At 46.3% G+C, this 144,179-nt stretch overlaps 1 protein-coding gene across 1 annotated transcript; it reads right to left on the bottom strand.

Annotated features, from left to right (window-relative positions):
• Positions 1–8,126: 8,126 nt before the first annotated feature.
• LOC134585354 (perlwapin-like) lies at positions 8,127–92,145 on the bottom strand. The gene is made up of 4 exons (XM_063440759.1): positions 91,980–92,145; positions 90,776–90,949; positions 30,182–30,332; positions 8,127–8,369 (listed from the first exon to the last, which is right to left on the bottom strand). Exons 1-4 carry the CDS (start codon positions 92,053–92,055, stop codon positions 8,342–8,344), a joined length of 429 nt encoding a protein of 142 aa, XP_063296829.1. The 5' UTR covers positions 92,056–92,145; the 3' UTR covers positions 8,127–8,341.
• Between the last annotated feature and the right edge of the window lie 52,034 nt (positions 92,146–144,179).

Below are 144,179 nucleotides of genomic sequence, written 5' to 3' on the forward strand. Positions count from 1 at the left end.
CACACGACTTCCTTAGAAACCAGCTGAGGAAGAGCATGATCGTCTGCACCAAATACAGAAAGGGAGGATTCGTTTATTAATATCGGTATCCACTGTACAGATACGTTAGGCCCCCATTATAATGCATGAGGAATCACGACACATACAGAGTGTATCAAACACTTGGTTTTACTGCAATGTCACATTTTAATAACTTATGGACATATATCAACCTGGAGATTTATTCTAGAAGAAATTCACACATTTCGTTATTTTTTTTTATCTTTTATTAGTTAAGGACTACGTTATTGTTTTCTTTTCTTCTTTTGGTTTTGTCTTCAGTCTGTTGTTGTAAATGCTGCTTTAATACTGCGCTGTTTGCTTTAAGGCCTAATAATTGATTGCAGTGGTTATGGTGTTAGTAGGATTCTGTGTGTCTCTTCTCCCAGAGATGGTCCCTTTGCTAGCAGGACAAACGTTACTTTATCAGTTTGGCCCGTATTGGGAGGCAGTGATGGGCTGAGTGATTCTGTAATCAATTCCATTGTAATGTTTTCTATCAGGCAGTAAAGGGTACTAATTATTAAGTGAACAACCAATATCACATTCCCTAATACGGCATCCCAAGCTCTATAACAATTGTAGACTGAAGTAGTGTCAAAGTGCCCAGACTGACACTTCTGGGAACATTGACGCCAATCTGAGTCTCAGGCATTTTGAAATAGGCTCAATGTGAGAGGACTTCAACCTTCAAATAACCGAGTCTGACTCTGCAGCACCATCTAGTGGCTGTCAGTGTAAACACTGCAGGGGCTCCGCACCCAGACCACTTCACAGAGATTTGTGCTTTCTGTAGGATTGAGTAAGAATGACTACAGTGGCTAAAGCAGTTTAATCATCACCCTGTCACTAAAGATAACATTATCCTGATAGACTAACTGCATCAGAGACAAAGTATCCATTCTAATCCATCCATCTTGTTACATCAGTTTTTTTCACCTTCTCGGGAGTGTTTCTCTGTGGGGAATCCCACAGTCTCCATAGATCTCTGTGCTGCATTCCGAGACAGGCGCCAGGGTACAGCACTGATGTGATGGTCGTAATATGAAAACGTAATATTAGAAATATGAAAGAACACTTTGTATTCTGAGTTATCTTTTGATTAAAAGCAGCTTAAAACACCCCAAACTCACACAATAGAATCCAAGAAATGGTAACTAGAACGTGGCATACAAAGGATCAATAAAGTGATATCAGATTTCCCACACCGATCATCTTCTGCAGATTATCACACATTGTAGAGACGTATTTATGACACGGTTTTAATGCTTTTGTTGTCGTTTTATTCTAATAATAAATATTTAGAAATATAATCTGGTCTACTGGAAGTGTCCTTCAATGAACGGACTTGATTGTGTCACCATCAGGATCAGCAGTGCTGGAATCAGGACTTCACGGAGTAAGAGACACCAGGAATGATAGAGAGGGGAACAAGTCACACCAGGTTTGGGAAGAAAAAAAAAAGGATGCACATGTTATAGATGGTTTTCAATGTTTTATTCAATGGCAGAATTTAGATAAAAATGAGATTCTAAGTTCATCCATAAGAGTAAGAATCCAGGATATATTTTGTTCCTGTATGTGACAGGTCACCCTGTCCTTGGATTGCAATTGCTTTGAATCCTACACCTATTTGTTCGGTGCATGAAATGTGCAGCTCGTTAACCTCCATAACCCCTGTCAACACCTCGTTAATGCTTGTTTGCAACATTCTAAATGGTCGGCTAGGTGGTCGCCATTCGTATTAGCAAACATGTGGCGGCGGCCATCTTTAGCCACGAACACATACTGCAGTGTTTGGTCGTCAAATTTATGGAACTATAATCGGACAATCGACGGCGTGTACATTACTGGAACTTCCATCTCCACGTATGTTTGGTTATATTCGTCTGAGAAGAGCAGCGTTCGGTGGGAACATATTCACAAATGAGGGACACAAACTGAGTGTAAATACGAACCAGTTGCATTCGTACTTTTACTGTATTTCGTATTCCCAAAGGAGACAAACTGCACAGCCCAATTCCATGGAACTATTTTGGGCAGGCGCCTCGTGTGCGGTCAGTCTAAACTCTACCCTGGTGGCGTTTCGGCTGCATTCGTAGGATCTGAGTGCTTTCGCGATATGTTGGACGCTCAGATCCAGTCTATCTGCAGATATTGGACTTGAGGGGGTAGGCAATTGTTAAATGTATGTTTTTGGGGTGTATTTGATCTATATGTCCCGGACCTGAGAGTAAATGTAATTTATGTGTATGTTTTACTGTAGTCTCCTCTCAAGTCCAGTGTGGAATGCCCCTGGAATATGTTACAGTAAACCCCTTGCATGGGGATTCACATAAAAGGCAGTGTGTGGTCCCCATTAAAACAGTTCCCGTTTACCCTCAATATAGAGCCTCGTCTCATGATTTTAGGGGAAAGCTGTACCAGCTATATCACGCTTTTGGATTATCGCTCCTGTGGTTTATTATAGCATCGCTCTTACTAGAGGGAAAGAACATCTCTGGTGGCGGAAACCCCTCTTCCTCTCGGGGTGGCTGCCACACTGTATTTCTGATTTACACACGCTCCAGAATCTCCTATAATGAGAAATAGAGAATCGTTCCTCCAATCTGACTTCAAAGAGAACCAGCCAGTGAGATCTAAGACAATCGTTTCGTTTCAGCCCTTGTATTTACAGAAAGGAAAAATGAGTCCATGATGGCTGATCAGACCACACATGGGGTACTCGGAAATAACGTACGATGTGCCTCGGTTATGTGGGGGATCTTATGAATTACAAACTCATTCATAATAAAAATTGTAAATACTATACAATAAAATATTTAAGCCCCACATGTAAACGAGAATAAAAAAGTATTTTGTTAATCCACCAGAATTCGTTGTGTACTGAGAAATTCGAGAACGTTATTGCAAAGGAAATCACAATGACAAATTATTGCAATTTACAGAAATTAATAATAAATCATGAGACAATTGTAACAAACTCCTTGTATTTCATATATCCATTCGTTCACACACTCCTTAATTGCTAGAGGCCCAACTGATTATAGCCCATTCGCATAGTATGCTGGTTCGTACTCTCCCGAAATTCTAAGGTCGTGGGAAAAATCAATTGGTTCGCCGTTCGCATTCCCAAACATCAGTCAAATCTTGATGAAAGGTACAACACTAATGTTTTATTCCGGCTAAATGGCCCACTTTTATACACTGACCCTAAGTATGGGATCTTAAACAAAGACATAATAAAACACGCCCAAAACACTTCCACAACACTCCCCGGAGTCTCTGTGTCTGGGAGATAATTTTGTGTACTTTGCTTAAACTAATTATCTCCCAGGAACTAGAGGTACAAAATATAAAACATAAAATACCCCCAAAAATACATAATATTAATAAGGACCCCCACAAGATCCCACGAATACAGCCGAATCTCCACTGGGGTAAAGTTTTGGGTCCCCTGGCTCATAGGTATTGATTGTTTGCTTTTTTCGTGCGAACAATCCTACCGAACAGCACTCTCCTGGCTTGTCGTGGAAAGAAGCAGGTGTTACCAAATCACCGGTGTTCGCAGAGTCGAGTGTCCACGTTAGAGTTCCAGACACTCGACGACCAGGTACCGCTGCCTGCTTTCAGGAGACAAGATGCCCGCCGTTTTCCAGCGCACATGTTGTTCGGGTATACAAACGGCGGCCACACAGAGGGAGCCAAGGGGTGGACTGGTCTACCGAACACATGGAAAAGTTATTGGGACAACAAAATATTGGGTTTTGTCACAAGAAGCAAAATAGTATAAAATATAGATTGGAACGAATCCTAATCCAAAAGATGTCTCTATGATAAATGCAGGATATGAAACAATATGACTGATTTACCAGATACATGCAATACGTTTTGCTATGACGTTGTGCTTTTCACCATACTATGGTGGCATGTACTTCAATAGGACTTTGTATAGGATCCCAGATTAACATGATCAACTTGGTAATCCAAGAGAATTAGCAATAATACACAAAGTCTGAATAGAGCGGAGGTTTTAAATCCAGCAGATCTCACCCGATTAGTAAATCCAGTATAGGTAGCTATATTTTCTCTATATGTGCCACTAGATAACAGAATTAATTTACCTGTGAGGGATTAGTCATACATACATTGGCAAATTACGTAACTAGCCTAATATTAGAAATGTATTTCTTGTTAAGGTGGAAGCGTCTTACCTGGTTTTTAACTGCAGTTTAGAAAGCAGATCATTTTCTCAGCTGATAACGTTCCAATGGAATGAAACACATGTATGTTTTGCCAAAGTATTCAAACTAATCTTTTCCCCCCATAAAGTGAGGTATAATTTAATAAAAAAAACACGTTTTATGCAACCTGATAAACTTGATGAGGTGTTCTTAAGCTATCCCCAGGAATTGGAAAAGGATTTGTGGGCACCAGTTTAACACTATAATGGAGTGTCTCCCCATCTCAGTGTTGGTTTTTAGCCATTGGGCCCCTGGGCTCTCTCTGGATTCATCTCCATCTGGCTATGTCATCTCTCTTTCTCTGGTTCTCCCCTCTCCTGCCTGAGCAACTCGTTAGAAACCTTAACTTATCTCTCTAGCACATCCTTCTTTCTAACTTATTATCCAATTAGAGATAAGTAGGCATGTTTGATTACTATCAGATCCACGTCATCTGCTAATTTGATATCAATTAAGGTTTTCTAACACTAGGTGGTGCCCTTGGCTAACTTTTATTTTAATTGACTATTCGTACCATAATAGTTAACCAATCTGTGTGATGCGTTTAATGTAACATCCATAAAATGTTATAGCTAAATTAATCACAATAAAGTGTCAGCTTCAAAACATTTTTCCTTTATTTTGCCAAACGGGATTGCACCATTTTAACATATATTTCACTTACATGACAATATAACCATTAAACCAATCAATATAACCATTAAACCAATCAATATAACCATTAAATCAATCAATATAACCATTAAACCAATCAATATAACCATTAAATCAATCAATATAACCATTAAACCAATCAATATAACCATTAAATCAATCAATATAACCATTAAACCAATCAATATAACCATTAAATCAATCAATATAACCATTAAACCAATCAATATAACCATTAAACCAATCAATATAACCATTAAATCAATCAATATAACCATTAAATCAATCAATATAACCATTAAACCAATCAATATAACCATTAAACCAATCAATATAACCATTAAACCAATCACAATGTAACAATACGTGCCTGTATATAGATATTCCTAAATAGAATAATATGACAGATGGAATATATATCTACCGTATAAGAATATTAATATCTCACCAAACCTACATTAACGTTATAATGAAACAATCACACAAATAGGTTTATAGAAAATATATATCAAACTTAATTAAAAATAATCATGATTAATACTCCATTGATTAATATGTAATTATTCTCATTTGTAATTGTATGATCCCCTCCATCTTGTCTGACTCATGTTCGATTCAGTCCAATACTGCAGTTTTAGGTCATATATGTTCTGACAGTAAGAAGTTAATTGCACATGGGTGAGAATAAATCCACAGAATGGAGAGATGGTGGATATGAGATGGACAGCGTAATACTGCCGTGGTATATTGTCAGTCATGAAGCATTGTGAATTCTCCACACATGAATCAACAGAAATGCTGAAACCATCCATCAAGCTATATGTATGTGCGTGTGTGTAGATATAAAACCAAGGGGCTGCACTCCCCTGAACATGCAAACATTATAGGGTGCTGCTGGGGCCAATTCATACAACGTACAAGATCCAACGCATTCACTCATTCACTAAGCTTCTCGTTCAGCATGAGGGTAAACAACTCCAACTTTCTGATGTGTCACATGCCGTTACCTCTATCTCAACACTGGGACATTGGTTGCCTGTCCTACCGAGCGTAATAAGAACCCACGCAGAACCCAATAGAATGAGGTCTCAATCCAGCCCTTCTACCCTAGTGGGAACCTCTCTACAGCTCTCCCAATAGCTGCCAAGGTCACCTGAACATCTTTCATCTCTAACTTGAATATTTGCGGAACCCCTGTTTGATGAGATTTCTCATACTGGTGGTGCCCTTACGTTTCTTGTTTATATGTTTGCTCTTAGCTTGTTTTTATTTATTGTATTTTTATTTAGTAATAACAGTAATACAGAATCACTGAGAGATGATGCTAGGTCTTGGCCAAGCAGGGCTACCGTCATCATGGAGCAAGTACCTCCCATCCCCAAACAAAACTTGGTCACACTTTTAGATCAGTAGATTAAAATAAATGCACAGTACTTACATAGCCTTCCTTATCGGTAACTATCTGTTATGTTAGTGTTGATTCAATGTGCTATTAAACTTGGTACGCACAACTACTGTAGGATAAGTGATATATCAGTGATATTTATCTGATTGTAGAGCAATTGGTTGTAGATGAGTAGTTTACGCTGTACAGCAATTGTATAGCCTTTCTTTCTGTTACCTTCCAGATATGTTGACCAATGAGCTACTGTATTGTAAAATGTAATGTGCACCATCATTGTATGACCACTACAAGGGGCATTTCTTTATCACTACAATAAAAAAAACACTCAACAAACGCAAAAGACTCTTTTCTGTAGTCATTTTGGATTCAGTGACCCCTATTCAATTTACAATCCCTGCGTACCAAATTCTGCAAACATTTAACTTTTAAACAATAAACCACACCTTTTAATACTTGTCCTTTAGCTGCCAACATTGTATGGAACACAAACATTTATAGAATAATTGCAAAATAGTTTAAACATCCAACACTGTATCAGTCTGAAATAAATGGGAGCATGTGTCTTCATTTCCCCCAATTATTCCAATGTATTTTCCCCAAATTTGCAGATTTGCTAAATTTTCCATATACAACAAATGCAGCTCAAGAAAACCCACTCTAACAGAGATTGATGTATTTGTACTGAGTCTGTGTGTGTGTGTGTATGCAGACACATAAACCCAAACAATTTACACAACGCTACATAGTCTACACAACGCTATACAGTCTACACAACGCTATGCAGTCTACACAATGGTAAATATTGTTTTCATGAGGGTGAATATTTGTAGAGGAGAAACAAAGTGGTGATATTATTGTCCCTAAAACAGTACTAGAATTGAGTCATGATTTGCAGAGAAATAACTATAAAACGAAGTGGGAGTTTGCCACCCTGGAACAGCATTTAAAGGGACACCATAGTCACCAGAACAACTACAGCTTATTGAATTTGTTCTGGTGAGTAGAATCATTCCCTTCAGGCTTTTTGCTGTAAACACTGTCTTTTCAGAGAAAATGCAGTGTTTACATTACAGCCTAGTGATAACGTCACTGGCCACTCCTCAGATGGCTGTTAGAGATCCTTCCTGGGTCATGGCTGCCTAAAATGCATCCAAACATTCAGTATCTCCTCCCTCTGCATGCAGACACTGAACTTTCCCCATAGAGATTCATTGATTCAATTCATCTCTATGAGGAGATGCTGATTGGCCAGGGCTGTGTTTGAATCATGCTGGCTCTGCCCCTGATCTGCCTCCTTGTCAGTCTCAGCCAATCCTATGGGGAAGCATTGTGACTGGATCAGGCTACCACTTCTGATGATGTCAACAAACAGCTTGTTTTTCTGAGTCAAACAGCATGCAGAGTTACTACTTCAGGCTTGAATACAGTAAGATTTTTACTATATTTTATGGAGGCATGATCGGCCCAGGGGGGCTAGATGGTGGCTTTAACACTATAGGGTCAGGAATACATGTTTATGTTCCTGAACCTATAGTGATCCTTTAAATAAGGGAATTACACCAAGAGTGGCACGGTTTTTAAAACTCCAACATTTGAAAGAGACAAAAGGGAATTCATAGACGATTGGGACAAGTATTTAGATCAAGTGTCTCTCGTGTTTGATAGAAATGATGACAAAGACGAGAAATTAATTTAAGGGAATCAGATAAACCTAGAAAGGAATTAAAGATAATGCTAGCTTTAGTGTATTTATAATCTTAATTTTAGTAATGACAGGAGGTTAGTATCTTGCATATTGTTCTTTATTTATCTCCATAACAGCAAAGAAACAAAGAACCAATCAAAACCAAACAGTGTGTATGAGATAAAGTGGACCTTGGCACTTCTTAGTCTGACAAACACAGCCAGAACAGTGAATAAAAAAATATAGTCAAATGTAACTTGAAATCTCAGCATTAGCGTCCTGTAGGACGAGGACTCCGACAATAAGACCTGAACATCAGGTGCGTCCCCCGAAGTATATCAAACTGAAAAAGAAAAAAGTGTAATAGGTTTAGTCATTGAGTACTAAGAAATGTGCAACATGTAACCAAAATCTTAGATATCCAATTATAAAACAACAACAAAAAAAAATTCTAAATACCAACTCATACTATCAGAACATATGTAATTTAATAACCACTAGATACATAAAAACATTGTAAACTTATTGTAGCGGAGTGCAGTAGTAGAATCCACGATCTCCGCTGGTTTCACCGGTAAATCCACAGTCAGCGCTGAAAAGTAATGCAAGTCCCCAAATCCTCCCAATAACCGGACGAAACACAGTTTGGGAGTCAACTAACTGGCTTTATTCACAGCTGGCATATTTATACAGTTCCCCATGCAAGGGGTTTCCATACAGTTACTTCAGGGGATTTCTCCCATCATGCAGCATAATTCTCCCAACAGGCTTCGCTGCACGAGAGGGATACTCCCACTAAAATGGACGATTAAGTGGATTATCCCCTCGTGCAGCAGAACTGACAATCTACATTAAAATACAGTTTTAGAGGTTTATTCGGCAGATTAATGTGACCGAACGTTCGGTAGATAGCTGGGGGCTGAGCGCATCTTTTGGGCGAATACCGCTCAGCTCCCAGCTGAACTGACCGAACGGCGCATGAAATACATTTAACCATCGAGTTCGGCTTAAAACTACCGAACACCGACGGGGAACACAATGTGAGTAGAGCGGAACTCCCGAACGCTCTGGAAGTCCAGCGGTATTCGTATCATCATAACATTGTTGCAATCGGTTAATGAGCGCCACACGACTCTAAGTGTGTGGTCTACCTGGGGAGCCCGTATTCGTTTGGCGAACGGCCCGGATAGCCGTGATTCGTCAAACGAAGTGTTTGCAGGCTGATAGCTTAGGGCTGCCAGCATGCGAACGGCCACAGTAAAATATACACATACACAATATATACAGTCCCCCCCTACAGCCTACGGACAACCTTGGTACAGCATAGTCCAGAAGTGGCTAGGTTTGCCACACTTATTAAACTATCAATCACAAAAAATACCTTTAAAAAAAAAAAAAACAGAAATACCGATCTCGCAGAAACCTCCAGACTCTCCTTTAACCCATCTCAAATCTCACTTGCCCTATCTCTGCAACCTCACTCTACAACTCCACTCTCTCCTCTCTCTCATGGCACCTCCTACATTTAAACACAGCAAGTGTTCCCAATTACAACCCTGGCACACCAAGCTGACCCGATATCTCCAAAAATGTTCCAGAACTGTTGAAGAAAGTCTCACTCTGCACCGAACTTCCTCCACTATATATTTATGCTGCACTCCTACAGTCTGGCTCTTTTCTCTGCAAAAGTAAATTACTTCAACACCCTCATAAGCACACTGTCCCGCCAACCCGAATCCCCTTTTCACACTTTTAATGCTCTCCTTTGCCCTGTTGTCCCCCCTCCTCCTACCGCCCTGTCTGCCTCAAACTTTGCAACTCACTTCACTGAGAAGATTTCTTCAGTCAGGAAAGAGATCTCTAACCTCTCTTTCTCCCCTTCCAATATATCACCCAACCCTACTCCCTCCGCTGTTCTATGCTCATTCGCACCTACTACAATGGAAGAGGTTTCTCTGCTCGGGTCCTCCCGCCCCACCACCTATTCCCTCAATCCTATTCCCTTTTATCTCATCAGCACTCTTTCTCCCTCTCTTGATCTTCCTCTCACTAAAATTTTCAATCTCTCCCTTTCCTCCGTCACATTTCCTTCACCCTCCAAGAATGCAACCATAACGCCGATTCTGAAAAAGCCTAACCTTGACCCCAACTCCCCATCCAACTACCACCCTATATCACTACTGCCGTTTGCCTCCAAGGTCCTTGAGAGAGTTGTGTATGTGAGATTGACAGTCTTCCTCAAATCCAACTCTCTGCTTGACCCACTTCAGTCTGGATTCCACGCTCGTCACTCTGTTGAAACAGCTGTGACCAAAGTATCCAACGATTTAATCGCTGCTAAATCTTACGGCCATTACTCTATCCTAATTCTCCTTGATCTTTCTGCTGCCTTTGACACTGTTGATCATCAACAGCTTCTTCTCATTCTCCGTAATCTCAGTCTACAGGATACTGCTCTCTCCTGGTGATCCTCCTACCTCTCCCAGCGCTTCTTCAGTGTTTCTTTCTCTGGCTCTGCCTCTTCTCCCCAACCCCACTCTGTTGGCGTTCTCCAAGGTTCTGTCCTTGGTTCCCTACTTTTCTCTATCTATACTGTGTATATTTAGTGTATTTATAATCTTAATTTAGTAATGACAGGAGGTGAGTATCTTGCATATCATTCATTATTTATCTCCACAACCGCTCATCAGCTCTCATCCGCATTCTTTCTCCCTCTCTTGATCTTCCTCTCACTAAAATTTTCAATCTCTCCCTTTCCTCTGTCACTTTTCCTTCACCCTCCAAGAATGCAACCATAATACCGATTCTGAAAAAGCCTAACTTTGACCCCAACTCCCCATCCAACTACCACCCTATATCATTCTTTATTAAACTCATCAGCTCCTTTGGCTTCTATTACCATCTATATGCAGATGACACAAAAATCTACCTGTCCTTCCTCTCCTGATCTCTCTCCGCCCATCTTGACTCGTGTGACTGCCTCTCCGCGATTTCCAACTGGATGGCTGCTCACTTCCTTAAACTCAACCTGTCCAAAACAGAACTTCTGATCTTTCCTCCCTCAAGTGTTACTACTCCCGTGTGTCTCCCTTCAAGTCAACGGCACCACCATCACCTCTACCTCGCAAGCTCGCTGCCTAGGTGTTCTCTTTGACTCCGACCTCTCCTTCACCCCTCATGCCCAGTCGACCGCCAAATCCTGCGGCTTCCACCTTAAAAACATAGCTCGCATCCACCCCTATTGAACACCAGACGCAGCTAAGGTGCAGGTCCATGCCATTGTTCTTTCTCGCCTTGACTACTGCAATCCCCTTCTCAGTGGTTTTACGTGCTGAAAGATATAATGAATGCGGCGGCAAGGCTAATTTTCCTGTCCACCCGCACCTTACCATGCCTTCCCCCTCTCAGTCCCTACATTGGCTTCCAGTTAAATATAGGGCTCAATTCTGGTGCTTGCTTACAAGTCTCTACATAATACTGCTCCAACCTACCTAACCTCCCTAATACACAAGGATGTCCTGTCGAAGCCCCTGCGCTCTGCCAAATACCTGCATCTATCCTCTGCCCATACTCCCACATCTGATGCTCGCCTCCAAGACTTCTCCAGGGCTGCACCTTTTCTGTAGAACTACCTTCCCTTCTCTGTTAGACATTCACCCAGTGTCCACTCCATCAAAAGATCATTAAAAACCCACATTTTCAGGAAAGCATATCATATAAACTTTTAGTGAGTTTTCGTCTCCCCCATGACTCATCTCCTGCAACTGTCAAAAATAACCTAAGTTCTCAGTGAATACTTTTGCAGCAACCTATTTCATTACCCCTACTTACCCTTTGTGTCATGATAACTGACTTCCTCTAGCATATAAGCTCATTGAGCAGGGCCCTCAACCCCTCTATTCCTGTGCGTCCATTTGGTTACAATTATGTGTCTGTTAGTCCACCCATTGTACAGCGCTATGGAATTTGCTGGCGCTATTTGAATAATAAAATAATAATAAATAACGTGTCAACAGAAGGTAACGCCTTCTAGAGAAAAACAGAATGCATTAACATCAAACGCACAAACATCCAAAGCTCGATAAAAATAAACCAAGCACAGGAGGAAGGTTAACTTCTAATTTAGGTAATTGATGCAGAGAGAGAGTCTGTCCTTATCTGGCCAGTGGCGTAAAAATCATAAAACTAGAGAAACGTTCCATAAATGATTATACTTTGGGGCCAGGATCGCTGAAGATGAATGACCCACATCAAATGGCAAACAAGAAGGTCTCTGTCAATATGGACACCCTGAACCAAGACATGGCAGCTAAGATAGCAGAATGTCCAACATTTATGGATCAGAACGTCCAGAACGTCCTGACGAAAAAAGTGTTGACAGGACATTTATAACCGTGGAGACAGAGGCTGTAAAGGGATCAAGGTCCTGTTCCATACACCAGGAGTTCCAAGCAAAGAGGTAACAAAGTTTTATTACTGGGTTCCATAAGACCTGTGGTAGTTCTCCAACATGCCAGGGACCCATGAAAGAGTCCAAATCACCAGAAGAAGTCAAACAGGACAAATAGTACTCACAACAAAGGAAAACAATCCACAACAGAGAAGAGAAGCAAGATCTTTGACATGTCCTTTGGATGGAGCAGCAAAGAAAGAGGAAGTGCTTAGGTCCACTTTTGTTTCTATATGTTTTCTTTCCTGCTATGGAGCTAATATATATATAGATAAAAGATATGCAAAATATGAAGCCTCCTGTCATGTGGTAAAATGAAAGGATAAATGATCAGGAAATGGACTCCAACTCCAGAGATATCATTGGAGAATTAGATTGAGTAGAGCAGGGAGTGATTAAAGTGAAAAAGAAAAAATATTTCAGGGATAAAGTAGAATCTATCAGGAAACATAAGATAATTTACAAAAAGAGATACATTTAAAAAGTATAATAATTAGAGAAGAACGGAAGGAGATGGCCTCACTTCACACTCAAACTCAGGGTAGATCTGCATTTTTTATCCCCACTTCCCGCCTACCCAGGTTCCCCCTAAATATATAACATGCTCCTCCAGCTGTTTGAGATTCTCACCCAATTGCCTCTTCATTCCCTTTACATTTTACCAATAGCTGCTTCTCTCTGTTAACTCTTTCAGCCATCACCTCCAAACTTCCCCTGCTACCTTTTGTCTCAAATCCCCATTGTATCCTTTAGATTGTAAGCTCACTGGCCATCTAGCCAAGCACTTTGTATTAAAGAGCTCCAATGGCTAGATATCAGCTTACGGGCAGGGCTCTCTCTACCTCTTTTATTTGTCTCCATTAATTGTACAGCGCTGCGGAATCTGTTGGCGCTTTATAAATACCAGTAATCAATAAAATAAACACAAATGAAAAAGATTCTGCTGGATGGACTGTAGTTCAGTCCAGGAGAAGAGACTCTTGGAGATCCCCCAAGAGAAAGAAAGTTGGTGGAAAAGGAAGCTCAACCCATAGAAGGGAGGAAATCTGCTCCCCCACTCCCCACCCACTCCCCAAGCATAGAGTAGAGAATGAGAGAACAGTGACAAATACATTATAAAAACTATCAGCAGATTTAATGTCCCGTGTAGAGACACAAGCATGGATAGCTTATTAGATGGAGAACAAAGGAGAAAATACAATGAAATATCCCAAATCCCCCTGGATAAATATGTTTCTGGCAGGATGTAGAACCGTTGGGGGGGTGGGGTGGGAATAATACAGAAGAGAAAACAGATTAAGCATTTAATACAGGTAGGTATTTTGATCTAATATTTCATTAACTAGAGAACACATCTCTATTTTATCTTAAGGTCTAAAATCTCGCCCAAATTGTCATCAGAATCATTTTTCTACATTTATTGCTTTGAACATAGTAATCAAAAAGCTGTGTTTAAAAAGATTATTTTTAAATTGTGATTTAACTAAGGATGGAGAGATAGCCAAGACTATTATAAAGCATGTTAACCTAAAGAAAGAAATGCAATTGATACCGGAGAAACTGACGGAAGCGAAGCACAGAGAGATGGACACAGGTTTCTTCAGGAAGGAAGAGATTCTTTATTGGATCACCGATCGGGACTCAGAGGGACTAGCGTCACCAAAATACAGCAAGTTCTGAGCCCCGGACAATAGTGCAGGCTCCTTATATAGGCACATAACTCCTCCCATATTAAGCTCCACCCGCACATTCTCTTAACCAATCAACACAAATAAGAATTAACTTCCTGCTTGACCGCATGGCTTGTCCAGCACAATGGAGGAGGGGGAATACTACATCCTGTATTCTTGCACATGCTCCGTACACTACTGATCGTATCTTGCCTCGTGCAACCAACTGATCGATACGTCAGCATATGCACGTACACATGCCACGTGGTAATCTCGGCCTACTAAATTTATTTTTACCGAGATTCCACCACATTCCCCCCTTTGATGCCTCTTGATATTTCACAATTACTTGAGGCATCACTTAACCTTGGTTTGCATACACCGCAAGTTACCATGAACCAGACCAGACTTATCTTATGATGTGAATCTTTTAACACTCATCTTCCTGCATTGGTTCTCCCTGATCTAGAGCCTTATACTTATAAACCGCCATTATCTGTGCAGCAGCCTTCCTCTCTGCTATATTTTCTATCAGGCTTTGCACAGACCTAACTACTAAGGGTATAAGACACGGCAGGAGTAGACACAACATTAAAATCAGTAGGACTCCACCTACCACTGCCTTAAGCCCTCCAAACCACTCATACCAGCTACCAAACCAACTACTTGGATTATACCCTTTCCATACCTGAGTAGGCACATGCGCTAGTTTAACCATATGGCTAGTAAGCTCAGCTATTGCTTGCCCTTCGTCATCTATTTGAAGACAGCAATTGCTCAGGTTAAACTTCCCACATACACCTCCCTCTACTGCCAAAAGGTAATCCAAGGCTAATCTATTTTGGTAGACTGCTGTCCTCATCCTGGTGTTATGCTTCGCTAGAAGATTGAGCGCTTGTGATGTCTCGTTGGTGATAATCTCAATCACCGCCTGTAATCTTATAATACGGTTGAGCATATAAATAGGGGTTCTGTAACCAAAGGTACCATCCTCAGCCCACGTGGCTGGCCCATAATAATCTATGATACGCTGGGGAGGCCATTCATCATCTTCCCAGGCGCCTATCTCTATGGGTTCCCTTTTCTTCCTATGATTCACATCATACACTTTAACACCTAAAGTCTCACCTGTTTCAATCGGTAACAAGAAGAAGGATGGTTTGAGCATACCCAACACACATGCCCCTTCCCAGTCCTGTGGCAACTCCGAATAGGCTTTCTTACCACAGATCCAGTACAAATTTGCTGGGGCTCTCCAGGTAGATGTGATGGATAAATCAAACCACACATCCTTTAAATTGGCGTATCTAGCAAACGGGTTAGATGGTTCTGAGACATTTGAAGCCGACCACCAAGTTGTATTCTTTGTATCATCATCATAAGCTTTTTGCCCTAGACAAGTTAATTCTCCTACAGAAGTGTTATACATTATTCCTTTCCTTGCTATGCAAACATAACCTATGATGGAGGTCTTTAATCTCCACTCAGATTTACCTCTAACACTCATATGATAATCGGCTTGTGTAGATATTAGTTGGTCAACTGCCTCAGAACCGGACATTACCTCCTTTGCTTCCCAAGGCCATTGGTCTCCCATGTTAGTACCTCCACACACATAGCAGTTGGTAACATTAAGACTACCGGCAATACTTTCAGCTAAATCAATAAACAGGTTTTTAGCATTATGGGGGGTCTTATTATCTATACTCATCTCTTCATAAAAGGAATGGTATACTTGATGAGTTTGGGAGGATACCGTATCAGTCTCTATCCCTATAAACAATACTGTCCCAGGATCTAAACCCGTCCCGTATATCTGAAACCCAAATAAATTGCCATATTTGTCTAAGAACTTATCGGGGTTATTTATAAGTATATGGATGGGATTACATTCCATAGACTTACAATATGGGCTAGTCGGCAACTTAGTCACTATCATGTCTTTGTCTACTGTCTGTCCCCAAGTCGCCCACCCCACACAAGACCAATATGGGCAGAAGTTATAGTCTTTATTTGGGCATCTAGGACTCACATATTTATTTTTACTACTGGGACAAATATATTTATCATTAGACCCATACGTCCTCTCCCATCTAAGATCCCCACATACATTCCACGGCTTTCTACCACTCGATATCGCTTTACACGCATCAAATAGCAGAACACCCGAAGAATGTACGGATTCTAACACCGTCTTATTAATTAGGGTCCCCTGAGGATCTCCATTCCTGAGAGTCAACCAAATTGTACGAGGTTGATACTCCGGACTGAAGCACTTAGGTTCTCCTACTCCTAAATGGCACACACTATAGTCTATATTTAAGTATCTACATCTCGATACATCTCCTTTACACTCGTATTGTGAATGCCAAATTAGGGTTTGGGAAATATGGTTACCTGTTCTCGTAGTCTTAATGCATACCTCACAGCTAGGAGTGTCGGTACCTCTACCTTCCTGAATATAAAAACACATATAAATAAACACTATCAAAAACACATCTTTCGCCGTCATCCTCAGTCTTCGTCCGTGCGAAGGCACCTCAGCTTCCAGGCTGTAAGGGCTGCAGGGAATGGAGTTCTGCTCGTCTTCACAGGAGTCCCTTCGAGACTTTCCCTGGCTTATAAACTATATGTCGGTGGGCAGACAGGCTTTATTATGGCCTTCTCACTCACGCACCAAATCCCAAAAATAATAAAATTTGTAATCCACAATAGTTCCTCGTTACTCCGACTGAGTAGTGTGTTTTAACCGGATCTTGCAGGGATTCTCTGGATCTGCTGTAACTTGCCAAGAATCGACTGCTGCTGGTTTAACCCTGGAGTGATGTATCCACGGAGTCACTTCGGCTACTTTTATCGCTGTAGGGGTAGACAAAAGAACAACATAAGGACCTCTCCACTTGGGCCCTAACGGTACATTATTCCACTCTTTAATCCACACTTGATCTCCTGGATGATAACTATGAACAGGGGGATAAATATTCACAGGTAATCTATCTTGTACCCATTTCTGTACCTCCTCCATAGTCTTACCCAACTCTACAACCTGCTGCCGGGTAATTCCTTCTCCCAACTGACTCAAATCCCCCCTTAAGTTACCAAGTACGGGAGGTGGTCGCCCATACATGATTTCAAAAGGAGAGAGGCCCATCCTTCTGGTAGGGGTACTGCGGATTCGCAATAGAGCTATGGGTAAGAGAACGTTCCACTTAAGTTGGGTTTCCTGACACATTTTAGCCAACTGGTTCTTAATAGTTCTATTCATTCTCTCTACCTTACCAGAACTCTGGGGTCTATATGCAGTATGAAGCCTCCACTTTATACCAAGCATATGAGTCAGTTGTTGTAGGCACTGATGAACAAAAGCTGGACCATTGTCCGATCCTATAGAACAGGGTAGTCCATATCGGGGTATTATTTCTCGTAGCAGGAATCTCACAACTTCTCCTGCTTTCTCTGTACGAGTAGGACATGCTTCTACCCAGCCTGAATAGGTGCACACAATTACCAGCAGGTAACGATGTCCACCCGATTTAGGCATCACTGTAAAGTCTATTTGTAGATCGGACATGGGGAGTCCCCCCATAAACTGGACTCCTGGTGGCTTTACTGGTCCTTGTCTTGCATTATTTTTAGCACACGTTACACATCTTCGTACAATGGCCTGAGTCAAGTTGGACAATCTTGGTATGTAGAAATGTTTTCTGAGAGATTCTTCAGTACTGTCTCTCCCAGAATGTGTCCCGTTATGATAATTTCGGACAATTTCTACCGCTAGTGATGCTGGAATGACTATTCTTCCATCTTCTAGCTGATACCACTTGTTCTCCAAATACTTTCCTGGTTCAGTCTTTAACCACTCCTCTTCTTGAGCTGTATAAACTAGAGTCCATTGGGACAGTGGAGTTGGTATAAGAGCAGCTATATGCCCCACATACTCCTGTCTTCCTGATTCAGCAGCACGCTTGGCTGCACTATCTGCCATCCGATTTCCCTTGGTTACATCACCATCTCCTCTCAGATGCGCTCGACAATGTATGATACCGACTTCTTTCGGTTCCCACACTGCTTCCAATAGTTGTAAGATTTCAGCTGCGTATTTGATTTCTTTGCCTTCTGAATTCAGTAGTCCTCTTTCTTTATACAAAGCTCCGTGGGCATGAGTGGTTAAAAACGCATATTTGGAGTCCGTGTAGATGTTCCCTCTTAAACCTTCAGCCAATTGTAACGCTCGTGTCAGTGCTATCAATTCTGCCTTTTGTGCTGATGTTCCTTTCGCCAGTGGCCGAGCTTCTATCACCTTGTCTATTGTTGTCACTGCATATCCTGCATAGCGGATCCCTTCTTTCACATAACTACTGCCGTCGGTATAATATTGAACATCGGGGTTCTGGATGGGAAAATCACGAAGATCTGGTCTACTTGAGAATACTTCATCCATTACTTCCAAACAATCATGTTGACTTTCAGTAGGTTGTGGCAAAAGGGTAGCTGGATTTAAGGTGTTTACAGTCTCTAAATGCACTCTTGGGTTTTCACACAACATTGCTTGATACTTGGTCATACGGCTGTTACTAAACCAATGATTTCCTTTGTAATCCAACAACGTCTGTACTGCATGTGGGACTCGTACATAAAGTTCTTGACCCAGAGTGAGTTTATCGGCTTCAGCTACTAGCAGGGCGGCTGCAGCTACGGCTCTTAGACAAGGTGGAAGTCCGCTGGCCACTGCATCCAATTGCTTAGACATGTAGGCAACAGGTCTTTGCCATGATCCCAAGTACTGTGTCAATACTCCCACAGCCATTCTTCTTTGCTCGTGTACATATAAGTAGAATGGTCGTGTGTGATCAGGTAGACCTAATGCTGGGGCACTCATCAAAGCCTTCTTCACATCTTCAAATGCCGTTTGCTGTTCTTGGGTCCATAAGAAGGGGTCGTGCTCTGTACCTTTGATAGCTGCGTACAGAGGTTTTGCCAGTATCGCGTAGCTGGGAATCCATATCCTACAGAAGCCTGCTGCCCCCAAGAATTCTCGCACTTGTCTTCTATTCTTGGGTATTGGTATTTGGCAGACAGCTTCTTTTCTTTCTGGCCCCATAATTCTTTGACCTTCAGAGATATGGAATCCCAGATATTTGACAGTTGGCAAACACAACTGAGCCTTCTTTCTAGACACCTTGTATCCTGCCTTCCATATAATGTGTAGTAGATCGTGCGTTGCTTGCTGACAGATTTCTTTTGTAACTGCTGCTATCAACAAGTCATCTACATATTGTAACAATACACACTCTCCAGGGATGGACTCGAAATCCAGTAGATCTTGACTTAGGGCTGAACCAAATAGGGTAGGTGAATTTTTAAACCCTTGGGGCAGTCTTGTCCAAGTCATTTGGCGTTTTGAGCCCGTTACAGCGTTCTCCCATTGGAAAGCGAAAATACATTGACTTTCTGCGGCAATTCGGAGGCAAAAAGAAGGCATCTTTGAGGTCTAAGACTGTAAAGTAGGTAGCCCCGCCCGGAATTAAAGCAAGCAGGTTATATGGATTGGGTACAACTGGATGTATACTAACAACCGCATCATTGACTGCTCTCAAGTCCTGCACAGGTCGATACTCATCTGTACCGGGCTTTTGAACAGGCAGCAATGGGGTGTTCCAGGGGGAAGTACAGAATTTTAGGATACCATACCGTATGAACTTATCCAGATAGGATTGGATGTTCTTCTTAGCCTTCTGCGGGATGTGGTATTGTCTTAGGCTCACTGGATAAACCCCAAGTTTTAGTTCAATTTTTATAGGTGGAATATTGCGGGCCAGTCCTGGTGGGTTGTTCTCTGCCCAAACTCCTGGTATGTTAAATAATGTCTCATCACTCCTAGGGTTTTGGCTAGTCAACGCTGTATAAAGTCGCCACTCTTCTTCCTTTGGTACGGATAATGTCATGATACCTGAAGGTCCATTAAACTTTAAAGATGTTGTTCCATTTGGTAGGAACGTAATCTGCGCTTGTAACTTTGATAGCATATCACGTCCCAGCAATTGGACTGGACATTCAGGCATATAAAGGAATTGATGTTTTACTACGTGGCCTCCCAATGTACAGAGTCGACTTTTAAGAACCGGTTTTTCAGCACTTCTTCCAGTTGCTCCTATCACAGTAATAGTCCTTCCAGATGGAGGAGCAACTAGATTAGTCACCACTGAATGTTCAGCACCAGTGTCGATCATGAACGCACTCCTTTTTCCCCCTATTGATACATCGACCATAGGCTCCGCTCGACCAAGGGGGATGGAGCCCGGTCGGTATCAATAGTCCTCCATGACCGTGTCAGCCAATCCTACAAAGTCCCTACCTTCTCTATCGCGGGACCTTTGCGCTGCTGGAATATACCTGTCTTCCCTAACACTTCCTCTGTTCCCATTATTCCCTCTATTACCATTACTCCCTCCGGGGCCTCCTCTACCTCTCGCTCTGCCTCTAAAGTTTCCGTAACCTGTCCTAGGTCTGTCTCTCTCACACTGTTCTCTTCGAGGACACTCATTTCTCCAATGCCCTTCTTCCCTACAGTATGCGCACTGATTTCTACTTAGAGGTTCCTCATTCCATCTACTATCGCCTCTATCTGGGCCCCGTCTATCTACGCCTGCGATCGCTACCGCTAGCATGTCTGCCTTTCTACGCATCTTGCGCTCTTCCTCTTTCTTACTTTCTGTTTCCCTATTCATATAAACCTTATTCGCTACCTCCATTAGTTGGGTGATTGACATACCTGCAAACCCTTCTAACTTTTGTAGCTTGCGCTTAATATCTCCGTAAGCTTGGCTGACAAAGGCGGAGTTCACCATTCGGGAATTGTCTGCGTCTTCCGGATTAAAGGGGGTATACAAGCGGTATGCCTCCAATAATCGGTCATAAAAGACACTGGGCGCTTCATCACTTTTCTGAATCACCTCAACTGTCTTCGACATGTTAATAGCTTTCTTTCCTCCGGCTTTCATGCCAGCAATTATAGCGTCTCTATAGGCTCTGAGTTGAACCATATCAGCACCATTTACATTCCAATCGGGATCGGTGTTGGGATAATGTGTTGCGGCCCATGCTGATGGATTGGCTTGGTTTAAAGTACGGGCTTTATCCTCTAGTGCTTTAATGGCCGCTTGGTTAATCCTTGTCCTTTCCTCATTGTTGAATAAAGTCATTAATAACTGCTGGCAATCAGCCCATGTCGGGTTATGTGTCTGTACTATTGAGGTGAACAGATCAGTCATAGCTTGTGGTTTCTCAGTATACGAGGAATTGTGGGTCTTCCAATTTAAAAGATCAGTTGTCGTGAATGGGACATATACAAAGACTGGGTCAGCATGTGCCATTTGGCCTGCGGCATCGATATAGGCTGACCCAGGATTCAGACGAAGAGGCATCTGATAGTGTTTTAATTGTTGGGCACCGGTCAACTGTCGGGTCTGTATGGGGCTACGTGGAGGGGCGTCAGTCATAGGTTCCAGTCGGGGAGAAATAGGGTATGGGGATGTGGGAGCTTGGTTTTTGGAAAAGGTTGTAAATAAAACACTTCGAGCCGAGCTAGATGAAGCTTGACCGGAAGTCTGAAGTGGCGCCAAATCAGGATATTCGTTTTTAATGGGGGTTGGTTCTGATTCCGGAAGGGGAGATTTAGTACGAGGGGGGGTGGATCCTGTACTGGAGGAGGAAGCGGAAGTGGATGGGGGTAATGAGGGGAGGGTTGCAGGACTTCCTGCATTTGCGTCACTTCCTCTTAACGGAAAGTAAGGGGGCGGCAAAGGGATCTCGGACTCAGGGGGCGTGTCCAAAATGGGCCTAACACCAGTCCTAGTGGACGAACAAGTCCTAGCTACCATGAGGTGACACTGCTCCTCGTGGCATGTCTGGAGCCATTTTGGCGAGTCATTTACGGCCTGTCTCCAACAATCAATATAAGGAAACTGGCCGTAAAGTTCAGGCCTACCTGATACAGCCACGTGTAAGCGCTGTACCAGAGTTGGATCCAAACTGCCACGTGGCGGCCATGCCGCAACCAAAGTAGGCCACTCCCTAGTACACAAAGTGACCAAACGTACAGGAGACATTTTAACCCCAAAATCACATGTCTTGAATCCCTTTTTAAAATTCTTCACCATACAACCTAAGGGATCCGGAATCGTTGACTGCGACGCACCCATACTTAACAATGGAACGTCGTCGACAACGAATACTATACACGCGTACTATTCAACAGTCACACCCGTTTCCTCTGGCAACAGCACCACGTGGTACGGTTACCAAGTGAAACGTACACAATAACACAATAAACACTCAGGGAATTCCCGTACACACACAGCTGTTACACCAGTCACTAGATAATCAATATTATGCCCTTTGGCGTAACTATACAGTCACCCACGCTATAATTCTCTATATATGAATTACCCGTCTATAACACACCCCAGTAACATCGTCTTTTACAAATAGCGGTTACAGTACGGTTAGCATAGGTCAAAGCACAAGTTAAGGTCACAATACAATTATTAGTGGTTATGGTGTTAAACATGCAATGGACGACAATGATTAGTACTTATATACAGTGTCAGTAAATATACAGGGTTATGGTACCGTGCACTATAATACAGCAACACACTATTAACACTCTCGCTAGACGGCTGAGCTCGCGCTATCTAACAAGATATACACTTTACTAAACAATCTTTAACACATTTACAATTCCCAACTAAACTATTGGCCAGTACCTTGAATGGACTACCTAAAAACAATCTACATACGTTTTGGTTAGCCACACTGCCCAATCACCACATATAGCGAGCTAGAGGACCGAATTTACACAGACGCCTCTTAGTCGCACTATCAAAAGTCTAGTGGGTTCCAAATTTACACGCCTTCCCACTTAGCCCAGATAGGATGAGAGCTAGCGAACCGAATTTACACAGACGCCGCTTAGTCTCCCGGTCCCTCCGACCTAGCGAACAAAATATACACCCTAGAACGCTAGTCTAGACAAGACACCGGTGTCCGGCTAGGGCTATTTACACCAGAGCCCCGCCTGACTAACAAAATCAAACGGTCTGACTAAAGAGCGTTCGATCGAGCGGTGCGCTTCGCTCCTTCCCTCCGACAGAGGGGGCAGATACACAGATTCAAACCCCTTTGGGCCTACCGCACAATCGGTATACCCCTAGTGGGTCCTGCCGTCTAAAACAGCAGTTGTCTTACCTCCTCGTTCCTGAACCTGAGTTCACACTCATCGACGGGGACACCCCAGCACTTCTCACGTAGAGGCCGATGATCTCCTGGACAACAGACCAGTGGCGCCGAGACGAAGGGAGGTCCACGCAGAAGTTCAGGGGTGCAGCCGTAGAGAACGTGGGCAAAGATAGACCGTCTCACGCCTCTGCCTCTCAGCTACCGTTGAACGATGAGCTTCCCGGCCAATGCACCAAATGATACCGGAGAAACTGACGGAAGCGAAGCACAGAGAGATGGACACAGGTTTCTTCAGGAAGGAAGAGATTCTTTATTGGATCACCGATCGGGACTCAGAGGGACTAGCGTCACCAAAATACAGCAAGTTCTGAGCCCCGGACAATAGTGCAGGCTCCTTATATAGGCACATAACTCCTCCCATATTAAGCTCCACCCGCACATTCTCTTAACCAATCAACACAAATAAGAATTAACTTCCTGCTTGACCGCATGGCTTGTCCAGCACAATGGAGGAGGGGGAATACTACATCCTGTATTCTTGCACATGCTCCGTACACTACTGATCGTATCTTGCCTCGTGCAACCAACTGATCGATACGTCAGCATATGCACGTACACATGCCACGTGGTAATCTCGGCCTACTAAATTTATTTTTACCGAGATTCCACCACACAATATCACATCAAACAATTTATGGTTTATCTTGTCCCTGCAGCTTACAACATATAGGTAGGAGCACAAGGAAATTGCATATCCACGTTTTTAAATAACAATAGTGGTTTTCTGTATTAGGGTTTTACTGTATTCTCTTATTTCTGTTGTCCTTCCTTTTCATTTAGGAAGTGTTGTTGTTTAAATGTTTAGAGATGCAATTATTGTAAATGATGATAAGTGATAATTTATGTATCGGGGATCTGTTAACCCTGTTTAATATACTATTAATACAAACTGGGGTTGTAGTATTGAATTTGTATAAACGTGTTTCCATGTATTAGACATGTGCATTCGTTTTCGTACGAATACAATTTTGTCTGAAAATTCGTTTTTTTTCATATTCGTTTACTAAAACGTAAACGAAAGCCCTACAAACTAAATAGAAATGAAAGGGCGAATGGCGAATGCATTACCTTTTCGTTTTGTTTGTTTAATAGAGAAAATGACACTGCGCATGCGCGAAACTCTCTCCTCCCCCCCAAAAAAACAGGGAGGGAGCCGGTAGCGCTACCAGCTCCATCCTTATAATTAATAACCCTTCCTACCGCCCCCATTTAAAACCATGACCCCCATATTAATAAAAGGAAGGTTAAATCCTCCCGTTTGCCACTACTTGCGGTATGTCACCTAAACAAATTTAAAGTACTAAAATAAACTGGAAAAGAGAGCGCAAAAAATAATCAATTAATATTATGACGTCTATAAAAATAAGCCGTCTGGCTAAACAACTCGCCTAGAGCTGTACAACTTATAGACAAAATGATATGGTGGGTAAAAAATACCATAGGCATACAATTAGTACCAGCAGTTAAAACACAAAAAGAACTTCCCAAATTCTCAAAATACAATGCAAATAACAGTGTCAACGCTTAGTAGATGGATCCCTCTAAGATATTGCCAAGGATATATAAGAACAGTTCTATGTAGTAAGATATCCTAAAGTAAAGTCTATAGGTCCCTTAATGATAAAGCATACAGTATGTAGTATTATAAAAAAGGGGAATAAAGTAATGATAATAGTCACTGGGGGGTGGTCTAAAGCTTGTCCGTATCAATGTTAAACCATGTAGTGTACTGGGTATACGTTGGAAATAAGGAAACAGAATATAGTGTAGCACTGTAAATGTAATACCCTCGTACAGAAACCCCCCCCCAAATTAGAAACTCTTACAAGATTAAAATGTGGTACCACTCTCTCAGCTTGAGATACAATAACTTCAACCAGGATAGCAGAAGGGATACCAGATCCTCCAGAGGAGACAGCGTCTGCCTCGTGCACTGCAGCAGACTGTCAACGATCCTTTTCTGGAGGTGAGTCCTGCTGGATGCTGGAGCCTCGTATGAAGTAGCCGAGTGTTGAGATTAAAGTCCGCCCTTCTTATGGGGGCTTTCTCAAGATAGGTGCCGCGGCTATTGCCTGGCAATTATATACTCTGCCCATCAAGCAGCATAGATAATTTCTTAAGGTCATATACTCCTAATGAGTTTTTGCCTCAACTATATATCAAACAAATTCAGATTGTAATTGAACTCATAACACTGTGATTGGTTGTTTGATACCCTTTTTTGTACGCATGCGCAGTGCGGTTTTCGGTGGCAACAACAAATCATTTTTTAACTAATTTCGTTTGAATATGAATGATTTGCGGCCGAAATTCGGGATTGACAAATTACATTTTTTTTTTTTTGTCAATCTTTCTTTTATTGAGGCAGGAGTTAAATGGGGTACAGAATAGAGAAGAGGGGATGCACAGTATTTGTACAGAGTGGGGTCGCTTTAACACAGTAGTACATCTCCTTCGAATGACAGCCTCATTTTATATTTTATATTAAGCAAGCTTTTCAATAGGTTAATAGCACGCATAAAAGAACAGTTGTAAAGGTAGTTTTAACTAAACGATTGTATCACCAAGAGTTAAATGAATTAAACAAATGAAAAACCATCTGCGCTTGTCGTTGCTAGACTAGTTATGAAAAGTAGTTAATTCTCAATATGTAGGTACATTCCAGCTGGCTCGTTGCTGTAGTCGCTTTAGTAGCTGTAATATGTGTACTCAGTAAGCCTATCCTTATAACGAGGTATATATCAGTCGCTTATATCATTTGTCTATATCATCAGTAAAAGAAATGATGAGAAATATCTGATGCTTAACAGTGTTGTCAGCTGCATATTACTGTAAAATAATGCATAATACGGCAAATTTTAAAAAACCCTGGCGACAGTAGTAAACAAAAAGGTAAACGTTACGTATAGAGCAAGAGTGTTTAGGAGAGTCCAGGTATGGTTTGAGCATTACAGCCCCACTGTGTGTAAGGCCAAGTCAGCTGCGTCTCTCCTGCAAGTCGATCATCCGATCCCTATGCGCAGCTGGGTGTAGGAGCAGTTTAAGAGGCTTAGCTGTTCAGCCATGCAGCCCTTCGTAGGCCTGGCACTTCCTCGGCCCTGGATCAGTGTGAGGGCTGGTACCTTCAGGCCACGAGCCTGGGGTCCACTTGGGTCCAGGGTCTTTCCCAACGATCGGGTGCGGCGGGCCTCTCGTGTATCTGGCACGGGCCGTCGTGTGGGTTCAGTAGCCCTCCGTTTGTGTGGCCGGTACCTGCGGGTTGGTCCCCTCATTGCCCTCTGTCCAGGCAGGCGCTTCACTCGGGTTTCTGTGGGTTGGCGTTTGTTTGCGCCCCTCAGAGGTTTCCCAGTCCTCCCAGGGCTGCTGGTTTGCCTTTTAGTTGGGTCAGGGAGTGGTATAACTGTAGCTGGTCGTATATAGGCCATTAGCTGGGCCCAAAACTTCTCAAAAATGATGTCCAAAGAGTCTCTCACTTTAGAAGTCGGGTAATGTGATGCATGCTGCTGCTGCATGTCACGTGTGCAGTCCTCGCTTTTGACCGCCATTTTCAAGGCCTTCCCCTGGTCTGTCCACTTGAGCCTTCGTTTGCCATAGTAGGCCAGTGACCGGGTTGGGTCTGTTTGGCGGGGACCAGGATGTCCCCCACTGGTCCAAAGGGGGGGGGGGGTGTTCTGTGCGTGCTTGTGGCTCGGAGTGTTGAGCGGGAAGCGGCCGCCTTCCCAACTCCCCTTCTCTCACTTGCCTCGTTCCGCCGTTTCGGGTCCCGGGCACTCCGGGAAATGAGACCGGTATCTCCGGGCGCCTACTGGGTTCCTCCATCTGTTGAGCCCCCGTTGGTGGATTTTCCCGGTATGTGCGCCCTGATTTGCAGCGTTTAATGTCCCGTTCAGCGGGAGCTCGAGCTGAGCACGTCTTGCTCGCTCGCTAGCCAGGCTCCGCCCCCGACAAATTACATTTTTATTTAGTACAAAATCATTCGCACTAAACAAATTTCACTGGTGCACATGTTTACTATGTATATTATTGAAGGGATCACACCGTTGCAGACCCCTTGGTTCCCTTTTAAGTTTTACTGCTTAAGCACATCAATCTTAAAGAAGCAGGTACATGTGGGGTGTTTATCCCCCCCCCCCCTCTTTAATTAAAAAACAATTATCTTTATCTGAATAAAGACAGAGCTTGAACTATAAATGCCTCTACACTAGCAGGGTTATTTACTAAAGTGAGAATTGTCAGAAATTTAATGTGTGTCTTTATCTGTCTCTGTGACTGGCTTTGTGTATGTATCTATCTCTCTGTCCATGTGTCTGTATCTGTCTCTGTGACTGTCTGTGTCTCTGTGTCTGTCTACGTCTCTGTATCTGTCTCTGTAACTGTATATGTCGCTGTATCTGTCTCTGTGACTGTCTGTCTCTGTGTCTGTATCTGTCTCTGTGACTGTATATGTCTCTGTATCTGTCTGTGTGACTGTCTATGTCTCTATGTCTGTATCTGTCTCTGTGACTGCCTGTCTCTGTGTCTGTCTAGGTCTCTGTATCTGTCTCTGTGTCTGTATCTCTCTCTGTGACTGTCTATTTATCTGTATATGTGACTATCTATGTCTCTGTGTCTGTCTAGGTCTCTGTAACTGTTTCTGTGACTGTCTATGTCTATGTTACTCTCTGTGACTGTCTATGTGTCTGTATCTGTCTCTGTGACTGTCTGTCTCTTTGACTTTATCTGTCTCTGTGTCTGTCTCTGTGATTGTCTATGTCTCTTTGCTTGTCTTTGGGACTGTCTATGTCTCTGGATCTGTGTCTGACTGTGTCTATATGACTCTCTCTTTGATTGTCTGTGTCTGTATCTGTCTCTGTGATTATCTATGTCTCTATATCTATGTGTCTGTCTATGTCTCTGTATCATAGAGCACGGTAAAATCACTGTCCTAGAACTTGTAATCTCCCAATCAGACCAACTTGTCAGTAACCCACTCACCCATTGTGCCACATTTAAAGCTCAGTCTTAGGTGGTACATCATAGGCTCTGATACAGGATCTCTGAAATAAAATGTTATCTATGTATCGTGTTAATCTCCGATTTCTCTAAAAGCTTTGTTTGTTCTAACGTCCCGATCTCCGTTCCCTCACTGTGTGTGTGTTAATCTGTTAAACTGGATTATAAATAATATCAGTTTTTAAACCACCCCACATCTAAATCCTCCATTCTTCACATTAAACCCCACAGCAAAGTGAAAAAATGTCAGTTCAGAAACTCCCAGATATGTCATAGTTCATCCAACCAGTAAAACGGCAATCGGTGCGCCGGAATTCGCCTGAAGCGTATTCTCAGAAAAGCAATCACTGCTCAGATATAGAGAGTATCACTTTTAGCAATGTTTAGAAAGGCCTCTGGAACAAACAGGTCAGATATTTAAATAATATAAAGAAGTGCAATGGTGTGTAGGCGCTACCAAATAAACAACAATAACACACTGGTGTAGTATAAGTGTATCCCCTAACACTTAAAAGATAAATAGTATACAAATACTACACCACATGCAGAATAAATGCAGAGCAATATAGGAGTTCTATGCCCGGCTCATTCTAAAAAACAAAAATATCCTACATAGTGCAGACAGCATAAAACATAAACATGGGCCCCTAAATAGGATAAAACTCACAGGATATATGGCTGTCCCAGACTCGATATAGAGGGCTCCAGGGTGACTATACAGGCTTGGATGGTATACGTAGAATATAAACATGCCATACATATTATTTTAGAACAAAATAAAAAGATTAAAAGGGACACATTAGAAGTGATATCTAAAAAGAGGCATATAGCCTACCAGCACTGCATAGCAATTGCACAAAAGTCCTAAAAGAAAACAGCAGACGCGTTTCAACTCCAGCTGGAGTCTTCCTCATTGCTGTGGTGCTCTCTCTGTTGTCCAAATAAATACCATTTCAATCAATGTTCAAATCAGCCCAGCTGAGTCACTTCATATTTCTGGCGCGACGAGTATGCGTCATAATGTTGCGCCTGTCATATGACACTGACGCGGCCGTGGCCGCATAACTTCTGGATTCTGTTTCATCATGAAAGAAAGTCCCATATTTGGTAAGGGCAAAGAAAGTCCTTGGAATATAAATAAAGGATATATATGAAAAACAACATAAAGCCTATGTTAGAGAATACAAACATAAGAGGTAAACTTGTGGTGTATAACAATATAGATAACACGATAGACCAATACCATAAAAACAATGAGTAAAAATATAACATTATCGCAAGAAAGAGGTAAGGGCATGATGAAACAGAATGCGGAAGTAATACGACCACAGCCACGTCAGTTATATGACAGGCGCAACATTATGACGCATACTCGTCGCGCTGGGAATAGGAAGTGACTCAGCTTGGCTGATTTGAACATTGATTGAAATGGTATTTATTCGGACAACGGAGAGAGCACCACAGCAGTGAAGAAGACTCCAGCTTGGTTTTTTGGGACTTTTGTGCAATTGCTATGCGGTGCTGGTAGGCTATATGCCTCTTTTTAGATACCACGGCTAATGTGTCCCTTTTTATCTTTTTATTTTGTACTTCAATAATATGTATGGCATGTTTATATTCTACGTATACCATCTAAACATAGAACTCCTATATTGCTCTGCATTTATTCTGCATTTGGTGAAGTGTTTCATTTTTATCAGCTATGTACATAGTCCTCAGATGGAGAGATTACACACGTGTACTTACCTGCTATTTATTGCTATGGTACACCTGTGCCTGCACCTGCCACAGCACTTACTGGATCCCGGGCATTGCTCATCATTTCGACATTCGTCAGGCAATTTCATTTTATTCCTACACAGCACAGGGTTCATCCTGGGGCAAGGTCCGGTCTTAGCTGCTCAGAACAGATTTAGGAACAAAGACTGGTTAATTAAATGAGACTGAGACGTCATATTTAGTATAAAATGCGATTCATTTCAATAAGTATAAGTTTCATTTATAACTTCATCCAAAAAGTACTTAGAAACATAGAAACATAGAATGTGACGGCAGATAAGAACCATTCGGCCCATCTAGTCTGCCCAGTTTTCTAAATACTTTCATTAGTCCCTGGCCTTATCTTATAGTTAGGATAGCCTTATGCCTATCCCACGCATGCTTAAACTCCTTTACTGTGTTAACCTCTACCACTTCAGCTGGAAGGCTATTCCATGCATCCACTACCCTCTCAGTAAAGTAATACTTCCTGATATTATTTTTAAACCTTTGTCCCTCTAATTTTAGACTATGTCCTCTTGTTGTGGTAGTTTTTCTTCTTTTAAATATAGTCTCCTCCTTTACTGTGTTGATTCCCTTTATGTATTTAAATGTTTCTATCATATCCCCCCTGTCTCGTCTTTCCTCCAAGCTATACATGTTAAGATCCTTTAACCTTTCCTGGTAAGTTTTATCCTGCAATCCATGAACCAGTTTAGTAGCCCTTCTTTGAACTCTCTCTAAGGTATCAATATCCTTCTGAAGATACGGTCTCCAGTACTGCGTACAATACTCCAAGTGAGGTCTCACCAGTGTTCTGTACAATGGCATGAGCACTTCCCTCTTTCTACTGCTAATACCTCTCCCTATACAACCAAGCATTCTGCTAGCATTTCCTGCTGCTCTATTACATTGTCTGCCTACCTTTAAGTCATCAGAAATAATCACCCCTAAATCCCTTTCCTCAGATGTTGAGGTTAGGACTCTATCAAATATTCTGTACTCTGCCCTTGGGTTTTTACATCCAAGATGCATTATCTTGCACTTATCCACATTAAATGTCAGTTGCCACAACTCTGACCATTTTTCTAGTTTACCTAAATCATTTGCCATTTGGCTTATCCCTCCTGGAACATCAACCCTGTTACCTATTTTAGTATCATCAGCAAAAATACATACCTTACCATCAAGATCTTCTGCAATATCACTAATACAAATATTAAAGAGAATGGGTCCAAGTGCAGATCCCTGATGTACCCCACTGGTGACAAACCCAAGCTTCGAATATACTCCATTGACTACAACCCTCTGTTGCCTGTCACTCAGCCACTGCCTTACACATTCAACAATATTGGAATCCAAACTTAAAGATTTTAGTTTATTGATAAGCCTTCTATGTGCAACAGTGTCAAAAGCCTTACTGAAATCTAGGTAAGCAATGTCTACTGCACCACCCTGATCTATAATTTTAGTTACCCAATCAAAAAAATCAATAAGATTAGTTTGGCATGATCTCCCTGAAGTAAACCCATGTTGTCTCTGATCTTGAAATCCATGTGTTTTTAGATGTTCAACAATCCTATCCTTTAACATGATTTCCATTACATTCCCCACTACTGAAGTAAGGTTTACTGGCCTATAGTTGCCCGACTCCTCCCTATTACCTTTCTTGTGAATGGGCACAACATTCGCTAACTTTCAATCTTCTGGGACTACTCCTGTTATCAATGATTGGTTAAATAAATCTGTTAATGGTTTTGCTAGTACACCACTAAGCTCTTTTAATAGCTTTGGGTGTATTCCATCAGGACCCATTGACTTATTTGTCTTAACTTTTGACAGTTGAAATAGAACCTCTTCCTCTGTAAACTCACGTGTAATAAATGACTCGTTTATCCTTTTTCTTAACTGAGTTCCTTTTCCTTCATTTTCATCTGTAAATACCGAACAAAAATATTCATTGAGGCAGTCAGCTAGACCTTTATCCTCTTCTACATACCTTTCTTCTTTTGTTTTTGATCTAACTAATCCTTGTTTTACTTTTCATTCCTCATTTATGTTTCTAAAAAAAGTTTTGTCCCCCTTTTTTACTGACTGTGCTATTTTCTCTTCTGTGTGTGATTTGGAAGCTCTTATAACTTGCTTAGCCTCTTTCTGCCTAATCTTATAGATCATTCTGCCTTCCTCACTCTGTTTTTTTTATAATTACTAAATGCTAACTTTTTGTTTTTTACTATTTTGGCTACATCTGTGGAGTACCACAGTGGTTTCTTGAATTTGTTGCTTTTACTGACAAGCCTAATGCAATTTTCTGTTGCCTTCAGTAGTGCAACTTTTAAATAATCCCATTTCTCTTGGACTCCATTTAAATTGCTCCGGTCTGATAATGACTCCTTTACACATATTCTAATTTTAGAAAAGTCTGTTTTTCTAAAGTCTAAAACTTTTGTTTTTGTGTGGTGTGACTCAGTCACTGTTCTTATATTAAACCACACTAACTGATGATCACTGGATCCTTAATTTTCACCTACAGTAATATCGGATACCAAATCTCCATTTGTTAACACTAAATCTAGTATGGCCTCTTTACGAGTTGGCTCCTCAACGACTTGTTTTAGAGACAATCCCAGTAGGGAGTTTAGAATATGTGTGCTCCTGGCACAAGCAGCTATTTTTGTTTTCCAATTCACATCAGGAAGATTAAAGTCACCCATGATGAGAACTTCCCCCTTCATTGTCATTTTAGCTATTTCCTCAACTAGTAGATTATCTAACTCTTCAATTTGTCCTGGGGGCCTATAAATCACACCTACACGAGTTACTGTGTGATTACCAAATTCTAAGTTAACCCAAACGGACTCTATGTTCGCCTCACTAACTTTTATTAGGCTAGATTTTATGCTATCCTTCACATACAGGGCCACCCCTCACCCTTTCTTGCCTTCCCTGTCTTTTCTATATAAAGAGTACCCTGGTATTGCTATGTCCCAGTCATTTTTCTCATTATACCATGTCTCAGTAACAGCGACTAAATCTACATTATCAGTTGCCATTATCGCCACAAGTTCATGGATCTTATTCCCTAAACTGCGAGCATTTGTAGACATGACTCTAAGCTTATCATTTTTTAACCTACTTGCTACAGGCACCTTCTGTCCTTGTTTTGGGGGACAATTGGATTGTTTTATCACCCTTTTGCCTCCCCCCCCCCCTCCTAGTTTAAATACATCCTAGCAAAACCAGTGACTTTGGACCTGGAATTTTAATGGAGAGGTCTGACAGTTATACAGTTGTGCTCAAAAGTTTGCATACCCTTGGAGAATTGGTAATACATGTACCATTTGTAAAAAAAAAAAAAAAAAAACCATAAGTGAGCAGGCAAAAAACATTTATTTGATTTCTTATGGGATTCATATTCAACTGTAGGTTATAACAGAATGGTACAATCATAAAACAAAACATGGCAACAAAGAAAAAAATGAAATGACCCCTGTTCAAAAGTCTACATACCCTTAGTTCTTAATAATGTGTGTTGCCCCCTTTAGCATGACATCGTGCAGTCTTTTGTAATAGTTGTCCATGAGGCCCCTAATTCTTGCAGGTGGTATAGCTGCCCATTTGTCTTGGCAAAATACCTCCAGGTCATGCAAAGTCTTTGGTCGTCTTGCATGAACCGCACGTTTGAGATCTCCTCAGAATGGCTTGATGATATTAAGGTCAGGAGACTGTGATGGCCACTCCAGAACCTTCACCTTTTTCTGATGTAACCACTGGTGGGTCAACTTGGCCTTGTGCTTAGGATCATTGCCATGCTGTAAATTCCAAGAGCGTCCCATGAGCAGCAGCCTTCGTGCTGAAGAATGCAAATTGTCTGCCAGTATTTTCTGATAAAATGCTGCATTCATCTTGCCATCAATCTTCACAAGATTCTCTGTGCCTTTAGAGCTCACACCCTGTTGCGGGACCTGGGTAACCTGGCTGGTTACCTCCGCTTTGACTAGGAACACAGACCCATCTTTCCCCTAATAACCGGATGACACACAGTTCCAGGGGTACAACAACACTTTATTGGCCACAGGCGGCTTTATACGCTCCCCATGCAAGGGGTGGAACACACAATGAAACAATGTCCCCTCCCCAGGTCCTCCCCCTTTCAGGAGCCTGTGCATGGGACATAAATTCCAGTCCTTTTGTGCCTAGTTCCTGCCACCCAAATATAGGGTTTCCCACTTCCCGTGCCAGGGGGTCTCCTTCCCAGGACCCTCTGCACCTTGGAGTCCCAGGACGGGAAGGCCCGCCAAACCGCCATTGCCCCCAAGAGAGTGTCCTCACCAATCTAAGGGAACTCCAGAACGGTGTTCAGTGCAACCTCCTCCGTTCGTGGAATCCCTGTGTGAAACCAGGCAAGGGAAGCATATTCTTTCATGATACAAATGCACCCCCTGGTCAGCGTCTGTCTATACAAACAGTGGCCACCCAGGGAAAGCACTTAATAATTACTTCCCTTGCAGTTTCACACTTATGTTGCAATTTGCCAACGTTCTAATTGATTGGTGTGAACATTCTAATGAGGCACTGAGGAACTCCTCATTCGGGAGCCAAACGAGCCAAGAAGCAATCCGCGAATGCTCTCACTGGACAGCGTTCGTATAACAGGCCGCTACCCAGGGTTGGCACGCACCAAGGCTTCCCTTGCGGTTTGTGGTTTTCACATCTCGTTAATGGGGTGTGAACATTCTAGGTTTGGATGGTAAAATCTTATGTAGTATGTCGTCTTCTTTAAGAATGTCCCAGTGCTTGTTGATTATTTTTTTCACTTGGTGGCTTTTGTTGCTATAATTAAATACTAAGGGGAGCATTATAACTTGTTTTTGTTCTTGTTTGTATTGCAGAAGAGAGTTTCTATCTAAAGCGCCTGTATTTTTAATTAAAGTGTTTAAGATAGTTGTGCTATATATATATTTTTTCCAACTAATTTTATCTTTTGCATTTGGGCTTGGGTATTAAATGTGGCATGGTCTGTGCAGTTTATTTTTAATCTTAAGAGCTGGCTCTTAGGGACACTGTCGAGCCAGGGAGCATAGTGACAACTTGCAAGATCTATGAACGTGTTAGTGTGTACTTTTTAAAAAAAATGTGTGTGTTTTTATATTATTATTCTCAATATAGATTTCAAGGTCTAGACAGTTGTGGCGGGACCGCTGCCTGACTGTGAATTGCCCTCCCTCATTTGTGGATTTATTACCCTGTAGTGTATGTGTGCTGCCATGACATGTGTGCTGCCATGACTGCTTCTCGCCTCGACTGGAGTTCCTGTCCCACGAACAGGTTCATGGAAGGGGGAGGACCTGGGGAGAGGACACTGAGTGTCGGTGTAACGGACCGTTTCAGCAGACAAGGGGTTAAAATCCGTTTAGGCGATAATCCTCTTTCTGAGACAGGCACAGCTACTGTAAAATCACCAAAACTCACGAATTGGATATAAGTGAATGTACCAAACTCCCGAACTGCATACAAGGGAATAAGGTAGCACTCCAAACTCCCGAACTGGAACCTCACAAATAGCTGCTAGCAGACGAACAGGAAAAGCTCCCAAGCGGCTTACACTCCTGGCAGTCAGTCCCTATCAGCATACAGTGAATCCCCCCAAGAACGAGACAAGGCTCCGTGTTGAGGGTCAAGCAGTGGTCTGTTTATTGAGGGCTACCTGCCCCTGGATTTATGCAACAACGGACAGACAAGAACCAATTACAGACATACAGAAGTAAAACATCCCCACAATGCATCCTGGCTTCCTCCCCTCTGCCCTGGAGAATTAATTCAATTATCTCCCAGGACAAAGGCAAAACTCCATTACACACGTGGGGACACAAAGACAGACTATCACTTTAAAATACACAAAGTTATGTTTTATGCATAAAACACAGACATGTCACATATCCCTAGATAGCTGGGATCTGAGCGCACAAAACTACCGAATAGCGCTCAGATCCTATTCACACAGTTCAATTGCCATGGAGCCTTTAATTACACGAATTGGCTCCATGGCTGTGCTATCTATGTTAACATTCACATATACAAACTACCGAATTAACATGTATTCGGTTAAATCTGTATAAATTAGAACCAGGGGCTGGAGGTTCAGCGGTGCCTGCACATAAAAGTGTCCGGGTTTGGTGCATGAAAGCCAGGCAGAAAAGTGCTGGCTGCCCGGGGAGCTCCAGAACACCCAGTGGTCAAGTCCTGGGGAATAAAGTGTGGGAACTCACTCGAGTTCCACCCCCACCCCACCACCAAAAAACAAAACAAAAAAACTTGTATGCATATATAAACACGTACACACACACACACTCAGGTGCACACATACACTTACAGACACACACGTACACTCACAGACACACAAAGACACACACAAACACAGACACACACACAAAGACACAAATTCACAGATAGACACACATACTCTCACAGACACACACACACTCACACACACATACACTCACAGACACACACACCCAGACACATACACACACACACATACATACACTCACAGACACCCACACTCCCCAGACACATACACAGACACCAACACACACATACACTCACAGACACACAAATACACATACATACTCTCACAGACACACACACTCACTACCAGACACACACACATACACTCCCAGACACACACACACTCCCAGACACATACACATACACACTCCCAGACACATACACACACACATACACACACACACATACACTCACAGACACACAAACTCCCAGACACATACACACAAACATACACAAACAGACACACACACATACAGACACACATTCTCAGACACATACACACATACATACACTCACAGACACACACACACTCACAGACACATACACACATACATACACTCCCAGACACACACACTCCCAGACACATACACACACACACTCACTTACTCACAGACACATACACACACACACAACATACACTCCCAGACACACACACTCCCAGACACATACACTCCCAGACACCAACACACACATACACTCACAGACACACAAATACACATACATACACTCACAGACACACACACTCCCAGACACATACACACACACACACTCACTTACTCACAGACACATACACACACACACACAACATACACTCCCAGACACACACACTCCCAGACACATACACTCCCAGACACCAACACACACATACACTCACAGACACACAAATACACATACATACACTCACAGACACACACACTCACTCCCAGACACACACTCCCAGACACACACACATACACTCCCAGACACATACACGGACACACACACTCCCAGACACACACACTCCCAGACACATACACACACTCACAGACACACACACACTCACAGACACACACACTCTCAGACACACACACACTCACACACATACATACACTCACAGACACACACACTCCCAGACACACACACTCACTCACTCACTCCCAGACACATACATGCACACACACATACACTCTCAGACACATACACACATACATACACTCACAGACACACACACTCCCAGACACATACACACATACATACACTCACAGACACACACACTCCCAGACACATACACAAACACACACACACACACACACACACACTCACTCACAGACACATACACACACACACACACAACATACACTCCCAGACACACACACTCCTAGACACATACACTCCCAGAGACCAACACACACATACACTCACAGACACACAAATACACATACATACACTCACAGACACACACACTCACTCCCAGACACACACTCCCAGACACACACACACATACACTCCCAGACACATACACGGACACACACACTCCCAGACACATACACACACTCACAGACACACACACACACACACACACTCACAGACACACACACTCTCAGACACACACACTCTCAGACACATACACACATACACACATACATACACTCACAGACACACACACTCCCAGACACACACACTCACTCACTCACTCACTCACAGACACATACATACACACACACATACACTCTCAGACACATACACACATACATACACTCACAGACACACACACTCCCAGACACATACACACATACATACACTCACAGACACACACACTCCCAGACACATACACACACACACACACACACACACACACTCACTCACTCACAGACACATACACACACACACACAACATACACTCCCAGACACACACACTCCTAGACACATACACTCCCAGACACCAACACACACATACACTCACAGACACACAAATACACATACATACACTCACAGACACACACACTCACTCCCAGACACACACTCCCAGACACACACACACATACACTCCCAGACACATACACGGACACACACACTCCCAGACACACACACTCCCAGACACATACACACACTCACAGACACACACACACACACACACACTCACAGACACACACACTCACAGACACACACACTCTCAGACACACACACTCTCAGACACATACACACACTCACAGACACACACACACACACACACACTCACAGACACACACACTCTCAGACACATACACACATACACACATACATACACTCACAGACACACACACACACCCAGACACACACACTCACTCACTCACAGACACATACACACACACACACATACACTCCCAGACACACAACACACACACATACACTCCTAGACACACACACACACACATACACTCCCAGACACACAACACACACACACACATACACTCCCAGACACACAACACACACATACATACACTCCCAGACACACAACACACACACATACACTCCCAGACACACAACACACACACATATATACACAATAATTATTTGTATATTTTTTTTAAATAAAAAAATGTCCACCCAGCCTCCCTACCTGGAGAGCTGGCGTGGACCTGTCCCTGGGGTCCAGTGGGGCTTCAATGCGGCCGGCTCTTGTCTCGCTGTCAGATGTGGCAAGGGAGCTGTGTTCTCTCTGCTCCCTCTCGCCGCGCGGGCTGTCTACTGATGCCGGGAGCCGGAAATTACGTCATATTCCGGCTCCCAGCATCATCAAACGGCACGCGGTGAGAGGGAGCAGAGAGAACACAGCTCCCTCGCCGCGTCTGACAGCGAGACAAGAGCCGGCCGGGGGGGTTCTTCAGGTGGCCATTAGGCCACCTCTTGGGCCCCCAATGACAGGGGGAACACGGGGGCATTTAGGGGCGGCATTTTTTGCCGCCCTTGAGTGCCTGCCAATGCAATGTGGCAAAATTGGTCTCGTCACAGTCGGGAACCAGGGACAAAGAAACTGGGGTTCCGGTTCTGTTGTAGAACCCCTGGGAGGGGACATTGTTTTATTGTGTGTTCCACCCCTTGCATGGGGAGAGTATAAAGCCTCCTGTGGCCAATAAAGTGTACCCCTGGAACTGTGTGCTATCCGGTTATTAGGGGAAAGATGGGTCTGTCTGCTTAGTCTCAGCAGAGGTAACTGTGACAGACCCGCTGGCACTCCGACCGAGTACCTCCGCCAATCGATGCTCCTAGTGCTTGCCGAGGACTCCAAACACTCCAACCGACACCATCAGCACTGCAGACCTATCCCATCCCCCAAGCATGAGCCAAGGCTTCAAGAAAGGGTCAAGCAGGTCTGTTTAATGAGCACACAACACTCATGCAGCAAAACAACTCCTCCTCAGAGGAAAACAAAATGACAGTTAAAGACAGACAGTGTGTGAAAATATGACAGTTATTAAGGGTTTAAACTGGTGTTCTAAGAGGGAGGGAATAAAACAGTCAAACTAAGTCCATAAAACAGGGTTTCCTTCACACTCTGCATCCGAAGTGCATAGCAAAACTGCAGATCCTTTGTCAGAGCATTTAAAGAGCCAGAAGCAGTCTAATAAAATTCATTATGCCCAAATAACATATTTAAAGGGCAAAATCTTCCAGGGGCCATAGTCACAGGGCAGGAGGCTGGCAATTAGTCCTCTCCAGGCCCAAGTGGCGAAGGGCACTTCGTCACAGTAACCAGCTAGGTTACCCAGGTCCCGCTACAAAAGTTGATTGAGGTTTTACTGTAATTCGAACTTAAAAACGTATGCCTCTAGTTTTAGAGTTTAAAAAAACCTAAAAACTTGGTTAAAACTCCTTTTGACCCATTCCAAATATAAAACAGATCATCAATGTAGCAGCGGTAGAGTGCCAGGTTCGCTCCCCAGCCATGCCTGCCCCACACGGCGGAATCATCCCAATCTGCCATAAAGAGGTTGGCATAGCTGGGGGCAAACCTAGTCCCCATCGCTGTACCATTCTTATGAAGATAAAAAGTGTCATAAACCTTGAAATAATTATTATGTAAAATTAACTGGATACCTTCTACAATAAAATCGATTTGTGATTGGGAAATGTATTTTTCTTTATCTAGTATACTTCTTATTGCACTACAACCTATGTCATTCGGGAATGATTGTGTACATCTACTGTACGTCGCTACTTACTAAAATGTAGTCTGCTTCCCATTCTATATTTTAAAATTAGGAGGAGGCCCATACTGTCAGTAAAATAGGACTTAGTGTTTTGTACACAGGGTTGGAGGATGATGTCAATATATTCAGAGGGATTTGATAGTACTGAATTTATCCCTGAGACGATGGGTCTACCTGGAGGATTTTTTATGTGTTTGTGTATTTTGGGAAAGAAGTATATACCAGGTATTGATGGAAATTGTACAGTGATGTAAGAGTACTCTGAATTATTTAGGATGTTCTTATCTTTACCTTTATCAATGTGGAGTATTAATTTCTTTTTAATAGAAAAAAAAAAAAGGTCTTACACCTTCCATGCCTCGCCCTTCTGTCAGTCTCTACATTGGTTTCCTGTAAGATATAGGGCTCAATTTAAAATCCTGGTTCTTGCTTTCAAATCTCTACATAATGCTGCTCCCACCTATCTATCCTCCCTAATACACAAGTATGTCCCGTCTAGGCCCTTACGCTCTGCTGAAGACTTACGTCTATCTTCTGTCTGTACTCCCACCTCTGATGCTCAGTTGCTCACCTTCAAGGCTTCTTGAGGGCTGCACCATTCCTGTGGAACTCACTTCCCCTTCTCCGTTAGATGCTCACCCAGTCTCCACTCCTTCAAAAAATCATTAAAAACCCACTTCTTCATAAAAGCGTATCAATTAAACTGTTAATAGCTCCTGACTGATTCCTATTCTGCAACTGTCACTAGTCTAATACTATCCTTACCTTTTGTGTCACTTTACCCCACTCCCTCTAGCATGTAAGCTCATTGAGCAGGCCCTCATACCCCTCTGTTACTGTGTCACTATACCCCACTCCCTCTAGCATGTAAGCTCACTGAGCAGGCCCTCAATCCCTCTGTTACTGTGTCACTATACCCCACTCCCTCTAACATGTAAACTCACTGAGCAGGGCCCTCAATCCCTCTGTTACTGTGTCACTATACCCCACTCCCTCTAGCATGTAAGCTCACTGAGCAGGCCCTCAATCCCTCTGTTACTGTGTCACTATACCCCACTCCCTCTAACATGTAAACTCACTGAGCAGGGCCCTCAATCCCTCTGTTACTGTGTCACTATACCCCACTCCCTCTAGCATGTAAACTCACTGAGCAGGGCCCTCAATCCCTCTGTTACTGTGTCACTATACCCCACTCCCTGTAGCATGTAAACTCACTGAGCGAGCCCTCAACCCCTCTGTTACTGTGTCACTATACCCCACTCCCTCTAGCATGTAAGCTCATTGAGCAGGGCCCTCAACCTCTCTCTTCTGTTCCTGTGTGTCCAACTTTTTCTGGTTACAACTACATATTTGTTCGTCCACCCACTGTAAAGCGCTGCGCAATTTGTTGGCGCTATATAAATAATAATAATAATAATAATAATAATAATAATAACATAATAATAATAATAATAATAATAATAATAATAATAATATAGTTCTGGGAGGTTCATGAGTGAGTTTTTGGTATATAGAATCATTATTAAGATGTTTATATGCTTCTTCCTTTGACATAATAACCAACCCTTATCGGCAGGTTTAATGACTATACTGTCGCCATTTTTAAGTTCTTTTAATGTTTCTCTTTCTTTTCTTGTTAAATTGTTGTTATCTGTTTTCTGGTGTTTAATTTTATAACATGACAGGAGGTTTCGTATTTGCTTAAGTCTCTCTTTACTAGAACTCCACAGCAGCACAGAAAAAACAACCAATCAGAAAAAAGTTAGGTACTATAAAACTCCCCTCCCCATGCATCATTTCCTCTTTCTTTGCTGCTCCGCAGACAGTACAGGTCAGAGTACCACTGTCTCCTGCTTATAGTGGGTGGCTTTGGGATTTATTATGATTTATTAGGATTAATATTCACTGTTTATAGTTACTTTATTTATTTATTTTATATATGTCATATTATGTACATATATATTATTTGCTCTTATTTAGTTTATAGACTATACATTTATTTCCTATATTATTTTTATTATATGTAGTTATCAGATTTTATGGCTTATGCCTTTTACCTAGTTATCATGTTATGTTTCTTTCTATTTATTATGCTTTATAACTTATTGTATTGGTTTAGTTGACCCCTGTTTCTTTGGGGCTGATTTCCTTCGGTGGGGGTTTTCTGGGGGTTTCTGGGGATGCTGCCAGGTCGCTCCCCCCTTTTTGTCCCCCCCCCACCCCTCTTTCCTACGCCCTTCGCGGGCAGCGGGCGCTTTAGCTAAGGGTGTCAGGAGACTAGCCGTTTGTCTGTCTCCTCTGACTCCCCGAGCTCTGGTAGAGCCTGTTTACCGCGCGGGGTTGCTCGCGGTCGGACGCGAGTACCCGGCGGCCGGACCTGCTCGCGCACCTGGCCGCCTCGCCGCGGTCGGCTCCTTCAGGAGCCACGTGCGCCCAACAAGCACTTGCTCGCGGCCCCTCCTCCACCTACGGTAGGTGGACCGCATGATTTTTTTTCCACGCTGGGATTCTGGCTCTCAGCACGCAGAGCCAGTTCGTCACTTAGATAAGGGGTAAGCACATTTTTATATTTTTATGGCAACTGGTTTTGGCGATGTCCAAGTACCATGGTTCTAGCTTGTTATGTGTTTATATATTATAGGTTTTGGAAGTAATTTATTTGCACTATTCAGCTATTGTTCTTCTGTTCCTATCCTTTTGCCTCACTAGATAGGTTCTTAGATTACTGTGAATCTTACTGTCATGCTGACAGTATATACCACAGATTATTGTGTGTTTTACTGACAGTGTGTATCACAGATTACTGCGGGTTTTGCTGACAGTATATACCACTGATTGCTGTGCGCTTTCTGACAGTGTAGATCAGATTTAGTTGTACTGACAGTGTACTTCGAGTTTTAGTTTTCCTGAAAGCGTGTATCACAGACTGCTGTGAGTTTTACTACTGACATGTGAGTTTTGCTGACAGTGTGTATCTCAGATCGCTGAGAGTTTTGCGGACAGTGCGTATCGCTGACTACTGCGCGTTCTCTGTCAGGGTATATCACAGATTTCTGCGAGTTACAGGTGTATATGAACGCAGTTATACAGGCTCTGTACAGGGTGTGTACAGTGCCAGTTAGCTCTTGGATTCATATCCTTCTCAGTATATATTTTTTCTGGCCCAGCTATGAGGTCTCAGAGGGGACTACTCTGGTATGAATTCTCTGCCCATGACGTATATAGAAGATACAGACCTGGCTCTGACTCAAACTGATATGGGAGACGAGTCTACGCTGATATCATACATTTTATCAGGTTCTTGGGGAGAGTCATTGAGTTGGCTATTGTTTAACCCTACTCCTTGAGGTGTCCGTGATTACAATACCCTTCTCGTGGTATGAGGATGGTAATCTATAATATGCTAAGATAATTCAAATAGATCCGTGTGTGCATGTGCATACCTATTCACAGTTCATGGACAGTAGCGCTCAGTGTACCTTACATTCATGGACATGATGGTCACTGGAATACTTCCGCTTATACCCAATTCAGCTGGAATACCACTATTTGACTGCTGGGCACATAGAGATTGCCAGTCCCGGTTCAAGTTACTCACAGAGCATTACGTTGTCTAAAAGGGTTGATTGTCTAAGGGTCCTAGGTCACGAGATGCCCTGAGGATCTACAATTTTTAGGGACCTCTACCCGACCTCAGAGGTCCCCGTTACTCATTCAATACCCACTGTAAAGCGCTACGGAATCAGAAGGCGCTATATAAATTCATGTTAATAATAATATTATGGTAATACACAACCCATTGATTGGCCTGCTATGTCTGTGCCCCATTGATTGGCCTGCTATGTCTGTGCCCCATTGATTGGCCTGCTATGTCTGTGCCCCATTGATTGGCCTGCTTTGTCTGTGCCCATAAGAACGGCCTGCTTTGTCTGTGCCCATAAGAACGGCCTGCTATGTCTGTGCCCATAAGAACGGCCTGCTATGTCTGTGCCCATAAAATTGGCCTGCTGTGTCTGTGCCCATAAGATTGGCCTGCTGTGTCTCTGCCCATAAGATTGGCCTGCTATGTCTGTGCCCATAAGAATGGCCTGCTATGCCTGTGCCCATAAGAACGGCCTGCTATGCCTGTGCCCATTAAAACAGCCTGCTATGTCTGTGCCCCATTGAATAGCCTGCTATGTCTGTGACTATTTGCTTGGCTAACCTTTCTGTGTCCATTCGTTTGGCCTGCTGAGCCTATGCCCTAATGACGGGCCTACGCTATTGGTACCGAACCCCTTTTGGCCGCAGGCCTGGGGTAATATCACTGAGGAAAACCCAGTGCACACCAGTGACATGGAGATAGGCAGGTGTCCAGGCAAACACTATTGCCATAGTGTTCAAGAGGACACCAGTATACGGCCATCTGAATATGGTGGGAAGGGTGAAGGCCCTAAACCTCATGCCTGAAGGGCAAAGTTTCTTATGAAGACCCCGGACACATCCACGGTTTACTCCAAACCGGCGACGGCACATCTCCAAGGAGAACTTCGTACAGGCAGGGACCGGTACTCAGACTCCTACAGGAGAAAGCAGTGTTTTTTCCTTGTCTTTACCAGCTACTCTGTATCTGCCTCCCAGAGTCCTTATAGGTTCGGTAGTTTTTTCCTGCGTTAGGTTAGCTCCTGGCCCTGTCCAGTGGGATTTACTTTTCTTACCTTCCCGCCTGCTGTTTACATTCTATCCGAGATAGAATGGGTGTATTTTCTCTTATCTACGTTTATTGTTGCTTTCTTGTTTTTTCATGACTTCCTTTTCCTATTCGCTTGGGTCGTCGTGAGGCCTGACTCCGACCTCCTGGGCACTCGTGGATTGCGGAGAACGTCTCCAGCTTTCCTCGGACTACCAACGGCCTACTAGGACCCCGCGCGCACGGGATCCGGATAGTCGGTTGATAGTTTTCCATTCCTTGTTTCCCAGATTGCCCTCAGCCTTATGCTGACATTTATAATTGGTGCGCCCTACAGTCACCCTGAATCTCTAGGGACTCTAGTTTGCACCACGGGAGGGTGCGGCCCTCCATCGCCTCGATCCGAGTATATTTATTTTCAGGAACAGAGGGCGAACCCTCTCATATGGAACCGGATACTGATTTGTTATTAGAGGGCGCAGCCCCTCACTCGTCCTCAACCAGATACTTGGCTGGATACAGAGGACAAGTTGGGTGGACCCATTCTCATAGAGAGAACCAGTCTCGGATGTAGACTCTGCTGTTGGTTACTAACGGGTGCGGCCCGCTCAGGCTAGCAGCAGGACGCTCTCACGGTATGCGATCACAGTAGTAGAGAGCGCGGCTCTTTCATACACTCGACGCTCTACAGTACCGGCCATTTGTTCATCACACAGGCTTGTGCCTGTGCAAGACATTGATGACTACATAGAGGGGCGTCCCTCCTGCATTCAATTAGAGCTGACATCCACGCTACTGACTTCGTTCTAGAGGACTGCCTGGTCATGCAAGAATTACATGTTTAGACTAGATCCCTCTATTCTATCTCCTGTGATGGATCTACTGGATCCGGGCCGCTGTAAGACACACGAGAAATACTCAGAGGTATAACGGGGGGAGTCTCCCACTTATTTACACACACTCCTGGAGATGGTACGCTAACGGATGGTCCTCCGGTATTTTGAGAGTGCAGGTTTTTGGCATATTCTGCACCATATAATACAGAGTTTGCTTTCTGTTTTGGATATCCAGACAATTACGAGCAAACTGAGCAGACAGTTTCTCCCATGTCAAGATGTCAGGAGATACGGAGACCTTCATGGAGCAAACAGGCACTGCCTTGCTCGGGTAACAACATTAAGGAAGGCCTATTGCCCGGTCTGAAGGTAAAACCGTACGTATGGGTCACATGGTAAATCAGGAATCCCCGGTTGTCTTGACTTCTCCGGTCTTTACGATCTTGGGATAAGATGGCGTGACTGCCCCATCTCCTCGGAGCGCATACTTGGTGAACATGGTTCGGAGATTGAGGACCCTTCGTCTATACTCTATTCATCCCTCACGGGAGCCGTCTGTTTTTGGATTCGTGCTAACCTCCTTTTCAACTACTGTCGAGGAGATCTACGAGACTTTACGGAGGTACCTGGTGTGCCCCGACTCCTACAGACATCTTTCACTCTTTGACGAGGGCATTGCTGGATGGAAATCTGCGTTCCGTTTGGCATTTCCCTTTCCTTTGAAGGTTTCCAGGATTCACTATTCCCGGAATAGTCGACCACCGTCCTTCCACACGAGTTCAGTTCGGAACCCTGAATGGACGTCCTTTGGAGTCTTTCTCTACTGCGTCCGAGGTTTACACAGTCCATTTGGAATCTTGGAATCACTTAGAATACGGCTAGTTTGGCCACACTCTTGCCTGCATTATGAATTTATGCTCGGATGAGACATCTCACCGGGTAGGACAGGAAGGAATGAAAGATCCTCCTCGGTTTCTAGTGCGATTTTGGTAGTGGACTTGGGCGCATTCCTTGAGATTGGAAATCTACCTGCAAGGCCACATCGCCGAATCTCCCTGGCACGATCGGAGGAACCGCCTTACGGATCATGAGTTGAGACAGGGTGACAGTTTCTTCTCGCGTCCCCAAGTCCGAACTTGACCTTCGATATTACAACTACAGGAATGTGGCTGATAGGTCAGCTTGCCAGCTCATGGACCGGCTGCTAGGAAACAAGTCGCAACCACATACAATGGATTTACCAGCGGATGGTATTTTTTTCCGTAATTGAGATGCTTTGTCGGCTGGCATTTTCTTTGTTCCGTCTACTGTCAGTTATTGTACTTGGAATGTCCAATTAGGATTACTCTGATATTTCCTGGAATAGATACCAGCGACACAAACAGCGTTGGATTGGTGAATTGAGCGTTGAAACAGCAAATACGAAGCCTCCTGTCATGTTATAAAATTGTAGATCATGCTAGCTTTAGTGTACCTATAATCTTAATTTTCTTAATGACAGGAGGCAAGTATTTCCCACCCATTCTTGTCCCTCCCTTGTTTAATGTTATAGTTTAGATTATCAGGTACGTATGCAACTCTGTTTGTTGTCTCTGATACCTGTCGCTTGTTCATTATGTCTGTGTTTATTTTCATAAGTAGGGTTGGGATATCTACATATTAAGGTTAATTTTGGTTGCTACATTGGGTACCTACATGTTTATTCTGAGTACATTTCATTGGATAATCAACCTGTTCGATTCTGTTTTTCTCTCGTTTCAGTTTGCAGTCCATCAACACTATCTAGTTTGACGGTTACTCTCGGATGGTGGACATCGTTATATTCATCGTATCTAGGACTTCGTTTCTTCCCCATGATGTTCTCTGCCTTTTATTCTGTTTTGTCGCAGCTTGAAAGAGGAAATGATGCACGGGGAGGGGAGTTTTATAGTACCTAACTTTTTCTGATTGGTTGTTTTTTCTGTGCTGCTGTGGAATTGTAGTAAAGAGAGACTTAAGCAAATACTCGCCTCCTGTCATTAATAAAATTAAGATTATAGGTACACTAAAGCTAGCATAATCTACATTTTTATTTAGGTCTCGAGTTACTAACTTCTCAAAAATTTCTAGATATCCTGATTTGTGAGTATAGGGGATTAAAAGTGGATTTTGGTTTTGTGTGTGTTTAATCTCAAAGACATTTACTGTGTTGTGCATCATGTTGTTACCAGTTATTTGTTTGTCTGTATAAAATCTGTTAAATTTGGTTTGTCTTTCAAATTTGTTAACATCTATATGGGCGGGAAATTGAAGATTATACTAGCTTTAGTGTACTAATAATCTTAATTTTAGTAATGACAGGAGGCGAATATTTGCATATCTTTCTTTACTGAAAACTCCAGCAGCATAGAAACAGTAACAACCAATCAGAGAAAAGATATGGTGCCCATAAAAGGCCCTGTCTATGACATCACTTCCTCTTTCTTTGAAGCGAAACAATAAATAGCAACAATAAACATAATCATATTACGTCAACAGTTCCACAACATATTAAAATAATCAACTCCAGTAGTTCCGTGATGTAGAGTTATGGAAGGTGAGTCTTTGTCTTGATGAGAAGACGTTCACGCTGTAAGAAAAAGAAAAAGGTGAAAGGACTCTGGCGTGGTAGCTTGTCCGCATACAATAAACATTAAGAATCTGATATACCAATGGATACTAGAATGAGTAACATATCAATATATATTCATTCTAAAGCAATGATATTTAAGAATCTGTAAACACAACATAATTCAAGGTACATGTCTAATTATTCAGCCTATACAAGTCTCTGAAGCCACATATCTAAGTAGCAAACATACAACCATAACGTACTTACCTTCCTGAACATAAAGGGCATAATCTGTTCAACACGAGAAAAACATGGGAGGGATTCTATAGGGTGGGAAATATTCGCCTCCTGTCATTACTAAAATTAAGATTATTAGTACACTAAAGCTAGTATAATCTTCAATTTTACCACATGACAGGAGGCTTCATATTTGCATTTTTAAAGCTTAGAATTGACCAGTGTGAAGGAAGTATGAGATGTTTGCCGAAATAGAGCATTCCAAACGTACCCTCTCGCGCTCAAACCGCGCATCGTATAATGTCGGTTAGGGAAGCGTCGGCCGAAAAGGACTTGTGGGGCCACCGCTCCCTTGACCGAGTAGGCTCTGAAACAAGGTTCGACGCCCGCTAGCTGCAATAGCCAGCGGATCCATCTGGCCAGTGTAGCGGTAGACACCTCTCCATGAGGTTCCACGTAAGAAGTCAGGAGTAGACCCGTCGCATGAATACGAAGGGAGAATGATTTCGGTATACCCCATTAGCGTTCCAACCACACCTAGTTTGGCGTCTGACACAAAGTATGGGTATGACACCGAAGATGAACTGGACTTAGTTCGTCTCGATATGGTAAAGGTAATCCCGTCTGGTGTGAGAGAAAAAACATCCATATCGAAAGCCCTAACGTCCGTCACCCGTCTAAATAAGACGAGTCATAACAAGAGGGCGAGTTTGGCTGAAAGTTGTTTCGGTGACAAACAAGGATTGTCCTGCTATTCCCCCAAGGAATCACAGCACCACATCCACCTGCCAGAGGTGTGAATACTTGGGTGCCTGGTCTCGATAATTCGGCACCCCGCAGTAGTCGACAAACCAGTGGATCTTGACCTACTGGTCCGCCCTGTACCAGTACGTGCGCCACCGATATGGCGGATCCGATCACGTTGAGGGATCGATATGACTGCCCCAACGAGACCAGGTGTGACAGATAGTTAAGGATCGGTGGGGCAGGTGCGGTAAAGGGATCGGAATCCCTTTCCACCCACCAAACACTCCAGGCCGATCAGGCAGAAATATAGCATTTTCTGGTGCCGGGAGCCTGAGTCCCATCAGAGGTCTTAGTTGGTGCAATAGGTCGTGGACATTTCAGGAGGCCCTGAAATCGTCCAGTCCACTAGTGCCAGTCGTCCTTCCATGACAAAGGAGTGGGCTTCCCCTTGAGTTCCCGTCAAAAGTAGAGGGAAGGTAGGGAGTGGTAGAGGGTCTTCGCGAGACGCCCCCAGGCGATCCGGGAACCGCGGTTGGCATTTTCCGAGGGGTGTCATGAGCAGGAGCGATATCCTGTGTGTGAGTGTGTATCGAAGCACCCTTGCCATTGTGGAGAGCGGTTGGGTCCATTTGTATGGGTTCATCCACCACTACGCATCCGGAGGAAGCGCCAAAGATCGATTTGCCGATCCAAGTTTACAAGTGAAGTAATCACCCTCGGAATTCCGTCCTCACTTCTGCCGACAGTGGGATCCAGTGGTCGCATGAGCGACCGGCGTGTACGTATCTAGCCAGCAGTCGTTGCATGGCCCTGTAGTGTAGTGGGCCAGGGAATATCGATTGTACGGAGGAGGAGAGGAATCCCACAATCCGGTGAGTATTCTGAGAGGAATCGTATCCAACCTTAGAGCGTGTCCGATATCCATCCGTATAGGGGTGATCTTGTCGGGGACCGACGCGGAACGTAGTTCTCCAAGTCGATGTCGAAACAGAGGAACTGACCTGACACAAATGGGGGAGCGATTTGTCTGCGTACTACCAAAAAACCCGTGGAGTCCAGAACGTGAACGTCAAATTTGACCGCAAACGTAGTCTGGATTCGCAAAGGGTCAGCCAGTCTTCCAGGTACACGAGACATCGCCCGTCCAAATTCGCGGATGTGAGCCCTCACCGGTTTCAGTAGCTGTGTGGGTACCACGGAGTCGTAAACAGCTGTGTTAGTCCTTATCACTGGGATCGGAGGAAAACTAGGTAGTTTAGGGTAGTGGATATTGACAAGTATGTGTCCTCGGGGTCCAGATGTGTAAACCAGTCGTTATCGTTCAGGAGGTCTAGTAGAAGGTTGATTTTTTCTATCCTGAAGCGTTTGTATACCACGTAGGAGTTCCCCTGGTGATAGGTTGACTCACTAGTAGATGAAGCGGTTGGTGGTTCGGTTCCGCTACCGACCAGTCCTCCCGAAAACACCTTTCCCCGAAGGGGTGTGGAGGGTATGCTTCAGCGAGGTTTGGGCTAAAGTTAGTGTGGTGGGTAAGTTCCCGCCGTCAAATAGTAGGATTTGTGCTTCTGGGCCGAATACTAGTCGTTCTCACGTTCCCCTTCCTCCGATGGCGATGTCCAACGTGCGTGGTGGATAGTAGTCTTCTTTGTCAGAAGATTGTGGTGGACAGGGTCGCGGATTCCCAGCGTTCCGTCTACTTGGTCTGTTCGATGGGCAACTTGCCTTAGACCATAGTGGTAGGGGGGGTGGAGCCCTTCCCTTGCCGTTTTGACATGAAGGCTCGTGGGGCTGGGATTCGAACCCACGCCTCCAGAGAGACTGGAGCCTAAATCCAGCGCCTTAGACCGCTCGGCCACGCCACCTTGCTGCTGAGGTCTCCAGCAAGCAGTTTGGGGCAGAGTTCGTAACAAGAAACCTTCTCCACTGAGGCCGCTACTGCGTCGTTTATCAATGCCTAGAAGTCCTAGGGGGTTGAGAGTGTTCTCCATGACCCGTTCTCATCCTGTTGGGAGATAGTGGTAGTCAGTGGGAGTAGTGTTTGAGGGTAGGGGTGCTAGACTCCTGGTAGCACTGGGGGTCACCCAGGTAAAGCGGCTTGAATTGCCTGCATCAGATTGTCTGAGTGTATGAAATACTCGTGTCAAGAGTAGAGGGGTCACCTCCATTAGTTTAATCCGGCTATTGGGAGCTGTGGCGTAGGCGCGATTGACCGGTAGTGTTGGTCCGGTTAGCCGGGTTCACCATAAAGGCACGCCAGAGCTGTATGCACGGATGTAACTATACAGGCTTATTATAGAAGCGCGTGGGACCTGTCTCCATAAGGTCTGCAGCCGCAGGGCCCACGTGTGTTCGACTGGGGTCATCCCAGGTGGTGTGCCATGGTAACCCAGAGGACACCCACATTATAATTGTTGTTGGCACCTTACAAGTATTGCATGCATGTCTGGGGGTCACCCCAGGTGGTGTGCCATGAAAATTTACTCAGAGGACACCCACGTTCAATATGTACGCCAGGTACAGTAACTGTACAGATATGTATCCCTGTGAAGGGTACTCCGTAATACACTCAGGTCACTTATGATCCTGCCTGCAAATCGTATCCAGCAAGGTGGTACTGTTGCTTTAATGTAAAACTGCCAGGCAGTGTTAAAACATACATATATGTATGCAGTTCTGAGTGATAAAGTTGAGGCGTAGGACTTCGTGTATTCCATCGGGGTTCACCCCGGGTGGCGTGCCGTGGTAATCCAGAGGACACCCACATCAACGTAATGGTCTATGAATGACCTTGCATGCATATCTGGGGGTTCACCCCAGGTGGTGTGCCATGAAAAATACCCAGAGGGCACCCACATCAACGTAATGGTCTATGAGTGACCTTGCATGCATATCTGGGGAGTCACCCCAGGTGGTGTGCCATGAAAAATACCCAGAGGACACCCACATCAATGTAATGGTCTATGAATGACCTTGCATGCATATCTGGGGGGTCACCCCAGGTGGTGTGCCATGAAAAAATACCCAGAGGACACCCACATAAATTTGCACCGTCAGGTACAGTAATATAATATGACCCTCTGTAGGGTACGATAATATAATATAATATGCCCTTTGCAGGGTACAGTAATACAAAATGCCCTTTGTGGGTTAAAGTGATATAGTTGATCTTGTTATAGGTACAGTATATGTTTTGTATAACAACTGTGATATTGTATGGCTTCACAATAATACATAGACTGTGTGCTCACATATAATCATCCAGTGTAAGGCGCCATGAGAGATATATCCATGAGAATAAAAAAATATAATTGTATCAATAAATGAATGTGCCCAGAGAGGGGAACCCCTGAAGGGGTTAATCCAGCTGCAGGGCGCGGTGATCGGGTGATTCCTGTAGGGTATAGTAACATAGCATAGCCCTGGATAGGGTGTAGTAATATAGAATGACCCTGGGTAAGGTACAAAGACATAAAGGTCCTGTGTGGGGTATAGGAAAAATATTGTGTCTCCTTTAATGCCTGCATGTAAATATTTGTTTGACAGACACTGTTGGCAGGCACTGCGGCAAAAAATCGCAACAGGGAAACGTTAAGAATATCAGCACACATGATCCTCTAGCCAGTGTGTAATTACACAGCAGATTATAATATGACCCTGTGTAGGGTAATTAATATGAATTCCCCTTAGAAGGGTACAGTATTGCCAAATCCCCTGAGGGGTGATGTAATATTTCATATGTCCCTGCAGGGACCCTTTAAGAAATATGCTCAGTATAAGGGCAGATAGAGAAACAATAGTGCTATATAGCCTTCATAAGTCAGAAGTTTGCATGCCGTTTTCCCTTTGCAAGGGTTATTTTACTTGGTGTAATCCTAATGCCAGTGAAAGATGAGTTAGGGAAGGAAAAAAATGCCCTGAGGGCAATCCCCAAGCTCGTGCGGCGGTCGGGTGATTTCCAGACCGGCGTGAAGGTAGGGCGGCCGTCGCGGGTCTCGCGAGCCGCGAGATCCAAGATGGCCGCCAGCCGCGTGTGCAAGAACTACCCGCTCGCAGCCGCGAGCGGGCCGGAAAAAATGCGGGAAAAAGAGAATTTAACCCCGGCTACCCCCCACCCGTCCCCACCCAGCCCCCTGTATGTACAGAGTGCCGGTCCACGCGGCGAGCGCGGCACAGACAGCCGTGACGCCCGCGGACCGCCGCAAAAATATACAAGCACAATAACTATACAAGCACATAAATCACAAAACGATAACAAGACCGGTGAAGCAGGGGAGCTGAATAAGGGAAAATGAAAGGGACAGGTTATAGGTAGCAGGGTGAGAATAAAGAAATAGATGGGTAATAAAATGATAACAGATGTAAATAAATAGAGAGGTAATGAATACTCTGACCTGTTGATGGCTGGAGCAGCAAAGAAAGAGGAAGTGATGTCATAGACAGGGCCTTTTATGGGCACCATATCTTTTCTCTGATTGGTTGTTACTGTTTCTATGCTGCTGGAGTTTTCAGTAAAGAAAGATATGCAAATATGAAGCCTCCTGTCATGTGGTAAAATTGGTTAACATTTTTGATGTGGGGGCATATTTTAGGCCTTTACTTAAAACTGCTAGTTGTGTGGAGGTTAAAACTTTATGTGATAGGTTAAATACTCCCTATTCTTTTTTTAGGAGAGCTGTTGGCATTTATTCGATCCTTCCTTTTTGTATTCTTCTACCAGCTCTTCTGCCTCTAGTATTAGGCTTTTTTTCTTTCTTTCTATTATCTCTTCTGTTGGGCATATTTTTGTCTGGTATCTCTTTGGTTCTATCTCTAAAAAATCCAAAGTATAATTTGAAGATGGTGTGTAAAACAGATTTATTTTAATTAAATTTTCAGGAGATAGAGAGGCTCTCAATTGTTGTCTTGTTGGAGAACTATTTATTAGAAAGTGAGTAGTGGTTCTGGGTCACTGACTGACATTTTCATGGCTTTGGATATCTTTTTATATCCTTTGCCATCTTTATAAAGTTCCATTACCTTGTTACGCAGGTCTTTTGACAGTTCTTTTCTGCTCCCCATGACTGAGTATCTAGCCTGCTCAGTGCATCCACGTAAGAGCTAGCAAACTCATTGACTATTTATACACAGACACTAATTGCAATTAAAAAGCCACAGGTGTGATAAATTAACCTTTAATTGCCATTTTAACCTGTGTGTGTCACCTTGTGTGTCTGTAACAAGGCCAAACATTCAAGGGTATGTAAACGTTTGATCAGGGCTATTTGGGTGATTTCTGTTATAATTATGATTTAAAAAGGAGCCAAACAACTATGTGATAATAAATGGCTTCTTAAAGAAGTTTTTTGCATGATCAGTCATATTTTCAAAATCAATGCCAAAATGTCTCAATATCTGCCAGGGTATGCAAACTTTTAAACAGAACTGTATAGTAAAGCAACATGGCAGACCTGCTCCATATAACCACCTGGACCCATGAGAGGTCCATAAGGGCAGGACTGTTAAATAGAGATGATAATTGTTACGGTTACCCCCAGGCTAGCTGGAAGCTGGACCGCTTGGATGGTCTGGATCCCAATGCAGAGAGAGAGAGAAGCCGCTTCAGCTAGTCGACCAAAAATAATCCTGTAAATGTAGAACAATCCCACTAGCTATTGTACAGCTAGGATACTCTTTTCCCCACAAAACGAGTCGAGGCTGCGATTTGAAGGTCAAGTAAGAACTGGCTTTAATGGCACACAGGGATCGGTATTTATGCAAAATCTCAGGTCCAGGGACAGCCCCCTCTGGATTTGATGGGATACAGGGATAATACAAGTGGTCAACCAATAAGAATACATTGTATCGTTTGCATTTGTTACCGCCCAGCTTGGAGATAATGAATCCAATGGCTATGACAATACAATTTTCTCCAAGCGCCCAAAATACCACGTTTTATTGCCGCATAAAAAACAGGTTAAAAATATATAACTTCGGGGGGCGTGGCTTGGACGTCGACCGGGATGGAAGCTTAAGCTGTGAGCTCCACTCCGCCGGTCCTTAAAAAGCCCTAATAACTAGCTAATATCAGCTTCCATGGGACGGAACCGGCGGGGTGATCCTCCTGGGAGCCACAGGGGATCCCAACCCAGCCAATCCTTCGGTCCGATGGACGGTTTTCTGCAGATGCCGGCAGACACACGCGACGAGGCCGGAGGCCCCAATATGGCGGCACACTCCTCAGTGTCCGGAGACACTCCTGCCTCTAAGAGGGAATTGGAGAATAACTTTGTACGATAGCAGCCTCTATGGCCATGAAGGCAGACCTCCTGGTCCTTACCACCACTATCCAGGACGCATTGAGGGCAGAAATGGCCGGAATCCAAACGGAGGTGGCGGCACAAGGTACTCGCATACAGGAGCTAGAACACTCCCACGAGGCCCACACAGCCAGATTGGCGGCGACCGACACAGCTCTAGCGTGGCAAGGTGACCTGCTACTGCAGCTAAGGAGGTCGGTCGAAGACCTCGACAACCGCGGCCGTAGGTGCAACATCAGGGTATGCGGCATGCCGGAGACGGAAGGCGAGGAGGACATAGAAGAAACCCTGACGGCACTATTCTGCCTGATCTTGCCCGGCGACAGCTAGCACTCCGGTATGACAGGGCGCACAGGGCCCTGCGACCTCGAGGCCCAAGAGACACAATTTGCTGCATCCACTCATTTGCAACGAAGGATACCATCATGAAAGCAGCCAGAGCCCAACCCACATGGGACTACCGTGGAGCGCATGTTTCACTGTATAATGACCTGTCCCCAACTACCTTGGAGGCTAAAAGAGCATTGTGGCCTATCACAACACTACTCAGGGACCGCAATATTCCTTACAAATGGGGCTTTCCGTTCGCCTTATCGGCAAGACACCGGAACGGATGGGTGTCGATCCGCGGGCCGGAGGAGGCCCCTGGCTTCCTGGAAGAATTGGGGCTACCTCCTGTACCAATACCAGACTGGATCCTGGGACCGCTGGGGGCACCTCACCTACGCAGAGGACGGTCGCCGCTGGGAACAGCACACCGCCACCGTGAGGCACGAGATGGCCAAGACTAGCGACCGCCACCCTGTTGCTGCTTACCCGCTAGCAAGGAACTGTCCTCACCACCAAGGTACTGTCCTCACCTCCCCGCAACAGATTGGGATTTGACACTGACCCATTGTCTTTATTGGACCGCTTCTCCCTGCCCAGAAGTATTCCCCTACCTTGTCTCACGCGGCTGCCAGGACATGGGGGAGTAACGGACATATGGAACTTGGGAACAACACCCCCTTTACGCTGCCCGGGTTCCGCGACGAGGTACCACACCCGCACTTGGAGCGATCATAGGGAGTGGACAGACCGGGACGTATTATTCCTCTATTGATATGGTTGACTGCTGATACCCACCTCTTTCACTTTTTATTTTCTTATATTTCTTGTATTTTTGGTTGCAAAATCCTCCTCCCAGGCGTCCGATATGGGGCCCCCAGCTGAAGCCTTGGGGAGGGGGGGATTGAGGGACACGGTGGACTTGTCACCCCTCACCGACTATGAGTACATGGCTAATCCCTTCTGACTGAGCACGCAGTAACACTATGGGATGAGGCCCTTTTATCCGCAAACCGAGACTTTGGATGTCTACCGCGCTAAGAAGTTCAGCTCTTAGAACCCACTCATGTCGATGAGTATCACACGTCATCGTTATATATGGCATTTGATTACTGTGTTGAAGCAAATGATGTGCAGTAGATTTAGCCATATTGTGATAAGGGACATGGTGGGAATGTTATTAGCGCACTGCAGGCCAATATGGAATGACAGCAGGGGGAAGGGGTTGAGGGTGGGGGGGTGGGGTGGTAGGGACAATGTATGTATATACGTTATAAGAGGAAGGGGGGAGGAGGAAGGAGGGAGTTTATTTATAAAAAAAAAGAAATATTATTTAAAAAAATTATTATTATTATTATTAAAATTAAATTGGTGATACGTGGGACACACGACACTACTACTGATACTACTGTGGTTACCAGGGGGTCACAGCTCATACCCCCGAGACCCATATATGAGGCGATACTTAGGTCTCACTCATACCCAGAACCCACCCTAGTGAGAGAGCGGGGGATGGGGATGGGGCTATTACCCTTATATGCTGTGACTGGCCCGATTACCCATAACACCATAAGTCAGTAAGGTTTCAGTGACCAATTGGAAGGGTGGTGGGAGGTTGTATAAACTACCCAGGACCTGCTATGGGGAATAGGACTAAGAGGAAAATGGCGGCGGAGAAGGGCAAAGGGGGGCGGTAAGAGGTATATATTTGCCCACTGTTATTAATGTTATTTCTGTTCATGCTTCAATCTTTTTTGCTTGATATCCCAATGTTTAACTTCTGGTACATTTGCACCTCCCATGTTCAAACACACCTGGGCTAGGACCTGGCTGGAGCAGAACAGACCGGCCCATATTTTATAGTCTACACACATACGCTTTACTATTCCTGGTTTAGACCCCGACCACTGCTCTACATAATCACTTGCGCGAGATTCTCAGTGGAGCCACAGGCACGTTCATGCACCGATCTGGTTATCGGGGTGACACCTGGCTACTCCTGCTGAGGCGCAGGTGCTCCTCCTTTTCGAAGGAGATTCCGGGGTAATACCGACTTTGCCCCACGGGGACAACACCCGACAGGGGGGCTCCTCCTGCCCACCCTTATTTTAATTGTTCTACCAACACTACCTACCCCATACTCATACTCTACATCCATACACTCTCACACACACACACACACACACACATTCGTACACACGCCATCCTCCGCTACTGTCATACACGCTTAGGCTTGGCACAGGTACCAAGGGGCGACACCCCCACACACATATGACCGCGGACGACGACAGACGAGTTACCCAAACACTTCCTTAGTCCTACATAGACCTATATAGGACACACGAGCAACTGCACACCACAATAACACGCACGCCTCTGCCGGGCTGCGCCGTCGACCCGGGTCCTTGTGCCGTGCGGGCGCACCCCCTGCGGACGAACACACCTCATTGCGGGTGGGACCATGGCGTACCACCGCACTCCCATGTCCGTCATGACACTCAACTGCAGAGGCTTGAATATACCGGAGCGCTGTACTCACCTACTGAGGGTAATGCGACAGAAACACATATCGATAGCGATGCTACAAGAGACTCATTTTAGGGAAGGCACAGCTCCCAAACTCCGTAACGCCTACTACCCTATAAGTTACTGCAACAATCACCCGTTGGCTCGTCGGGCAGGAGTTGCGATACTGATTGCCGCTGACTTAGGATTCCAGAAACTGGGCAGAATGGTTGACGAACATGGACGTTTCCTCTTCCTAAAAGGGGTGATGGCCGACAGAGTGTACACTCTTGCATCCATTTATGTACCCAATTCGAAACAAGCACAATTTCTAAGGGGCACACTACGCAAACTACACGGATTCTCGGAGGGAGCACTGATTGTGGGAGGGGACTTTAATGCCCCTTTGGACCCACTTATAGACTCGTCCACTGGCCATAGCAGCCTCCCACAAACCAACATTAGATCCATATGCAAATCTCTAGGGGAGCTGGCACTGGTTGACTGCTGGAGGACAATACATCCCACCAGCAGGGATTACACACACTATTCAGTAATACATGATCGATACTCCCGGATTGACTACATGCTAATTAGACAAGAAGGACTATCCCGATTGAGAACGGCATCTATAGAACCTGCAACGTGGTTGGACCATGGCTCGGTCCAGATAGAACTGGAATCCCCGTTGTTTAAACCTGCAACTTGGACATGGCGCCTGAACGAATCCCTGCTCCAAGACCTTGCCATAAGGAGCGAGGTCTCCCGAGCACTGGAAAACTACTTTGAGGAAAATGGGACAGATGAAATGTCCCTGGTGTCCGTGTGGGAAGCCCACAAGAGTGTTATACGCGGCACTCTTATTGGTATTGCAACCCGCAAAAGGAAGGAAGCAACCCGCGCGATGACTGAAATATATGGCACTATATCGCGCCTAGAACTCCAGCACAAACGCTCACAGCTAGTCGAAACATATGGCGAATTAATGGAAGCCAGGCGTAACTTGACAGCCCTCCTCACACAAAGACACCTATGTTCGCTTCAAAGATCGAAAAACTTTTTTCTACACACACGCGAACAAGGGAGGGAAGTTCCTTGCACGCCTTCTCCGAGGAGATATGACGCGCACGCAAGTACGAAGGATTCGCGTGTCATCGGGCAGGGTATCTCCATACCCAGAGGAAATAGCAGGGGAATTTCGAGAATACTATAACTCCCTATATAACCTTCGCCAACTGGGGGACCCTGCTTATAGGCGAGACTCGTCATTACACATGCGAACGTACCTAGAAGACACTATACGGACGCGAGTAAACCCGGAGGCAGCATCTATGCTTGACGAACTGATTACCACTGAGGATCTCACCACAGCGCTTAAAAAGACGAAAACAGGAAAAGCACCGGGACCGGATGGGTTCTCCACGGGCTACTACAAACACTACGCCCAGATATTACTACCATGGCTGACAAAGGCTGTCAACAGGGTGACGGATGGGGGACACTTTGGTGTGGAATCCCTAACAGCGACTATAACTGTCATACTCAAACCCGGGAAGGACCCGGAACAATGCAGCAGTTACCGCCCGATTTTCCTGCTGAATGTGGACACGAAGCTCCTAACGAAAGTTCTGGCGACCAGACTTCAATGGATATTGCCGAGCCTAGTTCATGTGGACCAGACGGGATTTATCCCGGGCCGAGAAGCATGGGATAGTACGTTACGCCTGTTTTCTATACAACATCATGCACGGAAATATCAGAAGCACCTCCTGCTGTTATCCACGGACGCGGAAAAGGCATTTGACCGGGTAGACTTGTCGTACATGACCCATGCGCTCCGGTATATGGGTATAGGACAGAGGACCATGGCGTGGATCTCTGCCCTGTACAGCTCGCAGAGAGCGTCGGTGCGTGTTAATGGAGCTCTGACTACGAGCTTTGGAATCGCCACTCTTGTTCGCTCTCTCCCTGGAGCCACTCCTACAGGCAATTCGGGATCGTCCAGACATTCACGGCTATTCATGGCAAGGCACAGAACATAAGGTGGCCGCATATGCGGACGACCTCCTATTCTTTATTTCCCAGCCACGGATCACGCTACCGTGCCTACTTTCAGAAATCGACAAATTTGGCCAGATATCTGGGTTTAAGCTAAACCTAGCGAAATGTGAGGCGCTAAATATCACTGTCCCCGCGGCAGAATACAAGACCCTGGGCCCGCTCTTCCCATTTCGCTGGTGCGCAGGAGCGATAAAGTATCTAGGCATCTGGATTCCCACAAATCCGCAAGTAATATACCGGCTCAACTTCGCACCGCTCTTGCAGAAAATTGAATTGGATCTGAAAAAATGGGCCTACCCGCACATTACGTTTATTTAAAATGAACATTCTCCCGAGGGTTCTTTACCTATTTTCAGACCATACCCGACCCTTAAGTCGGCAGTTATTCAATATACATGGAGAGGGGAAAGATCCAGATTACGTCACGATTTATTATGCATGCCCAGGCACAGAGGGGGCCTCGCGCTGCAGGACTTAATATCACCAAGCCGGGACGCTACAGCGAATCCTGGAATGGCACGAAACGGACACAATCAGGCAATGTGAAGAAATGGGAGTGTACTGGCGCTATTTATTGGAAGGGTGGATAATTGTTGTATAACACCGCAAAATATAGCTGCTATAACACCAAAAACTTATCTTAAGACAAAGTATAAAAGGGTGACGGTGAAGCGCTAATATATATAATTTGTGATATACAGTGCGGAATGTATAGCAATACCTCTACCTTAGAATATTTTATACAGGTGTCCTAATGGAGGTATGCTGTACCTTAAAAACAAAAGGCAAAATAACCACACATAGTGTATACCATTAATATAAATACGTGGTGTATAAAAGATAGGGGGAATATGCCCACTCACACTTTCAGGAGCTAACGATTATAGCTCACTGTGATCGCCTGTAGGGTCTGTAAAGGCGACCCTATCCCTTCTTGGCAGTCGTTCCGTTGTTGCTGGTTTCTCTAAATTAAAACACAGACATCTATGGTGCAGTATTGTGGGTTCCAGTGGTGGTGTAAAACAAATGAAATTTGTACTTACAAACCCAGAGCCTTCCACATCGGCTCTGGTCTGAGGGCGTATGTAGTTAAGGACTACAAACCTTCTTTGTAAAAATAGCAGGAGATGCCACAAGTGGTATGAAAAATATTAAGTAATTTATTGTATCACATTAATAAAAAAGAATAATAATATAAAATATATCTATACATAAAATACCACTCGTGGGTTAAAAAGTCCAATGTATGAGTCTCTTTTCTCACAAGGTCCCCAGGACGCGTTTCGCCGATCTGGCTTCTTCAACTGGTGTTTTGGAGAAAGAAAATCTTTGTTCCTTCCTTACACCGGCTCCTGCTATAAATACCTCTTCTTGAGTGCTGTGATTAATTTCCGGCTTGTTGAATCGCGGGCGTTCACCATGGGAACGGTGACGCCCTGCGTTCCAAGCCTCACTTTCAGTTCGTTTTCTGATCCACTTGTTACTTCCGGTTTCCGTCTGTGTGCCGATACGTCATCATTCTGCGCTCGGCACTCGCGGTCTCTGTGTATGTCGGTTGGCATGGCAACGGGAAAATCGATACACATAATAATATATGATTACTTCCTCGTATTTGAACTCATTTTTAGAAAGGAAATTCTTTTAAATATAAAATCTATCTTTCTCTAATAATCATTTAAACTTCTATGTTATATATTGCACACTAGTGTTGGAAAGGGATTAAAAGTTTCTTATAGAGGGTGAAATTTATTTCAACATATTTATGTATAGTACAAAAGTGTATTGCAACACTTACTCAAATTCCGTTGCAACATTTCTATATATAATAAATAATAAGAAGATATGTATTATAAATCCTACTTAAAATCAACACAATGATAATAAAACCATACTCTACACATTCAGTGATGTTAGTATATTATGTTAAAAGAAGGCGGGAGGTGATTAGACAAATTTTCCATAGAGACTATAAGTATAATAGGAGAGAGAAATAAAATTTACATTCTCATTTAAACACCTATCATCCTGAAATCTTTACTTTAAAAAATGGCACATTTCAAAGTCTGCGTTGAGACCATAGGGGATTAAGGTATTTAGTTTAAAAATCCATTCCATTTCATTTCGGCTCATCTTTGTATTAAAATCCCCTCCTCTCCAATCCCTTTCTAGTTTTTTTATACCTAAAAACTTGGAGTTCTTTGTTTCACAATTATGATATCTTTTGTAATGAGCGGACACACTGTGGTTCTCAAAACCCTTCGTAATGTTTCTGCCATGCTCTTCTATACGGATATGTAATGCCCTTGTGGTTTTACCAATATAGTATAATCCACAAGGACATATTATTAAATAAATTAAATTATTAGAGTAGCAGGTTAAAAGATCTTTTATTTGGTATTCTGTTCCGTCTTTGTTATTAAAACTTTTTATGTGTCTTTTTTTATTTGTTGTCCTCCTGCATGCTAAACAGCTCCCACACCCATAAAAACCTTTTTCCGTGTTTAGGAAAGTTCTATTGATCTTTTTTTCTTTTATAAAACTGGATGTCAAGGTGCTACGGAGATTGTTAACTCCTCTGTGGATAAAATGTGGTTTTTCTGGGAGGAATTCTTTTACTGTAGGATCTTGCAGAAGGATGGGCCAAAACTTTGATACTATCTTTCTAACCTTATAGTTATCTGTGCTATAATTGCATATAAAGGGTATTTCTTTCAACTCATTCTCTTTTTTCTCTTTATATTTCAAAAGGCCTTCTCTTTCTATTCCCTCCACTTCTTTTCTAGTGGTTTCTAGTTTGAGTTCCTCGTAACCCTTCTCCACAAAATCCTGTTTAATTCTATCGGATTGCTCTTCGAAGGTTGAGAGGTCAGTACAGTTTCGGCGTATACGGAGGAATTGGCCTCTAGGGGCATTCTCCAGCCACGGAGAGAAATGGCAACTTTCCCTCCCTATGTAACTGTTAGCTTCTACTACTTTAAAGTAGTTCTTGGTTTTGATCTCATTTTCTTCTATGTATATTTCCAGATCCAAAAAGATTACTTGGGACTTACTCCAGTCGCTTGTGAGCTTTATCCCCCATGTATTGTTATTGAGATGTTCCAGAAATTGGATCAGATCCTCCTCCTCTCCTTCCCAGATGAAAAAGATATCGTCGATGTAACGGCCATAGGTGACCAAGTTCTGCCTCCAGCTATGTGGGCCATATACAAAAACATTTTCCCAATGGGCCATAAATAGATTAGCATAGCTGGGGGCGAACTTGGTCCCCATGGCCGTCCCATTCACCTGCAAAAAAAATTCGTCCCCATACCAAAAGAAATTATTTTTGAGGATAATTTCTATACCTTCCATGATGAAGTCTATTTTTGTCTCGGTCATAGCTGAAAAGTTGTTAAGGAAATATTTCACTGCGTTGCATCCATACTCGTGTGGGATATTGCTGTAGAGCGCAGAAACATCGCTCGTAACTAAAAAACACTTAGAATTCCAATTGCAATTTTTAAAAAAGTTTAAAACCGCTATTGTGTCCTTTATGTGTGAGGTAGTTTTTTTCACTAGGGGTTGTAGATGTATGTCCACATAATGGGATAATCTGCTAGAAATTGAGTCTATCCCTGCCACTATCGGTCTCCCTGGGGGGTTGAGGGTATCCTTGTGGACTTTAGGGAGGAAATAAAATACAGGTATTTTGGGGTATTTAATATTAAGATAATTATACTCTTTTTCATTCAGTATATTTAGTTCTAGACCTTTATTTAAAAAATTTAAAAAGACCTGATTCATATCATTACTGGGATTCGAATTCAATTTCTTATACGTATGTTCGTCTCCTAAAATCCTCTCTGCTTCTTTGCAGTAAAAATCTTTAGACATTAAAACTATCCCCCCCCCCTTTGTCGGCTGGTTTGATGACAAGATTGGTGTCCATTTTTAGATCTTTCAGGGCTTTTTTCTCTTGAAGTGTTAGATTGTGGTTAAAATTATTCCCCTTTTCTAATTTCCTTATTTCCGTCATAACCATGGTCTCAAAGGTAGTCATTTTATCAGAGACCATGTGTTTTGGAAAGAATAAGGATTTATCTTTTAATTTAGTATACCTTGCTTCTTCCTCTTGATTATATTGTGATTCTATCGGGTTTTTTGTAAAATATTTCTTTAGACATATATTTCTCTTAAATTTATTCAGGTCTACATAGAAGTCAAACTGGTTAAGCGGTTTATTAGGGGCGAATTTTAGTCCCTTCGTTAGAACTTTTTTGTGAGATTCTGTAAGCGTTTTTTGACTTAGATTAAAAATGCCTTTAAGGAGAGTTAAATCCTCTGTATCCTCTCTCGTCTTTCTTTCTTTGGCGTGTTTTCTTCCTCTTGTACCTCTAGGCTTGAATTCCTTCTTCTTTTGTAAGGTGTTGTATTTTCTTGGATTTCTTCTCTCTTGTACCTTCCCTTTCCTTTGTTCCTCCAAAAATCCTGTTCTTCAAGGTCTTCCAAAACTTGGAATCTATTGCTGATATGTACTGATTCCTCTTTCTTTTGTTGGTGGGTAGTGGGCCTCAGATTCGAAATCTCCCTCATTTCTCCTCTGGTTCTTGTCCCTTCTTTTGGTCTTGCTCCTTCATGTCTATATCTTTTTCTATATTCTTCTTGTTGTGTTTCTTCATATGGAGGTCTTCTCCTCTCTCTAGGGGCTTCTTCATGTACCCGCTTCCTATCATTATATTCTTTTACCTGGTATTTCATGTTGTGCCCATATCTGTCTCTATTGTATGTATGTTGTGCTCTCGGTCTGGTATTAACCCAATTATTCCAGGGCTGTTGGTCCTGGTCGTTTCTATATCTATGGGGTCTATATTCTCTATATTTTGGATAGATCATATTCTGTATTTCCTCTCTGTACTGAGGTTTTTGATATTTTGGTTGGTTTTCCCGGGCTTCTTTATTTTCTACTTCTTTATTTTGTATATTGTATTTAGAAAATGTTCTAACTTGTTTGGTTTTATAATCTTTAATATCCCTCAGGTATTTGCTCTTCTTTACCTCTATTACCTCTTTCTCTAATTTATCCAGATTTCCTTTTATGTCTTGTGTCATTTGGTCAAATTGCTCTTGATTTAATGTATTCAAAATGGCGTTTTGGTTTTTACTGATTTCTAAGTCTAGTTCTTTTAGATATTCCTTTCTCCTTTTTAATATCAAGTTCATGGAGGTTATAGAAAACACGCCAAAGAAAGAAAGACGAGAGAGGATACAGAGGATTTAACTCTCCTTAAAGGCATTTTTAATCTAAGTCAAAAAACACTTACAGAATCTCACAAAAAACGTTCTAACGAAGGGACTAAAATTCGCCCCTAATAAACTGCTTAACCAGTTTGACTTCTATGTAGACCTGAATAAATTTAAAAGAAATATATGTCTAAAGAAATATTTTACAAAAAACCCGATAGAATCACAATATAATCAAGAGGAAGAAGCAAGGTATACTAAATTAAAAGATAAATCCTTATTCTTTCCAAAACACATGGTCTCTGATAAAATGACTACCTTTGAGACCATGGTTATGACGGAAATAAGGAAATTAGAAAAGGGGAATAATTTTAACCACAACCTAACACTTCAAGAGAAAAAAGCCCTGAAAGATCTAAAAATGGACACCAATCTTGTCATCAAACCAGCCGACAAAGGGGGGGGGGATAGTTTTAATGTCTAAAGATTTTTACTGCAAAGAAGCAGAGAGGATTTTAGGAGACGAACATACGTATAAGAAATTGAATTCGAATCCCAGTAATGATATGAATCAGGTCTTTTTAAATTTTTTAAATAAAGGTCTAGAACTAAATATACTGAATGAAAAAGAGTATAATTATCTTAATATTAAATACCCCAAAATACCTGTATTTTATTTCCTCCCTAAAGTCCACAAGGATACCCTCAACCCCCCAGGGAGACCGATAGTGGCAGGGATAGACTCAATTTCTAGCAGATTATCCCATTATGTGGACATACATCTACAACCCCTAGTGAAAAAAACTACCTCACACATAAAGGACACAATAGCGGTTTTAAACTTTTTTAAAAATTGCAATTGGAATTCTAAGTGTTTTTTAGTTACGAGCGATGTTTCTGCGCTCTACAGCAATATCCCACACGAGTATGGATGCAACGCAGTGAAATATTTCCTTAACAACTTTTCAGCTATGACCGAGACAAAAATAGACTTCATCATGGAAGGTATAGAAATTATCCTCAAAAATAATTTCTTTTGGTATGGGGACGAATTTTTTTTGCAGGTGAATGGGACGGCCATGGGGACCAAGTTCGCCCCCAGCTATGCTAATCTATTTATGGCCCATTGGGAAAATGTTTTTGTATATGGCCCACATAGCTGGAGGCAGAACTTGGTCACCTATGGCCGTTACATCGACGATATCTTTTTCATCTGGGAAGGAGAGGAGGAGGATCTGATCCAATTTCTGGAACATCTCAATAACAATACATGGGGGATAAAGCTCACAAGCGACTGGAGTAAGTCCCAAGTAATCTTTTTGGATCTGGAAATATACATAGAAGAAAATGAGATCAAAACCAAGAACTACTTTAAAGTAGTAGAAGCTAACAGTTACATAGGGAGGGAAAGTTGCCATTTCTCTCCGTGGCTGGAGAATGCCCCTAGAGGCCAATTCCTCCGTATACGCCGAAACTGTACTGACCTCTCAACCTTCGAAGAGCAATCCGATAGAATTAAACAGGATTTTGTGGAGAAGGGTTACGAGGAACTCAAACTAGAAACCACTAGAAAAGAAGTGGAGGGAATAGAAAGAGAAGGCCTTTTGAAATATAAAGAGAAAAAAGAGAATGAGTTGAAAGAAATACCCTTTATATGCAATTATAGCACAGATAACTATAAGGTTAGAAAGATAGTATCAAAGTTTTGGCCCATCCTTCTGCAAGATCCTACAGTAAAAGAATTCCTCCCAGAAAAACCACATTTTATCCACAGAGGAGTTAACAATCTCCGTAGCACCTTGACATCCAGTTTTATAAAAGAAAAAAAGATCAATAGAACTTTCCTAAACACGGAAAAAGGTTTTTATGGGTGTGGGAGCTGTTTAGCATGCAGGAGGACAACAAATAAAAAAAGACACATAAAAAGTTTTAATAACAAAGACGGAACAGAATACCAAATAAAAGATCTTTTAACCTGCTACTCTAATAATTTAATTTATTTAATAATATGTCCTTGTGGATTATACTATATTGGTAAAACCACAAGGGCATTACATATCCGTATAGAAGAGCATGGCAGAAACATTACGAAGGGTTTTGAGAACCACAGTGTGTCCGCTCATTACAAAAGATATCATAATTGTGAAACAAAGAACTCCAAGTTTTTAGGTATAAAAAAACTAGAAAGGGATTGGAGAGGAGGGGATTTTAATACAAAGATGAGCCGAAATGAAATGGAATGGATTTTTAAACTAAATACCTTAATCCCCTATGGTCTCAACGCAGACTTTGAAATGTGCCATTTTTTAAAGTAAAGATTTCAGGATGATAGGTGTTTAAATGAGAATGTAAATTTTATTTCTCTCTCCTATTATACTTATAGTCTCTATGGAAAATTTGTCTAATCACCTCCCGCCTTCTTTTAACATAATATACTAACATCACTGAATGTGTAGAGTATGGTTTTATTATCATTGTGTTGATTTTAAGTAGGATTTATAATACATATCTTCTTATTATTTATTATATATAGAAATGTTGCAACGGAATTTGAGTAAGTGTTGCAATACACTTTTGTACTATACATAAATATGTTGAAATAAATTTCACCCTCTATAAGAAACTTTTAATCCCTTTCCAACACTAGTGTGCAATATATAACATAGAAATTTAAATGATTATTAGAGAAAGATAGATTTTATATTTAAAAGAATTTCCTTTCTAAAAATGAGTTCAAATACGAGGAAGTAATCATATATTATTATGTGTATCGATTTTCCCGTTGCCATGCCAACCGACATACACAGAGACCGCGAGTGCCGAGCGCAGAATGATGACGTATCGGCACACAGACGGAAACCGGAAGTAACAAGTGGATCAGAAAACGAACTGAAAGTGAGGCTTGGAACGCAGGGCGTCACCGTTCCCATGGTGAACGCCCGCGATTCAACAAGCCGGAAATTAATCACAGCACTCAAGAAGAGGTATTTATAGCAGGAGCCGGTGTAAGGAAGGAACAAAGATTTTCTTTCTCCAAAACACCAGTTGAAGAAGCCAGATCGGCGAAACGCGTCCTGGGGACCTTGTGAGAAAAGAGACTCATACATTGGACTTTTTAACCCACGAGTGGTATTTTATGTATAGATATATTTTATATTATTATTCTTTTTTATTAATGTGATACAATAAATTACTTAATATTTTTCATACCACTTGTGGCATCTCCTGCTATTTTTACAAAGAAGGTTTGTAGTCCTTAACTACATACGCCCTCAGACCAGAGCCGATGTGGAAGGCTCTGGGTTTGTAAGTACAAATTTCATTTGTTTTACACCACCACTGGAACCCACAATACTGCACCATAGATGTCTGTGTTTTAATTTAGAGAAACCAGCAACAACGGAACGACTGCCAAGAAGGGATAGGGTCGCCTTTACAGACCCTACAGGCGATCACAGTGAGCTATAATCGTTAGCTCCTGAAAGTGTGAGTGGGCATATTCCCCCTATCTTTTATACACCACGTATTTATATTAATGGTATACACTATGTGTGGTTATTTTGCCTTTTGTTTTTAAGGTACAGCATACCTCCATTAGGACACCTGTATAAAATATTCTAAGGTAGAGGTATTGCTATACATTCCGCACTGTATATCACAAATTATATATATTAGCGCTTCACCGTCACCCTTTTATACAATCAGGCAATGGGTGACTCTAGACCGGGATGGGGATACTGCGAAACTAAAGGCGACAGTGTGGAGGAGGCGGGCAACTAGGGGCAGTAGGAGACAGGATGAGGGCCCTGTAGCACAAACACTACTCGTGTGGGAGAGTCTCAGGGAGACACCTCAAGTCTCCCCGACCCCGTGCCCCTTGCTGCCGATTACACACAATCCCAGTATAGAGGGCGGGCTGCCTGCGGAAGCCTGGACATTTCTGGGGGATGCAGAGTATATCCCAATATACAAAGTGTGGCGAAACCAACTTCGCCACTGTGAACTGGAGAAGCCTGGTTGCTAGCCTCCTGCCCTGCGACTATGGCCCCTGGACACATTTGGGGCATATTGTATTTTATCGTGCGACTGCTGGCCCTTTAAGTACAGTGAATGGTATTTTATTGTACTGCTGCTGGCCCTTTAAGAACTGTCTGGGGACATATTGAGACTTTGGGTAACAATACCCTTTAAGACTATGGCCCCTGAAAACTTATTAACATTTATTGGGTGTGTATGGCCCTTTAAGAACCGTCTGGGGACATATTGTGACTTTGCTGAACAATGCCCCTTTAAGACTATGTCCCCAGACCGGTAAAATAACTTGTTCCTGGCTTTCCCCCACTTGGTTCAGTAAATAGGGCTTACTGAACCAAGTACCACACAGGCGGACCACCCAGAAGCTAAAGTGTGCAGGCAATTTACCTCCCAGGCTGTGAGGTTACTGCCGGTTAATTGCACGTGGCGGCGGCCATCTTGGTTTCCTCGAATGCGGTCAGCGGTGTATGCTAAAGATTCTGTGGAACTAAAATCGGCTACACATTCTGCCGAACACCGCTGACCCTTACCTTCTCCCATACGGAACTTGCAGCTCCAGAGACTAAGTCCCGTTCGAAATGGGACTTAGTCGTTTTTTCGCATGAAATTGACCGACCGCACAGCCCAAATCTATGGAACTGTTTTGGGCAGGAAATTGTGCTTGCGGTCGGTCATAAAGGACTTCCAGCTAACTTTTGATCCACTGGAGGGATTTGGCTGATTTTTGGAAGGGTTTATGTTTGATGTATGCTGAGTCTGAATATGCAACTTTTATTGAAATTGGATGTATGGTTTTAAAGTTACAGTGTGTGTGTAAAAACTGTATTTTTATTGTATGTAATAATTGGTTTAACTGTTAATCTAAGGGGAGGAAATGTGTGGGAGGTACATCCCTGTGATTGGTTAATTTCATCCTCCCCCTGGGAGGGTCCTGTATGTACTTGTTTGTAATAAAAGCCAGACTGGGTGTCCCAGTCCGGAGTTCCTGTTTTACCCTCAACTTGAGTCCTGTGTCTTATTGGGGGAACCTGCTACAAGGGATTGCTATGCTAGGCATATTCCCTTGCTATAATCACTGAGCTCTTGTAAGAGCTTGTTCCTGCTTCGTTCTGAAGGGAGATAGCTGCAGCCTGCGGTGCTTATGGTGTCTGGTGGAGTGCTTGGAGTCCTCTGGAAGCGCTAGGAGCATCTTTCAACGGAGGTACCCAGTCGGGGTGCCAGGTGATCCGTTACACAAAGTTACCCGGGAAGGCACTCTAAAGACGCTGGACACGCTGTTGGAGGATCGACCACGGTCTCCAATGGCGGTTTTCCGATATATGCAACTAAAACATTATTATAACTCTCTCCCACATAAGGATAAACTACGGAGAGAACTAATGTGGTTTGAGGGCCTCTGCTCACGGGGCGCATCACTTGGGAAAACTATCTCGAACCTCTATCAATACCTGTTGACCGATTCCACATCGGAAAAAAACACCTTCCAGCGACGCTGGGAAAGGGCTATGGACAAAACATTCACTCCGACACAATGGGACAAAGCCTTGATATGGCAATCAAGAGGTAAATTACAAACTGCTCTCCATGTGGTATAGAACACCGGTATTGCTTCACAGGATCTTCCCCAATACCCCACCAACGTGCTGGAGATGCCAGGAAGACAATGGGTCTCTATTGCACATCTGGTGGGAATGCAGGCTTTTCGCCCTGTTTTGGAATCGAATCAAATCTGACATTCTCCTAATTCTCGGAGACGATACCGAATGGTCGGAAGAATTTGCCTTACTACACATTTCCTCACAACCATTGTCCGCATACAAAAAAATCTGTTCTGCGCCACCTATTGAACGCAGCCAAATCATTCATTCCGGTATACTGGAAGAAAGTGGATATCCCCACAAGGGAAGAGTGGATTCATAGAGTTGAGGATATCAGGGCGGCAGAGGCGCTTCAGGCAGAATTGACGGGCAGGGAAGCAAAATACGCGGATACATGGGCGCCATGGTTCACCTTCCGCGCGAGACCGTAGGGGGGTGCCAGCAGGGGGGGGGGGGGGGGGCTTGGGGCCGGGGGATGGTGCAGCCCTTGCGACATACCAATGTCATACGTTACGACCTATGACCGCCCTATGACGCTAATGGTAGCAGACATCACAGCTCACGCACTGACCGCATCACCCCGACTGGATAGGACATTACCACGGATGGCTCAAACTAACAAAGACGCCCTCGGAGGACATACACACTCACAATTAATCAGCCAGAATATAGTCAAACATCGCCCCTTCTAGGGCTATGCGATAAGGCACCGGGACACGTGCCCTTACAGACAACGGTGGCGGGCTTCAGATCCCCACTGTCCTCACGGATGTAAGGGGACGAACCAAGACGGGTCTGACACTACTGTGATGTTCGCGACCGGCCGGTTGCTAGGCATCCGACGACCTGGCCTAGTCTCCATAGGGACTCTGTCCACACAACACAGGACAATAATGACTGACTAGGAACTGGTTGGACACGCAAAACACTTGATTGTAGGGGTGATGCTGAATTCACCGACAAACATATATAGGAACCCAGCGACTCCACACCCCTTACCCACGTACGACAAAACATTATTCATATTACGAGAAACCCTAGACAGCACGCGTCTCACGCCTCCACCAATACATGCTACCTGCTAAGCAGCTTCCTTCACACTCCATCCGCGACACACACGACCTGGCAACTCATAGACCAACCAGGGACATAGCACGGACGTTAGAAGGACCAGTAGGGCCTCTGGGAACTCCACGAAGAGGCGAGGGAGATGGTTCCGACGGGACATTCTTGCCGATTTCCCGCATTGGATCTGTCTCACTAAATACGGGCAGCCACAGTACGAATGGGGGCAACATATCTGGTAGTTCATACCACTGGAGGGACTATTTAACACACTATAATGAGATCTCATTGAACCGGTACCATTCTCTTCTCTTTCCATCTACAATGGCTGTCCTATGCCATGCCACTTTACTGCCACCACTCATCACCGGACCTCTTATGGGTCATGCTATACTCTAACACAACACATCACATCACACTTTCACACTTTTCGACAAGAAATTTCGACAAGAAATTATGACACTAACCGTTAGTAGACATTCTTAAGGAACTACAAAACACCAAAAAGAAGGAAATCTACAATACAGAAATAATAGAGACGGACATAGCGCAATACTGTTGCAAAATAATTATAATCGTAGTTATAAATAATTGCACTCACAAAACCAATTTGATTGAAGGCATATCAAAATGTGATGATGTGGATAATTCAAGAATTGTGGAGCATCAGAATCATGTATAGGAGGAAAAAGACAAATAATAGTGCAGAGTATCCAAGTAAAAAATGACACACTTTATTCACAGGTACACTTACAAAATTGCAGTGTCAAATAGGCACATCAAGATTCAGGTGGAGTCACACATCCCAATGGAGAAATCCAGTGGAGCAGAGGAACCAGATGCATAAAATTAAATAAATAAATAAAACCAATAATGAAAATAAAAATGCTAATACTCTAGCACTAAAAACAAAGCCCTACGCGTTTCGTTCAGAAATGAACTTCCTCAGGGGCATCGAGCATACAATCATCCATATGCAAGCATGAAAATCAAGTCCAGAAACCTCCCTTTTAAATCCGTCCGGTTTGGCGCGAAAACGCCGGCTCAGCCGCTCACTTCCGGGTTCGGGCTACTTCCGGTTACGTCATGCGTTGCGGAGTTGCTGTCCAAGCCTCAATTTGATTTCGTTTATCAGTGCAGAGGTGGCACAGAGGGATAGTTCAGTTTTATTCAATCGTTCATAAACACAAGTCCATGGTATAAAGAAACAAATATAGTGCATGAATTAACAGCATATCATATATATAGCCAGAAACAATAAAGATAACATTATGAAGCCTATGACTGATGTGAAAACACCTTAGGGGGAATAGAACAAAAAAAGACATAAGTAAATTAAAAATAAAAATAAAATTAAAAATAAAGGTAAAGAATATAAAATAAAAATAAAAATAAAAAAAATAAAATAAAAAAATAAAAAATAACAATAAAAATAAAATTAAATAAATAACAATAAATAAAAATAAAAATAAATAAAAATAGTAAAAAGAAAAAGAAAAAATAAATAAATAAAATAAAATAAAAATAAAATAAAATAAAATAAAAAATAAAAATAAATACAAATATAAATATAAATCAAAAACAATAAATAATTATAAAAAACAAATCAAATCGAAATCCACGTTCAAACCCCTTGGTTTCATGATTTTCAATGTATGGATCCAATAACCCTTGCGTTGTCTTAAGGTCATCATTAGATCCCCACCTCTTTCATTCAAGCTTACTTGTTCTATGCCTATGCATTTTAATGTATTAAAACTGAAAAGGGGGCAGCTATTACAGTGGACTGGCACTGAATGAGTCAATAGACCCTTTTTGATGTTATTTCTATGTTCTTGAAATCGAATTTTTAATTTTCTCCCAGTTCTCCCCACATACTGCATCCCGCACCCACAGGTGAGGAGATAAACTATATGCGTAGAGGAGCAGGATATCTTATTTTTGATTTTAAATTTCATTTGCGTTTGTGTACTAACAAAATCAGAAACTGTACTAAATAGATGGCCACAACTTATACAGTTTCCACATGTGTAGAAACCTCCCTTATGCCTAGTGTGAAGCTTCTCAGATCGAAAGGCACTAGGAGCAAGGATCTGTTTTAAATTAGTGCCCTTTCTGAAAGTAACTTTTGGATCCTTAGGTATTTGTTTGCCCAAAAATTCGTCCTCAACTAGCAATCCCCAATGTTTTCTTACAATCCTCTGCACATCAAAAGCTCTTCCATTGTACCGAGTATTAAAAGAAAAGTCAAAAATGGGGTTTCTAGTCATATCCTTTTTCTTATTCACAAGAAGATCATTACGACAAATCTTCCCAACTCTAGCAATTTCTGAGTCTATGAAGCTGGGGGAATATCCCTTCTCTAAAAAACGTTTCTTCAGAACCTCTGCTTGCACAAAGAAAGAATCTAGATCGCTACAATTCCTGCGTAATCTGACAAGCTGGCCTTTGGGAACTCCCCTAAGCCAGTTTGGATGGTGTCCACTTTTGGTATCAATAAAGCAATTAGAGTCGATGTCTTTAAAGAAGGTCTTAGTCTTCACTTTCCGATCCTCAATAAATATTGACAGATCGAGAAAATCAATACTCTTGGTACCTATCTTAGGGGTAAAGACCAAAGATAAAGAGTTCTGATTGACATATTCGAAGAAACCATGTAACTGGTCAATGGGGCCGCGCCATATCATCAGGACATCATCGATGTACCTTCTCCAGAGCACCAAGTTTGCACCAAACGGATTATTGGACCAGATGGACGATCTTTCCCAGCAGTCCATAAATACGTTGGCATAGCTTGGTGCACACTTGGTGCCCATTGCAGTGCCCTTGATCTGAAGAAAAAAATCTCCATCAAAACTAAAAAAGTTATGAGTGAGAATAAAACGGATGGCCCTTTCCAAAAAAACACAAAAAGATGGATCTAAGTCAGTATCACACTCGAGATTCTTTCTAACCGCTTCTACACCCAAATCATGATCTATTACGGTGTAGAGTGAAGTTACATCCAAAGTAGCCCAGATGAAGTCATCATCCCATTCAATGCATTCGAACTCCTGAATAAGATGCTTAGTATCTCTCAGGTATGACATGGCCCCCTGAGCATATTTTTGTAGATGGTAATCGATATATTCAGAGAGCTTAGATGTAAGAGAATCAATGCCGCTTATAATCGGCCTCCCTGGAGGTTTATCCTTGCATTTGTGGATTTTAGGGAGAAAGTAAAATGTGGGCACTTTGGGAAAATCTGAAAAAATAAAAGAAAAAGTGGACTCATCTATAATGCCTGCTGTTCTAGCGTCCCATAACAAGCTCTTAAGGTCTTGATTGAAATTGCAGTTGGGATTGCGATCAATTTTTTTATAGGTGGAGTGATCATTAAGAAGTCTATAGGCTTCTGTAACATAGTACTGAGTTGACATAATCACCACTCCTCCTCCCTTATCAGCACTTTTTTTTTTATTTTTTTTTATATTCTTTACCTTTATTTTTTATTTTATTTTTATTTTTATTTTTATTTTACTTATGTCTTTTTTTGTTCTATTCCCCCTAAGGTGTTTTCACATCAGTCATAGGCTTCATAATGTTATCTTTATTGTTTCTGGCTATATATATGATATGCTGTTAATTCATGTACTATATTTGTTTCTTTATACCATGGACTTGTGTTTATGAACGATTGAATAAAACGGAACTCTCCCTCTGTGCCACCTCTGCACCGATAAACAAAATCAAATTGAGGCTTGGACAGCAACTCCGCAACGCATGACGTAACCGGAAGTAGCCCGAACCCGGAAGTGAGCGGCTGAGCCGGCGTTTTCGCGCCAAACCGGACGGATTTAAAAGGGAGGTTTCTGGACTTGATTTTCATGCTTGCATATGGATGATTGTATGCTCGATGCCCCTGAGGAAGTTCATTTCTGAACGAAACGCGTAGGGCTTTGTTTTTAGTGCTAGAGTATTAGCATTTTTATTTTCATTATTGGTTTTATTTATTTATTTAATTTTATGCATCTGGTTCCTCTGTAGCCCCATGTAGCTAGAGCGCAGCTAAGCGGAAAAAGGCCTTGACAGGGGTTAGGAGGCGGGCTTAGGAGGAAGTAAGCAAGGGTTGGAATTATGGGTAAGTAGGATTGGCTATTTAAATGAGCAGCCATTTTAGGTGAGTCATTCTAACTTTCTACCTGGTTGAGTTTGTGTTCACCTCGGTGTGCGCGGACTTTGCTTGGTCGGATTTCTTTTGTCTCCTCTGCAGGGCCAATGGACGACGTGGAGCGTTTGCTGGAGGGGATCAGGTCGGCTGCACGGCATCAGGGTGTGGACTGGCTACCGGCACAGCTAGGCCCTGCCCTGGCGGAGGCGGCGGATCGGGACGGTGATGGCGGGAGACCGGTCCGGGCCCGGAGGCCCCCGAGGAGGCTAAGCCCGGGCGCAGGGCCCGGTGAAGTTGTCCCCGGAAGCAGTGGAGTTTCGGTTGCGACCGGCAGCAGGCCCGGGAGCCGCGTGGTCGAGGCCTTGCCTCCCCGCGTGCGGCCGGAGCCTCGGATGAGCACTCGGCGGCAGAAGGATGTCGTGGACGGGGGCGCTGCTGCTTTCGGGTCAGAGGTGGCCGGGCGGCCCCCTGGTAGTGCGGGACCCACGGAGGGGAGGTCTAAGAGGGCTTCCCCCCCATCGGAGAGTGACGATGATGATGAGGCTGGATCCGGGAGACCGCATGGCCGGCCTAGGAGGCAACAGGCAAGTGCAGAGGGCTCCGGCCGGGGCCCTCTTGGCGGGAAGGTTGCTAGGGGGAGCTCTGCCACGGAGGGGGGCGGGAGTAGGCCGGTGGGGGGCGCCCAGGCCATAGTCGTAAGGGGGGAGGGTCCTGGGGCCCCTAAGCGTAAATGTGGTTCGAAAGGAGTGAGTTTCAAGGGCGGTGGGGGTTCTCGGGATGCGGCCAGGTCAGAGAGCGGGTCCCCCGAAGGGGTGGTGGGTAGGTCTGGGCCGACGGGGTCTGGTAAGCATGGGGGAAAAGGTAAGGGGGCAGTGGCGGTGGGTGCGGGAAAGGGGGTTCCGGAGGCAGTTAGGCAGAGGAATAGGGGAGGCCGGGGACTGGGATCCTCCGTAGTGGTTGGGAGGCGGGGGGGCCCGGGTTCTGGGAGTAGTAGCGGCAGTCCCTCGCCCGTTAGATCTCTGGGGTCCCGGGACGCGCGGGGGAGGTCGGGTCGGCACTGCTCCCCCTCGGACAGCTCGGCAGGGGAAGGTGCGGCAGCCCCTAGGTATGGTCGGCAGGGGCGGCCTGCTGGTAGAGACGGGAGGAGTCGTAGCCCCAGGGGTTCCCGGGTGCCATGTGGTGGTAGAGGTCAGCGGGAGGCTTCGGTGCAGAGCAGGCGCTCCCGGGGTCGTGACGGGAGGGGTATTGATGTCCGTTACACCCTACCCAGGACTTCTTCTCCTTGTCCTAGATCTCGGAGCCGTTCTGCCTCCTCGCAGGCTGGTCACCGGGTGGGCTCCCCGGTTGGCGAGACAGCAGCGGAAGTTCCTCTTCCTGGACGTCGGGCGATCTGCACTGCAGCCCCCACCGTTCCGGTGTCGGGGGGCTTGGCCGGTGAGTCCAGTGGGTCACTACACTCTGGCGCTTTAGTTACCACACTTCAGGCACTACTCCACTCATTGGGGGCGGGGGGTGACACTAGCGGCATTGGTCAGGTGTGGGCTCCGGGTGCTGTGGCTACGGGCTCTCGGGTCGGGAATTCCACGGGGCCTAGTTCGGGTGGGGACATGGTGGTGCCGCAGGAAGTAGGGGAGACTGGGAGTGAGCGGGCTGAGTTGACTGGGGGTATCCCCGACGCGGCTAGACAGCACGCGTATGTATCTTTTGCGGGCCCGCTGGGGGTTCATTTGAAACAGGACGTAAAGGATAAGATATGGAAGGGTGAGTTCTGTGAGATCTTCTCCCTCCTCCCATTGGAGGACTTTATGGACCTCAAAGAGGAGGATAAGAAGGACGAGAAGAAGGAGGAGGAGGAGAAGAGGAAGCGGTATCGCAAGATTCCGAAGTCCTTTGGTAATTGGTTGAGGGCCTTTTGCGTGCTGGCTAGCGTGCTCGGCGAGAAATCGCCAGGGTTATGCTCCTCTCTGTTTTGCTATTTGGATGGCATTTGGGAAGCGTACCGGCCTTACGGGGGGTTGGCGTGGTGGCGGTATGACGAGCAGTTTAGGCAGCGGCTGGCGGCTAACCCGGGTATGCGGTGGGACCAAATGGACCTGCCGCTCTGGATGAAGCTGATGATGGCGCAAAAGGCGCAGCCCTTTCAGAACTCGGCCGGCGCTAGGGGGCAGTCCGCCTCGTCGGCCACCTTACCAAAGGGCTTATGTTGGCTCTATAATGAGGGCCAATGTAAATGGGGGGCCACCTGTCGTTTCAAGCACGAGTGCTCCGGCTGCGGAGGCGCTCATGGGCTCAACCGCTGCTTCAAGAAGGGTAAGTCCGGTGGCGCCGGTGCGGCTGTCGCGGCCGGAGGAGGGGGTGCATCCGCTTCCCCTGGGCTTCACCCCAGTGAGGCTAAGCGCGATGGAGCCGTGGCTAAGCTGCTACGATAACAGGGCGGATGCCGCTGTGCTCCTGGCGGGTTTTGTGACGGGGTTTTTTATTCCGTTTCAGGAGCGGGAAGGGGGATCGGGGAGGCTGCGCAACCTGAAGTCTGTGGCTGACTTCCCGGACGTGGTTAGGGAGAAGCTGGGCAAAGAAGTCGGGCTGGGCCGCATGGCGGGCCCGTTCGCAGTGCCTCCGCTGGAAGGCCTGCGGATTTCCCCACTTGGGGTGGTTCCCAAGAAGGAGCCGGGTAAATTTAGACTCATTCACCATCTCTTGTACCCGAAAGGGGAGTCGGTGAATGACGGTATTCATAAGGACTTGTGCTCGGTGTCATATGCATCTTTCGACCGGGCGGTCGATCTGGTCCGGCGGGCCGGGCGTGGGGCTCTGATGGCGAAAGTGGACATTGAGGCCGCGTTTCGGCTGCTGCCGGTCCACCGGGACTGTCATCACCTACTGGGGTGTTTCTTCGAAGGGGCCTACTTCGTGGATTTGTGCCTGCCCATGGGTTGTTCCATTTCGTGCTCCTATTTTGAGAAATTTAGCACTTTTCTCGAATGGGTGGTACGGGTGGAAGCGGGGAATCGTTTTATTGTGCATTATCTGGATGATTTTCTGTGTGTGGGGCCGGCTGATTCCTTGGATTGCCTGCGCCTGCTGCGGACGGTTGAGTGGGTGGCGGGCCACTTCGGGGTTCCGCTGGCGGCGGATAAAACTGAAGGCCCGACCACGTGTCTGAGTTTCCTGGGTCTGGAGATTGACTCCGGGTTGGGCGAATGTCGGCTGCCCCGGGATAAGCTGGACAGGCTTCGAGGGGCGGTGGCTGCTGTGGCCGGGGCGCGCAAGGTTACTCTGCGGCAGCTCCAGTCTTTGATTGGGATGCTCAATTTTGCGTGTCGGGTCATTCCAATGGGAAGGGTCTTCAGTCGCAGTTTGTCGCCCGCTACCGCGGGGGTTCGGTCCCCGCACCATTTCATCCGGGTGACGGCGGCCATGAGAGCGGACTTGGGCATCTGGGATGCCTTCTTGCGGGACTTTAATGGGACGGTGTTGTTCCGACACGTCGGCCGAGCTTGAGCTTTTCACGGATGCATCGGGCAGTGTGGGCTTTGGGGCATATTTTGGTGGCTGCTGGTGTGCGGAGAGGTGGCCGGACTCTTGGGGTTCGAGCCCTCTTATGCGCAACTTGGCTTTCCTTGAGTTGTTCCCGTTGGTCGTTGCGATGGCACTGTGGGGCGACAGGCTGCGCGATCGGAAAGTGGTCTTTTTCTCGGATAACATGGCAGTGGTTCACGCGGTGAATCGTTAGTCTGCGGCCTCGAGGCCAGTGGTTAAGCTGCTGAGGCGACTGGTATTGCTGTGTATGTCTCGGAATGTTGTTTTTCGCGCGCGCCATGTTCCCGGCTATTTGAATGAGGTGGCTGATGCTCTGTCTCGTTTTCAGTGGTCCCGATTCTGGCTGGTGGCGCCGGGGGCATCGAAGGAAGGGCAGGCTTGCCCGGACGAGATTTGGCAGCTGGGAGCATCCTGCTTGGAGGACTTGTGAAGGCTTCTCTGGCACCGGCCACTTGGGCCTCGTACAGTAAGGTTTGGGGCTTGTGGGAGCGGTCGCTGGACGGGTTGGCCATGGACAACGGGGATGCACTGCGGGATGCTTTCCTGTGGTACACCTGTCAGTTGCTGGCAAAAGGGGCGTCGCCTACCATGGTAGACAGGTTCATGGCGGCGATGGCATTTTGGTTTAGTTGGCATGGGAAGGAGGACTTTACCAAGACCTTCGTTATCAGGCAGGCCCTGAAGGGTTATCGCAAGGGACGCAGGTCGCCGGATACCAGGCGCCCGGTGTCGGTTCGGCTACTGGGGGATTTGGTGGGTTTATTGCCTGAAATCTGTTTCGATGGGTTCGAGGCTTCGCTGTTCAAGGTGGCGTTTATTTTGGCGTTTTTTGGGGCATTCCAAATTGGGGAATTGGTGAGCGCTAATAAGATGGTGCAGGGGGGCCTGCAATTTTCGGGGGTTCGTGTCTTGGATGGGAAGGTGGTGGTGCACCTTGGCAGATCCAAAACGGACGTCCGCGGCGTGGGCCGGGACGTGGCACTGGGGGGCTTGCCGGGCTCGGCTTTGTGCCCGTTGGCTGCTACGGCAGAGTACCTGGCGCGGAGGCCAGCGATGGGGGGTTCCTTGTTGGTGCATGCCGACGGATCGTCCCTCTCTCGGTTCCAGTTCACGAAAGTTTTTCGGTTGGGCTTGGGCAAGTTAGGGCTTCGTGCTGAACGATTTGGAACGCACTCGTTCCGTATTGGGGCGGCCACGGAGGCGGCTCGGTTGGGATTGGGGGACGAGGTGGTGAAGCGGATCGGGAGGTGGGAATCGGTAAGATGTCCGGTTGGGTCTGTTGGAGTAATGGAATTGGGGACCGTTTTATGCAAAAAAAAATAATAAATAAATAAATAAATAAAAATGGGAATAATAGACTTGTAACTGGCTGTACTGAAATGGTTCACTGTGTTGTTTGGGCTGGGGTGGGGGTCTCTGTCGGACTTCCCTCTCATTTGTTTTTTCCCCCCCCAGGGCGTGAGGCATGGATCGTGGGCCATTCGTTTGTCTTCTGGGCCGAGAGGAGGGCCGCAGCTCGAGCGCAAGGCCAGCAGCTGGGTTTTCCGAGAGGCCAGTTGGCAGTTCGCTGGTTTGGGTATCGGGGTTTTTGCTGGGGGGATGTTTGTGGTAAACTGTTTGGGATGCTGGCGGCGGGATGCACGCCAGACTTACTGGTCCTACATATTGGGGGTAATGACCTGGGCCTTACGCCGCAACGCCGGCTGGTGAAGTGGATGAAGCAGGACATCAATAAGTTGAGGGGCCTGCTTCCGGGGGTCATGTTGGTTTGGTCGGAGATTGTCCCGAGGCGCCGGTGGCGGCACGCTCGGGATCCGGTGGCTATGGATAGGTGCAGAAAGAAAGTGAATAGCTTGATGGCAAGCTTTGTGCGGAAGGTAGGGGGTGTGGTGGTAAGGCACCTTGAGCTGGAGGAAGGGTTGCCAGGATACTACCGCTCGGATGGTGTTCACCTCTCGGAGGTGGGTTTGGACCTGCTCAACTTGGGTTGGCAGGATGGTATACGGATGGCTCTGTTTCTTCGGGGTGGCGGAGCTCAGACAGCTTAAGGGGTCAAGGTCTGAGCTTGTGGCGGGACGGGGAGCTGAAGGAGAGGAAATAGGCTCCCCTGGATGAACGTGAGGTGGAATAAACAGATTGTGGTCATCGGTGGTTGAGAGGTTTCGAGTCCTGGAGGTGGCTCAGAACCTGGTGGGGCAGGGGTATCCGGGTATACCCCTGCCGTGGTTAATGGATGGTTGGCACTTTGGAATGTTGGTGTATGTTATAAATATGTTATAAATATGTATATGTGTTATTATATGGGGGTCATTGCCTTTTGTATGGTAGCCGAAGGAACAGGATGCGAGGGGGCGGAGTATGGGGGGCAATGACCCATGTTTATATGTTAATTTATTATTGTTATTATTATTATTATTATTATTATTATTATTATTAATTATTGGTTAATAAAGCTGTGGACAAATTTCCCCATATTACTTAGTGTCTGTGTGTTATTGGGTTAGGATATGGGGGTGGTTTGTCCTGGATTCCGACTGCCCAAATGGCGACTATACACCTGTCATGCTCCACTGGATTTCTCCATTGGGATGTGTGACTCCACCTGAACCTTGATGTGCCTATTTGACACTGCAATTTTGTAAGTGTACCTGTGAATAAAGTGTGTCATTTTTTACTTGGATACTCTGCACTTTTATTTGTCTTTTTCCACCTATACATGATTCTGATGCTCCACAAGTCTTGAATTATCCACATCATCACATTTTGATATGCCTTAAATCAAATTGGTTTTGTGAGTGCAATTATTTATAACTACGATTATAATTATTTTGCAACAGTATTGCGCTATGTCCGTCTCTATTATTTCTGTATTGTAGATTGCCATCTTTTTGGTGTTTTGTTGTTATTGTCTTGAGGATATAAGAGGAATCCTTTATCTACAATACAGTTAACTAAGGGTAATTTGTGTGTTTTTGTTTCACCTAATACCCACTAAGTGTGTCTGCTCTCTACACACAGGTGAATGTACATTGTCTGTTTATTGATCATTCTTAAGGAACTGCTGCATGTTAATACACCGCTCTAGCTCTTGGTGGACTTGTTTGGTTAACCACGGTCTTAACGAGACGTAGCGATGTATCTCCTGATGGGGAACACGGTGGTAACTGAAACATGTGATCTCGTGTAACCTGTTATTGCAACTGTAACTGATTCTGTCACCGAATGTACCTTCTGTTTTGATATACGATGCTTTTACATTGTAATCTTGCATTCTGTTATTAATGCGGGCCTGCAAGCCCAAACTTTATTATCTACACGCTTCAATAAAAACTGATTATAAAAAAAAAAAATATATATATATATATATAACTTATACAATTCGGGTCTTCCACCATTTATTCTGTAGCCCCGGTCTGGGTGCAATAGTTAACCGAAGAGCGCCCAAAATCCACGAACCATACGCTTGGTTTCCTCGTTACAAAGTCCGTTCGTATCTTTGGTCCCGAGCTTGCGATGGCGGCCATGTTTTGAAGTGAGTCAATAGGCAGCGGGACCTCGGCATCAAACTCGTGGAATGAGTTACGGCCAGAGTTGTGTGCGAATTCCCGCTCTATTACTGGATGTTTCAGTTGTTCGGGAGACGAACGTAGAACGCCGTGAAGGGGGTACTTAACCTGCGGTTAACCGCAAAACCCAACGTTCTAATTGAGGCCACACGCCAGGCTGTAGGTGGTCCCCGTTCATGACCCTTTCGGTAGTTTGAATATCGGGAGATAAGGCACGAACGGGAATGCCCGGAGGCCGTCAATTAGGTTGCGGTTAACCGCAGACCGCAACTCTCTGGGCGATCAATTGGAGACACACTCCCCTTGCAGGGTGGTTGGTCATTCGGTTGTTATAAAGGTGACCGGGGTTAAGTGGCTGCACACGCCAGGGACCGGGTGGTCCGTTGTTCGTTTAACGAATAGGTGCAAGTAATCCGTTCGTGAGTTTGGTACAACATTAGAGTACCGAAGCAAAAACATAGCAAGGAAACAACATAACGCTTGTCTGTAGCGGTTTTGTAACAATAATGATGAGACATTTGAGTAACATGGTACCACTGATCACTACACATGTATATGTCCTACAATGGTGGTCGTAGTAGGTTGCCCACTGAGGGCTGTGTATGTGTATGAAAGGCTAAATGAGGGCCCAAAGTGATATGCCAAGCTGCAGTGTGGCCAAATGAGGGCTTAATAAGAAATTATGGGTGAGTGATACAATTAAATGTGATTTAATGAATGTTGAAAATATTTGAGTAGACTGGTTGTTATTAAAGGAATGCTCCAGACCCCAAAGCACATTAGCTTGCTGAAAAGTTTTTTTGTTTGTTTTTTATCCTTTTTTCAAAAGTGCAGACTTAAATAGAAATTGGCACTTTTATAAATTAACCTTGTTACATCCCCTTGACGTTCAAGCAGAAAACATGCACCCGTTACGTCCTGGTTTGGTTAGAGCAATGGAGCCAAACTCAAGAGGCAGAAATTGCCCAGAGCACCTGCCTTGCAAACACTTCTCATTGAGCTGCATTGGGAAGTCTGTGATTGGACAGCCACATAAAGTCTGGGTGGAGTTAGAAGGGGAGGGCTTGCAAAGGCTTCATACAAGAGAAATGCAGGTTTTGCAAGATGATTTTAGATATAATCCAAACAAGAATACACAATTAAATGCATGCATGTTGTCATCAGGGGTATGTATCAGACTTATTCCCTTTTGTTCGGTTGTTCATATCCCCCTTAATCGGTTCCATAATAGATGGTGTGTGGTCCCCCCTTTTATACCTCCTTGAACACTGACCACCACAAATTAACACCTTAACACATTAACTCGAGTGCTTTCCCTGGGTGTCCGCCATTCATATAACCGAATGCACATGGTCCAGTGCATGGCGGCCATTTTGCCTACCGGACACAGGCAGCGGTACATGGTCGTTGAATGCCTGGCACTATTTTCGTCCACGTGAGTCCACAAACCCGGGACCGCTGTTCGTACAGCTGCCCGTTCTACTTCACGGCCAACTAGACGAACGACGTTCAGGAGATATGAACTACCGAGTGGGGGGAGCATTCGCTCCCTAAAAGCCAGGGGAAGCGTTAGTCGGTGTTCGCACAGGAACCCCCGAAAGTGACTGGCCGTCACCCTCATTCCTCTAGAACTGCTTTGGGCTATCATCTCATGGCCGCTTGGTCAGAGCATTACCCAAATGGCGATTCGGTCTACCGAACTGATCTGAGCACTATTTGGATATGTTGGGCACTCAGATCAGAGCTATTTGGGGATAGGGTTCCTGTGAATTATGACTTTTTATGATGTTTTTGGAGTATTTTGTATATAATTATTCAGTTTCCTGTACCTGAGAGATAATTGAGTTAGTCAGTTTTGACTCAATTATCTGTCAGACAATGAGTCACCTGGGAATGGCTTGTGTATATTTTGTATGGAAACCTCATGCTGGGGTCTGTGCATCAAAGGCTGTGTTTAAGAGAAATAAATCAGTTGTACTCCCAGAACTGTGTGTCGTCCATTTACTGGGGAGGGATAGAGCTATTCACATTTCAGCGTCTTGTTCCTGTCTTTACGGATCCAGCAGAGGAAAAGTTCTTGTCAGGACGAGCACTCTGCTACAGGGTATATCTACTTAACAGTATTTGGGAAGTGGAGTGTCCTGGTTCATGGCATGTCTTGATTTGAAGTGTGAAAATAACATATTTTGATGAGTGCCGTGCATATAGCCGTCATAGAACAGGCATAATTATGACCAACATCATTTGAAAGTACGATTGACTAGGCCTGTCCAGAGCCCAGAAAGGGCTAAAACAATGTAAGTAGTGACAGACAATGAAATAAGACAAATTATTACCATAAATGCTAACTTCATGAACAGGCCCGAGTTTTGGGCCCGACAATAATTTAAACAGTCAGTTGGGAAACCTAAACAGTGTGGGCCCAATGAGTGCCTGAATACAAAGAGGGCAGACAAAAAACACATTAATATGTAGGGTGACTAACTGAATTGCTTATTATAAAAGTCGATACGGCCTTAACACAATAAGCAGAACGAGGCATCGCTGTGATACTATGTAGTGAGGTAAAATGAATACTTACGTGGGCCGCACTAGGCCAAGACCAGCCTGTTTGGAGTTTAGGCAGTTTGTGTTGATGACCTTTGAACCAGAAGTTGATGGTTCTGTACTGAACCAGACAGAAGAAGGGGTGGCATTTATAGGCTGGGTAGCCACTCCCACAATGACAGGCTCCGCCCACAGGTTCTGCCTTTCTATACATATTAGTGGAGCGCTAAATAAAAACCCATACAAGTTGATACAAATCATCCTTACCCTTGTAATATATGGGTAGACAGGAACATACACCGGTACGACATAAAAATACAAACAAAAAGAAGAAATACATAGTGCAGATGGTATTTGCACTTTGTAATATCACTTTGTAATAACTATCCCTGTAAATAATGTTTTTTTATGTTTTTTTTTTTATTCTTTATTTTTTCGTGCAATGGGGTTTTCATACAAGCCTGCTGTGCCACATGACAAGATTTATATGCACATTTTTTTTTTTAAACAGGATGAATACGTGTGGTCCGTAATCATATGTTGAGTAAATCGCCATTTTTGGTAGACATACTGATGAACAAAGAAAGCTTAAACTTTGCCAATGAAAACTATACAGTTGCTTGATAACATAAGATAAAAACGAGAAATGGTCAAAGAAGACATACTTAAAACTGTTAGTGACTTTGGGTAACATGCTGTACAGCTTAGATGCTTAAATGTACCGCTGGGTATGGACTCAGGGCAGGTGGAGCCGGCAAACTTTAACAAGACTTAGGCTGTTATATATCACATTACTTGTGTGGTAAAATCCCATCGGGTCTGGCAAAATAGGATGGCGATATATTACGTGCTAGGCTTAGTACGGTTGAGCAAGCTTGTGGGGCTTTCTAATTGCTCGTGGCGGGGGGTTTAAAACATGATCCCTAAAATAGGTGTGGGAGTTATGGTGCTAAGTTCAGGTAAGAATAGAGGGTGTATGTTTTATATTATATGCCGGTTAGGTTAGGCTAGTAACATAGTAGGTATTGCAATGCATATGATAAGGTTTGTACATTTTAAATACGCTTAGCTTTGTGTGGTGTATGGGTATAGATATAGAGTAAATGTTAATTTACAGGAGCCATCTACTATACTCCCCTCCGCATTGGTGCCTGTATTGCGCTGGATAGTTGTTGCGGTTTGTGGCAGGGGGTTGTTGTGGCAGGGGGTATCCGAAGCGCCGGTGCATTCATTTTCTTTTCGCCAGGTGGGAAAGATATGGGAGAGCTTGTGGTTTTGGTGTGCTTCCCTCTCCAGCCTCGGCTGATTGCCTGTCTCGGTCGGGTGTCAAGAGGGTTGTTGGGTGTCCGGGCGGTGGGTGACCGCGACCGTGGCTTACCTGCTTTTCTACCTCTCCGTGTGAGTGCCGGTAGGCTCTTTGTACCCTTCTTGTTTTTCGTGGTAGGAGGGTGATCTTTGAGGGTCTGTCGGTTTGGAGCCTTAGCCGCTGGAGGGTTCAGTATGTTTAAGGTCTGCATGTGTGGTGTGCTATCGCCTTGTTTCTTCAAGGGTGATGTGTGTAGTCGGCGGTTTAATTTTGCCCAAAAGTCCGCAACGATTTTGTCTAGCATGGTTGCCTGCGAGGCCACATTGTTGAGCTGTGCTGGGCTCATGGCATCCGCCATCTTAGGTAGGTCGTTGAGTTTTCAATCTTGGGAGGCCTCGGTACAGGCAGGTCTGTCCCAGTGGGAATTCTTCTCAGACCGGGATATCCCCCCCCGGTCCAGAGGGGGGGGACGGGGACGGTGCTCCGGGTGGCGATGTCTACCGCTTGCCAGGTGGTTCCCGATGGGAGATCGGCCGCTTCTCCAAAGGATACCAGGCTGCAGGTCGATCAATCTGCCCAATCTGCTGTCACTTAAGTCTAGCTCGGGTACAGCAATGAGGGTTTGATGCCATGTTGCGTTGCTTTTTCGTTGAGTTTTTAGGCATACAGGGGAAAGTGCTCCCTCGCCAGCGCCGCCCGCCCGCCCGGCAGCCTTAGGGAAAGGGAACCCCCCCCAGCATTCCCAAAGGTAAGGAGGCTTGGGGGCCCCAGCATTCCCAAAGGTAAGGAGGCTTGGAGGGCTTGAATTTTTAAAGGAAAAAGTGAGTGTGTTAATGTGTGAGTGAGTGTTTGTGTGTGTCTCTTAGTGAGTGTGTGTGTCTGTTAGTGTGTGTGACTGTTAGTGTGTGCACACACACACACACTAACAGACACACACTCACTAACAGACACAAACACTAACACACACACACACACTAACAGGCACACTCACTAACACACACACTCACTAACAGACACACACACTAACACACACACACACACTAACAGACACACACACACACTAACAGACACACACACACTCACTAACAGACACACACACACTCACTAACAGACACATTAGTGAGTGTGTGTATGTCTGTTAGTGTGTGTGTCTGTTAGTGTGTGTGTGTGTCTGTTAGTGAGTGTGTGTGTGTCTGTTAGTGTGTGTGTCTGTTAGTGAGTGTGTGTGTGTGTGTGTGTGTGTCTGTTAGTGTGTATGCCTGTTAGTGTGTGTGTCTGTTAGTGTGTGTCTGTTAGTGAGTGTGTGTGTGTTAGTGAGTGTGTGTGTGTGTGTCTGTTAGTGTGTGTGTCTGTTAGTGCGTATGTATGTGTCTGTTAGTGTGTGTGTCTGTTAGTGTGTCTGTTAGTGTGTGTGTCTGTTAGTGAGTATGTGTGTGTCTGTTAGTGTGTGTCTGTTAGTGTGTGTGTGTGTATGTGTGTGTCTGTTAGTGAGTGTATGTCAGGGAGTGTGTCTGTTAGGGAGTGTGTTACTATGTGTGTGTCTGTTAGTTTGTGTGTGTGTCTGTTAGTGAGAGTGTATGCGTGTCTTTTAATGAAACAGTGTGTATGTCGGTTAGCTAGTTTATGCGTGTCTGTCAGTGAATGTGTGTGTGTGTATTTAGAAGGCGGGGAAGGAGGGTGGCTTCTGATTCAATGAACTTATAAAAACTTCAGGTCAAAACACCTCAAATTACTTAAACAGGAAAAATGTATAGTAGCAAAAAAAAAATTGTTAAATGTGAATGTAATGTAAGTGTGACCCAGTTACACATTAAAAGCTCCCAGGATCCAAATCTTTCAATTAAAATACCATCCATGGAAAAGTGTTTCCGTCTCAGTTTGTTCTGTTTGCAGTGTCCTCCCATGTCCTTTGGTGGCCTAAGGATCTGTCTAAATGTGGACTGTCTGGCATGGCTATTTACATGGCTGAAAGGAACAAGAACCAGTTGGCCATTGGGCCAGTAGGAGAGGGACAGTAACGATGTGCGACGGCATTAGGTCATTACATGGGTAATTTCAAAACTCATGTGAAGAAACCATTTCTCGTGATATCAGAGCAATGAAATGAACAGCTTTCTGGAAGCCACCAAGTTAGTGCGAGAGAGGACTAGAAGCTTGGAGCTGCCTTCTTGCTTCTCGTCTGAGCTTCCTGGAAGCCACCAACTGAGTGTAAGAGAGGACTAAAAGCTTGGAGCTGCCTTCTTGCTTCTCGTCTGAGCTTCCTGGAAGCCACCAAGTGAGTGCGAGAGAGGACTAGAAGCTTGGAGCTGCCTTATTGCTTCTCGTCTGAGCTTCCTGGAAGCCACCAAGTGAGTGCGAGAGAGGACTAGAAGCTTGGAGCTGCCTTCTTGCTTCTCGTCTGAGCTTCCTGGAAGCCACCAAGTGAGTGCGAGAGAGGACTAGAAGCTTGGAGCTGCCTTATTGCTTCTCGTCTGAGCTTCCTGGAAGCCACCAACTGAGTGTAAGAGAGGACTATAAGCTTGGAGCTGCCTTATTGCTTCTCGTCTGAGCTTCCTGGAAGCCACCAACTGAGTGTAAGAGAGGACTATAAGCTTGGAGCTGCCTTATTGCTTCTCGTCTGAACTATTGATAAGTTTATCGATACAAGACCCCAAAATGGCACATGCTGGAAACAGCTTTCGTTGGATGTTTTTTTTTATTAATGCAAGTTTGAGACAGGCGGTATATTTTGTTTGTGTGATTTATTACGTACTAGCGTTTTATATCATACCTTTCAGTGCCGGGAGGCAGCGTTTCCTGCATCCGTAGAAACAACATTTCCACTTCCTTTTACAGTCTCTGTCCGTCCAACATTCTGACTTCTCAACCACTGGATCAATACCACACCTGGGGTAATTCACATCACGTGGACACAGACTGGTGTCCACTATCATATATTCAGGTTCTAGAATATCAGGGATGGAGATTCCATGGATCAGTTACAATAGATCAACTTAAAAAACGAATTCAGTCTACAAGGAAGACTTGTTTGGTTTCTAAATTACTTAACCCCTTAAGGACACATGACATGTGTGACATGTCATGATTCCATTCCAGAAGTTTGGTCCTTAAGGGGTTAAAGAATACATACTACATTTAGGCATTTTGGTGCATGGGATATATTCCCTCAAACTGGAGCTGTAAGCCTGCACACAGTCGAGTAATATGAAGCGAGAAGCTGAACCTCGGTTATATTGCTGCACCTATGTTTGTATTCAAGTACATTTTGGGGATTTCACTCAGGTGTGTTTTGAGTTTTCACTCTCTAGCACTGTGCCTTTGTCGTTCTTCTACATGGTGACCTACCGTCTTTGTTTTACCTTTTAGAACTTACCTGATCTCCTGATATAAAGGTAAAAGGACATAATGATATATATATATATATATATATATTATCGGTTGAGCAGACTCATTGTAGAATATAGAGCGGATAGTAGCAATAATATGATATTTAGATTATTTTATACCAGATCTCGGTCGCCATACATCATATAGCGCTACGGAATTTGCTGGCGCTATATAAATAATAATAATAATAATAATGATAATAATAATAATAATAATAATAAAATAATAATAATAATAATAATAATAATAATAATAATAATAAAATAAAAATAATAATAATAATATAATAATAATAATAATAATAATAATATAGGACTGCGGTGCCCCGCCTTGCTCCCGCACTGCATTTAAATGAACTCAATACACGTTAACTGGTTCTGATTACGTTACCTGTGTCATTATAAACATGTGATATTTAACTCTTTATAGCAAGTTTCTTTTATTAGACTCGGAATCCACGATGAAATGCAGCTAAAGTTAAAGGAATTATCAGATGTGATAAAGAAGGAACACGTCATAGTGCAATATTTAATCATCGCCATTTTACTGTTTTCAGCTCTGTGTATTCTAGTAATCTCAGTACTCACCACCAAACATGATTCCTGCAGAACCCAACGCATACAGAGTGACCCACAAAACAAGGCACCTCAACGCTGAAATCATATTGTTCTGCGACCATTCGCCTGCATGTCTGCCTCAAACACATTGATTCTTGTAACAATGAGAAATGGAAGGATTATCAGGACAAACTAACCAACAGGAACTAGAGAAAGTTTTTTTACACATTCTCCTCCAGGCAAAACACAGAGAGAGAGAGGGAGAGAGAGAGAGAGAGAGAGAGGGAGAGAGAGGGAGAGAGAGAGAGAGAGAGAGAGGGAGAGAGAGAGAGAAATACACAGAGAGAGAGGGAGAGAGAGAGAGAAAAACAGGGAAAGAGAAATACAGGGAGAGAGAGAGAGAAAAACAGGGAAAGAGAAATACAGGGAGAGAGAGAGACGGAGAAAGAGAGAAAAACAGAGAGAGAGAGACAGACAGAGAGAGAGAAACAGAGAGAGAGAGACTGAGAGAGAGAGACAGTCTGAGAAAGAGAGACTGAGAGAGAAACAGGGAGAGAGAGACACACACACAGACAGAGAAATACAGGGAGAGAGAGACAGATGGAGAGAGAGACTGAGAGAGAAACAGGGAGAGACACAGACACACACAGACGGAGAGAGAGAAATACAGGGAGAGAGAGAGACAGAGAAAGAGAGAAAAACAGGGAGAGAGAGACAGACTGAGAGAGAGAAACAGAGAGATAGAGACTGAGAGAGAGAAATACAGAGGGAGAGAGAGAGACAGAGAGAGAGAGAGAGAGAGACTGAGAAAGAAACAGGGAGAGAGAGAGACAGGCTGAGAGAGAGAAATACAGAGGGCGAGAGAGAGAAATACAGAAAGAGAGAGAGAGACAGACTGAGAGAGAGAAATACAGGGAGGGAGAGAGAGACGGAGAAAGAGAGAAAAACAGGGAGAGAGAGACTGAGAGAGAAACAGGGAGAGAGAGAGACACACACACAGACGGAGAAAGAGAAATACAGGGAGAGAGAGAGACAGAGAAAGAGAGAAAAACAGGGAGAGAGAGACAGACTGAGAGAGAGAAACAGAGAGATAGAGACTGAGAGAGAGAAATACAGAGGGAGAGAGAGAGACAGAGAGAGAGAGAGAGAGAGACTGAGAAAGAAACAGGGAGAGAGAGAGACAGGCTGAGAGAGAGAAATACAGAGGGCGAGAGAGAGAAATACAGAAAGAGAGAGAGAGACAGACTGAGAGAGAGAAATACAGGGAGGGAGAGAGAGACGGAGAAAGAGAGAAAAACAGGGAGAGAGAGAGAAACAGGGAGAGAGAGACACACACACAGATGGAGAGAGAGAAATACAGGGAGAGAGAGAGACGGAGAAAGAGAGAAAAACAGGGAGAGAGATACAGACGGAGAGAGAGAAACAGAGAGAGAGAGACTGAGAGAGAGAAACAGGGAGAGAGAGACAGATTGAGAGAGAGAAATACAGAGGGAGAGAGTGTGACGAAACCAATCTCGCCACATTGTATTGGAGGAGCCTGGTTGCCCGCCTGCTGCCTTTGGACTATGGACCAGACTTTATGGGAATGTGATACCCCAGATAGCTATACCATGGAGCCTATTCATATAATGAAAGACTATGGGAAAGACTTTAGCTCCATGGCAATTGTACTGTGTGAGTAGGATCTGCGCGCTATTCGGTAGTTTTGTGCGCTCAGATCCCAGCTATCTGGGGATATGTGAAATGTCTGTGTGTTATCTATAAAAAGTAACTTTATGTATTTTAAAGTGTTTTACTGTCTTTGTGCTCCCATGTGCTCAATGGAGTCTGTCTCTGTGCTGGAGATAATTGAATTACTTCTCCAACACAGAGAAGGCCCTGTAAAAAACGGTCTGAGCTGGAAAGCTAGGGGTTTTAAAAGATACTTTACTAACTTTTGAACCCCTGGTCTGATCCATGCCATTTTTTAATATGTTGTTCCCCTGAATGGATTGATTGTGGATATGTATTTTTATGTGAATGTGCTGTATGGTTTTAAAGTTATGAAAGTTGTGTAAAAGTATATTTTGAACTGTATGCATAATGGGATTATGTGTCACACTAAGGGGAGGGGATGTGTGGGATGTAACATCTATGTTATTGGTTATTTTATGCCTCCCCCTGGGTGTGGCCTGTATGTGTACTCATGTAATAAAAACCAGGCTGGGTGCCCCAGCACCTCAGACCACTGCTTGACCTTCAACACGGAGCCTTGTCTCGTTCTTGGGGGGATTCACTGTATGCTGTTGGAGATTGACTGCTAGGAGTGTAAGCTGATGTCTGCTTTTCCTATTCATCTGCTAGCAGCTATTCGTGAGGTTCCAGCTTGGAGGGCTATCTTATTCCCTGGTATGCAGTTCGGGAGTTTGATGCATTCGCCTATAGCCAATTCGTGAGTTTTGATGTTCTGCAGTAGCTGTGCCTTTCTGAGAAAAGGGGATTATCGCCTAAACGGATTTTAACCCCTCATATGCTGAAACGGTCCGTTACAGAGAGAAATACAGAAAGAGAGAGAGAGACGGAGAGAGAGGGACAGACTGAGAGAGAGAAATACAGGGAGAGAGACAGACATGAAGAGAGATAGAAACAGGGAGAGAGAGACAGACAGACGGAGATAGAGAGAGAGAGACAAGGAGAGAGAGAGATGGAGAGAGAGAAAAACATGGAGAGAGAAACAGGGAGAGAGAGGGAGAGACACAGAGAGCGAGTGAGACAGAAAGAAACAGGGAGAGAGACAGACAGAGAAACAGGGAGAGAGAGAAACAGGGAGAGAGAGAGACGGACAGAGAGAGAGAGACGGACAGAGAGAGAGAGTAAGACAGAGAGAGAGAGAGATACAGATGAGAGAGTTGGAGAGAGAGAGTGAGACAGAAAGAGAAACAGGGAGAGAGAGGGAGAGGGAGAGACACAGAGAGCGAGTGAGACAGAAAGAAACAGGGAGAGAGACAGACAGAGCGAGGAAGAGACAGAGAGAGAAACAGGGAGAGAGAGATGGACAGAGAGAGAGACAGACAGAGTGAGAAAAAGAGAGAGAGAGAAACAGGGAGAGAGAGAGACAGACAGAGACACAGAGAGAGAAACAGGGAGAGATATAAAGATGAGAGAGTTGGAGAGAGAGAGTGAGACAGAAAGAGAAACAGAGAGAGAGAGACAGGCTTAGAGAGAAAAATACAGAAATAGAGAGAGAGACAGAGAGAGATAAAATACAGGGAGGGATAGAGACGGAGAAAGAGAGACAGACAGGGAGAGAGAGACAGGGAGAGAGAGACACACACACAGATGGAGAGAGAGAAATACAGGGAGAGAGAGATATGGAGAAAGAGAGAAAAACAGGGAGAGAGAGACAGACGGAGAGAGAGAAACTGAGAGACAGATTGAGAGAGAGAAATACAGAGGGAGAGAGAGAGATACAGAAAGAGAGAGAGAGACAGGGAGAGAGAGGCAGACTGAGAGAGAGAAATACAGGGAGAGATAGAGACAGACATGGAGAGAGATAGAAACAGGGAGAGAGAGACACACAGACGGAGATAGAGAGAGAGACAAGCAGAGAGAGAGATTGAAAGAGATAAAAACAGAGAGAGAAACAGGGAGAGAGAGGGAGAGACACAGAGAGCGAGTGAGACATAAATAAACAGGGAGAGAGACAGACAGAGTTAGAGAGAGAAACAGGGAGAGAGAGAGATGGACAGAGAGAGAGAGTAAGACGGAGCGAGAGAAACAGGGAGAGAGATATACAGATGAGAGAGTTGGAGAGAGAGAGTGAGACAGAAAGAGAAACAGGGGGAGAGAGGGAGAGGGAGAGACACAGAGAGCGAGTGAGACAGAAAGAAACAGGGAGAGAGACAGACAGAGTGAGAGAGAGAGAGAAACAGGGAGAGACAGAGAGACAGACAGAGTGAGAAAGAGACAGAGAGAGAAACAGGGAGAGAGAGACAGACAGAGACAGAGAGAGAGAAACAGGGAGAGAGATATAAAGATGAGAGAGTTGGAGAGAGAGTGAGTGAGACAGAAATAGAAACAGAGAGAGAGACACACACACACAGACAGAGAAATACAGGGAGAGAGAGACAGATGGAGAGAGAGACTGAGAGAGAAACAGGGAGAGAGAGACACACACAGACGGAGAGAGAGAAATACAGGGAGAGAGAGAGAGACGGAGAAAGAGAGAAAAACAGGGAGAGAGAGACTGAGAGAGAAACAGGGAGAGAGAGACACACACACAGACGGAGAAAGAGAAATACAGGGAGAGAGAGAGACAGAGAAGGAGAGAGAGACAGACGGAGAGAGAAACAGAGCGATAGAGACTGAGAGAGAGAAATACAGAGGGAGAGAGAGAGAGACAGAGAGAGAGAGAGAGAGACAGGGAGAGAGAGAGACTGAGAAAGAAACAGGGAGAGAGAGAGAGAGAGACAGGCTGAGAGAGAGAAATACAGAGGGCGAGAGAGAGAAATACAGAAAGAGAGAGACAGACTGAGAGAGAGAAATACAGGGAGGGAGAGAGAGACGGAGAAAGAGAGAAAAACAGGGAGAGAGAGAGAAACAGGGAGAGAGAGACACACACACAGATGGAGAGAGAGAAATACAGGGAGAGAGAGAGACGGAGAAAGAGAGAAAAACAGGGAGAGAGATACAGACGGAGAGAGAGAAACAGAGAGAGAGAGACTGAGAGAGAGAAACAGGGAGAGAGAGACAGATTGAGAGAGAGAAATACAGAGGGAGAGAGAAATACAGAAAGAGAGAGAGACGGAGAGAGAGAGACAGACTGAGAGAGAGAAATACAGGGAGAGAGACAGACAGACATGGAGAGAGATAGAAACAGGGAGAGAGAGACAGACAGACGGAGATAGAGAGAGAGAGACAAGGAGAGAGAGATGGAGAGAGAGAAAAACATGGAGAGAGAAACAGGGAGAGAGAGGGAGAGACACAGAGAGAGAGTGAGACAGAAAGAAACAGGGAGAGAGACAGACAGAGAAACAGGGAGAGAGAGAAACAGGGAGAGAGAGAGATGGACAGAGAGAGAGTAAGACAGAGAGAGAGAGAAACAGAGAGAGAGAGATATACAGATGAGAGAGTTGGAGAGAGAGAGTGAGACAGAAAGAGAAACAGGGAGAGAGAGAGGGAGAGGGAGAGACACAGAGAGCGAGTGAGACAGAAAGAAACAGGGAGAGAGACAGACAGAGTGAGAAAGAGACAGAGAGAGAAACAGGGAGAGAGAGAGACAGACAGAGACACAGAGAGAGAAACAGGGAGAGATATAAAGATGAGAGAGTTGGAGAGAGAAAGTGAGACAGAAAGAGAAACAGAGAGAGAGAGACAGGCTTAGAGAGAGAAATACAGAAATAGAGAGAGAGACAGAGAGAGATAAAATACAGGGAGGGAGAGAGACGAAGAAAGAGAGACAAACAGGGAGAGAGAGACAGGGAGAGAGAGACACACACACACAGATGGAGAGAGAGAGAAATACAGGGAGAGAGAGATATGGAGAAAGAGAGAAAAACAGGGAGAGAGAGACAGACGGAGAGAGAGAAACAGAGAGAGAGAAACTGAGAGAGACAGATTGAGAGAGAGAAATACAGAGGGAGAGAGAGAGATACAGAAAGAGAGAGAGAGACAGGGAGAGAGAGGCAGACTGAGAGAGAGAAATACGGGGAGAGAGAGAGACAGACATGGAGAGAGATAGAAACAGGGAGAGAGAGACACACAGACGGAGATAGAGAGAGAGGCAGGGAGAGAGAGCGATTGAAAGAGATAAAAACACAGAGAGAGAAACAGGGAGAGAGAGGCAGAGACACAGAGAGCGAGTGAGACAGAAATAAACAGGGAGAGAGACAGACAGAGTTAGAGAGAGACAGAGAGAGAAACAGGGAGAGAGAGAAACAGGGAGAGAGAGAGATGGACAGAGAGAGAGAGTAAGACGGAGCGAGAAAAACAGGGAGAGAGATATACAGATGAGAGAGTTGGAGAGAGAGAGTGAGACAGAAAGAGAAACAGGGAGAGAGAGGGAGAGGGAGAGGGAGAGACACAGAGAGCGAGTGAGACAGAAAGAAACAGGGAGAGAGACAGACAGAGTGAGAGAGAGAGACAGAGAGAGAAACAGGGAGAGAGAGAAACAGGGAGAGAGAGAGATGGACAGAGAGAGAGAGTAAGACGGAGCGAGAAAAACAGGGAGAGAGATATACAGATGAGAGAGTTGGAGAGAGAGAGTGAGACAGAAAGAGAAACAGGGAGAGAGAGGGAGAGGGAGAGGGAGAGACACAGAGAGCGAGTGAGACAGAAAGAAACAGGGAGAGGGACAGACAGAGTGAGAGAGAGAGACAGAGAGAGAAACAGGGAGAGAGAGAGATGGACAGAGAGAGAGACAGACAGTGAGAAAGAGACAGAGAGAGAAACAGGGAGAGAGAGAGAGACAGACAGAGACAGAGAGAGAGAAACAGGGAGAGAGATATAAAGATGAGAGAGTTGGAGAGAGAGAGTGAGACAGAAATAGAAACAGAGAGAGAGACAGGCTTAGAGAGAGAAATACAGAAAGAGAGAGAGAGACAGAGAGAGATAAAATACAGGGAGGGAGAGAGATGGAGAAAGAGAGAAATACAGGGAGAGAGACACAGACACACACAGATGGAGAGAGAGAAATACAGGGAGAGAGAGAGATGGAGAAAGAGAGAAAAACAGGGAGAGAGAGACAGACGGAGAGAGAGAAACAGAGAGAGAGAAACAGAGAGAGAGACAGATTGAGAGAGAGAAATACAGAGGGAGAGAGAGAGATACAGAAAGAGAGAGAGAGACAGGGAGAGAGAGGCAGACTGAGAGAGAGAAATACAGGGAGAGAGAGACAGACATGGAGAGAGATAGAAACAGGGAGAGAGAGACACACAGACGGAGATAGAGAGAGAGACAAGGAGAGAGAGAGATGGAAAGAGATAAACACAGATAGGGAGAGAGAGGGAGAGACACAGAGAGCGAGTGAGACAGAAATAAACAGGGAGAGAGGCAGACAGAGTTAGAGAGAGACAGAGAGAGAAACAGGGAGAGAGAGAAACAGGGAGAGAGAAACAGGGAGAGAGATATACAGATGAGAGAGCTGGAGAGAGAGAGTGAGACAGAAAGAGAAACAGGGAGAGAGAGGGAGAGGGAGAGACACAGAGAGCGAGTGAGACAGAAAGAAACAGGGAGAGAGACAGACAGAGTGAGAGAGAGACAGAGAGAGAAACAGGGAGAGAGAGAGAGATGGACAGAGAGAGAGACAGACAGAGTGAGAAAGAGACAGAGAGAGAAACAGGGAGAGAGAGAGACAGACAGAGACAGAGAGAGAGAAACAGGGAGAGAGATATAAAGATGAGAGAGTTGGAGAGAGAGAGTGAGACAGAAAGAGAAACAGAGAGAGAGAGACAGGCTTAGAGAGAGAAATACAGAAAGAGAGAGAGATGGAAAGAGAGAAAAACACGGAGAGAGAAACAGGGAGAGAGAGGGAGAGACACAGAGAGTGAGTGAGACAGAAATAAACAGGGAGAGAGACAGACAGAGTTAGAGAGAGGGAGAGAGAGAGAAACAGGGAGAGAGAGAGATGGACAGAGAGAGAGAGTAAGACGGAGAGAGAGAAACAGGGAGAGAGATATACAGATGAGAGAGTTGGAGAGAGAGAGTGAGACAGAAAGAGAAACAGGGAGAGAGAGGGAGAGGGAGAGAGACAGAGAGAAACAGGGAGAGAAACAGGGAGAGAGAGAGAGATGGACAGAGAGAGAGAGGCAGACAGACACAGAGAGAGAAACAGGGAGGGAGATATACAGATGAGAGTTGGAGAGAGAGAGTGAGACAGAAAGAGAAACAGGGAGAGAGAGACAGATGAAAGAGAGGGAGAGAAACATAGTGAGAGTGAGACAGAAAGAAACAGGGAGAGAGACAGACGGAGAGAGAGAGAGAGAGAGAGATATATGAATGGAGAGAGAGACAGATGGAGAGAGAGAAACAGGGAAAAAGAGATACAGATGAGAGAGATGGAGAGACAGAGAGAGTGAGACAGAAAGATGAACAGGGAGAGACAGATGAAGGAAACAGATGGAGAGAGAGAGAAACAAGGAGAGAGAGACAGAAGAGAGAGAGGGAGAGATACACAGAGAGAGAGACAGAGAGAGAATGAAAGACACAATTTTGCGATTTATTTTTAAATCCATTTACAGTATATACTCGAGTATAAGTCTACCCGAATATAAGTCGAGACCCTTAATTTTACCCCAAAAAACTGGGAAAACTTATTGACTCGAGTATAAGACTAGGGTTGGAAATGCAGCAGCTACTGGTAAATTTCTAAATAAAATTAGATCCTAAAAAAATTATATTAATTTAATATTTATTTACAGTGTGTGTATATAATGAATGCAGTGTGTGTGTGTGTATATAATGCAGTGTGTTTGTATGAATGCAGTGTGTGTATGAATGCAGTGTGTGTGTGTGTATGAGTGCAGTGTGTGTATAATGAATGCAGTGTGTGTGTGTATGAATGCAGTGTGTGTGTGTATATAATGCAGTGTGTTTGTATGAATGCAGTGTGTGTGTGTGTGTATGAGTGCAGTGTGTGTATGAGTGCAGTGTGTGTATGAGTGCAGTGTGTGTGTGTATGAGTGCAGTGTGTGTGTATGAATGCAGTGTGTGCAGAAAAAAAGTGTAGAAAAAAAGCACTTTTTTTGTGCACATACTATTCGAGTGGTTTTAGAGTTATTTTCACTTTTATTAGTGCTGGCTAGCCTTTGCTGTGATATTTTAAATTACTTTCACTAATTGTATAGCGCAATTTTTTACTTGATTTTTTTGTATGAATGCAGTGTGTGTGTGAATGCAGTGTGTGTGTGTATGAATGCAGTGTGTGTGTGTATGAATGCAGTGTGTGTGTATGAATGCAGTGTGTGTGTGTTGTGATAAAGTGAAGGCAGAGAAGCCATTTAACCCGGCCCTATTTCTGCATATGGTGAAAAGGATACTTTGGCACCACAGAGAGTATGCAGCTGCCCACCTTGGTGATGTGGTGATTCACGTGGTGGACTGGGTAGCACACCTGATGAAGGTCCAGTTAGTTGTGAGTAATGTAAGGGCTGCCGGTTTGACCGCTAACACTGCTAAGCGTTATCTGGGATTTGAGGTAGCTAACTATTTTGGTTATCCACTTGGTAGCAGCCATCTGCAATAGGCCACGTCCTGTAACTGAGGAGCAAGTCAGGGCTGGTATAGCCCTAGGTGACATGAATGTTCACGGTTGGTGTTCTAAGGCCGCTCGACCCGATGGGTCTGAGCTGGGGAGGAGGATATGTGATAAAGTGAAGGCAGAGAAGCCATTTAACCCCAGGGGGAGTATATGTAGTTTGTGTTTTGTACAACACAAAGCTTTGTTTAGTTATGGGTCCCTGGGTTGGAGCATTTGGAGAGAAGGGTGGGCCAATGCTCCACTCCACAGTTTAGTGGTTTTCATGGGAGACATAGATCCAGGCCAGGGTTTTTTGGACTGTCTCCAACCCACTGCTCAGCTGCAGATAATCAGCTGTTGCAGTGGGAATAAACCACTTCCTGCTAGGCAGGTAGAGGGGGATTGCTGGCTTCCTCTCAGGAAGCAGGTAGGAGAGAGGGTGTTCTCACCAGTAAGAGAGTCAAGGAGACCAGGCACTGGGAGTGCTGGCTTGAGGTACTGGGAGTGCTGGCTTGGAGCACTAGGAGTGCGGAAGGAACCAGTCAAGGCTGGCTTGGAGCACTAGGAGTGCAGTCAAGGAAGTAGTCAAGGCTGGCTTGGAGCACTAGGAGTGCGGAAGGAAGCAGTCAAGGCTGGCTTGGAGCACTAGGAGTGCGGAAGGAAGCAGTCAAGGCTGGCTTGGAGCACTGGGAGTGCTGAGAGCAGACAAAGACACTAGGTTGGTGAAACCAATACATTTTGTTATAGTTTAACCCCTGATAGATAGGGAATCTGATGTGAGTTAGTGCTCAGACGAGCTAGGCTTTTTGTTATAGGGATTTGTGTTACATCATTGCATTTATGTTTCGTTTGCTGCTGCCTGATGTGTAAATTTACAAATAAAGTTGCCGGGATTATAAGAAAATAAAAGGATTGTGCATGTTTTTGCCCTAGAGGACCGTGCTATCTACAGACAAGGATCACAATATGGTGGAGAATGCGGGCACAGTAGCACATTGAGAGTCTGTGGGTGTGCCAGTCATCCGGTTGTCTGCTTGAGGACTTTTATTTTGGCAGACCTGTTAATCAAACAAGTAGCACTGTACCTTTAAGACTGTTACCTGCGTGGTGCTATAATGGAGGACCTGCTGAAGGCTCTGGTACAGGCAACTGCTGTACAACAAGAGGCAACCGCTAAACAACAAGACACCAACCATTTCCTGGCTGCACAGGTTAAGAACCTGAGGGAGGCTCACCAGGAGAATAGAGCTGCCCTTACCGAGGTTTTGCAGATTGCCCCCTGCAGGGAGCGTGGGGACAAGGGACCCCGTAACCAGGCTACTGACATCCTGCATAAGATGACAGAGGCAGTAGAAGAAGTCTTTAGCAAGCTGAAAAGCATGGAGGAAGCAAAGCGTGATGTTGAGAAACACGCAGAAGAGAGAGAACAGGAATTAGAAGGCAAGAAGGATATAACTGAGCCTGAAAGTAGTGATAACGTGGAAGAGAGTGAAAAGGCAGCTGGATCCTCCAAGGAACAAAAAGCAAAAGGAAAAAAAGTAGTAATGAGACCAGCAAAACTAATGTAGCCCCAGGTAGCCAAAGCGCAGCTAAGCGGACAAGGGCCTTGACAGGAGTTAGGAGGCGGGCATAGGAGGAGGAAAGGAAGTATGGGGTTATGGGTAAAGGGGATGGGATATTTAAATAGGCAGCCATTTTGTGTTAATTCACTTTTAATCTCCTACCTGACCGAGTTTGTGTGCACTTCTGTGGGCACCTATTTGGTCTGGTGGGGTCTCTTTTTTCTCCTTCTGCAGGGCCATGGACAAGGTGGAGAAGATGCTGGAGGTGATCCGGTCGGCGGCGCAGGGTCGTGGAGCTGCATGGCTGCGGGCCCAACTCAGTCCGGCCCTGGCGGGGATGGTGGCCCAGGAGGGCGAACAGGACCGTCCGGTTCGTGCCAGGACGCCGCCGCGGAGGCTGAGCCCAGGCGCGGGGACTGGTGAAGATGGAGCTGGTGGCCGCGTGTCGGCAGCAGGAGGACGCGACGGGCCCGGTGGCCATGCGGTCGAGGCCCCGCCTCCCGCCGTGCTGCCTGGGCCGCGGGGACGTGCGGAGCGACGGGCGGCTGCCCGGGACCGTGACGGTCTGGCCCTCGGGTCGAGGGGGGCTGCACCTGGATCGGGGGTTGCGGCGTCGTCCGGGCCCTCCGGAGTGACGGTCGGCGTGGGGTCGCGGCCCAGGAGGGCGCCCCCTCCGTCCGGGACTGCTGCTGCCAAGGCCGGAGACGCGGGGCCGACACGGAGGCTGCTCGACCACCAGGCAAGTGCAGGGGGCTCTGCCAAGGGCCCCCTTGGCGTGTATGGGGAGGGATGCTCTTTGCCCAGTGGTAGTGGGGCTAATGGGAGTGGAGGGCACAGGCCGGAGCATATGGAAGGGCAGGGGGGGGGGAAGGTGATTCCTGGGGGGGCTCAGGCTAGCGCAGGGACTGCAGGAGGGGGGCGCGCAGCTAGGAGAGACGGGTCGGGGTCTCCGGAGGGGTCCCTGGGGGTAGCTGGGGGGGATAGGGGGTCCTCGGCCGGAAGGGGGGTTAGGTCTGGGCCTATGGGGCAGTTGGGGGCGGGTGGGTCTGTTCCTCAGGTGGGGGTCAGAAAGAGGGGTGGGGCTAGGCTTGGTTCGGCAGGTATGGGGGGCGGTACTGGGGGCGGGGAGAAGGCGGTTCGCTCTAGGGAGCGGTTGCCGGGGTGCAGTGGTAGGCGGGGGAGGTCCAGTTCGGGGTCCAGCGGTACCAGCACTTCCCCGGTTAGAGCGTGTAGGCAGAAGGGGACGGGGGCAGGGCCTCCAGGCGTGGTCGGCAGAGGCGGAACTCACACCGGGATGGTAGGAGTCGTAGTCCCCGGGGCGGGGCCGTTCGGGCCTCAGGAGCGCAGAGCGGGGGGGACACAGAGCGGGAGGCTTGGTCGGATGGCAGGCGCTCCCTGGGGCGGGACTAGGGGAGGGTAGCGGATGGTCGGTGCATCCTACCCAGGACTTCTTCTCCTCGTTACAGGTCTCGGAGCCGTTCTCCCTCTGTGCTGGCTGGGCACCGGGTGGACTCCCCGGTTGGCGGGACGTTCACGGATGTTCCTCATCCAAGGCAGACAGCGATTGTCGATGCAGCCCCGAGCGTAAGTCGGACGGGGGGCTTGGCCGGTGAGTTACGTACATCTTTGCAATCCACTACATTGGTTCACACACTACAAGCACTTCTCCACTCACTGGGAGCGGGGGGGCAACAAGGGGACGGTGTAGGTCAGGTGTGGGCTCTCGGGTACGGTCTCAGCGGGGCCGAGCTCGAGCGGGGGGTCGGGGGTCGGGGGGGCGGTCGACGTGGAGCCGGGCCCGGGTGCGGGTCCCAGTGCCGCGGGCAGCCTAGCAGACGCGACAAGCGAGCGGGTGGAGTTGGCTGGGGGGGGTCCCAGAGGCGGCCAGGCAGCACGCCTATGTGTCCTTTGCGGGCCCCCTAGGGGTACACCTCAAACAAGAGGTGAAGGAAAAGATATGGAAGGGCGAATTCTGTGAAATCTTTTCCCTCCTCCCGTTAGAGGAATTTATTGACCTCAAGGAGGAGGATAAGAAGGATGAGAAAAAGGAGGAGGAGGAGAAAAAGAAACGGTATCGTAAGATACCGAAGTCTTTCGGCAACTGGCTGCGGGCGTTCTGTGTGCTGGCCAGCGTCTTGGGGGAGAAATCTCCCGGCTTATGCTCCTCCCTGTTCTGTTACTTAGACGGTATTTGGGAGGCGTACCGCACCTACGGGGGACTGGCGTGGTGGCGGTATGACGAGCAATTCCGCCAGCGCCTGGCGGCCAATCCGGGAATGAGGTGGGACCAGATGGACCAGATGGACCTACCTCTCTGGATGAAATTGATGATGGCACAGAAAGCACAGCCCTTTCAGCACACGGCCGGCGCAAAGGGGCAGTCCGGCCCTATTTCTGCATATGGTGAAAAGGATACTTTGGCACCACAGAGAGTATGCAGCTGCCCACCTTGGTGATGTGGTGATTCACGTGGTGGACTGGGTAGCACACCTGATGAAGGTCCAGTTAGTTGTGAGTAATGTAAGGGCTGCCGGTTTGTACTAACATGGGAGACCAATGGCCCTGGGAAGCAAAGCAGGTAATGTCCGGTTCTGAGACAATTGAACAAATAATATCTTCTCAAGCCGATTATCAAATGAGTGTTAGAGGTAAATCTGAGTGGCGATTAAAGACCTCCATCATAGGTTATGTTTGCATAGCAAGAAAAGAAATAATGTTTAACACATCTGTAGGAGAACTAACTTGTCTATGGCAAAAAGCTTATGATGATAATACAAAGAATACAACCTGGTGGTCGGCTTCAAATGTCTCAGAACCACCTAACCCGTTTGCAAGTTATGCCAATTTAAAGGACGTGTGGTTTGATCTATCACATCTAGTTGGAAAGCCCCAGCAAATTTGTACTGGATCTGTGGTAAGAAGGCCTATTCAGAGTTACCACAGGACTGGGAAGGGGCATGTGTGTTAGGTATGCTCAAACCATCCTTCTTGTTGCCTATTGAAACAGGAGAGACTTTGGGAGTTAAAGTATATGATGTGAATCATAGGAAGAAAAGGGAACCCCTAGAGATAGGTACCTGGGAAGATAATGAATGGCCTCCCCAGCGTATCATAGATTATTATGGGCCAGCCACTTGGGCAGAAGATGGTACTTTCGGATCTAGAACCCCAATATATATGCTCAACCGCATTATAAGGTTACAGGCAGTGGTTGAGATAATTACCAATGAGACATCGCAAGCGCTCAATCTCCTAGCGAAGCATAATACTAGGATGAGGACAGCCGTTTACCAGAATAGATTAGCTTTGGAGGTGTATGTGGGAAGTTTAACCTAAGCAATTGCTGTCTTCAAATAGATGATGAAGGGCAAGCAATAGCTGAGCTTACTAGCCATATGGTTAAACTAGCGTATGTGCCTACTCAGGTATGGAAAGGGTATAATCCAAGTAGTTGGTTTGGTAATTGGTATGAGCAGTTTGGAGGACTTAAGGCATTGGTAGGTCATGCTAATCTTAATGCTGTGTCTTCTCCTACCATGTCTGATTCCTTTGGTAGTTAGGTCTGTGCAGGGCATTATAGAAAATATAGCAGAGAGAAAGGCTGCTGCACAGATAATGGCCATATATAGATATGAGGCTCTAAATCAGGGAGAACTAGTGCAGGAAGAAGAATGTTGAGGGATTCACGTCATTAGTCGCAAAGTCTGGTCTGGTTCATGGCAACCTGAGGTATATGCAAACTAAGGTTAAGTGATGCCTCCGTAATTGTGAAAATCTCAGAGGCATCAAAGGGGGGAATGTGGTGGAATCTCGGTAAAAAATAAATGTAGTAGGCCGAGATTACCACGTGGCATGTGCACGTGCATATACTGGGGTATCGGTCAGTTGGTTGTACGTGGCAAAGATACGATCAGTAGTGCACGGAGCATGTGCGAGAATACCGAATGTAGTATTCCCCTCCTCCATTGTGCTGGGCAAGCCATGCGGTCAAACAGGAAGTTAGTTCTTATTCGATTGATTGGGTAAGAGAATGTGTGGGTGGAGCTACTTATGGGAGGAGTTACATGCTTATATAAGGAGCCTACACTATTGTCCGTGGCTCAGAATTTGTTGTATTTTGGTGACATTAGTCCCTCTGAGTCCCGATCGGTGAACCGAATAAAGAATCTCTTCCTTCCTGAAGAAACCTGTGTCCATCTCTCTGTGCTTGGCTTCCGTCAGTTTCTCCGGTATCAATACCATACCTTATGAACTTATCCAAATAAGACTGTATGTTCTTCTTTGCCTTTTGGGGAATATGGTATTGTCTTAGGCTCACTGGATAAACCCCAAGTTTTAGTTCAATCCGTATAGGTGGGATATTGCGAGCAAGTCCTGGTGGGTTACTCTCTGCCCACACTCCTGGTATATTAAACAAGGATTCATCACTCCTAGAGTTTTGGCTGGTCAACACTGTATAAAGTCGCCACTCTTCTTCTTTCGGTATTGATATTGTCATTATACCTGAGGGTCCATTAAACTTCAAGGGTATCGTTCCGCTAGGCAGAAATGTTATCTGTGCTTGTAACTTTGATAACAAATCTCGTCCTAGAAGTTGGACTGGACATTCAGGCATGTAAAGGAACTGATGTTTTACGACGTGGCCTCCCAGTGTACAGAGTCGACTTTTAAGAACCGGTTTAGCAGCACTCCTCCCAGTTGCTCCTATTACAGTCATAGTTCTTCCTGAAGGAGGAGCGACTAGGTTAGTCACCACAGAATGTTCAGCACCAGTGTCGATCATGAAAGAACTCCTTTTTCCCCCTATTGCTACATCGACCATAGGCTCTGCTCGGCCAAGGGGGATGAAGCCCGGTCGGTATCAATAGTCCTCAATGACAGTGTCAGCCAAACCCACAAAGTTTCTTCTCTTTCTCGGGGTCTCTGCGCTGCTGGGTAATACCCATCCCCATGAACGCTTCCTCTATTATTCCCACCATTTCCTCCAGGGCCTCCTCTTCCTCTCGCTCTGCCTCTATAATTATTACTATATCCTGCCCTTGTTCTATCTCTCTCATATTGTTCCCTCAGTGGACACTCACTTCTCCAATGCCCTTCTTCCTTACAGTATGCGCATTGGTTCCTACTTAAAGGCTCCCTATTCCACTTATTCTCGCTTTTCTCAGTTCCCCTATACACTTCCTTTTCCCTTCTATCTACACCCAGGGGCGTATTAGCCGCAAGGCAAACAAGGCATTTGCCTTGGGCGGCATTTTCCAGGGGGCGGCAAAAAACGCCGCCCCCAAATGCCCAGGGCAAATGTCTTGTTAGCCTTGCGGCTAACAGACATGCTGGGCTGGTTGCTGGGCGGGCAGGCTGGGTGGCCGGCGAGGGAGCTCTTCCCCTGAGCTCTCTGCTCAGCTCCCTCGCGCGTCGCCCGCAGAGTGAGACTGGGAGCCGGAATATGATGTCATATTCCGGCTCCGCCTCCCAGCCTCACTCTGCGGGCGGCGCGCGAGGGAGCTGAGCAGAGAGCTCAGGGGAAGAGCTCCCTCGCCGGCCACCCAGCCTGCCCGCCAGTACCGCCCTGCAGCCACTGGACCACCAGGGAATGGGAGAACCCCCCCACCCCCAGCATTCCCAAAGGTAAGGAGACTGGGGGGGGGAAGTAAATAAAAAAAAAAAGGGTTAATGTGTGTGTGTGTGTCTGACTGTGTGTGTCTGATAGTGTGTGTGTCTGTTAGTGTGTGTGTGTGTGTGTGTCTGTTAGAGTGTGTGTGTGTGTCTGTTAGTGTGTGTGTGTCTGACTGTGTGTGTCTGTTAGTGTGTGTGTCTGACTGTGTGTGTCTGTTAGTGTGTGTCTGACTGTGTGTCTGTTAGTGTGTGTGTGTGTGTGTGTGTGTGTCTGACTGTGTGTTTGTGTGTGTCTGTTACTGTGTGTGTTAGTGTGTGTGTGTGTGTGTGTGTCTGTTAGTGTGTGTGTGTCTGTTAGTGTGTGTGTGTCTGACTGTGTGTGTCTGTTAGTGTGTGTCTGACTGTGTGTCCGACTGTGTGTGTCTGTTAGTGTGTCTGACTGTGTGTTTGTGTGTGTCTGTTACTGTGTCTGTTAGTGTGTGTGTGTCTCACTGTGTGTGTCTGTTAGTGTGTGTGTCCCCGACTGTGTGTGTTTGTTAGTGTGTGTGTCTGACTGTGTGTGTTTGTTAGTGTGTGTGTGTGTGTGTCCGACTGTGTGTGTCTGACTGTGTGTGTCTGTTAGCTAGTGTATGCGTATCTGTCAGTGAATGTGTGTGTATTTAGAAGGCGGGGGAAGGGTTGGGTGGGGGTGACGCGCGCGCGCGGGGGGGGTGTCTGAGTTTTGTCCTGCCTAGGGCAGCACAAAACCAAGATACACCACTGTCTACACCCACGATAGCTACTGCTAACATGTCTGCTTTCCTTCTCATCTTTCGTTCTTCTTCCTTTTTCGTCTCTGTCTCCCTATTCATATAAACCTTATTTGCTTTCTCCATTAGTTGAGTTATAGACATCCCTACAAACCCTTCTAACTTTTGTAATTTTCTCTTTATATCTCCATAGGCCTGGCTGACAAAGGCAGAGTTAACCATCTGGGAATTCTCAGGAGCCTCTGGATTAAAGGGGGTATACAACCAGTATGCCTCCAATAATCGATCATAAAAAGCACTGGGCGACTCATCACATTTCTGCAATACCTCAGCCATCCTTGACATATTGATCGCCCTTTTTCCTCCGGCTTTCTGGCCAGCAATAATGGTGTCCCTGTAAGCTCTTAAACGGGCCATATCTGCGCCATTAACATTCCAATTCGGATCTGTGTTTGGATAATGGGCTGCGGCCCATGCTGCCGGGTTGGCCTGATTTTGAGTACGGGCCACTTCTTCAAGCGCTTTAATTGCCGCCTGATTTATCCGAGTTCTTTCCTCGTTATTAAACAATGTCATAAGTAATTGCTGGCAATCAGCCTAAGTGGGATTATGCGTCTGGATTATAGAGGTAATCAAATCTGTCATGGCTCGAGGTTTATCTGTGTAGGAGGAGTTATGGGTTTTCCAGTTGAATAAATCAGTAGTGGTAAAGGGAACATAGACAAATACGGGATCAGCATGTTGTAACTGGCCCTCACCGTTAATATGTGTCGGGCCCGGTGTCAGTCGGAGAGGCATTTGATAATGTCGGGGTTGGAGGGTACCGGTCAGTTGTCGGATTAGTATGGGGCTTCGTTAAGGAAGGTCAGTTATGGGTTCCGGTCGAGGGGTAGTAAGACGAGAAGGGGACGCTTTTTCTTTACTGAAGGGAAGATAGTAGAATATCCCGGGCCGGGCTGGGAGGAGCCTGACCAGGAACCAGAAATGACGCCAAATCTGGATAGGTGGGGTTAATAGGGGTAGGTACCGGAAGGGGAGGGTTTAAAGCAAGTTGGCTAAACTCTGAGCTAGAGGAGGGGGTAGGTGGAGACAACGGAGCAAGGGGAGTAGTATTACTAGCTGCGCCTCCTCTTCCTCTTCCTGTAGAGGCAAGGGGATCTCTGACTCAGGGGGCGTGTCCAGAATGGGCGTAATCTCGGCCTTGGTGGACAAACGAGTTCTGGCCAACAGGAGGCGACATTGCTCCTCGTTGCATACCCTGATCCATTTTGGCAAGTCATCTACGGCCCGCTTCCAACAATCAATATACGGAAACTGGCCGTAAATTTCAGGCCTACCCGATACAGCCACGTGTACGCGCTGCACCAGATTAGGATCAAGACTACCACGTGGAGGCCATGCAGCCACCAGGGTAGGCCATTCCCTACTACATAAAGTAGTCAGGCGTGTTGGGGACATCTTTACTCCAAAATCATGTACATTGTATCCCTTTTTAAAGTTCTTTAACATGCATTCTAAGGGATCAATGATCTTTGAATCCAACGCACCCATACTTAGCAACGGAGTGTCGTGTCCAATAGAAGCAAAACAAACACACTTCCAACGGTCACACCCGTTCCCCTTGGCAACAGCACCACGTGGTACGGTTACTAGGCCAAACGCACACAACAAAACATACAAGGAATTCCCGTACACGCACAGCTGTTACACCAGTCACTAAATAACTATTACTGTACCTTTTGGCGAAACTATACAATCACCCATGTTATAATTCTCAGTATTTAAATTACCCGTCTATAACATGCCCTAGTAACAACGTCTTTACAAACATTAGTTATAGTACGGTTAGCATTGGTTAAAGTACAATTTTTAAAGTCACAGTTCAGTTAGTAGTGGTTATGATGTTAAACATACAACATGAACGACAGTTATTAGTGGTTATTTACAGTATCAGTAATTATGAAACATGGTTATGGTACCGTGCGCTATAATACAGTTACACACTATTCACACTCTTGCTAGACGGCAGAGCTCACGCTATCTAGCAAGATATACACTCTACTACAATAATTTTTAACACATTTACAGTTTCCCAACTAATCTATTGGCCAGGACCTCGAGGGACTACCTAAAACTATTTACATCCATTTTGGTTAGCAGTCGCTGCCCAAGCACCACATATAGCGAACTAGAAGAATTTACAACAGAACCCTCTTGATCTATCTACTCTATCAATAGTCTAGTGGGTTCCAAATTTACACGCCTTCCCACTTAGCCAAGATAGGTTGAGATCTAGCGGACAGAATATACAACAGGCTCCGCTTAGTCTCCCGGTCCCTCTGACCTAGCGAACGAAATATACACCCTAGATACGCTAGTCTAGACAAGAGACCGGTGTCCGGCTTGGGCTATTTACACAGGACCCAGCCTGACTCCAAACCAGGATTAAACGAGCTGACTACAGGGCGTTTAATTACGAGCGGTGCGCCTTCGCTCCTTCCCTCTACTGAGGGGGCCAATTCCATACACAATTCCAGATACAAACCCCTTATGGGCCTACCGCACAATCGGTATCCAATACCCCTAGTGGGTCCACCGTCTAAAACAGTAGTCGTCTTACCTCCTCGTTCCTGAACCTGAGGTCACACTCATCGACGGGGGCACCCCAGCACTTACTACGTAGAGGCCGATGATCTCCTGGACAACAGACCAGTGGCGCCGAGACGAAGGGAGGTCCACGCAAAAGTTCAGGGGTGCAGCCGTAGAGAGCGTGGGTAAAGATAGACCGTCTCATGCCTCTGTTTCTCAGCTACCGTTGAACGATGAGATTCCCGGCCAATGCACCAAATGATACCGGAGAAACTGACGGGAGCCAAGCACAGAGAGATGGACACAGGTTTCTTCAGGAAGGAAGAGATTCTTTATTCGATTCACCGACCGGGACTCAGAGGGACTAATGTCACCAAAAAACAGCTAAAATCTGAGTCATGATCGTACAGTGTAGGTCCCTTATATAGACATATAGCTCCTCCTATAATCAGTTCCACCTACATGTACTCTAACCCAATCAACAGAGTAAAGACTAACTTTCCTGTTTGACCACTTGGCTTGCCCAGCACAATGGAGGAGGGGAATACTCGTATATCCTGTATTCCTGCACATGCTCCTTACACTACTGATTGTATCGTTGCCACGTGCAACCAACCGACCGACCGACACATCAGCATATACACGTGCACATACCACGTGGCAACCTCGGCCTACTAAATTTTTTTTTACCGAGATTCCACCACAGTATATAGAGAGGAGCCATGTTTACACTGTATATAGAGAGAAGCCATGTTTACACTGTATATAGAGGGAAGCCATGTTACTCTGTATATAGAGGGAGCCATGTTACACTGTATATAGAGGGAGCCATGTTACACTGTATATAGAGGGAGCCATGTTACACTGTATATAGAGGGATCCATGTTTACACTGTATATAGAGGGATCCATGTTTACACTGTATATAGAGGGAGCCATGTTACTCTGTATATAGAGGGGAGCCATGTTTACACTGTATATAGAGGGAAGCCATGTTACACTGTATATAGAGGGATCCATGTTTACACTGTATATAGAGGGATCCATGTTTACACTGTATATAGAGGGATCCATGTTTACACTGTATATAGAGGGAGCCATGTTTACACTGTATATAGAGGGAGCCATGTTACTCTGTATATAGAGAGGAGCCATGTTTACACTGTATATAGAGGGAGCCATGTTACTCTGTATATAGAGAGGAGCCATGTTTACTCTGTATATAGAGGGGAGCCATGTTACTCTGTATATAGAGGGGAGCCATGTTACTCTGTATATAGAGGGGAGCCATGTTACTCTGTATATAGAGGGGAGCCATGTTACTCTGTATATAGAGGGGAGCCATGTTACTCTGTATATAGAGGGGAGCCATGTTACTCTGTATATAGAGGGGAGCCATGTTACTCTGTATATAGAGGGAGCCATGTTACTCTGTATATAGAGGGGAGCCATGTTATTCTGTATATAGAGGGAGCCATGACATATGCACCGTCGTTATTCGGCAGGTGCCATTTTAGTTTACCTTAAATAAAACACTGACACCGAATTTATCTGTTGGATTATAACGTCCACAGCTTTATTAATTATTAAATATATAAATAAAATAAATTAACAATTTAGGGTCATTGTCCATCTAACATTATATTACTATCCCCCCGTACAATACCCCTGACAATGACCCTATCTTTTGAACAATAATTAACATTCACTTAACATATAACCAGAAACACACGGCCTACCAGAGAGGCCCCAAAACCATCTGTTAACTGTAGGGGTGTACCCAGACACCCCTACCCCCTAGGTTCGTAGCCACCGAAGAGCTTGAACCTACCAACATCTAATCCATCTGGCCTACTCCAGCCTAGGCCTTGGCCTGTCCATTCCCAATTCCATCTAACTCCTGGCTTTAACACGCCCTGTTCCGCCATAGCACATGACTTGATCCCTTAAGGACATGTGCGCCCCCCACCACCCTGAAACAGGGCCAAGCTAATCCCTTCCTGAAAGCCTAGGTTGAGCAAGTCACAACCCACGTCTGACAAGTGTACCCCGTCTCTCCTAAAATAACCCGGCAACATGTCTTCCAGTTCCCTATGCCGAACTACAATGCCCCCCACTCGCCGCACAAAGCTCGCCATTGCCCTGTTAACCTTGCCCCTGCATCGAGCCACTGCAGCTGGATCCCTGGCGTGCCGCCACGTGAAACGGGGGACCATTTCCGACCACACCATGCCAGGGACCAGGTCCAACAGCCGATCAACGTCTCTCTTCATCCGTCTAACCAACTCCCTTTGCGGAATCAGACCCAAATCATTCCCACCCCCGTGTAATAAAACTATGTCTGGAGCAGACCCCCCGGCCAACCTGCTAAACAACAAACTACTAAGGCTTTGCCAGCTAAACCCCCTAAAGCCAAACCAAGAAATCGACACTTCTCCTTGAGTAAAACCCAGCTGTGCTCCACTTCTCCGAACAGCAGCCCTCTTCTGAGCCCAATAGACATACGAGTGGCCCCAGATCCACACTTACCATCCTGCAAAGAAAAACACGTTAATACCAAACAGATGGATTCCACTTCCATCACAGCATCCCATCGCCCTGCTCACACCAGCCTATCTGGTCTAACATATGATCTAAAACGCAAGGATTCCCACCTCCCTATGCGTTTAATCCTCTCGTCCCCCAGTCCCAGCCGTGCGGCCTCAGTTGCCGCCCCAATTCTAAAGGAGTGAGTCCCAAATTGCCCTGGCTCTAGGCCCAGCTTACTTACCCCCATCCTAAACACCCTCGCGAACTGGAAGCGCGACAGGGCCGAGCCATCCTGGTGCACCAAGAAGCAACCATCACCCCCCGGGCGCAATGCCCGGTACTCCGACCCCTTTTCAACTGGGCACACCCCTGACCCAGGCAACCCGAACAGCACAACTGCGCAACCTTTGCCAAAAATGTCCGTCTTCGAACGGCGTAACTGAATTCGCACCCTGTCCTCGCGAACCTCCACATCTGTGAGCTGAAGACCCCCAAGGCCCTTCTTGTTTGCGCTCACCAACTCCCCGATCCGAAAAGCCCCGAAAAAGCCCACACAAATGCCACCGTGAACAACGACACCTCAAATGTGGAGCTGCAAATACCCGGAAGAACGCCCACCAGCTCCCGCAACAAATCAAAGGACACTGGTCTACGCGAGTCTACCGTTTTCTTCCCCCTCTTGAATCCCTTCACTGCCTGACGGACCAGGAAGTGTTTGGTATCATCAACCCAGCCATTGAACTTAAACAGCAAAAAGCCAAGGCAGAGAGATGCCTATCCACCATGGCAGGCGACGCCTGAGCCGCGAACAGTCGACAGAGTAACCACAAAAGTGCATCCAAGCGTTGCCCCTCCGTAGGGGCGCTACTCACCTGAGCCACCGTCTCGTCCCACAGTTTCCAAACCTTTACGTAGGACGCCCACGTGCTCGGCGCCAGTGACCTCCTCACACAGTCTCCAAGCAGGCCGTCCCGAGTTGCCACATCACACCCGGGCACTCCTGACCCTGGGCCAGCGCGTCCGGCGCAGCCTCCCGGAAGCGTTCCCACTGAAAACGAGACAGTGAGTCAGCCACCACGTTCTGGAACACTATGTTGAATGACATACAACTAAGTACTAATTGTCGAAGCAGGCGTACTACCGGGGGCGACGAGGCGGTCAAGCAATTGATCGCTTGCACTACCGCCATGTTATCGGAGTAGAATACCACCTTTTTGTCAGCCAACTCCGTACCCCAGAGTACCACCGCTACAACGATGGGAAACAACTCCAAGAACGCCAAGTTCTTAATCAGAGGACTCACCTTCCACGGTTCCGGCCACGCCTCCGCGCACCACTTACCTGCCAAGTAGGCCCCAAAACCAACACTGCCGGAAGCGTCTGTAAACAACTTCATTGCTGCCGACGACACCGTCGGTTCCCGAAAGAACACTGTCCCGTTAAAGTTGCCCAAAAACTGTTCCCAAACCCCCAAATCGTCCTTCATCTCGGCCGACACCCGAATGTAGTGCGACGGCCGCCGCACCCCACTCGTTGCCTGCGCCAACCTCCGGCAAAATATCCTCCCCATGGGGATCACCCTGCACGCAAAATTAAGGCTCCCCACGAGGGACTGGAGCCCCCGCAAGGTCACCTTCCTTGCCCCCTTGACCACGTCCACTAGCTGTCGCAGATGCCGCAGCTTATCCCTAGGCAGCCTGCATTCCCCGAGCTCCGAATCAATTTCGAGACCCAAGAAGCTAAGGCACGTGGTGGGGCCCACCGTCTTGTCCCCCGCCAACGGCACCCCAAAGGTATGCGCCACCCGCTGAAAAACCCTCAGTACCTGAGCACACCGCTCAGAGTCCCATGGGCCGACACACAGAAAATCATCCAGGTAGTGCACTACAGCACCCCCGGCCGATTCCGTGCGCACCACCCATTCCAAGAAGGTACTAAACCTCTCGAAGTAAGCACAAGAGATGGAACAACCCATAGGCAGACACAAGTCCACGAAGATTGCACCCTCAAAGTGACACCCCAACAGGTGGTGACAGTCCGGGTGTATGGGCAGCAGCCGAAAAGCCGCCTCCACGTCCACCTTGGCCATCAGCGCCCCACGCCCGCTCTCCTAACCAGCTCGACGGCTTTGTCGAATGACGTGTAGGAGACCGAGCATAGGTCGGCGTCGATGTCATCATTCACCGAAGACCCTTTCGGGTGCGATAAATGATGAATCAGACGAAACTTTCCCTCTTCCTTCTTGGGAACCACCCCCAATGGTGACAACCTCAGATTTGCCAAGGGCGGAGCCGGAAATGGCCCTGCCATCCTCCCAGCTTGCACCTCCTTGGCCAACTTCTCCCGCACAACCCCCGGGTGTTCCCTGACCGACCTGAGGTTCTCACAAGGTGCCCCCGGCCCCGTGGCTTTGAAGGGAATTTTGAAACCCTCGGCAAATCCCGCCCGAAGGAATTCAGCCACAGCCTGATCAGCGTATTGCCTTAGCCAAGGCAACATCGCGCCTACCTTCACTGGTGACACCCCCAGCGGGAGCTGTGGGAGCGGCCGCTCCCGCTGCTCCTCCCCCTGCGGCCGACTTACCTTTCTTGAAGCACCTGTTGACCCCGTGGTTCCCGCCGCACCCTGAGCATTCGTGCCGGAATCTACAAGCGGATCCCCACTTACACTGTCCTTCGTTGAAGGCCCAGCAGGCACCTTTCTTTTGACCTGCCGCCACCGCCCCCCCGGGAGCGGTGCCGGCAGTCCCTGGAAAGGGCGCACTCTTTTGCGCCATCATTAACCGCATCCAAAGCGGCAGGTCCATTTGGTCCCAGCGCATGGAAGGGTTGGCCGCCAGTCGCTGACGGAACTGCTCGTCATACCTCCACCATGCCAACCCTCCATAGGTGCGGTATGCGTCCCCGATTCCGTCCAAGTAACAAAACAACTGGGAGCAGCACTCCGGCCGCTTTTCCCCAATAACACTGGCCAAAATGCAAAAGGCTCGCAGCCAGTTGCCGAAGGTTTTCGGTATCTTGCGATACCTCCGCCTTTTCTCCTCCTCCTCCTTCTTGGCGTCTTTTTTGTCCTCCTCTTTTAAATCTAAGAATTCCTCCAGGGGAAGAAGGGAAAATATTTCCACGAATTCCCCTTTCGCAATCTTCTCCTTCACCTCCCCTTTCAAATGGCAACCTAACGGCCCCGCGAAGGACACATGTACATTCTGACGTGCTGCTTCCGTAATGTCCCCCCCCGTCACGTCGAGTACCCCGTCCCCCACCGATGATCCGTCAGGCTTATCAGTGGGACGCGTTTCCTCCCTAGTACCACCTGTCACTCCTGAGGATACCCCCACCAACCCCGACCCACTGCCTTCACCTGCCGACCAAACCCTATCGAACCTAAGTGGCTCCCTATCCTCTGACCACGAATCTATAAATGATTTCAAACAATGTATGAATGTCCCCGGGTGTGGTGTAGAGGTAGACTCACCGCTGATGCCCCTGGCCGCCGCAGGCCGCGGGGTTGCTGTCCCTCCATCCGCCATTTCTGACACTGGAGCTCCCAGTAGACGCCGACTCCTGCCCGCCTGGTCCCTCCTCGGAACCACTGGTGAGTTACTCCGCGACCTGTAAGGAGAAGACATCCTGGGTAGTCTGCCCGAGTAGCTCCCTACCCGCCCTTCCTCCCTACGCTCTTCTCCGACTGCCCTGGATCCTCTCCACTGCTCTTTCCGACCTCCCTTGCTGAGCTCTCCCCGTCGCTGCTCCCTGAAGCTCCTCTCTGAAGATCTCGATCCACTGTGCCTTCTGCTCCGCCTCCCCTCCTCTGACCTGGACCTCCTTCTCCTCTCCCTGACGCTGAACCTGGACTCACTGTGGCCTAGCCGTGAATGGCTCCTGTCCCTGCTGTCCCGTCCTCCCGACCAGCTCCTGTCACTGCTGCACCTGGCGCTGCTGCTGCGCCGCTGGCCGCCCCGGCCCTTTGCTGCCGCTTCCTTTTCACTAGGCCGTACCTGAGGGCAGCCGGATGGGCCCCCCCGCTCTATACTGCCATCTCTAGTTCCCCGGTATCGTGCTGACACCACCGGCTCTCCCACAGCCGCTGCGCCTGGCCCCCCACCGGCCGCCCCGTCTGACTCTGCCCTAGCCCCTAAGGATAGGCCGCTTGTCGCTTTCCTAGCTCCAGAGACCCTCTGAGCCGCCCGACCCGCTCCGCTGTCCTCTACTCCTAGTCTACTGATCTCAGTCCTGGCCCTCCCTCCGGCCGCCCCTTCGGATCCCTTGCTGGCCTGGTCTCCCCGCACTGCCTGGTGGACCGCTGGTGCTGTAGTAACCCGACTAGTATTCCCACCTTGCCCCTCAGTGATACCGCTGGAGGTTGACTCACCGGGACGCTCGGTCCGTTGCCCACTGGCCGCGTGGGTGAACCCATCCGCAGCCGCATGGTCCACTGGAGGTGCCGCAGTCCCTCTTTCCGCTGTCCCGCCGGCCGCCATTACGCGGGGCGCCTTCTGACTTCGTGGCCTCCGTTTTGTGCCCACAGTCGCCTGCCCGGCGGGTCCGCCCGAAGGCGCCTGCCGCATTCCCACCGCCGCCGCCGTGCTCGGTCCGGCCTCCGAACCGCCGACCGCTGAAGGGCTCCTCCGCCGCCGGGCCGCCGGGGCCTCTCCCGGGCTCAACCTCTGTGGCGGCCTGGTCCTCCGCGCCGACCTCCTCTCCGGTCCCTCCGCGTGGGTGGCAGCCGCCCCGATCTGTTCATGCAGCCACGCCAGCCCTCGATCACGAACCGCCGCCCGAACTCCGTCCAGAATCTCCTCTAGGGACGCCATTACCTGCAGAGGGAGAAAAAGAAAAAAGAACTCCGCCGACCAGCCACAAGTGACAGGTCAGTGCAATTCAGATTAACTGGCTCCTCACTTAAGATGGCCGCCTATTTACACTACCTGACTCCTCCCCTACTTAGCCCCGCCCTGAACATCCCAAACCTTTCCACCTGCCTACTTCCTGGCCTTGTCAAGGCCCACTCCCCTGTTTCACTGTTCCATTGGCTTCATGTTACTCTGTATATAGAGGGAGCCATGTTTACTCTGTAAATAGAGGGAGCCATGTTACTCTGTATATAGAGGGAGCCATGTTACTCTGTATATAGAGGGAGCCATGTTTACTCTGTATATAGAGGGGAGCCATGTTACTCTGTATATAGAGGGAGCCATGTTATTCTGTATATAGAGGGAGCCATGTTACTCTGTATATAGAGGGAGCCATGTTTACTCTGTAAATAGAGGGAGCCATGTTTACTCTGTATATAGAGGGAGCCATGTTTACTCTGTATATAGAGGGAGCCATGTTTACTCTGTATATAGAGGGAGCCATGTTACTCTGTAAATAGAGGGAGCCATGTTACTCTGTATATAGAGGGAGCCATGTTACTCTGTATATAGAGGGAGCCATGTTACTCTGTATATAGAGGGGAGCCATGTTACTCTGTATATAGAGGGGAGCCATGTTACTCTGTATATAGAGGGGAGCCATGTTACTCTGTATATAGAGGGGAGCCATGTTACTCTGTATATAGAGGGGAGCCATGTTACTCTGTATATAGAGGGAAGCCATGTTACTCTGTATATAGAGGGAGCCATGTTACTCTGTATATAGAGGGGAGCCATGTTATTCTGTATATAGAGGGAGCCATGTTACTCTGTATATAGAGGGAGCCATGTTACTCTGTATATAGAGGGGAGCCATGTTACTCTGTATATAGAGGGGAGCCATGTTACACTGTATATAGAGGGAGCCATGTTACTCTGTATATAGAGGGAGCCATGTTACTCTGTATATAGAGGGAGCCATGTTACTCTGTATATAGAGGGAGCCATGTTTACACTGTATATAGAGGGAGCCATGTTACTCTGTATATAGAGGGAGCCATGTTACTCTGTATATAGAGGGAGCCATGTTACTCTGTATATAGAGGGGAGCCATGTTACTCTGTATATAGAGGGAGCCATGTTACTCTGTATATAGAGGGGAGCCATGTTACTCTGTATATAGAGGGAGCCATGTTACTCTGTATATAGAGGGAGCCATGTTACTCTGTATATAGAGGGAGCCATGTTACACTGTATATAGAGGGAGCCATGTTACACTGTATATAGAGGGAGCCATGTTACACTGTATATAGAGGGAGCCATGTTTACTCTGTAAATAGAGGGAGCCATGTTTACACTGTATATAGAGGGAGCCATGTTACTCTGTATATAGAGGGAGCCATGTTACTCTGTATATAGAGGGAGCCATGTTACTCTGTATATAGAGGGAGCCATGTTACTCTGTATATAGAGGGGAGCCATGTTACTCTGTATATAGAGGGAGCCATGTTACTCTGTATATAGAGGGGAGCCATGTTATTCTGTATATAGAGGGGAGCCATGTTATTCTGTATATAGAGGGGAGCCATGTTATTCTGTATATAGAGGGAGCCATGTTACTCTGTAAATAGAGGGAGCCATGTTTACTCTGTATATAGAGGGAGCCATGTTTACACTGTATATAGAGGGAGCCATGTTACTCTGTAAATAGAGGGAGCCATGTTACTCTGTATATAGAGGGAGCCATGTTACTCTGTATATAGAGGGAGCCATGTTACTCTGTATATAGAGGGAGCCATGTTACTCTGTATATAGAGGGGAGCCATGTTACTCTGTATATAGAGGGGAGCCATGTTACTCTGTATATAGAGGGGAGCCATGTTACTCTGTATATAGAGGGGAGCCATGTTTACTCTGTATATAGAGGGAGCCATGTTACTCTGTATATAGAGGGAGCCATGTTACTCTGTATATAGAGGGAGCCATGTTTACTCTGTATATAGAGGGAGCCATGTTACTCTGTATATAGAGGGGAGCCATGTTACTCTGTATATAGAGGGGAGCCATGTTACACTGTATATAGAGAGGAGCCATGTTACTCTGTATATAGAGGGGAGCCATGTTACTCTGTATATAGAGGGGAGCCATGTTACTCTGTATATAGAGGGGAGCCATGTTACTCTGTATATAGAGGGGAGCCATGTTACTCTGTATATAGAGGGGAGCCATGTTACTCTGTATATAGAGGGGAGCCATGTTACTCTGTATATAGAGGGGAGCCATGTTACTCTGTATATAGAGGGGAGCCATGTTACTCTGTATATAGAGGGGAGCCATGTTTACTCTGTATATAGAGGGAGCCATGTTACTCTGTATATAGAGGGAGCCATGTTACTCTGTATATAGAGGGAGCCATGTTTACTCTGTATATAGAGGGAGCCATGTTACTCTGTATATAGAGGGGAGCCATGTTACTCTGTATATAGAGGGGAGCCATGTTACACTGTATATAGAGAGGAGCCATGTTACTCTGTATATAGAGGGGAGCCATGTTACTCTGTATATAGAGGGAGCCATGTTACTCTGTATATAGAGGGGAGCCATGTTACTCTGTATATAGAGGGAGCCATGTTACACTGTATATAGAGGGAAGCCATGTTACTCTGTAAATAGAGGGAGCCATGTTACTCTGTATATAGAGGGAGCCATGTTACTCTGTATATAGAGGGAGCCATGTTACTCTGTAAATAGAGGGAGCCATGTTACTCTGTATATAGAGGGAGCCATGTTACTCTGTATATAGAGGGAGCCATGTTACTCTGTATATAGAGGGGAGCCATGTTACTCTGTATATAGAGGGAGCCATGTTACTCTGTATATAGAGGGAGCCATGTTACACTGTATATAGAGGGGAGCCATGTTACTCTGTATATAGAGGGGAGCCATGTTACTCTGTATATAGAGGGAGCCATGTTACTCTGTATATAGAGGGGAGCCATGTTACTCTGTATATAGAGGGGAGCCATGTTATTCCGTATGTAGAGGGAGCCATGTTACTCTGTATATAGAGGGAGCCATGTTACTCTGTGTAACGGACCGTTTCGCTCAAAAGGGGATAAAACCCAGTTTAGGCGATAATCCCCTTTTCCATAGACCAGCAGCTACTTATAAGCACCAATTTCCCGAACTCCCAAACTGCACGGATTCACCAACTCTCGAACAGCAGACACACGAACCCTGGAAGCAGCCGAACAGGAAAAGCAATACAAACAGCTTACACTCCTGGCAATCGGCATAGAGTCCCCTTCCCCCAAGAAAGAGACAACACTTCAGCTTCAGGGTTAAGCAGGAACTCATTTACTCAGGGCTACCTGCCCAGTATTTATGCAGGTCTCCCAGCTGGTGGACACTCCCCTAGGGGACCAAATGGAAGACTGTAACAAAGGACAGACATAAACCAATTACAGACACACAGCAGTAAACATTCCCACAATGCATCCTGGTTTCCTCCCTTCTGCCCTGGAGATAATTGGAGAAGTAATCCAATTATCTCCCAAGCCAGAGACCAAACTCCATTACACATGTGGGAACCTAAATACAGTATTATGTTTTAAAATATATAAAGTCACTTTTATTACACCCAACACAGACATGTTACATATCCCCAGATAGCTCAGGTCTGGGTGCACATTAGTAGGTGAATGGCACCCAGACTACATGAATACAGTTTAATCGCCATGGAGCCAAAGTCTTTAATCACACAAATAGGCTCCATGGCATAGCTATCTGGGTTACTACAATTCACATGAAACATAAAATACAGAGTGAACGGCTGTTCGGCTACATCCCCACGAATAGGAACCAGGAGACGGACGGCTCAACGGTATTCGTGCAATTAAGTGTCAGTTTACAGTTCCATAGTTTGAGCGCTGAACACCGCTGGCCGTTCGGGAGTTAAAATGGCCGCTGCCACGTGTTCGGCAAACGAACAAAGGCCACCCAGCGGTCATCAATTAAGCTGCGGTTAACCGCAGCTTCTGGGCGGTTAATTGACGGCACCCTCCAGCTCCTAGGTGGTCCCTCATACGGTAGTTTGTTCGGTAGCTGGAATCTACCGAACACCCCGGCTGAAAGGCACGAATATGCCTTTCTGCAGGTAAAATAAGCTTTTTAAAGTCTGGTCCATAGTCCAAAGGAAGCAGGCGAGCAACCAGGCTTCTCCAGCTCACAGTGGCGAAGTTGGTTTCGCCACAATTCTCCCCTTTACCAATTAGACTAACAGGGTACCTGACCTTCTGCCGGTCAGTGCCCTGGTTAGTCCAGCAACCCACCCACAAAACAGAAACAGCAGTGCAGCCCACCCACAATAAACGGTTACTACACCTGGGTGAGGGAGAATCTTGTCCAGGTCCAGGTGCCTCACCATGACTGTGTGGGGAACAGTTAGGCTGCCTTGGTGGGTTGCTGAGGGGGCAGAGACCAGCGGTACTCTGTCCTGGTGCCAGCACTACCACGGGAGTAGTCTGGTTGGAGCCTGGTTGCTGGAGACTGACTGTCTCCCCTTTAGGTGCATAGCTCGGCTGCCGGAGGGGGAGACCGACTGTCTCCCCTTTGGATACATCGCTCTGTGGCTGGGGGACAGGACCGACCGTCCCTACCCCTGGTGCTGTAAGTGCAGAGACTACGGTCCCATCTGCACGGATGTGGGGCTTAACATCTCCCCTTGGTGGGTTAGGCTGCCGCTGGAGAGAGGGTGTAACAAGCTCCTCTCTCTGGACGGTAAACTGCCGCTGGGGAGAGAGGTTAGTAGGCTCCTCTCCCTGCCATTCTCTCTGCTGGTGGAAAGGGAGACCAGCTGTCTCCCCTTTCCTTCTCTTGTCCTGCTGCTGGGGTGCGAGACTGACTGTCTCTGCTCCCTGCAGGACACACTGCCGCTGGGGAGGATGGACGACACCATCAGCTCCCTGGGGTACACACTGCCGCTGGGGAGGGAAGACGGCACCTTCCGCTCCCTGGGACACACACTGCCGCTGGGGAGGATGGACGACACCATCTTCTCCCTGGGGTACACACTGCCGCTGGGGAGGAAGGACTGCACCTTCTGCTCCCTGGGACACACACTGCCGCTGGGGAGGAAGGACGGCACCTTCTGCTCCCTGGGTTACACACTGCCGCTGGGGAGGATGGACGACACCATCAGCTCCCTGGGGTACACACTGCCGCTGGGGAGGAAGGACTATACCTTCTGCTCCCTGAGACACACACTGCCGCTGGGGAGGGAGGACGCTGCTCTCCTCTCCCTTCACTTCACACTGCCTTCCTGGCATATCACTTTGCTGCTGGGGGGCAGGAACAAAAACCTCTGCCCCCTGTAACTCAGCCTGCCGCTGGGGAGGATGGACGACACCATCAGCTCCCTGGGGTACACACTGCCGCTGGGGAGGAAGGACTGCACCTTCTGCTCCCTGGGACACACACTGCCGCTGGGGAGGGAGGACGCTGCTCTCCTCTCCCTTCACTTCACACTGCCTTCTTGACATATCACTTTGCTGCTGGGGGGCAGGAACAACTACCTCTGCCCCCTGTAACTCAGCCTGCCGCTGGGGAGGACGGACGACACCATCAGCTCCCTGGGGTACACACTGTCGCTGGGGAGGAAGGACTGCACCTTCTGCTCCCTGGGACATACACTGCCGCTGGGGAGGACGGACGACACCATCTGCTCCCTGGGGTACACACTGCCGCTGGGGAGGACGGACGACACCATCTGCTCCCTGGGGTACACACTGCCGCTGGGGAGGACGGACGACACCATCAGCTCCCTGGGTTACACACTGCCGCTGGGGAGGAAGGACAACACGCTTCTCTCCCTGCAACTTGCTCGGCCACTGGGGTCTCTCCCAACCTGCCAACTTCCGTGCCCGCCCTGCTCCGACCTGAAGGTACTCTTCTACCTGTCTACTCACGAGCTGCACGTATTTCTCCGGGTGGTTGGGTCCGAGGAAAATCAGCCGTGATCTCAGCTCTTTGTCAAACTCCTCCTGCGTGTAGCTGGGTGCCATGCTTGCTCTGCTGCAGTTGGTTCCTTGTAGATAGGGGCGCTGTACGGGTACTGGCGTTGCCCTCACTTTGTAATCCAGGAATGATGTTGTCTGTAGCTGTCCCTCTGGTTGTAGGAACGATCCCGCCGCTTGCCACCAATTGTAACGGACCGTTTTGCTCAAAAGGGGATAAAACCCAGTTTAGGCGATAATCCCCCTTTCCATAGACCAGCAGCTACTTATAAGCACCAATTTCCCGAACTCCCAAACTGCACGGATTCACCAACTCTCGAACAGCAGACACACGAACCCTGGAAGCAGCCGAACAGGAAAAGCAATACAAACAGCTTACACTCCTGGCAATCGGCATAGAGTCCCCTTCCCCCAAGAAAGAGACAACACTTCAGCTTCAGGGTTAAGCAGGAACTCATTTACTCAGGGCTACCTGCCCAGTATTTATGCAGGTCTCCCAGCTGGTGGACACTCCCCTAGGGGACCAAATGGAAGACTGTAACAAAGGACAGACATAAACCAATTACAGACACACAGCAGTAAACATTCCCACAATGCATCCTGGTTTCCTCCCTTCTGCCCTGGAGATAATTGGAGAAGTAATCCAATTATCTCCCAAGCCAGAGACCAAACTCCATTACACATGTGGGAACCTAAATACAGTATTATGTTTTAAAATATATAAAGTCACTTTTATTACACCCAACACAGACATGTTACATATCCCCAGATAGCTCAGGTCTGGGTGCACATTAGTAGGTGAATGGCACCCAGACTACATGAATACAGTTTAATCGCCATGGAGCCAAAGTCTTTAATCACACAAATAGGCTCCATGGCATAGCTATCTGGGTTACTACAATTCACATGAAACATAAAATACAGAGTGAACGGCTGTTCGGCTACATCCCCACGAATAGGAACCAGGAGACGGACGGCTCAACGGTATTCGTGCAATTAAGTGTCAGTTTACAGTTCCATAGTTTGAGCGCTGAACACCGCTGGCTGTTCGGGAGTTAAAATGGCCGCTGCCACGTGTTCGGCAAACGAACAAAGGCCACCCAGCGGTCATCAATTAAGCTGCGGTTAACCGCAGCTTCTGGGCGGTTAATTGACGGCACCCTCCAGCTCCTAGGTGGTCCCTCATACGGTAGTTTGTTCGGTAGCTGGAATCTACCGAACACCCCGGCTGAAAGGCACGAATATGCCTTTCTGCAGGTAAAATAAGCTTTTTAAAGTCTGGTCCATAGTCCAAAGGAAGCAGGCGAGCAACCAGGCTTCTCCAGCTCACAGTGGCGAAGTTGGTTTCGCCACACTCTGTATATAGAGGGGAGCCATGTTTACACTGTATATAGAGGGGAGCCATGTTACTCTGTATATAGAGGGGAGCCATGTTATTCTGTATATAGAGGGAGCCATGTTACTCTGTATATAGAGGGGAGCCATGTTACTCTGTATATAGAGGGAGCCATGTTACTCTGTATATAGAAGGGAGCCATGTTATTCTGTATATAGAAGGGAGCCATGTTATTCTGTATATAGAGGGAGCCATGTTTACTCTGTAAATAGAGGGAGCCATGTTTACTCTGTAAATAGAGGGAGCCATGTTTACTCTGTATATAGAGGGAGCCATGTTTACACTGTATATAGAGGGAGCCATGTTTACACTGTATATAGAGGGAGCCATGTTACTCTGTATATAGAGGGAGCCATGTTACTCTGTATATAGAGGGGAGCCATGTTACTCTGTATATAGAGGGGAGCCATGTTACTCTGTATATAGAGGGGAGCCATGTTACTCTGTATATAGAGGGAGCCATGTTACTCTGTATATAGAGGGGAGCCATGTTATTCTGTATATAGAGGGAGCCATGTTATTCTGTATATAGAGGGAGCCATGTTACTCTGTATATAGAGGGAGCCATGTTACTCTGTATATAGAGGGGAGCCATGTTACTCTGTATATAGAGGGAGCCATGTTACTCTGTATATAGAGGGGAGCCATGTTTACACTGTATATAGAGGGGAGCCATGTTACACTGTATATAGAGGGAGCCATGTTACTCTGTATATAGAGGGAGCCATGTTACTCTGTATATAGAGGGAGCCATGTTACTCTGTATATAGAGGGAGCCATGTTACTCTGTATATAGATGGGAGCCATGTTACTCTGTATATAGAGGGGAGCCATGTTATTCTGTATATAGAGGGAGCCATGTTACTCTGTAAATAGAGGGAGCCATGTTTACTCTGTATATAGAGGGAGCCATGTTACTCTGTATATAGAGGGAGCCATGTTACTCTGTATATAGAGGGAAGCCATGTTACTCTGTATATAGAGGGAAGCCATGTTACACTGTATATAGAGGGAAGCCATGTTACTCTGTATATAGAGGGAGCCATGTTACTCTGTATATAGAGGGAGCCATGTTACTCTGTATATAGAGGGAGCCATGTTACTCTGTATATAGAGGGAGCCATGTTACTCTGTATATAGAGGGAGCCATGTTACTCTGTATATAGAGGGAGCCATGTTACTCTGTATATAGAGGGAGCCATGTTACTCTGTATATAGAGGGAGCCATGTTACTCTGTATATAGAGGGAGCCATGTTACTCTGTATATAGAGGGAGCCATGTTACTCTGTATATAGAGGGAGCCATGTTACTCTGTATATAGAGGGAGCCATGTTACTCTGTATATAGAGGGAGCCATGTTACTCTGTGTAACGGACCGTTTCGCTCAAAAGGGGATAAAATCCAGTTTAGGCGATAATCCCCTTTTCCATAGACCAGCAGCTACTTATAAGCACCAATTTCCCGAACTCCCAAACTGCACGGATTCACCAACTCTCGAACAGCAGACACACGAACCCTGGAAGCAGCCGAACAGGAAAAGCAATACAAACAGCTCCCTGCCACTCTCTCTGCTGGGGAAAAGGGAGACCAGCTGTTTCCCCTTTCATTCCCTTGTCCTGCGGTTGGGGTGCGAGACTGACTGTCTCTGCTCCCTGCAGGACACACTGCCGCTGGGGAGGAAGGACGGCACCTTCAGCTCCCTGGGGTACACACTGCCGCTGGGGAGGGAGGACGCTGCTCTCCTCTCCCTTCACTTCACACTGCCTTCCTGGCACATCACTTTGCTGCTGGGGGGCAGGAACAACAACCTCTGCCCCCTGTAACTCAGCCTGCCGCTGGGGAGGATGGACGACACCATCAGCTCCCAGAGACACACACTGCCGCTGGGGAGGGAGGACGCTGCTCTCCTCTCCCTTCACTTCACACTGCCTTCTTGGCATATCACTTTGCTGCTGGGGGGCAGGAACAACTACCTCTGCCCCCTGTAACTCAGCCTGCCGCTGGGGAGGACGGACGACACCATCAGCTCCCTGGGGTACACACTGTCGCTGGGGAGGAAGGACTGCACCTTCTGCTCCCTGGGACATACACTGCCGCTGGGGAGGACGGACGACACCATCTGCTCCCTGGGGTACACACTGCCGCTGGGGAGGACGGACGACACCATCAGCTCCCTGGGTTACACACTGCCGCTGGGGAGGAAGGACAACACGCTTCTCTCCCTGCAACTTGCTCGGCCACTGGGGTCTCTCCCAACCTGCCAACTTCCGTGCCCGCCCTGCTCCGACCTGAAGGTACTCTTCTACCTGTCTACTCACGAGCTGCACGTATTTCTCCGGGTGGTTGGGTCCGAGGAAAATCAGCCGTGATCTCAGCTCTTTGTCAAACTCCTCCTGCGTGTAGCTGGGTGCCATGCTTGCTCTGCTGCAGTTGGTTCCTTGTAGATAGGGGCGCTGTACGGGTACTGGCGTTGCCCTCACTTTGTAATCCAGGAATGATGTTGTCTGTAGCTGTCCCTCTGGTTGTAGGAACGATCCCGCCGCTTGTCACCAATTGTAACGGACCGTTTTGCTCAAAAGGGGATAAAACCCAGTTTAGGCGATAATCCCCTTTTCCATAGACCAGCAGCTACTTATAAGCACCAATTTACCGAACTCCCAAACTGCACGGATTCACCAACTCTCGAACAGCAGACACACGAACCCTGGAAGCAGCCGAACAGGAAAAGCAATACAAACAGCTTACACTCCTGGCAATCGGCATAGAGTCCCCTTCCCCCAAGAAAGAGACAACACTTCAGCTTCAGGGTTAAGCAGGAACTCATTTACTCAGGGCTACCTGCCCAGTATTTATGCAGGTCTCCCAGCTGGTGGACACTCCCCTAGGGGACCAAATGGAAGACTGTAACAAAGGACAGACATAAACCAATTACAGACACACAGCAGTAAACATTCCCACAATGCATCCTGGTTTCCTCCCTTCTGCCCTGGAGATAATTGGAGAAGTAATCCAATTATCTCCCAAGCCAGAGACCAAACTCCATTACACATGTGGGAACCTAAATACAGTATTATGTTTTAAAATATATAAAGTCACTTTTATTACACCCAACACAGACATGTTACATATCCCCAGATAGCTCAGGTCTGGGTGCACATTAGTAGGTGAATGGCACCCAGACTACATGAATACAGTTTAATCGCCATGGAGCCAAAGTCTTTAATCACACAAATAGGCTCCATGGCATAGCTATCTGGGTTACTACAATTCACATGAAACATAAAATACAGAGTGAACGGCTGTTCGGCTACATCCCCACGAATAGGAACCAGGAGACGGACGGCTCAGCGGTATTCGTGCAATTAAGTGTCCGTTTACAGTTACATAGTTTGAGCGCTGAACACCGCTGGCCGTTCGGGAGTTAAAATGGCCGCTGTGACGAGGTGCCCTTCGCCACTTTGTCCTGGAGAGGCCTGCTTGCCCGCCTCCTCCCCTGCGACTATGGTCCTGGACTATATTGCACTGCAAACCCTGTATTCAGGCATATGGACTTGTATTAGACTGTCTTTTTCCCTTTATCTATGCTGTAGGTTTGGACTGCTAATATAACCTAACAGCCAGGGGATTTAGGCGAATATAGTGCATGAGAATGCCATTACTGGAGAATACAGCCGTTCGCATGATTTCATGCGAATTCTTTGTGCTCTGAATAGGTGGCCGCCATTTCGGGACTTTTCCACGTGTTCGCGGCCATCTTGCGTGCGAACAGCGGTGTTTGCCTGTGAACGCATGGAACTGAAATCGGAAGCACAAACAGGCGAATACCGCTAAGACCTCCAGACATCCAGAATTACGCACGGAAACTACCGAACGACCGGCCGTTCGGTAGTTATACTTAACTTAGTATGGGGATTCTAGCGACCACAAAGATGCGAATGGATGGCAAGAATTTCGTCTATTTTACCGTGCGAACGGAGACCGACCGCAAGGCCAAAACTCATGGAACTATTTTCGGCTAGTTGGTCTGTGCGGTCGGTCAAAACTTTGGAGCCCTGTATCTCCTGAACCATCCATCCGAATGGGCTGATTTTTGGACAGACTGTTCCCCTGAACAAGGGCTATTTGGGGATTTAAAGCTGTACCCCCTGTTTTTGGGGTACATCCAGAACTTGGGTAAAATAATGTATGTTTTAATTGGGTTATGTGTTTATCTGAGGGGAGGAGACGTGGGGGTGTTACCATGCATGTGATTGGTCAATTTCATCCTCCCCCTGGGAGTGTCCTGTATGTACCTGATCCTAATAAAAAGCAGGCTGGGTGTTCCAGTCCTCAGACCTCTTCTGACCCTCAATACGTAGCCGTGTCTCGTTATTGGAGGGAACTGCTATATCACACTGGGGATTGCTATGCGCTGCATATTCCCCTGAGCTCTTAATCACTTAGCTCTTTTAAGAGCTTGTTCCTGTTACGCTCTCCTGGAGGAGAGGTCTTCCCCACACGGTCCTGGAGGACAGAAGCCGATCCAGGGTGGAAGGAAGACGGCGCGGCTCCAGTTAAGCTACGGCGGTTGTGGAGCCTGCGGTGGTTGTGGTGTCGTCTGCAGTGCTTGGAGTCCTCTGAGAGCGCTAGGAGCATCCATCAACGGAGGGTACTCGGTCGGGGTACACGGAGCTCCGTTACATTGGTGGCAGCGGTGGGATGGCATCCTAGTGCGAGGAGAAGCAGCTCAGAGACACGGGTAACGTTTGGAGTTACAATTGAGGGCAACGCTAGCCATTGGGCAGCGCCCCTGGCTACAACAGGATGGCTTCCCTAGGGCGAGGAACAGCATCCTGGGAACACCCAGCCAAACTGGACTATTGGTATAGTCACGTACAGTTTGACGCTATGCTGAAGCGGCGGTTGGATATCTACGGGTCCCTTCTAACCGAGGAAATGGTACCAAGAATAAGGAGAGAACTGGCGGAGTATCTGCAGATGGAAGCCGAATATCGGGCAGTGAGGGCAAAGTATTCCGTCCCTGCGCCCCAACAACAGCGTGAGTTACAGGGGGCCGAAGGGGCCGTCCTTTCCCCCCAGCAGCCGTGTGTCCTACAGAGAGCAGAGACAGTTGGTCCCTCTCTACAGCAACAGGACCATGGTAAGGGAGTGGAGACAGGCAGTCTCCCTCTCCAGCGGCAGTGTGTACCCCAGGGGGCCGAAGGTGCCGTCCTTCCCCCCCAGCAGCAGTGTGTCCTACAGAGAGCAGAGACAGTTGGTCCCTCTCTACAGCAACAGGACAATGGTAAGGGAGTGGAGACAGGCGGTCTCCCTCTCCAGCGGCAGTGTGTACCCCAGGGGGCCGAAGGTGCCGTCCTTCCCCCCCAGCAGCAGTATGTCCTACAGAGAGCAGAGACAGTTGGTCCCTCTCTACAGCAACAGGACCATGGTAAGGGAGCGGAGACAGGCGGTCTCCCTCTCCAGCGGCAGTGTGTACCCCAGGGGGCCGAAGGTGCCGTTCTTCCCCCCCAGCAGCAGTGTGTCCTACAGAGAGCAGAGACAGTTGGTCCCTCTCTACAGCAACAGGACCATGGTAAGGGAGTGGAGACAGGCGGTCTCCCTCTCCAGCGGCAGCCTGTGTTTCCAGGAGAGGAGCACAGCACCCCCTCTCCCCAGCGGCAGCTTCCCCCAACAAGGGGAGACACCAATCCTCCAGACGGCGCAGATGGGACCGTGGTCTCTGTGCCTGACCTACAGGGATGCTGGACAGCCCTTCCAGATCCCCAACTACCCTCACCGGGACACCCAGAGGAGGGGGTAAGTACAAATTCCCCTCCCCAGCTAACCCCTAGCGTGGCACCAGGGTTAACGGAGGCGATGCTAACCCCTCCTGACGTCCATGTTCCCTTGACTACTGAGCCGGACTATGGTCTCAGTACCCCAGCGGAAGAGCTGGCAGCTGGACAGAGCGCAGTCGGCCTCTGCCCTACCCTTGTCCCTGGTCCAGAGCCTGATGTCCTGCAGGCTACCCCAGCGGAAGAGCTGGCAGCTGGACAGAGCGCAGTCGGCCTCTGCCCTACCTTTGTCCCTGATCCAGAGCCTGATGTCCTGCAGGCTACCCCAGTGGAAGAGCTGGCATCTGGGCAGAGTACAGTCGGCCTCTGCCCTACCTTTTTCCCTGGTCCAGAGCCTGATGTCTTGCAGGCTACCCCAGCAGAAGAGCTGGCAGCTGGGCAGAGTGCAGTCGGCCTCTGCCCTACCTTTGTCCCTGGTCCAGAGCCTGATGTCCTGCAGGCTACCCCAGCAGAAGAGCTGGCATCTGGGCAGAGTGCAGTTGGCCTCTGCCCTTCAAGTACCCTCGGCATGTGGCCTCATTACCACAGCCAAATACCCAGGTGCAGTAACTGTGTGTTGTGGGTAGGCTGTTCCTGTACTTTGATGTTGTGGGGGGGCCACTCGGACATCTGTTTATTGTGGGTTGGTGGATCGACTAACGGAGGCACTGACCGACAGAAGGTCAGGTGCCTGGTTAGTCTTCCCCCCAAAGGGGAGATGTGTGACGAGGTGCCCTTCGCCACTTTGTCCTGGAGAGGCCTGCTTGCCCGCCTCCTCCCCTGCGACTATGGTCCTGGACTATATTGCACTGCAAACCCTGTATTCAGGCATATGGACTTGTATTAGACTGTCTTTTTCCCTTTATCTATGCTGTAGGTTTGGACTGCTAATATAACCTAACAGCCAGGGGATTTAGGCGAATATAGTGCATGAGAATGCCATTACTGGAGAATACAGCCGTTCGCATGATTTCATGCGAATTCTTTGTGCTCTGAATAGGTGGCCGCCATTTCGGGACTTTTCCACGTGTTCGCGGCCATCTTGCGTGCGAACAGCGGTGTTTGCCTGTGAACGCATGGAACTGAAATCGGAAGCACAAACAGGCGAATACCGCTAAGACCTCCAGACATCCAGAATTACGCACGGAAACTACCGAACGACCGGCCGTTCGGTAGTTATACTTAACTTAGTATGGGGATTCTAGCGACCACAAAGATGCGAATGGATGGCAAGAATTTCGTCTATTTTACCGTGCGAACGGAGACCGACCGCAAGGCCAAAACTCATGGAACTATTTTCGGCTAGTTGGTCTGTGCGGTCGGTCAAAACTTTGGAGCCCTGTATCTCCTGAACCATCCATCCGAATGGGCTGATTTTTGGACAGACTGTTCCCCTGAACAAGGGCTATTTGGGGATACCAGATTTAAAGCTGTACCCCCTGTTTTTGGGGTACATCCAGAACTTGGGTAAAATAATGTATGTTTTAATTGGGTTATGTGTTTATCTGAGGGGAGGAGACGTGGGGGTGTTACCATGCATGTGATTGGTCAATTTCATCCTCCCCCTGGGAGTGTCCTGTATGTACCTGATCCTAATAAAAAGCAGGCTGGGTGTTCCAGTCCTCAGACCTCTTCTGACCCTCAATACGTAGCCGTGTCTCGTTATTGGAGGGAACTGCTATATCACACTGGGGATTGCTATGCGCTGCATATTCCCCTGAGCTCTTAATCACTTAGCTCTTTTAAGAGCTTGTTCCTGTTACGCTCTCCTGGAGGAGAGGTCTTCCCCACACGGTCCTGGAGGACAGAAGCCGATCCAGGGTGGAAGGAAGACGGCGCGGCTCCAGTTAAGCTACGGCGGTTGTGGAGCCTGCGGTGGTTGTGGTGTCGTCTGCAGTGCTTGGAGTCCTCTGAGAGCGCTAGGAGCATCCATCAACGGAGGGTACTCGGTCGGAGTACACGGAGCTCCGTTACAGCCGCTGCCACGTGTTCGGCAAACGAACAAAGGCCACCCAGCGGTCATCAATTAAGCTGCGGTTAACCGCAGCTTCTGGGCGGTTAATTGACGGCACCCTCCAGCTTCCAGGTGGTCCCTCATACGGTAGTTTGTTCGGTAGCTGGAATCTACCGAACACCCCGGCTGAAAGGCACGAATATGCCTTTCTGCAGGTAAAATAAGCTTTTTAAAGTCTGGTCCATAGTCCAAAGGAAGCAGGCGAGCAACCAGGCTTCTCCAGCTCACAGTGGCGAAGTTGGTTTCGCCACACTCTGTATATAGAGGGGAGCCATGTTTACACTGTATATAGAGGGGAGCCATGTTACTCTGTATATAGAGGGGAGCCATGTTATTCTGTATATAGAGGGAGCCATGTTACTCTGTATATAGAGGGGAGCCATGTTACTCTGTATATAGAGGGAGCCATGTTACTCTGTATATAGAAGGGAGCCATGTTACTCTGTATATAGAGGGAGCCATGTTACTCTGTATATAGAGGGAGCCATGTTTACTCTGTAAATAGAGGGAGCCATGTTTACTCTGTATATAGAGGGAGCCATGTTTACACTGTATATAGAGGGAGCCATGTTACTCTGTAAATAGAGGGAGCCATGTTACTCTGTATATAGAGGGAGCCATGTTACTCTGTATATAGAGGGAGCCATGTTACTCTGTATATAGAGGGGAGCCATGTTACTCTGTATATAGAGGGAAGCCATGTTACTCTGTATATAGAGGGGAGCCATGTTACTCTGTATATAGAGGGGAGCCATGTTATTCTGTATATAGAGGGAGCCATGTTACTCTGTATATAGAGAGGAGCCATGTTTACACTGTATATAGAGGGGAGCCATGTTTACACTGTATATAGAGGGGAGCCATGTTACTCTGTATATAGAGGGAGCCATGTTACACTGTATATAGAGGGAGCCATGTTACTCTGTATATAGAGGGAGCCATGTTACTCTGTATATAGAGGGAGCCATGTTACTCTGTACATAGAGGGAGCCATGTTACTCTGTATATAGAGGGAGCCATGTTACTCTGTATATAGAGGGAGCCATGTTACTCTGTATATAGAGGGGAGCCATGTTACACTGTATATAGAGGGAGCCATGTTACTCTGTATATAGAGGGAGCCATGTTACTCTGTATATAGAGGGAGCCATGTTACTCTGTATATAGAGGGAAGCCATGTTACACTGTATATAGAGGGAGCCATGTTACTCTGTATATAGAGGGAGCCATGTTACTCTGTATATAGAGGGAGCCATGTTACTCTGTATATAGAGGGAGCCATGTTACTCTGTATATAGAGGGAGCCATGTTACACTGTATATAGAGGGGAGCCATGTTACTCTGTATATAGAGGGAAGCCATGTTACTCTGTATATAGAGGGGAGCCATGTTACTCTGTATATAGAGGGGAGCCATGTTACACTGTATATAGAGGGAGCCATGTTACACTGTATATAGATGGAGCCATGTTACTCTGTATATAGAGGGAGCCATGTTACTCTGTATATAGAGGGGAGCCATGTTACTCTGTATATAGAGGGAGCCATGTTACACTGTATATAGAGGGAGCCATGTTACTCTGTATATAGAGGGGAGCCATGTTACTCTGTATATAGAGGGAGCCATGTTTACACTGTATATAGAGAGGAGCCATGTTACTCTGTATATAGAGGGGAGCCATGTTACTCTGTATATAGAGGGAGCCATGTTACTCTGTATATAGAGGGAGCCATGTTACTCTGTATATAGAGGGAGCCATGTTTACACTGTATATAGAGAGGAGCCATGTTACTCTGTATATAGAGGGGAGCCATGTTACTCTGTAAATAGAGGGAGCCATGTTACTCTGTATATAGAGGGGAGCCATGTTTACACTGTATATAGAGGGGAGCCATATTTACACTGTATATAGAGGGGAGCCATGTTACTCTGTATATAGAGGGAGCCATGTTACACTGTATATAGAGTGAGCCATGTTTACTCTGTATATAGAGGGAGCCATGTTACTCTGTATATAGAGGGAGCCATGTTACTCTGTATATAGAGGGAGCCATGTTACTCTGTATATAGAGGGAGCCATGTTACTCTGTATATAGAGGGAGCCATGTTACTCTGTATATAGAGAGGAGCCATGTTACACTGTATATAGAGGGGAGCCATGTTACTCTGTATATAGAGGGAGCCATGTTACTCTGTATATAGAGGGAGCCATGTTACTCTGTATATAGAGAGGAGCCATGTTACACTGTATATAGAGGGGAGCCATGTTACTCTGTATATAGAGTGAGCCATGTTTACTCTGTATATAGAGGGAGCCATGTTACTCTGTATATAGAGGGAGCCATGTTACTCTGTATATAGAGGGAGCCATGTTACTCTGTATATAGAGAGGAGCCATGTTACACTGTATATAGAGGGGAGCCATGTTACTCTGTATATAGAGGGAGCCATGTTACTCTGTATATAGAGGGAGCCATGTTACTCTGTATATAGAGGGAGCCATGTTTACACTGTATATAGAGGGAGACATGTTACTCTGTATATAGAGGGAGCCATGTTATTCTGTATATAGAGGGAGCCATGTTTACACTGTATATAGAGGGAGCCATGTTACTCTGTATATAGAGGGAGCCATGTTACTATCTGAGGTGGTTAACTATGATTGGCCCTGGCATGTTTGTTAGTCTGGCCTGCATGGTTGTCTGGCATGAATAAAAGTAGCATGTTTCAACTATATTAGTAGTTAGACTAGTTTGCACTAAAACATGGAAGACATCCTAGTATGAATCGTGATCAGCCGCTCTCAGAGACTATGCATTGCGACATGTATATGATGTGGAAAGGTTAACTGTTATGACTGTCTATACACGAAGTGGCTTTAGCTGCACCTTAAGGATCACCAGTCCGTGGGTGCTGTATCTCTGCGACTGCTATTCAGGAGCCATAGATTGCCGGGTATTGTTGCCAATGCTATTCAGGAGCCATAGATTGCCGGGTATTGTTGCCAATGCTATTCAGGAGCCATAGATTGCCGGGTATTGTTGCCAATGCTATTCAGGAGCCATAGATTGCCGGGTATTGTTGCCAATGCTATTCAGGAGCCATAGATTGCCGGGTATTGTTGCCAATGCTATTCAGGAGCCATAGATTGCCGGGTATTGTTGCCAATGCTATTCAGGAGCCATAGATTGCCGGGTATTGTTGCCAATGCTATTCGGTGGGTGAGTCCTGTAGCTTCCTGGACTGTTTGCGGTGCATTAAACAGGGAGTTTGCTCTGTCACTGTGAAGCGGGCGTGTAACGGACCGTTTCACTTACAAGAGGATAAAACCCAGTCTAGGCGATAATCCCCTTTCCAGATGCACAGGCAGCTACGGCAAACACCATTCTCCCGACTGGAACCACACGAACACTGGAACAGCTGAACAAGAAAAGCAGACATCGGCTTACACTCTTGGCAGTCAGCATACAATCCCATTCCCCCAAAGACCGAGACGACACATCGCTTTGAGGGTTAAGCAAGAACTCTGGACTGGGACACCCAGTCTGGCTTTTATTACAAACAAGTACATACAGGACACTCCCAGGGGGAGGATGAATTTAACCAATCACATGGATGTACCTCCCACACATTTCCTCCCCTTAGATTAGCACTTAACATAATTATACCGTACACCCTTTTCCCCAATTCCTGGATGTACCCCAAATACACATGCTCCAAAACAGGTATCCCCTGATAGCCCTTATTCAGGGGGACAACATATCCAAGAATCAGGTCATTCGGATGAATGGTTCGGGAGATATGAGGTTCCAAAGATTTGACCGACCGCATGGGTAAAGTATCCGAAAACAGTTCCATGCATTTTGGCCCTGCGGTCGGTCACAAACAAGGGAATGAAAACAGGCGAATTGCCTGTGTTATAGAGCCTGGAGAGGGTTTGAATGAATTCCCTTGTTTGTGGGGTTCTTTCTACCGAACGGCTGGTCATTCGGTAGTTTGTATACGAATTTCTGGAAGTATGGAGGTCTCAGCGGTGTTTGCCTAGTCAAGTGTCCGATTTTAGTTCCAGACACTCGACGGCAAAACACCGCTGTTCGGTAGTTTAAGATGGCCGCCGCCACGTGTTTGTTTCCCGAATGGCGGCCACCCAGAGGACAAAGAATACATTACATGGATTGCCAATTACCCGTTTGCAACATTGTTGCAAACGGTAATTGGAGGCACACTTAGTCCTGGGTGGTCTGGTTGTTCGGTAGTTTCCTCAATACAATGAATGGAGTGATTCTACCGAACAATCAGTGAATGCTGCATACATATCACCCAGGTTAAACTGCATACAAAAATACATACATGACATTAAAGTATTAAAGGCAGGATTACTGTACTACGCTCCACAGTCTTAAAGGTACAGTATCCCAAAAGTCCCCATAGATCCACGGATGGCCCTTAAAGGCCCAGTAGCAGTAATATACATTATTACATGCCCAAATATAGTTTTTCCAGTACAATATGTCCAGGGGCCATAGTCGCAGGGCAGGAGGCTAGCAGCCAGGCCTCTCCAGTTCACAGTGGCGAAGCTGGTTTAGCCACAGGGCGTAACCCTTACACTACCTGATCGATACAACATCATACCTGATGTTTTAAAGCACGTTATTACAAACAATTTAGGAATGTTAGGTGATTTATGCCCTTTATGGATTAAAACCAGACTCTGCATCAACTGTGTAATTTTCCATGGGAGTTTTGCCATGGATCCCCCTCCGGCATGCCACAGTCCAGGTGTTAGTCCCCTTGAAACAACTTTTCCATCACTATTGTGGCCAGAAAGAGTCCCTGTGGGTTTTAAAATTTGCCTGCCCATTGAAGTCTATGGCGGTTCGCCCGGTTCACGAATATTTGCGGAAGTTCAGAAAATTTACGGAAAATTTCATGTTCGCGACATCACTATTTACTAAACACCGGACTAAATCCAACCGTAATACCAGTTCACATATTTACTAAACACCGGACTAAATCTAACCGTAAAGGCCCTGGGGAGATAGCGCAGCTAAGCGGACAAGGGCACATGTAGGAGTGTGGGGATAGATGCATGGGATTGGTTGGGAAGAATCTGTGGGTGTGATTATGTTCTGTGTAAGACAGTGTGGGGGAGGTCTTACCTCAGTGCCACTTGGGATTCGGGCCAGCAAACAGCTTCCTGTCCTCCTGCTCCTGTTTGCCTGGGCCTGCAGGTTACACAGCCTGATGGTTGAGGCTTCTGGCTTCCCTCAGGGCTGCTGCAGCGTGGATGGTGTGGGGTGGTGATGGTGTCCCTATTTTCTGCTTCCTCCCCCCCTCTCCTCTAGTGGGCCTGTCCTCTCCCCTCTTTTTTCCCTCTCCTATGTTTTCTTTCCCCCTCCCCTGGGTCTCCATTCCCTTTCTGTCTACCCCTCTATGTCCCCCCCCCTCTATCTAGCCTGGTCCCCCCCCCCTTTCCCCTGTTGGGCTGTCCGTTTCGCTGGGGGGCCCCTTGGCTGGTCCCCCCCCCTCCTCTTGCCTGGTTTCCTCTCCACCACCCCCGGTGGCCCCCTTTCCCCCCCCCATCTGCTCTCATTCCCCCTCCTGTCCCCCCTTTTCTGCTTTAACCCCCCCTCTCTGTCTCTCCCTGTCTGCCTCCCCTCTGTCCCCCCCCCCCTTCCTAGCCTGCCCCCCCCACCCTGTGTAGGTCACTTACCTCGGCCATCTCCTCTGGGGCGTGGGCTCTCATCTTCTCTGCTGCTTCTTCTCAGGATACTACTGCAGTTCATGGACCGTCCAGCAGGTGGCGCCTGGATCACAGCTGAGGTCTTCTGTGGATGCTGGGACTGCTGATTCTTCGCCTCAGCCTTCTGTGAGCGCAGTGCCGGGCTTGGATCGCCAGGCTGCGACCGGTGAGTACGCTTCCCCCCTCCTTTTCGCGCTTCGCGTGCATACGTTGTTCCTTCCTTTATTCAGTCTGGTCCTCTTGCACACTCAAAAAAAAAAAAAAAGAATGCACTGTAAATTGCCAACTGGAATAAATTATCAAAAAAAAAAAAAAAAGAGAAAATTAAAGTGCATACGACAAAAGTGCTATGACTTATACAAGAAGATTGATCGTTCACATAAAAAAAAAAAGAAAAAAAAAAAAGAAAAAGAAAAACTGAAAAGAAATCAAAAAACAAAACAAATATAAAAGAACAGCAAAACAACAATTATAAAAAAAAAAAAAAAAAAGAACGAAACGGAAGTATACAACTGAAATGGAATACAAGTACTTAGGTGCATGGCCGCCGCTTCCCCCTCCCCCTTGAATTTCAGTATGCATCGTATGTTTCAGTGCGCTTTCCTGCAGCGTCCCGAGTTCGTGTGACTCTGGGTGTTGCTGGGCTTATATGGCCCGCTTGGCTTGCGCGCAATGCTAGGGAGCAGTTGGTGGGGAGGGGCTTTTATTGCAGGGACGTTCCCTCCTGCCACGGGGGTCCCTTGACTAAGAGGGACATTAGGGGCTCCAGGAGGGTCGTGGGGAGCATGCTCTGGTCGGTTACACCCCATGGCACATGTTCAAATGCACCCTGTGTTCTGGTTGCATGGTCGGGGAGAGGGCTCCCCGGGCATGCGCTGCGTGGTTCTGCGGTCAGGACACTTTCCGGACGCGTATCGTCCGTGGGAGGAGCTGGGTTGGTGGAGGTACGTTTTGCACTTTAGTTGGCGGTGCAACCCTTCTTGGCATGGGGCCGGATGGGCTCCGGCCTCTGGTTTTGCTTAGGTTTCACCTGGTGCCTCAGCACGGTGCGTTTTTCGTCCTCTCTGCGATCTGTCGGGATGGGGACGTGGGTGCTCTCGGTGCTGGACCCCCAGTCCATGGGAGAGCTCCTTCGGGTGGTTTGGGTCCAGTTTCCCAAGACCGCTCGATTAGCTTACTTCCCAATCGTTATAGGTGCCCGTTTCCTTCCGGGGGCTGGGTTTGAGTTGGTGGCTCGGCGCAGCGGTATGCGTGGGTGGGGCTGCGGGGCCTGGGGCCTTGCTGACGAAGGCGGCGGTGGAATTGGTCTTCCGGCTGCTGCCGGTACGCCCGTCGAGTTGTTGTTTCTGGGCTGTGTTCTGATAGTCAGAATTGGGTGGCTATGTGCTTCCACGTAAGTTGCTCCCGGTGTCGCTTATGTGGGGCCGTCAGTGTCGCATGTAAGCACTCTGCTGTTGCAGTGGTTTTCTTGGGATAGTGTTTTGGAGTTTCTGAGTTCCGTGGCCAAGGCCTTATTCGTGGGTCGGGATGTGTGCTCTTGTCTCCTGGATAGTGGGATCAATTCCTGTGAGGGAAACGCCGGTGCCCCTGGCTGCGGTTTGGGGCATCAGGCAGGAGGCGTCGGGGGCTTGGAGGGGCGTTGTGGGTTTCGGCTGCGCTACCCGTGGGCTCTCCGGGTGTACGCTGGGCTTTGCCTGTTGGGGTTGCCCTTGGGACTGTATGGGATTCCTGCTGGGCCTCCTCTAATGCTGGCTTGTGCAATCTGGCCCCCTGTGTCCTTTTCTGCTGGCTTCCAACTGTTTCGCCGCCGCAGCAGGTTTTGGGCCATTTGGGCTCTCGGGGGTGTGCTGCCTCTTGCCAATACGCTGGCTCTGGCGGACGCTGGTGTTCTTGGAGGTCCCCCTTTCTGGTGGCATGGTAGGCATGTGGTACCCAGCTCACGAACAAGGGGGTGGGTTTTCCTTGGGGACCATCGTGGGGTGAGGCTGGCTGTCTTTCACATGTTACAGTACCCTATACCCCGGAGGTACTCTGGTACTCTGGCTCGGTGCTGTTTGAGGCTAGGGGCGGCTGGTCAGGGTTTGTCCGGTGGTTACCGATATGATGGCCGACGCTCTGTCTTGTTCATTATAGAGCGTACTCGGGTGGAGGTGTCACGGAGTCGATTTGTATGGCAGTGGAGGTGTGGTCACTTGGTCCAGCGGTCTGCTGAAGCTGGTCTGTAGGCAATCTCTGGGGCGGCGTGGGGCCCGCTCCAGTAAGGTTGGAGGGTTCGGGACGGATGGGTACGTTTCTTTTTGGGTTCCGGGATTTGACTGCTCATATACATGTTTGGTTCCGTTGAGTAAGCGTTGGAATGGACTTCCTTCAGGTTTCGCAGCTCGATGGCTGTTGTCATTGGGAAGGGTAAGTTGGTTGAGGTTGGCTGTTTCATCGATAGAATCTGTGCAATTCTTGGATGTTGCAGGGTTGACTTTCTGCATCCTCCTGGGGTAGGTGGGATGCACGGGGTTATGGTTGGGCTCCTACCAAGCTGTGAAAGTCTCTACCTACCTCTATTGAAGTCTCCTTCCATTTTTGGTCCGCTTGGAGTTCCAGTGGAGAGTGGAGACGTCCAGCCGCCCAAGCTTATCCGGGCAGGCACTTGTTCTGGTGATTTATTCACTTTGATCTTGTGAGTGCAATCTTGTTTCAGCGCATTATCTTTTCTTTTGCGGTATTACACTATGTAATTTATTTATTTATTTATTTATTTTTTTTCTGTTCCTGTTTTAGATTATGTACAGCCGTATCTCATTCCCCTCTGTGTCTATGTATATGCTGTAAAAGGTCAGGAACTGGGCCACGACCTTGAGAGGCTGTTGTAACTACGCAAGATAAGTGTGGGTATATCTAGATGCCATTGTCACTAATTTGGAGGTATCATATGTAGATATACTGTTTGTATTTTGTCCTGGCAAGCTGTAATGGGTTTCCAGGAGGGTCTGTAATATACCGTTCCGATCGGGGGCGGTGCAGGGTTCCGTCATTTGCCTGTTTTCGTTGGGAGTACTGTTCCGTCTCTGGGATTGTTCGGCCTCCTCCCCGGTTGTTTCTCGGAGATGGGTTTTTCACCCCCGCGTCCATCTAGTTGGGGTGTTCCTCTTGGGGGCTCGACTTCCTGGATAAGGATGGTGGGGAATTCAAAGGGCATTTATTTTGGTTGTGGGCGGCTACAGACACCGCCAGGCTGGACGTGCCTGCGCCGATGGTTCAGAGGGCTCGAATGGCGGAGGTTCGGTGGTCTGGCTCCGGCTACGTGAAGGGGGTGTGGCTCCTCCTCATACGGGGTCAGCTGCCCCGCCTCATGGGGTACCAGGGGTTTTGTCATCCCTGGGTGGAATGACGTGGGTCGGTGGTGGTTTAGGACTTGGGTGCTCTTCGATCGGGTCATGTTACGCATTCTGTTTCTTCCCTGAGGTTCCCAGGGGCTAGGCTGCGCCTATCGCCCTTTCCTGTTAGCAGGGCACTCCGCAATGTGAGTGCCCTGGTGCGCTGCCGTCGGTCATCAGAATGGATGGGTTTCTAGGTTTGTCATGGCCATAACAAAAATGACTAAACGTATAACGGACAAAATGAATAACTAAAACATGAACACTTCCAGTTCGCCTTTTGGGTTTGGCCAAAGGTGGCCTGGGTATCTCGAAGGGAGGGGTGCGCTTGCTGGAGGTCGGACTTGACCTCTGTTACTCTAGCGCTGCGTGAAGTGGTGGAACAGGCCATGGCTGGTTGTGGTGGGGTCCCCCGCTGATTTAGGCTTAAAACAGCGGGGTTGTGGCGGGGGTATGTCCTTGCCAATTGAGTTTGAGGTTACGTTTAAGTAGATGGAATGAGATGAACAAGTTTTTTAAGGTCTCAAACCTCCCCTGCTCTAAAGGTTTAACTTTAGGTTGCCTGAGGTCTCGTGCCCATCGAGCGTGGATAAGGTCGGCTGATGGCAGGCATTGGAAGGATTTTTATGACGAGGGGGGAGGTGAGAGGGAGTGGTGATTAGGAACCACTCCATGTTTTTATTGGCAAGGACGGTTGGGTCACTGTATAACACTATGGGTGGAGTTATATATGTATATATGTTAATTTATGCTTATTTATGTCTAATGTTT

Source organism: Pelobates fuscus, chromosome 2 (assembly GCF_036172605.1).
Source record: "Pelobates fuscus isolate aPelFus1 chromosome 2, aPelFus1.pri, whole genome shotgun sequence".
NCBI classification, from domain to species: domain Eukaryota; kingdom Metazoa; phylum Chordata; class Amphibia; order Anura; family Pelobatidae; genus Pelobates; species Pelobates fuscus.

What these genes read in the sequence shown, in the direction of transcription:
- LOC134585354 (XM_063440759.1), bottom strand. Translation starts at nt 92,055, where the DNA reads ATGATTTCAGCGTTGAGGTGCCTTGTTTTGTGGGTCACTCTGTATGCG. An exon ending in CTGCCTCCCGGCACTGAAAG is followed by an intron (nt 30,333 to 90,775) that starts GTATGATATAAA and finishes TGTTCTGAGCAG; the next exon opens with CTAAGACCGGACCTTGCCCC. An exon ending in ACCATAGCAATAAATAGCAG is followed by an intron (nt 8,370 to 30,181) that starts GTAAGTACACGT and finishes TTTCTTTTTCAG; the next exon opens with TTTGATATACTTCGGGGGAC.